We start from the raw sequence: 144,179 nt of genomic DNA, 5'->3' as shown, positions 1-144,179 counted from the left end.
GGCTTCCAGTCGATGCATGTCCCTGCCTGCAGAGACCAGATCAAAGTGTGAGAGACAGACAGGAGGAACACCAGGGACTGTCTCGTGGCAGGAGTACGTGTTTGGAGAAAGACGAAGACTAGGGAAAGAACACATCCCTGTGCCAGGACTAGTCTCATAGCAGCAACCAAAAGACATCAGGGCCACAGCAGGAGGGATGGAGAGACCCAGCGGGTTTGCATGAGAGCCCCAGGCTCTGTGATTAGGCATTCACTTTCCATAGGTTTAATCTGAACTAAGGGAAATCCCATTCCCCCAGGGTTGCCCTTAGCCAGGGGGATGGGGAAGAGAGGATGATAGAGAAATCAGGCTAGTTAGTAAAAGTCAGACTTCAAACAGGTGGCAGAAATCTTATCTTGGCTCTCTGGGCCCCAGGACACTTCCTCATCTCTTCATCCCTTCCCTGCTTTCACGTTTGCTTATGATGGGGGGACCCTTTAAGCAGTATCTCAATCTACCCTTACACACATGCGCGCGCACACACACACACACACACACACACACACACACACACACATACTTAGCTCAAACCCCTTTGAAAAAGGAGAGCCGGGGCAGCTAGGTGGCATAGTGGATAGAGCACCAGCCCTGGAGTCAGGAGGACCTGAGTTCAAATCCAGCCTCACTCAGACACTTAACACTTACTGGCTGTGTGACACTTACTAGCTGTGTGACCCTGGGCAAGTCACTTAACCCCAATTGCCTCACCAAAAAAAAGAAAAGAAAAGAAAAAGGAGGGCCATTGGAGCAATTAAAAAAAATTCACAGAAAAGAACAGAAGGAAACACAAAGAAGTAGGCTTTGGAAGTTGAAATAAATGTATAATAGCTTATGTATAGTATTTAAGATTTTACAAGGGGGCAGCTAGGTGGTACACTGCATAGAGCACTAGCCCTGGATTCAGGAGGACCGAGTTCAAATCTGGCCTTCAGACACTTGACACTTACTAGCTGTGTGACCCTGGGCAAGTCACTTAACCCCAATTGCATCACACACAAAAGAAAAAAAAAAGAAAGAAAAGAAAAGATTTTATAAGAGAACCAACCTTGGGAGGAAGGTGTTAACATTATCTCCATTTTACAGAGAAAAAAACATACACTGACAGAACTTAAGTGTTTTGCCTGGAGTACACAGTGTCTAAGGCAGAATTTGAACTCAGGTCTTCCTGATTCCAAGTCCAGAAGTCTATGCATCTAACTACCTCTCTTATATGCTTATACAGGAATAGTGAGCTATACATAACAGATATTTGCATTTTCATGTACAATCCTCTTTTTAGGTTCCACTTTGTATATGGAAATGCTTATTTTATTTATTTTTCTCAAGTTAGAATGAAAAAGAATTATAAATAAATAAAAGCAAACCACATGGAGTCCTTTCTCATTACCAAGTCCCCAGGTATCCAGTTCCTTCCTTCCTCTCTTATGGGAGGGCCTGACAATGGAGTTAGAAAGAAACTAAGAGGCTCCTCAGGTTTATAGATGAGAAAAATGAGATCAGATAAATGAAGGAACTGGCCTGGAGTCACATAGCAGTCAGTATGACAGGACTGAAATCTAGATCTTCTTGACTACAAATCCAAAACCCAACCATTCAACCACAGTACCTCTTCTCTGGCCTTGGCTGGCTGCATCCCTTCCTCCCTGTTCCCATTAACCAACCAATCAACACACATTTATTAAGCTCTCTCCCTCTCCTCCCCCTGCCCCTTTTCTCCCTCTATCTCTCTTTTCTTTCTCTTTTCTTTCTTTATCTCTCCCTCTCTCTCTTTCCCATTTGAGGTTTTCTTGGCAAAGATACTGGAGTGGTTTGCCATTTCCTTCTCCAGTTCCTTTTACAGGTGAGGAAACTAAGGCAAATAGGGTTAAGTGACTTGTCCAAGGTCACCCGGCTAGTAAGTGTCTGAGGCCTTATTTGAACTCAGATCTTCCTGACTCCAGGCCTGGTGCCACCTAGCTGCCCTAAAAGAGCATTTATTAATTACCTACCAAGTGTCAGTCATTGTGCTAAGCACAAGGCAAAAAACAAAACAAAACAAAACAAACATAAAAAAACCCCTACAAACCAGTCCCAGCACCATACTATATTGCCAGTTTTGAAAGGGCAAGGGCCATTACCATTACTTATACATTTTATCCTTTGCCTCACACCTCTGGGTACCATGGGACCCACACTCCACATATACATTTATTAAATTGAACTGGTGGAGGCTGAAGATAGACATTTTGCAGACATTTTTCATGGTTGTGAAGTACGATAGAGCCATCAAGAGGCTCTGAGTGGGAAATGATTTGAAAGAAGTGATATGAAAACTGACTTGGAAGGTCATGGATAGGACATCTCATCCTTTGGGAAGGCTGGAAGACCCATGGAAAGATTCCTCTTGGGAGAGTTACTCAGGTGTAGTTTGTCAAGTAGCATTTATTAAGCACCTACTATGTACCAGGCATTGTACTAAGTGCTGTGGATACAAAGAAAAGCAAAAGCAGTCCCTAATGTCAAGGAGCTCCCAGTCCAGTAGAGGAGACAACATGTAATTCTGTACAAAGACATATAGAGGATAAATTGGAAAAAATCTCCAAAGGCTGGCACTAGCATTGTGAGACTGGGAAGGGCTTCTTGCAGAACGTGGGATTTTATCTGAGATTTGAAGGAATCCCAGGAAACCAGGAGCCTCAGGTGAGGAGAGAGAGAATTCCAGGCTTGGGAGTAAGCCAATGAAAATGCCCTGAGTCAGGAAATGGAGTGTTTTGTGTGACAAACAACAAGGAGGCCATTGTACCTAGATTACTGAGTACATGGAGGCAAGGTGAGTGTAAGGAAGGTAGGAAGGGGCCGAGTCTGAAAGGCTTTACAAACTAAACAGAGGATTTTTATATTTGATTCTGGAGGTAGCAATATGCCACTGGAGTTTACTCAAGATGGGGCTGGCATGATCAGACCTGAGCTTCAGGAAGATTAATTTGACAACTGAATGGAGGATATATTGGAATAGGGAGAGATTTGAGTCAGGGAGACCAATAAGAAGGTTATTACAGTAGTTCAGGTGGGGAATAAAGAGGCCCTGTACCAGTGTCGGAGAAGGAAGCACATACAGGAAACGTTAAGAAGGTAAAACTGACAGGTTTTGATATATGGGTGGGGGTGAATGGGGGTAGGGGAGAGAGAGAGAAAGAGGAACAGAGAGATAGGGAGAGAGAGAAAGAGAAAGGGAGAGAAAGTGCTTCAGAAAGAGATGGAGAGGGGGTGGCTAGGTGGCGAAGTGGATAGAGCCCTGGCACTGGAGTCAGGTGACCTGAGTTCAAATCCAGCCTCAGACACTTAACACTTACTAGCTGTGTGACCCTGGGCAAGTCACTTAACCCCAATTGCCTCACTTAAAAAAATTAAAAAAAAATTTTTTTTTAATTTTAAAAAAAGAAAGAGATGGAGAGAGAAAGGGAGAGAAAGGATCATGTATTTAAAATTCAAGTAGTCTCCAACTTTATAAAATTAAGCCCCTATTACGTGGCAGGCTCTGGGCTAAGTGCTGGGGATACAAGACAGTTTCAGTTTCTGCCTTCAGGGAGTTTACAATCTAATGGGGGAGACAACTTGTAAACAAATGTATACAAAGTAAGCTGTAAATGGGATCAAAGAGGAAATAATTAACAAAGGGAAGACTCCTGTAGAAGGCGGGATTTTAGCTGGGAATTAAAGGAAGCCAGAGAGACATCAGCAGTCTGAGAAGAGTGTCCCAGGCATAGAGGACAGCCAGAGAAAATACCAGATGCTAAAATGGGATGTCACTGGAGGTGATGGAAACCACTGGAGTTTATTGGGGGGGAGGGTGACATGATTAGACCTGCACTTTAGGAAAATCTTCACTGGCTAAATGGAGGATGGATTGGGGATAAACCAGGCAGAGTGATGGCAGTGCCAGAGGAGAGAAGCGGAGATTGCAAAGGTGAAATCAACAGGCCTTGGCGAAGGTTGGATATGTGGGGTAGATGATAGTGAGGAATCCAGACTGACTCCTAGTTTGTAAATTTGAGGGACTGGGAGGATGGCGTTACCCTCTACAGTAATAGGGAAGGTAGGAGGTGGAAAGGGCTTAAGGGGAAAGAAAATGAGATCTGTTTTGTATGTATGTAGTTTGAGATGTCTATTGAACATTCAGTTTGAGATGTAAGTTTTCATGAGCATAGAGATGATAATGAAATCCATGGAAGCTTGATGAAATCACCAAGCAAAATCATATGAAGAGAGAAATGGGGCCTAGGACAGAACCCTGAGGATCAGCTATGAGGAGACCGAGAAGGAGCAGTCACATAGGGAAGAGAGAGTACTGTTCCCACAACCTAGAGAGAAGAGAGTATCAAGGAGAGAGTGATCAACAGTGTCCAAGGCTGCAGAGAGGTCAGGAAGAATGAGGATTGAGAACATAGATTTAGAAGAAAAAGGGGCCTTAGAGGTAAACCAGGTGGCTGAATTGGGCATTCAAAATCAGGTCCTCTGGGGCAGGTAGGTAGCGCAGTGGATAGAGAACCGGTCCTGGATTCAGGAGGACCTGAGTTCAAATCCGACCTTAGACACTTAACAATTACTAGCTGTGTGACCCTGGGCAAGTCACTTAACCCCAATTGCCAAAAAAGAAAAAAAAATCAAAATCAGGTCCTCTGATTCTAAATCTATCCTTCTTTACATTGTAGTAGTTGGCTTTCAGTTAACTTACACACTATGAGGTATCCAGATAATTCTAGCCCTGTTGCCCGTATTCAGAAGAGCTGGAGAATGATTCTCCTAAAGAGGTTTCTAGCATGAATAAAGTTTACAAGTTACTGGAGTTTCGGAGAATATTCACCAGCTCCCAGTCTTACCTTCCCAATATCGTTCTTCCCACCCTCGATGTTCTTCCCCAGTTGGATCATTTCTCAATCCCAATCATGTGCCTCCCTTTTCCACTTCTGTGCTCTTGCTCACTCTCCTCTGAATGCCCTTTTCCCCAGTCCTGCTCATCAAAGCTTTTAAAATCTCATTCCAATGGAGCCCAAGCATGATCTGTCCTTCCCAGGTCATTTTGAATAACTCTTACTGTACTTGGCACAGTTCCTTATATTATACTCTTCTTTCCTGTTGTTGTTGTTGTTGTTGTTGTTGTTTGTCCTTTGTTCTTGAAGAAGACCATGATGACATTGGGAAGTTGATGTCATGACTTGCAATGAATTGGGTTTAAATGAGGCAGGGCTGTGCCAAGTCACCAGCCTCATTCTTTCCTCTGGAGCCATCTGTGTCCAGTGACAAGATATAGATCAGGACAACTAGAGATGGCCCCACATGCAATGGGTCTCAGTTTGCTGAGGCAATACCCATTCAGTGATTAAGACCAGATGAAAAAGAAGGCAAAGAAAGACCTCTTTTACCTAGTCTAATGATGATGATGATGATAAATAAATAGATAGATGATAGATAAATGATAGATAGATAGATAAAGAGGGGGAGACCCTCAGGGTTTCTGGCCAAAAGAGATATAATTGCTATTTAGGCTCACTCTGAGCCATCAAGAGGCCAAACAAAGGCAGAGAAGGGTGGACTGGGATATTGTTTGCCAATCAATGAGGGCCAGAGTTATTTAGATTTAAGGAGTGGTCCTTAGAAGACTAGGTAAATCCCAAGAAATCTTGTGAGATTTCTGCAGACAAATTTGTATTCTTTTGGGCAGAGAGCCTGCAGGTAAGGTTATGATTCCAAAGAGAAGAGAGGAGAGGAGAGGAGAGGAGAGAGGAGCATTTTCCACTGCATCCTGGGCTATCTCCAGTTGTCCTGATACTGGGCCCAGATAGCTACAGAGGAGAGAGTGAGGCTGGTGACTTGGCACAACCCTTCCTCACTTACATCTGTCTTCTCCCCAGTCTATAGATCTAAAGCAGAAAGGGGCTTTGAAGGTATCCAACCCCCATTATATTCCCTAACTTTCAGATCAGGAAAATGAAGCAGAGTAAGGGACTTGCCCTGGGTCATACAGCTAGTGTCTGAGACTAGATTTGAACTCAGGTCTTCCAGGATTTGCATTCCAAGTCCATGGATAGACATTTCCACAACTTCAGGGAGTTATCCATTTCAGTGGTGGGAAGTCCTGCGTGGAGTATCTAACCAAAATCACTTTCCCTAACACATAACTGCATTTGCTCACATTCAGTCGTCTCCATGGAGCAAGTGAATGAATAAATCCATCTTCATAGACCTGAAAACAGCCTCCAATCACCCCTCAATCTTCTCTTTGTGGGGGATATAATTCACCTCTAACAGTTTTGAGAATAACAAGTCAGTTTGTTTTCTGTGTTTATCATTTTTTTTATGTGTTGATTATTTTTTAGAAGAAAAATGAAGATGGATGAAAAGTCTGGTTCCTGGGTCCTTTCCATTTTTAAATTTGTTTGTTTGTAGGAGTTTGTTTTTTTGTTTTTTGTTTTTTTGCGGGGCAGTGAGGGTTAAGTGACTTGCCCAGGGTCACACAGCTAGTAAGTGTCAAGTGTCTGAGGCCGGATTTGAACTCAGGTACTCCTGAATCCAGGGCCGGTGCTTTATCCACTATACCACCTAGCTGCCCCATACTTTTTAAATTTTTAAAAAAATTCTGACCGTGTAAGAATTTTTATTTTTATTTTATAAAAGCATCTTATTATTTTCCAGTTACATGTCAGGATAGTTTTCAACATTTGTTTTCATAGGACTTTTAGACAGAAAGCAATCTGATATAGTTTATATATGTGCAATCACATTAAATATATTTCTGCATTAGTCATATTGTGGAAGAGGAATCAGAGCACAAAGGAAAAAAAAACTCAAAGAAGAAGGGAAAAAAAAAACCCAGCCCAAAAGTAGAAACAGTATGGTTCAATATGCATTCATAATCCACAGTTCTTTTTTCTGGATTTTGAGAAAATTTTCTATCATGAGGTCTTTGAAATTGTTTTGGATCATTGCACTGCTGAGAAGAGCCAAGTCTGTCTCCATTGTTCATCACACAATGTTGCTATTACTATATACAATGTTCTCCTGGTTCTGCTCACTTTACTCAGCTTCAGTTTATGTAAGCCCTTTCAGGTTTCTCTGAAATCCTCCTGCTCATCATTTCTTACAGCACAATAGTATTCCATTACATTTATATACCACAACATGTTTAGCCTTTCCCCAATTGATGGGCATTCCTTCAATTTCCAATTCCTTGTCACCACAAAGAGAGCTGTTATAAATATTTTTGTAGACATGGGTCCTTTTCCCTCTTCTATGATCTCTTTGGGATACAGACCTAGTAGTGGTATTACTGGGTCAAAGGGTATAAACAGTCCCATAGCCCTTTGGTCAAAATTCCAAACTGATCTCCAGAATGGTTGGATCAGTTTATAGCTCCATCAATAATGCATTAGTGTTCCAATTTTCCACAGCTTCTCCAACAATTATTATTTTCCTTTTTAGCCAGTCTGATAGGTGTAAGGTGGTACCTCAGAGTTGTTTTAATTTGAATTTCTCTAATCAATAGTGATTTAGAGCATTTTTTCATATGGCAATAGATAGCTTTGATTTCTTCATCTGAAAACTGCCTGTTCATATCCATTGACCATTTCTCATTCAAATGGGGTCCATATTCTACTCCTGACCTGTGTTCTACCTACTCAGGGCTTCCATTATGCCAGTGACTCTTTTGGTAGGGCTAGGAAAAATCAGTATGTCTAAAAGGTGGCAATGAAGTTACTTTTTAGGGTGTGTCCACATAAAGGCTATTGTTCAAAGTGACAGTGAGGTTAAGGGAAGTAAAGCAGAAGGTAAAGGGCTGGTGATTAGAACTTTTTTTTTTCCCTATCTCCAGAATCCAACAATAATGGGCTTGTGTCACTCCCCATGGAACGGAGCCCTTTGCTAATACTGGGTCTTCCTCCTAGAAAGCCAAATCCTCTTCCTTTTAGCTAATTTGAATTTTGTTTATCTTTAAAAGTCCTGCCTAAATTTCTTGGCCAAGGATGCTTTCCCCAACCTCCCAGCCCACATGTATCATTCCTTCTCCTGAATCAGAAAACCCTTTATTTTTGGAATCACAGAGGAGCAGCATTATAGAGCCAGCAGTGGTTCTCTCAGCTTGGTCTGGGCATGCCTCAGGAACACTGAAACTTTCAGGGTTGTTTAAGGCCAAAACTATTTTCATATTAAGATATTTTTACTTCTAATGACCTCTATACAGACTTTGACAATGTCAATAACCCTCTTTTCTCTAGGTTTTCAGGATCCTATTCTCTCCTGATTCTCCTTCACTCTGACCACTCTTGCCTCAGTTTCCTCATCTGTAAAATGGGGATGATAATCATAGCACCCATCTCCCAGGGATTATTGTGAAGATCAAATGAGATTATATTTGTAAAAGAACTTAGTAAAGTACCTGGCACATAGTAGGGAACTCTATACTTATCATTATTAATTCTTCAAAGACTTCCATGACTTGAAGCCACTTAACATCACCTGAAGAGCACTGATATTAAAAATAAAAAAGATGAGGGGCAGCTAGGTGGCGCAGTGGATAGAGCACTGGCCCTGGAGTCAGGAGTACCTGAGTTCAAATCCGGCCTCAGACACTTAACATACACTTACTAGCTGTGTGACCCTGGGCAAGTCACTTAACCCCAATTGCCTCACTAAAAAAAAAAAAAAAGGACGAAAAAATAAATAAATAAAAAAGATGAGCCTTTGTTTCGGGTCATTAATAGCACTACACAATTTGCCCAAAGCAATCTATCCCACTTTCTTCCTTCAGTCCAGTTTCTAAGCCCAGTTCATTTTCTTTTCTTTTCTTTTGTGTATGTAGGTAATCAGGTTTAAGTGACTTACCCAGGGTCACACAGCTAACACTCAACTAGTTCATTTTCCATCATCAGTGTTTGAACAAGATTTATTCACACACACACACACACACACACACACACACACACACAGAGTGAACTAGCACCATGTATTGCCCATCCAATTATCATTAGTATCAAACTCAAACCATATGCAACGATCCCTAAGGGTTGCATATTGACTTAGAAAACCACTTATTAGCAGTATCTATGTTCAGTTATATTTTTCCTTATTTTGTTAAATATTTCACATTCTAGTCTGGCTCATGGAGTATTTGTGTTTCAGAATGTAGCCTAGGGCCTTGTTTTTGACAACCCTGGTCTAGACAACAGACAATCTTCAATCCCTTGTTTTTGCCTGTGTGGATAATTAGGCTTAATTCTTTTGAGTATAGATTTAATTCATATGACTGATAAGTAGTGTAGTGATTGCTGGGCTTGGAGTCTAGAAGAGCTGAATTCAAATCTTGCTACCTACATGGTCTTGGGCCAGTCATTTGACCTCCCAGTTCCTTCTTGTAAAATGAGTGGCTAGATGGCCTCTGAGGACCCTTCTAGATCCATGATCCCTTCTGAAAACTTCAAGGATACCTCATGTAACTGACCAGGTAGCTCCACCCCACCCCCCAACAATCCCTTTCTTCTCTCCAGGCCTTTGCAATGGTGGTCCCCCCATGCCTGGAATGCCCTCTCCTTACTTCTGGCTAGCTTCTTTCATGGGTCACCTATGACCCAAGATGATCCCTGGCCTCCACAGTCATTAGCACTTTCTCCTTTTTGCCATTACTTATATATACATTTTGTCTTTCATTATTCAGAATGTGGGCTCCTTTACGGCAAGGACCATTTCATGTTTGCCTTTGTATCTCTCATGTCTAGCACAGCACCCTGCAAACAGCAGGCCCTTAATAAATGTTGGATTAAATGTCTTTGATATATGCAGAGATTATTTTTACAAAGATTTGATTACATATGAAAAAGGCATTCAGGGAGTTAGTTATTGATATTCCCTTTTCACCATTTTTGGAATGTTTTTTTTTTTTTTCCGAGTGTGTAGTATTTTCCCCTCTTTCTACTGTCTTGAGAACCACTCCTCAATGCTTTTGAAATCATTACCTCCAACACTGCACTACTCCATGTGTGTTCAGTCCAACACATCATCTCCGCCCACCTGTTTCCTTATGTGTTATTTCTACTTCCTGGGATGGCACATCAGCATGATAATGACTTACTTAGGTTTAAATGTTTTACTCTTAGGCTTAAAGCAAGGATTGGCAAAGTGTGGCCAGGGGGCAAAATCTGGCTCACCATCTGTTTTTGTATGAACCTATGACCTAAGAATAGTTTTAAACATTTTATTTTATTTAAAAATAAAAACATTTAAAATAACAATAAAATATAAAATAAATAAAATTTTCAATACAAAATCGGTGATGGGCTGCAGTTGGCGAGTGAACCTGAAGTTTGTTGAGCCCTGGTTTAAATGATCAACTTCAGAAGGGCAAGATGGATCAAGTTTTTAGGGGATCATAAATTTTGAGCTAGAAGGCACCAAAAAGGTCATGTTGTCCAATATCCTCGTTTTATAGGGTGGGAAACGGAGGTGGAAAGAGAGGTGACTTGCCTGGGGTCACATAGGAAGTGAGTGGCAGAGCTGGGATTTGGACAGAGGTCCTTAACTACAAATCCAGGGCTCTTTTCATTTCCCTGAGCTGAACCTTGTTTGCCGGGCAAAGTCTTCAAAGTGGGTCATCTCCAGGGATGTGCTGGAGCCAGCTCAAACCAGCTTGAGAACTGATTGTTAAATTTTCTGCTCATTTACACCTCCAAAATTGGCAAATGCTTCAGATGAAAGCTTGACTTATTTGTTCGTCGATTGTCTAGACTTAAGAAAGTGATAAAGAAAATGTTAATAATGTACATTAAACCTAAAAGTATGTCATTTCTTTACACCTTTCCCCTCCACCCCCAAGCTGGTTACTAAACATTTATCAGCATACTCACTCCTGGTCATTTCCATACTATAATGAAGCATTGGAGCAGGTCTTTAGCAAAAGATATGTACATATATAAAATTTTACATATGTATGTGTATGTCCACATAAGCATGTGTTTATGAAGATGTTTGATTTTATTAGTGTTAGAAATCTCCCATTAGTGTTAGAAATCTCTTCATCATATGAAATCTCCCACCACAAATGCAGATCATATATATGTGTGTATATGCATATTTATTAGCAAGATTATTTGATTAATCACAGCAGTCTAGTCTAACCTCCAATCATATGCCATAAAGGATCATATAATCACAGCATTTAGAATTTTAAAAATCAGACCCTTTTCTTTTTTTTTTAGTGAGGCAATTGGGGTTAAGTGACTTGCCCAGGGTCACATAGCTAGTAAGTGTTAAGTGTCTGAGGCCAGATTTGAACTCAGGTACTCCTGACTCCATGGCCGGTACTCTATCCACTGCGCCACCTAGCCGCCCCCAGACCCTTTTCTATTTCACTACTCTCAGTCCCCATTTTCCAAGTGGGGAGACTTGCTCTTTCCCACCTGAAATTACCTCGTATTCACTTACCTGTGTACATGTATGCACCCTTCTCCCTTCGGCTGGAAAGTAGTCTACTTTTTTCAATCAATCCATCAACAAACTTTTTTTTTTTTCCCCAGGGCAATAGGGTTAAGTGACTTGCCCAGGGTTACACAGCTAATAAGTGTCAAGTGTCTGAGGTCAGATTTGAACTCAGGTCCTCCTGAATCCAGGGCCGGTGCTATATCTACTGTGCTGCCCAGCTGCCCCCCAACAAGCACTTACTAAGTACTTACTATGTGCCAGGCACTATGGTAATAAATGGGAATAGAAATAAAGGCAAAACCAGTCTCTGCCCTCAAGGAGCATATATTCTAAGAGAGACTAATACAAGGCAGCTAGGTAGTACAGGGGAGAGAGTGCTGGGCCTAGTGTCAGGGACACCTAAGTTCAAAGACTCTTCCTAGCTGTGTGATCCTGGGAAAATCATTTAGCTTCTGTCTCAGAATAACAGCAACATCTTCTCAGGGTTGTTTTGAGGACTGAATAAGATAATAATTGTAAAGTGCATAGCCCAGTGACTGCACATGTAGGTACTTAATAAATGCTTCATTTCTTTCAGGTAATTGACTAGTTCCATACAAAATGTATATGGAGTAGATGAAGGTAATATAAAAGGGGGAAGGGGCAGCTAGGTGGTGCAGTGGATAGAGCACCGGCCCTGGATTCAGGAGGACCTGAGTTCAAATCCAGCCTCAGACCCCTGACACTTACTAGCTGTGTGACCCTGGGCAAGTCACTTAACCCCAATTGCCTCACCAAAAAAAAAAGGGGGGCAGGGGGGAAGGCATTAGTAGATACCTGGGGAGTGGAGAAGGGAGAAAAGATCTTAGAATGTGGAATTTGAGCTGAATCTTGAAGGATGTTGAGGAACCTAAGAGACTAAGGCACAGAGGCAGAGCATTCCAGGCATTGGGGTCCACCAGTGCGAAGGGGAGGTGGAGGGTTATTGTTATGGGCCTTGGGTACCTCAGAAGTTTTCTGGGGGAAATCAAGGAGCCTTCTCCTTGAGAAACTAAACCAAAGGACAGACACACCTAAAGAAATAAGTGGGGGCGGCTAGGTGGTGCAATGGATAAAGCACTGGACCTGGATTCAGGAGTACCTGAGTTCAAATCCGACCTCAGACACTTGACACTTACTAGCTGTGTGACCCTGGGCAAGTCACTTAACCCCCATTGCCCCGCCCCCCCCAAAAAAAGAAAAAGTAAAAAGAAATAAGCGACACTGTATCTGGACTGAATTAGCTTCAGGACCACCACACTTCATTCCAGTCTCCCCCACTCCTCAGGGAGATAAGATTAGGTGTGGCTGCTGCCTTAGTGGCATGAGGGGGACAGAGATGACTTGAGAGATCAGAGCTGCCTCTCACCTAACTTCCCCCAGCCACCAGCAGTGGGGAATAGTTTTCCCCCAATAAGAGAACTTTCCACAGTCAGATGATCACTCCATTGGACCACCATTGGTCCTCTATAAAAGTATTTGCCTGCCTCCTGCTCGAGGAGATAGGTATCTCAGAGAACCATGCCTCTATGCCATGCCTTCTCCCCATGAGAAGAAGTCCAAGAACATCTCTCTTGGTTTTCTTTCCCTAATGCCTAAATAAAATATTGTTTTATTCTAATTGGATTTGTGTGCAAGAGGATGTAATTTTTTTTCTTAAGCAACAAATATTTATTTTATTTTCCAGTTACATGTAAGGATACTTTTCAACATTCATTTTCATAAGATTTAGAGTTCCAAATTTTTCTCCCTCCCTCCCTCCCTTTCCTCTCCCCTCCACAAGATTGCAACCAGGTTATATATGTACAATCCACAAGTGTTCTTTTTATCAGGTCTTTCTATAGGAGTGCATAGTAAGCTTCCTCATTAGTTCCTTGGGATTGTCTTGGATCATTGCACTGCTGAGAGAAGTTAAGTCATTCACAATAGCTCATTGAACAATATTGCTGTCACTATGCACACTATCCTCCTAGCTCTGCTCACTTCACTATACATTGATGTTCATTAGTCTTGCCAGGTTTTTCTGGGATCATCCTGTTTGTCATTTCCTGTAACACAAGACCATTCCACTACAATCATATAGCACAGTTTTTTCCATCATTCCTCAATTGATGGACATTCCCTTGATTCTCAATTCTTAGCCTCCACCAAGAGTTGCTATAAATATTTTTTGTACAATTTTTCCCCCTTTTCTCTTTTTCATGATTACTATTGTTAACTGTTTCCCTTCCATCCTATTTCCTTCCCCATGATATTTATTCTATTATCCATCTTCTTTCATCCTATCACTCTTCAAAAGGGATTTGCTTCTGTCTGTCCCCTCCCCCACTCTGCCCTTCCTTCTTTTGCCCCTCTCTCTTTATCCCCTTCCCCTCCTATTTTCCTGCAGGGTTAGAGAGATTACTCCACCCAATTGAGTGTGTAAATTATTCCCTCCTTGAGCCAATTCTAATGAGATTGAGGTCTTTGAGCCAATTCTGATGAGTGTTAGGCTCATTTACTGCCCAGATTAGATAGATTACTCCACCCAGTTGGGTGTGTCTGTTAGTCCCTCCTTGAGGCAACTCTGATGAGTTTAAGGTCTTTGAGTCTTTTCTGATGAGTGTAAAATTCATTTACTGCCCTGCTCCTCTTCCATCTCTTCCCCCACTCCATAAGCCTTTCCCTGTTTCTTTCATGTAGGATTTCACTTCTGCCCTCCCCCCACCCCCAGTGAATTCCCTTCACCCCTCAAGTTAACCCTAAAGATGTCATCACCTAGCTAAGTGACACAGTGGACAAAGCATCACCCCTGGACCCAGGGGGATCCCAGACAAAACCTGGCCTCAGACACAAGACAGTCACCCACTGTATGACCCCAGGTATGTCCCCCAGGTCCAATTTTTTATGGTTCTCTAGGGTCTTGTATTTGAAAGTCAAATTTGCCATTCAGTTCAGGTCTTTTCATCACAAATATCTGAAAGTCTTCTTTTTCATTAAAGTCCCATTTTTTCCGCTGAAATATTATGCTGAGTTTTGCTGGGTAGGTGATTCTTGGTTGTAATCCCATTTCCTTTGCCCTCTGGAATATCATATTCCATGCTCTCTGGTCCTTTAATGTAGAAGCTGCTAGATCCTGTTTTATCCTGACTGGGACTCCACAGTACTTGAATTCTTTCTTTTTGGCAGCTTGTAATATTTTCTCCTTGACCTCAGAGCTCTGGAATTTGGCTATAATATTCCTAGGAGTTTTCCTTTTGGGGTCTCTTTCTGGAGGTAATTGGTGAATTCTTTCAGTTTCTATTTTAGCTTCTTCTTCTAGAATTTCAGGGCAATTTTCCCTGAGAATATCTTGGAAGATGATGTCTAAGCTCTTTCCTTGATCATGGTTTTCAGGTAGACCAATAATTTTCAAATTATCATCTCCTGGACCTATTTTCCAGGTTAGCAGTTTTTCCCAGAAGATATTTCACATTGCCCTCTATTTTTTTTATTCATTTGTATTTGCTTTATTGTGTCTTAGTTTCTCATAAAGTCACTGACTTCCATTTGTTCAATCGTCATTCTTAGGCAATTATTTTCATCAGAGAGCTTTTGTACCTTCTTTTCCATTTGGCCAATTTGACTTTTCGAGCTATTGACATTTTTCTCATGTCTTTCCTTCATCTCCCTCATTTCTCTTTCCATTTTTTCCTCTACCTCTCTAACTTTTATCTTCAAAGTCCTTTTTGAGCACCTCTATGGCCTGAGACCAATTTATATTTTTCTTGGAAGTTTTAGGTATAGGGGCCCTGATGTTGACATCTTCCTCTGAGGGTGTCCCTTGGTCTTCCTTGTTACTGAAGAAACTTTCTATGGTCCTCACCTTTCTCTGTCTGCTCATCTTGCCTTTCTTTTACTTGACTTTTAGCTCTTTAAAGTGGGGCATTAGGGGGCAACTAGGTGGCGCAGTAGATAAAGCACCAGCCCTGGATTCAGGAGGACCTGAGTTCAAATCTGACCTCTGACACTTGACACTTACTAGCTGTGTGACCTTGGGCAAGTCACTTAACCCTCACTGCCCTGCAAAAAAAAAAAAAAGTAAAGTGGGGCACTATTTCCAGGCTGCAGTATCCCAAGCTTAAGAAGTCTCAGGTGGTATGATTTAAGGAGAATCAGTTTCTTCACTCACCCAGCCTGTTCCCTGGTCCTTAGATGACCCCAGACCAACTTGCTAATGAACCATCTTTGTGTGTTGTGGTTGTCAGCTCTGATGAGCCTGTGCCCCTCTCCCACCTGGGCCACTGCTGCTTTAGCCTACCTCCTGGTTCTCAGCAGGGGTGTAAAATCCAAGTTCTGCCTTAACACCAGCATAGACCCCTGTAGTCTTCCCCCTGCCCAGGGCTCAGCCCACTCACCAGACTGTGAGCTTAGTTCCAGACAACACTGGTGCTTCATCTGATTCGGAGGCTCTGGGGGTCTCCTTCTCTGGTGAGGCCTCCCTGGGACTGGATCTGTTTCAGGGTGACTATGGGGTTGGGCTCGACTCCTGTATCAGCACAGCAGCTCCCTCCTTCTGACCTTCCAAGCCATTCTTGGTTAGAAGATGATTTCAGCACATTCTTCTGTGAGTTTTGTTGCTCCAGGCATTTTCCTATGGTGTTATGTGGATGGTTTTTGGAGCGATTGTGCCATGAGTTCAGGAGCTCACTGCTTTTCCTCCGCTATCTTGGCTCCACCCCAGAAGTCTGTAATTTTTAAATTTATTTTAGTGAGGCAACTGGGGTTAAGTGATTTGCCCAGGGTCACACTGCTAGTAAGTGCTAAGTGTCTGAGGCCAGATTTGAACTCAGGTACTCCTGACTCCAGGGCTGGTGCTCTATCCACTGTGCCACCTAGCTGCCCCAGAAGGCACAACTATTAAGGGAAACTGGGAAAAGCTTCTTGTAGAAGGTTGCATTTTAGCTGGTACTTGAAAGAAGCCAGGGGACACTAATAAGGAGGGACCTTATTCCAAGCATGGCGGGGACAGGCAGGGAGGCTGGTGTCACTGGATCTAGAGCATGTGTGGGGTGGGGAGCATAAGGGGTAAGAAGCCAGGAAAGGTGAGAAGGGGCCAGGTTGTGAAAGGCTTTGAATGTCAATCTGTGAACTTTATAGATGATCCTTGAGGCAATAGGGAGCCACTGGAGTTTGTTGAAGAGGGGAGTGACCTGGTCAGGTACATGCTTTAGGAAGATTAATTTGACAAGCTGAATGGAGAATGGGCTAGAGTGGGGAGAGATGTGAGGCAGGGAGACTAACCAGCAAGGTATTTCAGGTTTTTTTTTGGGGGGAGGGTTGTTTTTGTTTTTGTTTTTGCAGGGCAATGAGGGTTAAGTGACTTGCCCAGGGTCACACAGCTAGTAAGTGTCAAGTGTCTGAGGCCAGATTTGAATTCAGGTACTCCTGAATTCAGGACCGGTGCTCTATCCACTGTGCCACCTAGGTGTCCTGAGGGTGTAATTTTTTAAATAGGAATTCCTAAGAATCCCTACCTGAAACCTCCACCAATTTCCCTATAACAGTTATATTTGGAAAACTATAAGTAGGTAAGCATGGCTGGATTAGAGTACATCAAGGTAAGTAAGGTTTATGAAGCCTGGAAAGGCTGGAAGGACCTAGATTATGAAGAACCTTAAGTGCCAAACAGAAGATTTTATTTTTGATCCTGGAAATAATAGGGAGTCATTAGAGCTCACCGAGTGATGGGGACAGGGCTTACATGGTCAGAACTATGCTTTAGAAAAATCCAATGCCAAGATATTAGAGTAAATACAGCACTCAGATGAGTTTTCCCAACATTCCCCTCCAAACGACTTTAAAATAATGCCTCAAATCAAATTCTGGAGTGGCAGAGCCAACAAAAGGTCAGAGTGAGATATGCTTCCAGTCCAAGACAACATAGGAAATTAGAAAGAGATTTGTGACACAGGGGAGGAGGCTGGACTGAAAGTCTATGTGGATGAAACACCAGTGGTAAGACTAGGTGGTGGCAACAAAAACAGCAGCTTTGGGAGTTCTCAAACAAGGGGAGACCTGGCAACTGCACAGAAAGAGATCACAGGGCGGTCCTGTGCTAGTACTGGATAGAGGACCAGAAGCTGGATGTTTGGCAACGCCACTGCCTATACCCACTTCTGGATCATAGCTTAAGGGCAAGGAGGAACACTTTGGGTGAAGAAGTAGAAGAAAAAAAGGGGGAGTGGAAGCCCCAAGGGACAATATCACTTCTGGGCCCAAGGGATCAGGAATCCCAAGGAACAATATTATTTCCTGTCCCAAGGGAATAAGGGACCTTCCTAGGTAAAGACCAGAGTATAGAACAGGAGAGTAGTAACCATAATCCTGGAAGCACCAAAACCTTCCAAACCTCCAGAACTAGCTTTAAAAACAGCAGTGTGGAAAAAGTCTGAAGCTTAAGTTTCCCCTTCTCCTACCCCTCCCCCAGGAATGGAGCCCAACATTAACATAAAATTCCAAATTGAGGAATAAGGTGGGAACAAACAACAACAACAACAACAACAAGCACCTGACCATGAAAATCTACTATGGTGACAAGGAAGATCAAGGAATGAACTCTGAAAAAGATAGTGAAGCCAAAACAGCTAGAAACAAAGCCTCAGAGAACAAAAATGTGAATTGGACACAAGCCCAATAAGAATTCCTGGAAGAGCCAAAAAGTGATTTTAAAAATCAAATAAAGGGGGCAGCTAGGTGGTGCAGTGGATAGAGCACCGGCCCTGGAGTCAGGAGTACCTGAGTTCAAATCCGGCCTCAGACACTTAACACTTACTAGCTATGTGACCCTGGGCAAGTCACTTAACCCCAATTGCCTCACTAAAAAAAAAAAAAAATCAAATAAGAGTGGTAGAGGAAAAATTAGGTAAAGAAATGAAAGCAAAGGAATACAATTATGAAAAAAATTAATAGCACAAAAATACTGAAGAAAATTACACCTTAAAAAATGGAACTGGCCAAACAGAAAAAGAGGCACAAAAATTCATTGATGAAAAGAACTCCTTAAAAAATAGAATTATACAAATGAGAAAGAAGGTATGAAAACTCTCTGAAGAGAATAATTCCTTAAAAATTAGAATTGGGAAAGTAGATGCTAATGACTCCATGAAACATCAAGAAACAGTAAAACAAAAGCAAAAGAATGAAAAAAATGTGAACTATATCATTGAAAAAGCAAGTGACCAGGAAAATAGATCTAGGAGAGATAATTTAAGAATTATTGGATTACCTGAATGCCACAATCAAAGAAAATATGTTGACATATTTCAAGAAATTGTCAAGGAAAACTACCCTGATAGCTTTAAACCAGAGATCAAAGTAGAAATTGAAAGACTCTACCAATTGCTACCTGCAAGAGATCCAAAAATAAAAACTCCCTGAAATATTACAGCTGAATTCCAGAGCTCCCAGGTCAAAGAAAAAATACTTCAAGGAGCCAGAAAGAAACCATTCAAATATTGTGGAAGCATGGTCAAGATCACACAAGATTTAGCAGTTACCTTGTTAAAGGAGTAGAGGGCTTAGAATATGACATTCTAGAAGGCAAAAGAACTAGGATGACAACCAAGAATAACCTACCTACCCAGCAAAACTAAATATAATCAATCCTTCTAGGAAAAATGGTTATTTAATGAAGTAGATGACTTTCAAGCATTCCTGATGAAAAGTCCAGAACTGAACAGAAAATTTGACTCTGAAATACAAGACTCAAAAGAAGTATAACAAGATAAATATGAAAGAGAAATCATAAGGGACTCATAAAGTTTAACATGTTTACCTTTCTATATAGGAAGATGAGACAAGTACTTTACCATTTTTAGGGCAGTTAGAATGATTTTGCATAGAAATAGTGTGTTGATTATGTTGGGATGATGTAAAAGAAAAAATGGATAAGCTAGAAAGAAGGATGCCCAGGGAGAAGAGGGAAGGGAGAGGGAGAATGGGGGAAATTATTTCTCATGAAAGTGTCCTGCAAGAAACAATAGAGGGGAAAATGGAGGTGAGAGGAGAGACCACACTTGAACCTCACTCACATCTAAAATGGTTCAAAGAGGGAAGCAGAATACTTAAATAAGCCTATCTATATTATTATTTTATTATAATTTTTTTTGCAAGGCAATGAGGGTTAAGTGATTTGCCCAGGGTCACACAGCTAGTAAGTGTCAAGTGTCTGAGGCCAGATTTGAAGTTAGGTCCTCCTGAATCTGGGGCTGGTGCTTGATCCACTGTGCCACCTAGCTTCCCCAAATAAGCCTATCTTTAAAGGAAACTGAATAAGCCATCAATGAGTTGTCTAAGAAAAAATTCCCAGGACTAGACAGATTTACAAATGAATTCTATTGAACATTTAAGGAGTAATTAATCACAAATCTATATGATGTAAAGCCTAAAATTCTAGCTGTGATGTTTAAAAATTTTAATGTGTGGTCACCTTAAATTAGACGTTTTTGCACCAGTCTTTGGGCATTAAGCATTTATTAAAGTATATTAGGGGTTAGCAGAGAGAGAGAGAGAGAGAGAGAGAGAGAGAGAGAGAGAGAGAGGAAAAACAGCCTTCATCTAGCTAAGAGAGAGAGAGTGTTCCTGCTGCCAACCCAAAATCCTGGACAAAAAAGAGGCCCTCTCTTTTTTTTTTTGTCTCTGCTGCCATGTGCCAGTTCCTGAATGAAAAGAGAAATCCAGTGAGCCAGCCTCAGCTTCCTAGTTCCTGTCTTCCTCCCGGAAGGGGAGGTCCTTCAAGCTGATTGGTTGAGGGTGGTCTCCTGTTAATGTGGTAGTCCACAGGCTCTGAGAACAACAACCCACTCAGGGCCAGCCAGGTCTGGTCTCGATTTAATCATTCTTAAGTAGGTTCTCAGTCAGTTTCTCAGTCTCACCCAATTCAATCAATTCTAAATCAATCTTCAGGTGGGGGCCCTGGGCACCTGCCAAACCATTATTTGATCACATTCCCCCCTGAGCTTTGTTAAGAAATAATTGTTTCCTTAATGAAGCAATAACATTAGATACTTGGAATGATGGTACTGATCTCGTGGAAATAATATTATCTCCAGGAGAAAGAGCTGATATAATAGCTGCAGCAAACTCCTTAAAAACATCAGGAAAAGTTGCTATTGGATGGCTTTTAGAAGACTCTGATTAGGACCCCAACATTCCTGAGCATTTTGATAAGTTGCAGGAAGCAAGAGAAACATTTTTGAAGGCAATGGAATCCTGTGCTAGAAAGACCGATAACTGGCAAAAAATTTTAGATACAGTTCAGGAACCTAATGAATGACCTAATAGATTCTATGACAGACTGTGTAAGCATGCTAGGCAATATGCTAGACTAGACCCATTAGATGCTAGAGATGCCCATGTTATCTGTTCTCATTTTTTTTTTTTTTTAGTGAGGCAATTGGGGTTAAGTGACTTGCCCAGGGTCACACAGCTAGTAAGTGTTAAGTGTCTGAGGCTGGATTTGAACTCAGGTACTCCCGACTCCAAGGCCAGTGCTCTATCCACTGCGCCACCTAGCTGCCCCAATTTTCAGACCCTTTTTTTTTTTTTTTTTTTGGTGAGGCAATTGGGGTTAAGTGACTTGCCCAGGGTCACACAGCTAGTAAGTGTTAAGTGTCTGAGGCCGGATTCGAACTCGGGTCCTCCTGACTCCAGGGCCAGTGCTCTATCCACTGCGCCGCCTAGCTGCCTATCTGTTCTCATTTTATACACCAGTCCTTATCAGAAATATGGAAACATTTTGAAAGGCAGTGTCCAGGCTGGAGTAGTTTGAGAGTCCTGACAGACTTAAAGAAATAGCAACATATATTTGTGAAGGAAATGAGAGGGAATAAAGGAACAGACAGGGCATTTTAGCTCCAGCTATAGGAAACAACAAGGCAGTGAGGCTGGGCAGTTGAGAATCACTATCAACCCCAGTATCTCTATCACCCCCCTAGATTTTGCTATTACTGCAATAGACAGGGGCACATAATGAGGTACTGTAGGACCATGCAAAGAGAACAGAACCAAATCAGATTTAATTTCTCTCAGAGGAGTACAGAGAGGCAGAATCAAAATAGATATAGATATTCTCAGGGGGATACAGAGAGGCGGAGTCAAAACAGTTATAGGCCTTCTCAGAGAGATATAGAGCAAAATGAGAACAGTTACAGACCCTCTCAAAGGGGTACAGATCAGAGAGATATAGAGGACTGATGGTGTAGGGGAGGGGAAAGGACAGTAGAATCTGAAGACTTTATCTTTCCAGACCCTGAAATTTGTAGCCCTCTTGTGCCAGTCCATTCACCTCCCCAAAATAATGAACTCTGCGTAACCCTTAGGGTTGGAGATACTTATTATGATTGTTTATTAGATACAGGAGCCTCAAGATCAGTCCTAGTGAGCAAACCTGACACTGAATGTATATCTATTGAATCTCTAAATGTAGTTGGTGTTTCAGGAAAAGCACAATCAGTTGCAAAATTAACCCCTCGCATAGTGAATCTGGGCCCATTAACGGTAGAACATTTATTTCTACTTATGCCAAACTCTCCTACAAACCTATTAGGTCATGACCTCCTTTGTAAACTTAGAGCAACCATGTCTTGTTCTCTAGATGGTGGCATTTCCCTGGAATTGGCAGGGGATACTGTCCACTTACTGCCAATTCTGATCTCAGACACTCAGGAAAAAGTGGGGGATATATTTGAAATCCTTTCTGATATTCCTGAGTCCCTATGCTATGGACTTCCTCCTCTATTGATGTAGGTCTCCTTAAATTTGCTGTGCCTGTTACCATTGAGATCAAAGATGGCCCACCACCATCCATTCCACAATATCCCTTATCTAGAGAAGCCATTGAGGGAATTTGTCCTATAACTGAGACTTTGACAAACCAAGGCATAATTGTCCCATGCCCTTACTCCCCGGGCAATATCCCATTTTGCCAGTTAAAAAGCCCAAGCCTGAGCCAGATGGCAAGCCTGTTTACCATTTTGTACAAGATCTGTGAGCAATTAATTCCTATGTTATATCTAGAAATCCAATAGTACCTAACCCTGCTACTATATTTCCTCAATCCCATGTGAAGCAACATGCTTCACAGTGGTAGATCTATGCTCTGCTTTCTTTTCAATACCAGTACATCAGAATTCCCAATACTTGTTTGCCTTTACCTGGAAGACTAGACAGTAGACTTGGACCAGACTCCCACAGGGGTTTGTTGACAGTCCCACACTATTCTCTCAAATTTTGTAGCAGGATTTAGCCTCCATTACCTTTAAAGGTTCCACTTTAATCCAATATGTAGATGACTTACTCCTGGCTGCACCTAATGCTGAGATTTGCCAGGAAGACAGCCAACACCTGTTATTAGAGTTACATAAATGAGGCCATAAGGTCTCTAAGTCTGAAGTACAATGGTGTCTACCTCAGGTGGAATATTTGGGTTTTGTTTTCTCTGTTGGCACTCGATCCATCTCTCCTACGCATGTCCAGACTATTCAACAACTCTCTGCTCCCTCTACTAAGAAGCAGCTAAGGGCTATTCTGGGAGCAGCTGGATATTGCAGACAATGGATACCCTCTTTTGGTGAAATTACTAAGCCTCTTATATCTCTAGCCAAAAATTCTGTCCCAGAACCTTTACAGCTGGATTCCCAGCATCTTTCAGCTATAACAGAATTAAAATGTCCCTTGTTATCAGCACCTGCACTAGGACTCCCAGACTACAGTAAATCTTTTACTCATTTTGTACATAAACAGAGGAGTAGCTTCTGGGGTTGTGACTCAAAAATTAGGACCTGCCCAGCACCCAATCGCTTATTATTCTACCCAACTTGATTCTGTAGCTGCTGGTGTGCCACCTTGCCTTAGGGCAGTGGCAGCTACTGCTCTTTTGTAGAAAAAGCCTCTGATATGGTCTTAGGTAACCCTCTAGTTGTGCAGTGCCCTCATGAAGTTGAGGCTCTCTTACTGTGTCATAGGACACAGGCTTTTTCAGAGCAAAGGCTCACTAGATATGAAGTAACCCTGCTAGGAAATGAGAGAATCACTTTAAAGCGTTGTACAGTCCTTAACCCAGCAACACTGCTCCCTGACCTGCCACTCTGAGGGGAGTCTTTGCATGACTACACCTCCCTAGTTGACATAGCTGAGAAACCTGGTGATGATCTTTTTGACACACCTTTAGAGAACCCTGATTTTATTTTCTATACTGACAGATCCTCTTTTATGCGTGAGGGTACCCATTATACAAGTGCTGCTGTAGTTTCTGATTATGTTACTATCTGGGCACTTCTCTACCTTCACATCTTAGTACACAGGCTGCTGAACTTGTGGCTCTCACACAAGCCTGTTCTCTAGCCAGAGGAAAAAGTGCTACTATTTACACTGAGTCCAGATACGTATTCAGTGTCTTTCATGCTGTAGGAATGCTTTGGATGCAGAGAGGATTTTAACCTCTCCTGGCAAAGTTATTGCTAATGGAGAATTTATTAAAGATCTCCTATCTGCCTTAAAACTCCCATCTTGTCTAGCTATTGTTCATTGTCCTGCTCATACAGGAAAAAGTGACCCTGTTTCAAAAGGGAATGAATGAGCTGCTGCTGCTGCTGCGCTTGCTGCTTTGGAAGCCCCTGAACATGTATTTAATCTTTCTTCTTCTGATAATGTTTCCATTTTTCTTACTTATGATAAGTTTGAAGTAGAGAAGTGGAAAAAGAAATTCAAGGCTAAAGAAGTCAGTGGGGTCTGGGTGACTCCAAAGGGGAAGCCGTTTCTCCCCCAAAGCTTATACCATCAGATATGCCTATCTATTCACAGAAAAGGCCATTTTTGCACACAAGGAATTATGGACTCAGTAAAAAGGGTTTGTATTGCCTCTGGAGTTACTAATGTGGCCTCTAGGGTTTGTGCCTCTTGTTCTGTCTGTCAGACTTATAATCAACATGCCTTTTGAGCTAGAGCTTATGGAGGGTGTCCTTTAGCATATACACCTTTTGAGCATCTACAAACTTACGGGGGGAGTGTAGTAATATTAAGTTTTAGAGAATGTTTCAATTTTTGTTTTTATTATATGTTTCATGTGTAACAACTGGACAATAATGGTAAAATTTCTATAAGATTCTGAATTTCCTTAGACATGTTTTTGAGAACTCTTATTGTTTGATTTGATTATTGGCAAAGCTATTTAAAGTTGTGTTAAGGTCAATTTTGTAGGAAACTTTCCCAGCTGATTACCAGTATCTGAAACACCTGAGGGACTTTACAATCACACCTGAAACTTTACAGCTGAGACTTGTTGGTTGATCTTCAGCATCCACACCTGAAGGACTTCCTTTCTTTCTTTTTTTTTTTTTTTTAGTGAGGCAATTGGGGCTAAGTGACTTGCCCAGGGTCACAAGCTAGTAAGTGTTAAGTGTCTGAGGCCGGATTTGAACTCAGGTACTCCTGACTCCAGGGCCGGCGCTCTATCCACTGCGCCATCTAGCTGCCCCAAGGACTTCCTTTCTACAACTACACTCAGAGGACATTCCAAGAATCATCTGAGAAAAGACTTCCAAAGACTTAAATGAACATTTTCCTATTTTCCTTTTCCCCAATGTATATGCTGTTTATAATGTCCATTTACTAAAGGGGAGTGCTCCCTTTAGTTTTTCTCTGTTTGTAATGTCCACCTGCTAAAAGTAGAGTGGCCCCTTTTAGCCTTGTTAATGTGTCACTCGATTTCTTTTCTCTCTTTTTATTCCCTTTACTTTGCTAGTCATAATGTCTGTAATGTTATTGCTTCCTGTAAGGAAATGATGTTTTTTTTACATGAAGCACAGGGGAGAGTGTGAGAATCAGAGCTCCCCCCTGAGGAGAAAGCATGTGACTTGGCAGCCTCATGTGACTTGGCGTCCGGAAGTTATGTCTATAGAACCACCTTTAGTCATGTCAATCAAAGCTACCAGCCTATTAGCTTGGAGCTGTGTGTGTGTGGACAGCCTTGCTTCTTGTTTCACAGAGAGCTTCTGGGAGAAGCTGCTGAGGATCTGTCTCTTTCCATTTGAGACATTGGCTTGGCAGCAGAATTGTACATGGGCTGCTAGGAAAGGAGGGTCCCTCTTTTTGTTTGGGACTTTGGCTTGGTGGGAGACAGAGGAAAGGCAGACAGAGAAAAAGAAAGGAAAGTAGACAGAAAGTAAATAGACGGGGGTGGCACAGTGGATAGAGCACCAGCCCTGGAGTCAGGAGTACCTGAGTTCAAATCTGGCCTCAGACACTTAACACTTACTAGCTGTGTGACCCTGGGCAAGTCACTTAACCCCAATTGCCTCACTAAAATTTAAAAAAAAGAAAGAAAGTAGATAGACTGTTCTGGGGTTAGGGGATCCCATGTGTTGTCTTTACTCTTTAATAAATCCTTAAAAGCCTAAAGTCGTACTGAATTTATCAGTAAATCTTAGCCAGTTTCCTCTCCAAAACTGGGGAGGCAGGTTAGGACCCACATTAGATTTTAAACATCACAATAAACTATTTGAGAAAAATAGGCAAAGGAGTCCTACCAAATTCCTTCTATGACACAAATAGGGTTTTGATACCTGAACCAGGAAGAACAAAAACAGAGGATTTCCTTAATGAATATCAGTGCAAAGTTTTTAAATAAAATACTAGCAAGTAAATTATAGTAACAGATCACAAAGATCATACACTGTGACCAGGTGGAATTCATACCAGGAATGCAGAACTGGTTCAATATTAGGAAAGCTATCAGTACAGCTGACCATATCAATAACAAAACTAAGAAAAATCATATAATTATATCAATAGGTACAGAAAATGCATTTGACAAAATATAAAACCCATTCCTATTAAAAATACTAGAAAGCATAGGAATCAAAGGAAACTTAAAATGATAAGTAGTATCTATCTGAGACCAAAAGAAAGCATTATCTGTAATGGGGATAAACTTGAAACCTTCCCAGTGTCAGCACTCTTATTCAATATTGTATTATAAATACTACATAAAGCAATAAAACAAGAAAAAGGAGTTGAAGGAATTAGGCAATGAGGAAACAAAACTATCTTTGTAGAGGACATGATGGTATATTTAAGTAACTTTAGAGAATCAACTGAAAAACTAGTTGAAACAACACCTTTGGCAAAATTGCAGGATATAAAATAAACCCACATAAGTCTTGAGTATTTCTATGTACTACCAACAAAATCCAGCAGCAAGATAGAAAGAGAGATTCCACTTAAAATAATGACAATTTAAAGTACTTGAAGTCTATCTGCCAAGACAAACCCAGCAACACAATTACAAAATACTTTCCACAGAAATAAAGACAAATCTAAACAACTGAAGAAATATTTATTGCTCATGGGTAGGCCAAGCAATACAATAAAAATAACAATTATACTTAAGTTAATTTATTTATACAATGCCATAGCAATCAAACTACCAAAGAATTATTCTATAGAACTAGAAAAAATACTAACAAAATTAATCTGGAAGAATCAGTCAGTTCTTCCAGATGAATTTATCCCAAAGAGATCAAAGAAAAGGGAAAAGGACCCATTTGTACAAAAAATACTTATAGCAGCTCTTTTTGTGGTGGCAATGAATAGGAAATTGATGGGATCAATTGGAGAATGGATGAACAAGTTGTGGTATGTGACTGTGACAGAATTCTATTGTACTACTGGAAAAAATGAGCAGGATGGTTTCAGAAAAACCTGGGAATACTTATATGAACTCATGCAAAAGTGGAGTAAGCAGAATCAGGAGAACTTTGTACACAGTAACAGCAATATTGTAAGGTTGATCAATTGTAAAAGACTTAGCTACTCTGATCAAGAGGGGCAGGTAGGTGGTGAAGTGGCTAGAGCACAGGTTTTGGAATCATGAAGACTCATCTTTCTCAGTTCAAATCTGGATTCGGACACTAGCTGTGTGACCCTGGGCTAGCCACTTAACCCTGTTTGCTTCAGTTTCCTCATATGTAAAAACAGCTAGAGGAGGCAGCTAGGTGGTACAGTGGATAAAAAGCACTGGCCCTGGATTCAGGAAGACCTGAGTTCAAATCCAGCCTTAGACACTTGACACTTACTAGCTGTGTGACCCTGGGCAAGTCACTTAACCCCCATTGACCTGGAAAAAAAAAAAGAGCTAGAGAAGAAAATAGCAAACCACTCCAGAAAACCCCAAAATGGGGTCACAGTCAGACGTGACTTCAACAACTCAACTGTGATCATGACAATTCCAAAGGATCCTTGATGAAAAATTCAATCTACCTCCAGAGAGAGAACTAATGAACTCTGAATGCAGATTGAAGCATATTTTTTTGTTCTTTTTATTATTTTTGTTTTGTTTGTGTTTTCTTTTGCAACATGGCTAATATGTAAACAGGTCTTGCATGTCTTCACACATATTGATATCAAATTGCTTGCCTTCTCAGGGAGGGGAGCAGGGAGAGAGTGAATTTGGAACTCAAAATTTTAAAAAATTATTATTAAAACTTTGTTTCCATGTGATTGGGAAATATTTAATGAAATAAATAAAAGGAAGTTTTAAAAAGAAAAAAGAAAAATCACTGTGGCAGTTAGGTGGAGGATGGATTAGAGTGGAAAGAGAATTGAGTGAAGGAGGCCAATTAGAAAAATTACTGCAATAGTCCAAGCAAGTAGTGATGAGTGCCTGATCTAGTGTGAGAGTAAAAGTGGAGAGAAGGGGCAACTAGGTGGCGCAGTGGATAAAGCACCGGCCCTGGATTCAGGAGTACCTGAGTTCAAATCCGGCCTCAGACACTTAACACTAGCTGTGTGACCCTGGGCAAGTCACTTAACCCCAATTGCCTCACTTAAAAAAAAAAAGTGGAGAGAAGGGATAAATATGAAAGGTCTTGGAGAGAAATTACAAGATTTGGCAATGGATTGTATGTGAGAGAGAGAGAGAGAGAGAGGAGTTGAAGCTGATACTGAGGTTGCAAACTTGGATGATTGAAAAGATGGTAGTGCCCTTGACAGTAATAGGATAGTTCAGAAAAGGTGAGAGTTTGGGGGAAAACATTATGAGTTCTGTCTATGAGATATCTAGTTTAAGAGAGGCAGCTAGGTGTCACAGTGGAAAAAGCCCTGGCCCTGGATTCAGGAGGACCCTAGTTCAAATCCAGCTTCAGACACTTGATGAGTACTAGCTGTGTGACCCTGGGCAAGTCACTTAACCCTCATTGCTCTGCCAATAAAAAAGAAAAGTAAGAGATATCTAGTTTGAAATGTATAATAGGCAGTTGGTGACACAAGACTGGAGCTCATGAGAGAAACTAGGGCTGGATAAACAGATAGGGGAGTCATCTGCACAGAGATGATAATTGAACATATGAAAACTGATGACAACACAAACTGAGAGAACATAGAAAAGAGGACCCAGGATAAAGCCTTAAGGGACAACCACAGTTAGTGATGTGACATAGATGAAGACTAAACAAAAAAGACCCAGGGGGAGAAAGCAAAGAGGAAAGAGGAGAATGAGGAGAAAGCAGAGTCACAAAAACTCAGAGAAGAAAGATTCCAGGAGAAGAAAGTGGTTAACAGCATCAAATGCCTTTGAAAGGTCAAGAAGGCAAGGATAAAAAAAAAAAAAGACTCTATTAGCCTTGGGATTAAGGAGATGATCGGTATTTTTGGAGAAACAGTTTTAGTTTAATGATAAACTTGGGAGTCAGAATGAAGATGGTTTAGAAAAGAATGAGAGAGGGGGAAAAAAAAAGAATGAGAGGAAGTGGAGGTACCAAGTATAGATGGCTTTTTCAAGGAGAAATTGAAGAGAGATATAAAATGATAGCTGATGGGCATGGTAGGACCTAGTGAGGGTTTTTTAAGGATGGGGGAAGAATCAGCTATGTTTATGGGCAGTAGGGAAGGAGCCAGTAGATAGGAAAAGAATGAAGATTAGAGATTGGGGATACTGGTGGGAGAAATCTGCTAGTGAAGATAGAAGGGGGTGGGATCACAGATACATGTAGAGCAGTTGACCTTGGCCAGAGCCTGAAATGAAAGATGATAGTGGAGGAAGATGTCAGAGTCATGTGAGACAAGGAGGAAAGAAAAGGGAGCTCTCGGGCATTGGATAGAGCACTAGCCCTGGATTCAGGAGGACCTGAGTTCAAATCCAGCCTCAGACACTTAACAATTACTAGCTGTGTGACCCTGGGCAAGTCACTTAACCCCAATTGCCTCACCAAAAAATTTTTTTAAAAAATTAAAGAAAAGGGAGCTGTTCCCAGGGAAGTAGGAAGTGAGGTTCTCAATAGAAGGGTTGGGAGAGGGAGTATCACAGATAGGTCATGGAGAGTAGAAAGGGCTTAAAACAGCTACTGTGGTGAGTGGGATAGAGAATCAATTAGGGAGGAGTGGTAGAATTGCCTTCATATAGTGAAGGCCCATTTGAGATTTTCTGCCTTATAGGGGACAGAGTCAGTACAGTTTCATGAGTTCCTTTGGTTTTAACAGCACACGAATAGGAGCAAAGGAGTTGGGGAGAGGGAGCAAAGAAGGTGGAGAGTGGGAATAATCTGGGGTTGGGACTTGGCCAGATGAATAAAAGGGGGGTAGAAAGGATTCAGGACTAAAGGATGGCGTGTTGTTGAATTGGTTCACCAAGGGGTCAAGATTGGGAAGAGAGCAGAGTTTAAATAGTGCAGGAGTGAAGGGCGGAGATAGTACTGACAGCTGGAGGGCAGGTAGTATTTCATTTCTGTCTCTGTCCCGGCACCTAAAATGGTGCTCTTACATGGAAGACATCTGATAAACGTCTGTTGAACTGAATCATTGTTCCAGGTCGCTTCTCAGACATACAACTGGAAGGAGTCATAGACATCATCACAATACAAATAGAGAGGCTGAGGATCTGAAAGGTGTGGTTTCCTTGCCCAAGGTCTCCTGGGTAGTAAGTGGTAGTGGCAAATTTCAAATTCAGGCCCTCAGTCATCAAATCGACAAACCCACAGGGTTAGTCGTCAATGCCTCAAAGGTTTGATTCCATTTCATTCTTTCTTATGTCTTCCTGCAATAAGGACTCTGGGAAAAGCCAGGAAGACGACAGCATAAAGGAGATGCAGAATGATCTAGGAGTCAAAGATAAATGATAATTCACTAGTCTTGGGGCACAAATTTAAGTTAGGCAAGGGATTCCCTCTCTGAAACTCAAGTCTCTCCTTGCCTCCTTAACTCATAAGGCCTTGGGGAGGCTGAATGAGAATGGTTCTACTGAATAGTGCTGAGTTCCTTGGAAGGTATGAGCTAAGCAACATGCAGATTGCTGTCTTTTGTGTTCAAATACGATGGTGCAGTGGACAGAAGGCCAGCCTTGGAGCAAGGAAGACTTGGGCTCAAGTCCAGCTTCTGACACCTACTCACCATATTACTGGATGTTACTTAATCTCTCAGTGCCTCAGGCAGCTCGCTAAAACAAAATTACAGTTGCAGATCTGTTATTGGAAGGAATTCCCATCCCAGGAATTCCCCAGAGAGATAAAATCACAGAACGGACCCTCTTCCCACCCTTCACCCCCAAAAGACTGATGGAAATAGGTAGAGGTGTGTACCAGGATTACTGAAAGCCTGCCCCAAATTCCCTCCCTCCTGTACTAGGGTCTTGGTTGTATTAGAGCCATAGTTGCTATTTGCAGTGCTTGTCCCTGTTTACACTTCTGCCTCTCAGACTCATGGTTAACCCGAAATGTTTGCTCCAAGGCTGCCACAGGCCTAGCTGGTCTGTTGGCTTCTCTTTCCACAAACTGGAAGGCTTTCCTCCTTCCCCACTACCAACTCCTGAGCACTAGCTCCTTTAAGACTTGGCTCAAAATTTGTGTTTTCCAAACTGTTTTTTTCTTAATATGGATTGTAGGATTTAAAGCGGAAAGGATCTTAGAGACCAACTAGTCCAACACTCTCCTTTTACAGAAGGGGACACTGAGGCTGGGGGCAGTGAAATGATTCTCCCAAGGGCAAAGTGGCAGAGCCAGGATTCACATCCAAGTCTCCAGACTCTAAATCTAGGGCTTTTGATGACTCTCTACCTTCTTCTAACTATTCTTTTATTCTAAGTTCCAATAGTGTGTGTATCCAATTGGTACTGTTGCATTCTGTCTTTGTTGACTCAGTGTTCTGTGTCCTGGAATTATTCTCATCACTTTGTCTATGTTCTCTGTCTCTCCAATTAACTTTGGAAGTGACTTCGATGTCATACCATTCTTTCTTTGTCCCAGCCTTCACTTACTGTTTTATCTGCAGTAGGAGGTCAAAGGTAACTGTCAACTGTTTCCTGGCCCTCCAAGGCCATATTGGATCACAGGACCTCAGAAGCCAAGGAGTCCAACACTTTCCTCTGTAACATCCTTACCCAAACTCAACTGGAATTCTTCCAGTGAGAGCAAACTCACCACTCTAACAGACAGTCCCATTTCCATTCTTGGACAGTTCAAATCGTGTAATTTACATTCTATCTGAGAGTGAAATAGCATAAGTATAAAGATGAGAACATGCAAAATAGAGTATTTTGTGTAGGTGTGTGGAGACACACTAACAATTTTATGGAAGGGGGATTAGAGAAAGCCCTGTGGCATCTGAGCTGAGTCTTGAAGGAAACTAGGAATTCCGAGGTGTGTGTGTGTGTGGGGGTGTTGAGAAGGCATGCTAGGTACCCTTTGACCCAGCAATACCACTTTTGGGTCTTTTTCCCAAAGAAATCATGGAAGGGGGAAAGGGACCCACATGTACAAAAATATTTATAGCTGCTCTTTACGTGGTGGCAAGGAATTGGAAGTTGAGGGGGTGCCCATCAATTGGGGAATGGCTGGACAAGTTGTGGTATATGAATACAATGGAATACTATTGTGCTGTAAGAAATGATGAGCAGGAGGAGTTCAGAGAAACTTGGAGGGTCTTGCGTGAGCTGATGATGAGTGAGATGAGCAGAACCAGAAGAACATTGTACACAGTATCAGCAACACTGAGTGTTGATCTACTGTGATGGACTATATTCTTCTCACCAATGCAATGGTACAGAAGAGTTCCAGGGAACTCATGATGGAAGAGGATCTCCAAATTCAATTAAAAAAAAAAAGAACTGTGGAGTATAGATGCTGAATGAACCATACTATTTCTTTTGTTTTTGGTGCTGTTGTTTTTTTTTCTATTTTGAGGTTTTTCATCAGTGCTCTGATTTTTTCTCTTATAACATGACTAATGCAGAAATAGGATTAATGTTATTATGGGTATATATATATATATATATATATATAACCTATATCAGATTACCTGCTGTCTAGGGGAGGGGGAAGGGAGGGGAGGGAGGGAGAAAAACCTGAAATTGTAAAGCTTGTATAAACAAAAGGTGAGAACTATCTTTACATGTAACGGAAAAAAAAATAAAATACTTTATTAATAAAAAAAAAAGAGAGAAGGCATGCTAGGCATGGAGCACAGCCTGTGCAAAGGCTGGGAGGTGGAACATGGCAATGGCAAGTAGGACAATTAGCCTGTATGGTGTTTGCAGAAGAGTTGTTTCCCAATGGGCATCGATTTAAATATATTGTACAGACACAGGTGATCCCCTCTGTTCATGAGAGTGTTGGATTTTATAAACTAAACCAGCCAGTTTAGGGCACTGGGCCTAGCATGTAGGGGACAGGACATCTAAAGGCTGAATGGAGGATGCCTCCTGTAGATGCTCCCCACCTCATCCCACTAGCAAGGGAGAAAGCATAGCCCTGAGGGTGCGGAAGAATTAATAACTTAATGCCTACAAAGCTCTAGGAACAACTTGCTACAGATAAAGTCTCATTATCCTTAATTGTTATTATTGTTGTTGTTATTGTTATTACCCCAACTCCTGTGAAAAGCTGCCACAGGACCGCAGATGACCTCAGGTCAGGGGTTTAATTAGCACCTCCATTAAAAGCTGAGGCCTCAGGCATCATGCTACCACCCCCACACTCAGACTCCACCTTTTTCCCTGCTTGGGTTCCTCCCTACTGGCTCCCGTTCAGGTCTGGGTCTCCCTTTGCCCAAACTGTTTTTTGCACTACTTCTTATCCTTTCTTCTGCCCACTAACCCTCAATGCTGTAGCCCCCACGCCTGTGACTCCTTCATCCTCCTTCTCCCCCATAACCCCGCAGATCTCCTTCTGACCCCCCCCCGCCCCCGCACATGTTGATATTTCTCCTCATTCCCCACCAGCTCCTTCCTTGTTCTCAAATAAGGTTTCACATCTCCTTTTTGGGGGGTCTTGATGATCAAGGAAATCACTGACACCCTTCCCAGGTCCTCACTTCTCAGGGTCGGGCCCCAAATCTCTCTTCCCACCTTGGCCCAATCCTGGGCTAGAATTGACAGGATTGTTCTTCCTGCTTGTGGGGCCGGTTGGGTGGGTTGGGTGGTTTTGAATTACAGAGTTTGGCATTGCCTCATAGCCCCGTGCAGCTGCCTTCTTTAATTAATTTATTCCAATTTTTAAAAATCATCTCTTAAATTGGACCTCATCAAATGCCTCTGGGGCATGTGTCATGTCAATTACATGTAACAATTGAAAGCACTACCATAAAGAAACCCTGGGCCTCTTTAATGAGGGGGAGGACAAGCCAGGCTTAACTCCTCAGGTTCATCTTGCTACAGGTGGCCTTAGGACCAAAAGGGTGGGGGAGGAAGGGCTGAAACTGGATGAAGAGGCAGGATATTGACTTGAAACAGCAAGCACAGAGAGAATGGGGGTACTCTTGAAGGAAGGCGCAGCCTCTACTTCACATTTTTCTAAAATTTCTGGGAACCCCACATGAGGCTAAATTGGAAACTTTCTATTTAAAAGGAAAGAATGCCTAGTCCCGGAAATGTAATTGAAAATTTCTACTTCCCACTTTACAATAATGGCCTTCCAGTATTTATAAATAAGAAGAAAGAAAGAAATCACCCTGCCTTACATTAAAAAGGAAGCATGGGGGCAGCTAGATGGTGCAGTGGTAAAGCACTGGCCCTGGATTCAGCAGGACCTGAGTTCAAATTCGGCCTCAGACATTTGAGACTTACTAGCTGTGTGACCCTGGGCAAGTTACTTAACCCTCATTGCCCTGCAAAAAACCAAACAAATAAAAAAACCCAAAACATCAAAAAACCATCAACAGTACAAAAAAAAAGGAAGCATGGTGCAGGGGAATAAATACTGTACAGGGAGACAAGAGAGACCTGGATTGGAATTCCAGTCTGACATTACTAGCCATGTGACTGTCTGAGATGATTATGGATTTGAGTCAGATTAAACTCTGAGGATGGGGTCTGGAAGATACCCAGCCCTGCCCCAGTAAAGTTAGTTTAAAAGTTTATTGCTTGTCAAATTCTCACTGTCTCCTTTAAGTTTTATTGCCAATTAACAGCATTTTTACTTCTGCTCAGTCTCCCCACTTGTCAGCTACATATTAGTTTTGTCTGGAATCCATCATGTGTCAGAACCCCAGTCCCTGTTGAGTGGGTCGGGGAGTTTGCCCACCAATTCAATACTCGGGACTCAAGAAGAAAGGACAGGGCTCGGCACAGGATGCGACAATTAAGTTGAGACCAGATGTTAAGTGACATGTTTCTTTTTCTCAGAGCAGAATCCCCTTGACCCTAGGGTCCCAACAATGGATTATTCTTTTATTCTTTATTCTATTTCTTTGATTTCCCAACATAGCCAAAGATAAATTTTAAGCCTGTCATCCTTCTAAAATTAACACGGCTACAAAACAATGCTGAAACACCTGAGTGACTCTTCCTGTTATTCAAGTTGAATATCTTTAGAGATAGGGGCCTGGAGAGGGGAGTCAGTGGGAACTGTGAGATCTGAAACATCTGACTGTCACTCTCCCGTTCCCTCTTCCTTTGGTTTGACCTTGTTCCCCCTCCCCTTTTCCTCCTTGTTCCTGGAACACGTATGCATGTCTCCATATATTGATCACGAGCTAAACACGCACCCTGGGTGAGACAGGATTGGATGTTAGATTGTGAGCTCGCCCTAGTGTGCGTGGGGACTTCCCCTCTGACCAACATTCCTATAAAAGGTCAAGGCATGTATTAGCTATTGCAACTCAGGCATTGAGTTTGCCCATTCCTGCAGGAATGTAATAAATCTGTCTCTGCTTGACTTGGTGGTCTCCTTGAGTTATCTGGGTAAACTGAGGCACTTTGTCCCAAACATGACCATGGAGAATAGTCACTGGTTTGCAGTCTCAGTTTTTCCATCTTTAAAATGGAAATGAGGGGCAGCTCCGTGGTGCAGTGGATAAAGTACTGGCCCTGGATTCAGGAGGACCTAAGTTCAAATCCGGCCTCAGATACTTAACACTTACTAGCTGTGTGACTTTGGGCAAGTCAGGTAACCCTCATTGCCTCCCCCCCAAAATGGAAATGAGGCTCAAATAAGATAAGGTAGAAAAGAATTATAGACTACTAAAGCAATGCCTTATCCTGCACGCCTTTAGAAAGGAGACATGAGGGGCAGCTAGGTGGTGCAGTGGATAAAGCACTGGCTCTGGATTCAGGAGGACCCAAGTTCAAATCCAGCCTTAGACACTTGACACTAGCTTTGTGACTGGACAAGTCACTTAATCCTCATTGCCCTGCAAAAAAAAAGAAAGAAAGAAAGAAAAAAGGGAAAGGAAAGGAGACATGAGTTATTCTTTTGACTGTGAGGATGGCGTGCTGTAGCTATCCATTCTCCTTTGCCCATTGCGCCCCCACCCCCCAGTGACCCATGGCATGCATTTTAGAGACAGCTAGTTATAGGAGAGGCAATTCCCTGTGGCTGATATCACAGCTTTCCCTCTGGGATGAAAAGCAAACTGACCAAGAGAGAGATCTAAACCCAGAAAATCTAGCCTCATTAGAGCCTCATTCTATCCACCCATCCTGGAAAACAATAATGTAGACAATGTCAACATACCTTTCCTTATTTACTTCATTCATTTATTCATTGTGGTTTGTGAACTTGCTTGAGAGTCACTTTGTTCCCTCATGTTTGTTCAAATCCATGCTGTCCATTTTAGATCAAACTCCCAGAGGACAGAGGCCAAGTCTGTTTATATGGTATCCAGCTCAGTGACACGCACAAAGGAACTTCATAAACACTCTTAGATGAGAATGATAATGGTAAGGTAGCCAGGACTTGAGTCTTTCACTTGGGGAAACTGAGACCCAGAGAAGACTGAAGCTTTAGAAAACGATAAATCACACCATGTAGGTGTGGTAGGGCATGATATATTGACTGATGGCCAGATAATGACATAGCTATGGGCAGAGGGGAGGTGGCATCAATGAAAAAAAAAACAACCAGAAACCAACAAAGCAAACAATCTCCAGACTGATATATATAAAATCAATTCATAATTTGCTATCCATAGAGTCAATCCATAAGGCAACAAGGGGAGGACTGCCCCTCCACATAGCCCGCTCCTGCATATCTTTCTCTCTTTTCTCCTCTAAGGCTGGCTTGTATGTTCATTTTAATCTCATGACTTCACCTATATACAAATGTTTGGCAGGGGGGAGGAGTGTACAACATAATTTGTTCAGGATCTGCCAACATTCCCCTTAGTGATGGGTCTGGGGAAGACAAAGTTCATTCAGTGAATCTGTGACCCACAGAGCCAAAAGTCCTGTCTGGATTGGTCTTTACCCCACAAAGGTTCCCCATGGAACCAAACTCCATGAAGGTCTTGAAAGAAGCTTATGGGATGAGAGCTTGGAGTACTAGGGATAACCTGGGCCTGTCTAGCTGCGAATCAGAGAAGCCTCAATGCCCATCTCAATGATCTCATACTCGCCTATTAATATTACTGTAAGTACACGAAGGGCTACATTGAATTGAAAGTGGGTTCAGTATGTGTTCTGTAAACTCACAGAAGGCAGTCATGTCTCCAGGGTTTAGCCAGTGGCAGGAGCTTAAGAAATGTTCAATTGAATGACAGGAAAAAGCATTTATTTTAGCATTTACTAGACTGCCTTGCCCTCAAGGAGTTTACATTTTAATTCATCCAACCCTACATTCCTACAGGCCCTTGATACTAAATCAATTAAAGACTTTTAGAAGCCTTTAGTCTATTCTAATGGATAATAGCTGGTGGGGAACCAGAAAGGCCTGTGTTCAAATTCTTCAACTGGGTCAGAATCTAGGCAGAATCTAGGCAGTCTTTACCCTGCTTCAGGCAACTCCCTAGGATTTAACTACTAAATAGAGACTAGTTCTGGGAAAGGAGTTCCCTATTTGTAGGAAATCACAGATCCTCTGCTTGTTCATTTACAAAGGAAAACTTTAAAACACTAGGAGAATATGCTGCTTTCATAAAACAAGGAGACCCAGTCAGTTAATGCGGATCTGGGAGCCACCCAGTGAAGTGGACCCTAATCCAAGGTTAGGAAGCCTTGTTAGGAGGTCTCTCTGACAGTCAGACCCTCAGGAGGGCCAAGTGTGGATGCCATACAGTACCCCAACTCTGCTTCCTGGCAGGAAGCCTTTTCCCAAACCCTCTAAATTCTAGTGCCTTCTCTCTCTCTGTTGATTATTGACAATTTATCCTTTACACAGCCTGTTGTTTGCATACTGTCTCCCCCCCATTTGATTGTGAGTTTCTGAAGTGCAAGGACTAGCTTTTGATTTTCTTTGTATTCCTAGCACTTAGCACCAGTACTTGGCACATAGTAGGTATTTAATGTATGTTTACTATTACTGACTGACACCTAGCTCAGGATCATCTGTTATGACTTTGCCAAATTGTAACAGGATTACACAGCCCAGAGTGGTACTAGATTGAGATCACATAGCCTTCTGGCTTTGTTTTCTAGCAATCAGACTGCATTGGCATTAGTTTTTCTCAGTTAGGATATATGAAGGGGAAAAGTTCAAGATGAGGATGATTACAGCCCAAGAAACTGAAATCCTAGGGACCAGGGATATACAGAGATGAGTTTATACTGTGTACTAAGGGTGCCCCAAGGCATTAGCACCAGCAAGAATGAGTTTCATTAGGCCCCTGGGGCCGACTCAGGGATTCCCCAGATCCAGGAGAGGGGAAAGAAGGGAGGGAATGGGCATTAAGAGTGATGAATAAGGGGAGTGAGATATCCACAAAGGGAACCATCTTTATTACCACCAGAGTCACAGTGGGGATTTGTAGTATTCCTTCAGACTAGGCCTGCCAGCTCTACCAAAAAAAACCAAAACCCCAAAACCCCAAATCAACAAAACCCAAAAAACCTTGTTAGTATGTAATGAGAGATTCTTCCAGGGAGTTTTTCATTCATCCCTCTTCCTAGAGGTAGGGCAGCCTAAGCAGATGGAGAAAGGAGTCCTCTCTAGTGCTTTTGGAGGAACTCCTGTGAAGAAAAATACTTAGTCATTTAGAATCAAAGAATGCCAAAGGTGTAAGGGACTATGGATATTAACTAATCCAACTGTCATATTTTATAGGTGAGGAAAATAAGGCTAAGAGAAGTCAAATAATTTACTCAAGGTCTTGTGTTCAGTGCTCATTAGCCTTAACACCAGATTCTTTCTTATATTTAACTAAATGCTTCCCACTACTGCTTAAGTATTTTTCCCCTAAGGATTTCAGCCAGGGTACCAGAACATTTTCTCCCTGACTGGTTATATGTAATATCATTTTTTTTTTGTTGTTTTTTTTGTTTTTTTAGTGAGGCAACTGGGGTTAAGTGACTTGCCCAGGGTCACACAGCTAGTAAGTGTTAAGTGTCTGAGGCTGGATTTGAACTCAGGTACTCCTGACTCTAGGGCCAGTGCTCTATCCACTGCACCACCTTGCTGCCCCATGTAATATCATTTTTAAAGGTCATTCATTGAAAATAAATACAGCTGCACAATTTAGTTCAAAGTTGACAGGAATACAAGCACTGGGGTCTGATGCTTTATGAATTTGGAACAAATATGAAGCACCTTCCTTTGTGCTTAGAGGGGCAAGGTTCAGAGTCCGGAAATCAGACCCTTATGTTTACAAAATTCCTGTTCTTTCCCTTTTGTGGTTTTGAGTCAAGTTCAGTTTCTCCCCACCCTCTAAGTTTCACTCCCCAGGGTTTCTCTGCTCCCGGGAAGCAGCACCTGTAAAGAAAATGTTGGTGGGAAATTGAGGGTGACTTCAGTGTAGGAAAATCTAAAACGTGCTTTTTTTTCTTTCTTTTCTTTTGTGGGGCAATGAGTGTTAAGTGACTTTCCCAGGGTCACACAGCTAGTAAGTGTCAAGTGTCTGAGGCCACATTTGAACTCAGGTCCTCCTGAATCCAGGGTCAGTGCTCTATCCACTGCGCCAGCTAGCTGTCCCAGCCCACCAATACTCTTTGTCCTTGGTAACTACAACTTCATTCCATATATGTGTGTGTGTGTGTGTGTGTGTGTGTGTGTGTGCATGCATGTGTATGTTTGTATAGATGTGTATGTGTATTGTATACACACACAAATAGGCATAGATATCTATATATATATCTCTATATCTACATACCTACATCTATATCTACCTATCTATATGAAGGACACTAGTTCCTTTGTTCTGAAGGTAAATATTTCTGTTACCTCATTAGTGATATTATTAATTTCTAACAATGAGTTAGTAATGTGACCAATAACAGTTGTGTGACCTGCAAACCACTAATAGCTCTGGGACTCTGCCTCATCTGTTCAATTCGATAAACATGAATTAAGGGCAAAAGAGGACGTATAACCCTAGTTACCTTACAGTTTTATGGTCCTAGGATTCCATTCCATCTTGGGACTTTCCCTTTCCTGGAACTCCTCGGGGCCCCCACCCCCGGTTCTCTGTTCCTGGTCCTTTGCAGGGGATTTTCTTCTTTTTACTATTGCCTCCCCAAACCCACAGGAAATCTTCCCCTCCCTGCTATCCTTTAGCATGTACTAACTACCTCAAGGCAGCTAGGTGGCTCGGTGGATAGAATACTGGGCCTGTAATCCTTAAGACCTGAGTTCAAATTGGACCTCTGACACTAGCTGTGTGACCCTGGGCGAGTCACTTAACCCAGTTTCTCTTAATCCACTAAAGAAGGAAATGGCAAACCACTCCAGCATCTTTGCAAAGAAAACCCAATAGCCAGTATTGGCCCTATTATGACCCACAAGGTCACCAATTGTTGGGCCCTCCCTTTCTGTGGTATTAGGCTGTTAGTGAAATCTCCCTTTCGGGACATTCATATCCTGCCTCTTCGGATAGATTGTAGGCTCTCTGAGAAGGACATGTCTTCTCGTTTGCTTATACTCACATCACCCAGCACAAACCCTTGTACACACTAGGTGCTCAATAAATGCAGGTCTGATTTGAAACTCTAATGCCATTCTTTCCCTCAACCCTCACCAAAGCTCCATTTTTCTGCTAATAATCCCTTTCCTTGCTTCTCTCTCATTCCAGACCCGATCCCTCTAAAGCCCCACTTTTGGAACCTTCCTCTTCCCCCACGCCCCCAGTGACCACTCCCCTCTTGCTCCAGTGACCACCCTCCTCCCCAAGGGAGGGTGGTGCGCATGCGCGGTCGTTGCCTTTACCTGGGCGCTAGAGAGTGGGAGGAGGGGGGTGCGGGCGGGGGTGGAGTAGGGAGTTGGCGGTTATCTAGGCGGCGGAGCGTTCACTTTGTGGCAGGAGACAGAAAAGGTGCGCCTCGGCCAGCCCCAGAGGGGCCGCGCATGCGCACTAGTGCTATACAGCGTTCGGGATGCCAAGGGGGGGTGAGTGGGAGGGAGGTGTTGGAATCACTCTTTGCAAGGGGGGGGGGCAGTGGGGTGGGGAGGGGAGGGGGAAGGCGCTCGCGTAGCCTCTCGAGCTCCCTCCCCTCTCCACACATACATACACATACACGCGAACCCCCCCCCCCCTCCGCCCCTTCCCTCCCCGCGCGCCCGCCCCGCCGGCCCCCGCTCGCCCTCGCGCGCTCGGAAGGGAGTCGCGAGACGTCGGAGCGGCGGCCACGTAGCGCTGCGGCGGCGGCGGCGGCGGCCGGGACTGAAGAGCGGCCCTCACCAGAAAGCCTGTTAGGGAGGGAAGGGAAAGGAAGCGAAGAGAAGGGAGGGGAGGGGGGAGGGGCCGGCCCGGGGCGGGCGGGCGGTGGTTACTCGAGCGAGCACCGCGGCGACAGGCCCCCTGCCGCAGGGATGGACCGCGGAGGCGGCGGCGGAGGCGGCGCAGGCGGCCGGCCCGGGTGAGTACGGACGGGCCCCTTCCCGCCCCCACCTCGTCGCCGCCGCAGCCCGCGGCTCGGCCCTTCCCGGCAGCACCCCTTCCTCCCCCATCGCCCCTCCTCCCCCCCTCCCCCCGGGATCGGGCCTGGCTCCGGGGGCCGGGTTAACCCTTTCCTGAGGCGGCGGCTGCGCGCACTAGGCCGGAGCGGTCCCCGCCCCGCGGGGAGGCCCCGGGCGCTTCCATGACGGGGGTGTGGGGGTGGCGTGGGGGGCGACGGACTCTCTCCTTTCTATCTCCACGCCTGGAAGTCCGGCTTGGCTCCAGTTTGTACAGCTAGCTCTCTGCCCCCGAGGCCCGAGGGGGAGGCGGGGGTTACATAGGTTGTGGCGGTTGGGGGTGGACGGAAGAGGGGCTTGCACCCGGTCCGCTTGCAAGCAATCTCCTTGCCCTGCAGCTGGTGGTTTGCACCTATCTTTGCCTCCCCCGCCTCGAGGTTGCGCTCAAACCTCTAACCTCCGGGAGTATTGTGCTTGTGGCACCGGGATAGAAAATGCATCCACCGAACACCCCTTCCCCGACACCAAACTCACCCCAGTGGGTAATGCACTCTGTCCCCTCCAACCTGGCTTAACGTAGGTTGCTAGAATGGAGACTCTGAAGGTAGTGTCACCCTCGGCTACTTCCCCTACACACCATGTGCACTGTCAAAGGATGTCTGGAGTGGATCAGGTGCCTCTGGATTCCTCTGCACCGAGCAGTCTACATACAACCTCCAAATTTCTCCGAATGCTTTATCTAGCAAGGCCCCATGTAATCTTCCTGGCAAAGTGGCACATCTTTTGATCATACAACCACCTTGAATTCCTGGTTCCTGAAAAGCTTCAATCATAGAAGAGCCAGTTCGGGGGAGTGGTGGGGTTGTGTCGGTGTGAGATGCATGTGCTTTTCAGAGTATGCCTTGACGTTTGGAAGATGCTATCCCTCTTCAGCCAGTTTCTTAGGGTTTCTTGTGAGTGCATTTGTATTTTCTTTAGTCTTTCCCCAGAGTCAAGGATCATTGTCATAGAGCCTGCCTTGCGCTGTCTCTGATGAATCTCTTGAAAGCCTCAGCCATACCCTAGTGAAAATGAGAAAAGATTATTATAGCAATACATATAGTATTTCCGGTTGATCTGGAGGCACATGGTGTGTTTTTGGGGGGAAATTAACTTTTCCCTTTAACATTTGTAGCCCAGAGGTAGTGAATGTATGGGTGATGTTTTAAGGGGGAATATATGCGTATATTTGGAGAAGATGATCAAACCTTTATTGTTCTGGGAATGGCAACTGGCACATGCTTTGTTGACAGTGGTAGATGCACTATGAATGAGGAGGAGCTGTCGCTAAGCTGTGTCTACTGAATAGGAGGGATGTTCTAAAGGAAGATCGATTTGTGAATAAGTTACATCTCGTCAGCTTTGGCAGTTGAGATAATTTCATCTTAACTATGAACTTGTACTTAAGATAGTCTTGTAAGCATTGTATATGATGTTAAAATGCATAACTGAATCCCAGTGGTTATGGAAATATCTCTTTAGAGTAGTCATATCAATTGCATTATTTTTAAAGCATCTGTTTTACTTTGTAACTATCTGAATAATAAATTAGACAGACACTTTTAAAAGGTTACATGTTGATGAGATACTTAAGAAATGCCTATGAGAAAAGTTAAAGTTGGAAGTCAAAACAACTTGTGTAGATATCAGTATCTTGATAAATATATGAAATCTGCTTTATTTTGAGTATAGTAAGAGTGTGACCTATTTTATAATGCCTGAGAGGAACCTGTATCTTGTTGGCTTCAAGTTGGTTACTCCTGATCTGTCAAAAATACTTTATCTTTCCTATTTGTGTATTTAGTCTGCTAAGAGTTTTCCACAACTTTATTAAATATAGTTTCAGATTACTTGGGGGCTTTTTGTTTCTGGATGTAGCCATTTGCATCATCTCTCGATTATCCAGGAATTCGAGAGTTAATTACAAATGGTACCAAGTATCCACTATTTTGATAGATGTGTAAATGAGCAGGGGGAAAAATCTTTTTAGAAAAGAATGTGTGGTAATAGTGAGGGAATTTAGATTCATGTTTAGAGTCCACCCACACCTAGGAATTGAACATTACTAGTTCAAACAGCAGGTAGGGAATAGAATTAGATACCTTTTGTTGAAATTTCATGAACCATCAAGAAGAATTAATTAAATTCTCAACTACATTGAATGTTGTACTGGAAATTATACAAGTCATGTTAAACACAGTTCCAATCCCTACTAGTTTACAATTCTTTTTGTTTGTTTGTTTGTTTGGTTTTTGCAGGCAATGGGGGTTAAGTGACTTGCCCAGGGTCACACAGCTAGTAAGTGTCAAGTGTCTGAGGCCAGATTTGAACTCAGGTACTCCTGAATCCAGGGCCGGTGCTTTAACCACTGCGCCATCTAGCTGCCCCAAGTTTATAATTCTAATGATATTGTTCATTGGAAAGTTTAGGAATCCTTTGACGTTTTTAATATTTCCTTATCTTTTGGGTTTCTTAAATGTAAGATTTTGATCATGATCTTAATCAGTTCTTAAAGGCAAGAGATCCTGTTTGGGTCTTGATTTTAAAAATCACTTTCACATACCTAAAGAATTCTATTTATCCCAATAATCACATAATTATTAGGTAATGAAGTCAAGTGGCATGCTGATGGTGCAAATATCAGTTTAAAAAACAATTATTTTATAAATATGTGTTTAACTGGCTTGGATCATCAGCTGTATTATGTTCTTTGTTTATGTCACACCTACAGTTTTACTGTTGAAGATAGTTTCAGGCAGTCAAACAATTTCAAAATTTCCAGTACGGTATTTTTTTGGTTGTTGGCTTAGTATAATGACAGCCTGTTGAGAGCATTAAAATCTCAGGGGAGAATGTGCTTCCTTGGTTTAATATTGCAGAAGCTCTTCTAGCCATTCACTTACCTAGTTAAACACCCACACACACCACAGAGCAGCTGATCATATAACATGTATGGCTGTGAGAACAGCAGTTTCTTTGCCAGGTTGAGAGCTTGGAAACTGGAAAACAATTGCATAGCAGTGAAACTCTTGAGGTAGTAGTGGTGCCAGCAGCTCACTCTCATTAATACAAACAGCTTGCCTTAGTTTCTTTGACACTCTTTTCTTCAGACACCCTTCCCTTAGGAGGTTTCAGATCAGCAGCTCCTACTCAGAAACAACACCTACTTTTTGCAAACTGTGGTCTCAGATCTGATTTAGTGCAGCACAGAATTGTTTCCATTTTTGTTCTCTAAGTTTTGGAAGTATTATGGTAAGAAAATACTTTTCAACTCTAGAAAAAAAATATTTTTGTAACTTTTTGAAGCATGGTGCAGTAAGCTGCAATATGAACAAGAAATAATTATCCATTCTAAAGGTTGTTTTTTATTTTTTAAAAATAATTTAGTGTAAGAAATCTGGATAGACCCTTAGTTTCATTTCCTCTGTGTTAAAAAGTCAGTTGAGTTACTGCCAAAAAGAATACTACATTCTCTCATATTTGAGAATGATTCTCAGGAAGGGAGACTGTTTTGCATTTCCTCACAGAGATTGAATATCTTGTGTTAACCACTTAAGATGAATTTCTTGTCAACTGTCAAGATCATACTAGATAATTCAGCATTTGAGTTTTGTTCTGGTAGAGAGGTTAGTGAAAAATCTCTCGTGGGCAGGAGATTGGGACTTTTTAACTGAAGGAAGCAAGTAATCTAGTGGGATGAGAACTATAGTTTATTTTGGCTCACTAACAGGCAGAAGATTTATAGGTTAAAAGCCTATGATCCGCATACCTTCATTTATGCAGATTTGGGACACAAAAAGTAGCAAATATTTGACTTGGAGCATAACTGAATCTTGCAGGTGCTTTTTGGAACTTTGATTTGTTGCTCCATGGCTGGCTGATCTTGGTGGAGACAATAAAACTCTGCTCCAAATTCTACAGTGTTACCCACAGGCAGTGCTTGTTTAAGCCTATTCAGAGCTTATGTGGTGAAAGGGGTGTTTTAGGACATTAACATGTCTCAATGAGTTCTGTGTCCAGAGCTGAATCACGTGGAGAGCCTTGTGTAAATTTTCGTGGTTAATGCAGGCAGTAGAGTGCTTAGTGGAATCAGTAGAGAGACATCAGACACTTAGTTTACAGTTAATCTGATTTTTGATATAGTATTGCTTATATTGGTCTTTTCATCTTAAAAAATCCTTATGACATTATGCTGTTATTGAACTACTGTTGCTGACAGGTTTCTTAGCATAAACTTATGTTTGCGGTATCTAGAATGGAATACCTTAGTCTTTTTAGTTTAACATGGAGAAAATGGGGAAAAGAAAGTCTTAACCTGTCACATTCTAACAACTCTCCATCAAGTTAGCTATGTGGATAATATATTTGTTTTCCTACCTTTTATTTCTAGCCAGGCATACAATTTTATGGTAAAATTTGGCATTAAATTAATTTTTTCTCTTGTAATTTAAGAGCCACTATGCAGTAGATTGAAAATTGAATCTATGGACACAAAAAAGTTTTATTCCATGAAATAGCTTTTAAAGCAGGATTTCTGTAGGATTGAATTATTGTATCATTGTATATTTTTATCATGAGTAATGTCACTGAAACCACAAAAGTTCCTAGAGACTTCTTTTTGTGATTGTATAGACTCATAGTTAATGCATTTCATCTCATTGTGATGAGATCTCTTCCTTTGTTATTGGAACTGCCTAGAATTTTTTAAACCAGTTACCTTAGTGCATGATAAACAGTGGTCTTTACCACAGTGCATTCCCATTCAACTTAGCTTTAATAGAGTGCTTTCCAAAACTTTAAGCAAATTCAAAATATAGAACAGAAACAATACTATGTTCTATATATGGGTCCAGGGTAATTCAATTCAATAAACAATAAGTGCCTACTATTTCGGAGAATACTGTACTAGGCCCTGGGGATGTGAATATGCAATAAGACACAAGTTCTTCTTTAAAAGACTTTTTACATTTTCAAAAAAGGAAAGAAGGAAGCGCATAAGCATCTATTATTTTCAGACACCTTGCTGAGTACTTTGACAGATATTTCATTTGACATTCACAGCAACCCTGTGAGGTAGATGTTATTATGGCTGCCTCTTTTACAGTTGAAGAAACTGAAGGACGGAGGTTAAGTTGACTTCCCCAAGTGTCACACAGCTAGTAAGTTTCTAAAGCTGTATTTGATCTCATGTGGGGGAGATGAAGCTTGGACATAATTATAATATACAAAATTAGAAAATGTTTAGTACAAAGGATATACCCAGAAGATCATGGGAAATTGAAGAGAGCCATTTCTTCTACTTGGCTTTCATAAAAAAATCTAGATGATTGAATTACATGTTTTTTAAAAAATGCATTTTGCCAAGTAATTCTAAACTTTTACTATATGGTTTGTCTGTTCCTCCTTTTTACTGCCTTTTCTTTGCTGCACTAAAAGTTAATGTGAATTTGCTACTTCTGACTTGTAAGTTTTCAGGCACCAGTGAATAATTGTGAAAAGGGATCACTTGGAAGAAAGATTTAGTAATAGAAAAGAATAGTTGCAAAGCACAGTGGGTTTTTAAATTTTAATTTTCTTTATTTTCTTTTTTTTTTTTTTTTGGTGGGGGCAATGAGGGTTAAGTGACTTGCCCAGGGTCACACAGCTAGCAAGTGTCAAGTATCTGAGGTTGGATTTGAACTCAGGTCCTCCTGAATCCAGGACCTGTGCTTTATCCACTGCACCACCTAGCTGCCTCAGCATAGTTCTTTAAAGTGTAATGGAAGTGGCTTGATGCACTTCGGTTTCCTGGAGGTTATAGTGGGATTCCTTTGTTTATTAATAGGTAAAGAACTACAGATTTTAGGTCTCTCTATGTGTGAGTAGGGGTGGTGGGGAGAGAGAATAAGAAAACCATAAATTTAAATACGCAGTGGCAGTCATCATCAGAGTCTCCTTTGGACCTTATTGGAACTGTTTTCTGTGCTTTATCAAGTGTTATTTAAGTACATTTTATCGTGTAGTTCTGTTTGACAGGCATTTATTAAGCATCTAATATATGCCAAACACTGTTCTTGGGTACTGAGGATACAAAGACAAAAAGGAAAAATGGTCTTTGCCTTAAAGGACCTTAGTGTGGTATGCACATTAACAGGATGAAGTAAAATAATTATTGGCTTGTAGTTAAACTTACTACTTTTTATATCTATGTCTAGCTTTGATATGCCCCTAGATTTTCTTTTAGAGTTAAATCAGACAAATTCCTCAGCCATTGAATAATATTTATCTTTATCTCTTGGATACAGTTTTTAACCTTTCATGACATGTGGCTGTGCAAGGCTGCATGACAGTATTTCATCTCCATTTGGGAATTTTTTAATGCCAGAAAAATTTTACTTCTCTCTATATCACTATATTTGTCAGAGTTTATCATTCTCTTCTTGTAGACAAGATTTTCAGGCTGACTGGAAATGAAAAAAACCCACCCAACTCTAAAACACTTTTTTGGGGGTAGATGTTTGTTTTACAGTCTAATGAAGATGCACAAGTCTTATAGGCTCACCTGAACTTCCTCTGACAATGATTTTAGTATACTCTTAAATGAAAAAGTGAGTTTCATCAGTAAAAATTACTTTTTCTCAGTCTTAAGTGTTTTAGTTTTTGTATTAGCTTGTCCATGACGAGCTTTTTTCCTTCATAACAATGGTTAGCATCTTTTTCTTTTCTTTCTTAAACTGGTTTTCCTACTGTTCTTCCAACCTCAAGAAGACCACATCCCATTGTAGAGTAGTAGTAATCAAAGATCAAAGTGTGGTCTGAAGACCCCTGGTAGATGCTAAGGCCTTCTTTTTTATCCTTGAGGTCAAGACTATTTTTATTATAAAACTAAAATTATTTGCCTTTTTCACTCTCATACTTTCACAAGAATATAGACATTTTTCAAAGGTCATATGATCTGTGAACTAAAGATTTAACCATGAAGACTGAGTTAGTCTTGTTGCAGAATTGTATTTTTTGCCATACAAATGACATCTATAGATGTGCCTGGATTTACTGTTTTGCTTGTATTTGTGCAATATCAGCACCAACTAACCATATAAGAAGGACTTCTTTTATGTTAGTGCCTGACAACAAACACATGTGGTCTTGAAATACTTAAACTGTTGGATAACTTTTTTGAATCTCTTAGTTTATACTGGAACAACTGTATTGACATGTGTACTGATGGTGCAGAAGCAATGGTGGGTAACACTGTTGCTGTTTTAGCACAAATCAAGGCAGTAGCACCAAACTCTACCAGTGGTCATTGTATTCTTCATTGTCACTCATTCTGTTTTTTAAAAAATGCCACTTCTACTTAAGAATATCCTTAATGAAGCAATAAAAATTACTCAACCTTTGCATGCATTTTTAATATTTTACTTGACAAAATAAAAAATATGGATAAAGCATTTCTGCTGCATACTAAAGTATGTTTCTCTCAAGGAAAAGTGGTTGTATGATTCTGAGTTATAAGGTAAACTCTTTTCATGGAACATTTTTACTTGAAAGAACAATTGATTTGGCAGCCATTTTCTTTTTTTTTTTCCTTTTTTCTTTTTTTTGCGGGCACTGAGGGGTAAGTGACTTGCCCAGAGTCACACAGCTAGTGAGTATCAAGTGTCTGAGGCCAGATTTGAACTCAGGTCCTCCTGAATCCAGGACCCTGTGCTTTTTCCAGTGTGCCACCTAGCTACCCCCAGACATTTTCTTTAGTGACTCTGTCACTTTGAGGAAAACAACTGTCAGTATTTGTTGTCGTTTTGTTTTCGTTTTTTTAGTGAGGCAATTGGGGTTAAGTGATTTGCCCAGGGTCACACAGCTAGTAAGTGTTAAGTGTCTGAGGCCGGATTTGAACTCAGGTACTCCTGACTCCAGGGCCGGTGCTCTATCCACTGCGCCACCTAGCTGCCCCTGGTTTTTTTTTTTTTTTTTGCAGGTGTGTTGTTTAAAAGTCTAAATGTGGGTTCTAATCTGTCTTCCCCCCCCCCCAGTTTTGGGGGGAAATTGGCTAAAATCACTGATAAATTCACCAAGAGTTTAGACTTTTAAGGGTTTATTAAAAGATATAAGATAGTAAAGAGAGAGAAAGATTGAGAACAGATTTTTTATAGCATGGAAATCTTAGCCTCCCACGTGAAGTCCTACCACCAAGCCGATGTCTCAAACCCAAAGAGGAAGAACCCCTCTGCCAGCATCTGCTTCCTACTTTGTGTTTTCCTCCCAGAAATGGGAGGCTCCTCAGGTTGATTGTCTGGTAGCTTTGATAGACAGTACCCACGAGCAAACGTCACTTCCTAATGCCAAGGAACTGACCACATGGCTTGCTCTCAGACACCTTCTCCTCATGGCGGAGCTTTCCTACAGTAACTCTCCAGCAGGTGGTGTCACTCCAATCATTACAGTCCCCCCTTTGTTTCTTTGAGGAACACAGAGTGTTTCCTTGATGAAGCACAGGGCAATAAGGGTTAAGTGACTTGCCCAGGGTCACACAGCTAGTAAGTGTCTGAGGCCGGATTTGAACTCAGGTCCTCCTGAATCCAGGGCCAGTGCTCTATCCACTGCACCACCTAGCTACCCCCAGTATTTGTTGTCAGTGATAAAATTTGAACTTTGAAATGAAATTTAGATTTTTGAAAACTTGTATTCTCCATCATGAGCCTGGCAGCTTCCCAATATGGAAAGACTTCTGATGACAGTGGTAGTGATCTTGGTGAATATGGTTTTTATTTATATTGCATAATGAAATATGTCCACATTTGGAAGATCTACATAATTCAGTAAACTAATATTTTCAAAATGGCCAATTATTAAATTATTAAAAGATTCATTCAAAGTACAAGATAGATCAGTAGATTTTAATGTAATGGTTCAAAAATCTCATTGATATGGTTTCATATTCCACATTGCAACCAACCTTTAAGAAACTATGATTTGTTGAGTTTTGGTGTAGTATTAAAGAGGAGTATCCATATTATGTGAAAAGGATATTAAAATATTCCTTTTCCCAACTGCCTATCTTTGTGAGGGCAGATTTTCTTCAAATATTTCAAGCAATCAGTTAACTCTAGTGTTAAGCACGTACCATGTGCTAGGCACTGTGATAAGTGCTAGGGATAAAAAGAGAGACAAAGAAAAGTCCCTGCTGTCAAGGAGTTCACAGTCTAATGGGGGGAGACAACATGTAAACAACTGCATTAACAAGATATATTCAAGATAAATTGAGAGTAGTCTCAGTGGGAAGGCACAAAGATTAAAGAGAATTGGGAAAAGCTTCTAGCAGAAGGTAGGACTTTAGCTGAGCCTTGAAGGAGGCCAGGGAAACTAGGAAGTGGAGATTAGGAGGGAAAGAGTTCCAGGCATGAGGTACAGCCTGAGAAAATTATTAGTCAGAGATGGAGTGTTGTGTTTGAAGAACAGCTAGGAGGCCAGTGTCCCTGAATCACAGAGTATGTGGAGGGTTGTAAGGTCTATGAAGACTGGAAAAGGTAGGAAGAACCCAGGCTATGAAGGGCTTTGACAGCTAAACAGGATTTTATATTTGATCCCAGTGGGGAAGCCATTGGAGTTTGTTTAATAGACCTGAACTTTAGGAAGATCAATTTGACAGCCAAACCGGCATTTCAACAGATTGACAGCAGAAGCAGATTTGAGAATCCAGCTGTCTTCTAGTAAGCTCCATATTAAAGAGATTTGTAAAAATGTAAAACATTGCTACTCATTGGAGTAAACTTTGTTTTGGAAAAAAATATTTTTCATTAAAATAGGCTGTGTTATCTATTTTAATTTATAATATGGTAAAATATCAATAACTAGAATCCATACAAATTAAAGCTCTTAGGGTCCTCTATAATTTTAAAGTGTTAAAAGGTCCTGAGACCAAAAAGTTTGAGAACTGCTCACAGCAGTGGAGGAATCAACAAACCCTCTAGCTGTCAGGTCTCCCTGAAGATATTTGCTTCTTTTCTGAAGATTAATTAGGCTTTTTTGCAGCAATAGTTTTGTCAGTTTTTTGCATTTTTCACTTTTGTCTACACTTTGATGGGACTTATTGTAATTCATTGTGAGCTTGAAGGATCTGTGAATCAATTGATTTCCTCACACCAGTGGTCTCTGCAAAAGTGTATTCTTTTAAGAGCTACAACTTTTGCATGGTTTTGTTTGTTTTTTGTTTTGTTTTGAGATATAGCCATTCTTTAAAAACCACAGAACTAAAAACACAACAAGAAAGCAGTGGAACATTTGTATGGTGGCATGAAACCTATCACTCACCTGACAACTATAATGGGGAAGCCAGCTCAATCTGGTTTTACTTGGTCAACGTGAGCAGTAATATACATGCATGACCATTGCTGTCCCAAATGAAATCACATCAAGATTATTGCTTGTCCCAAGTAGTTCACACACAACTTTATATTCTGGGGAGAAACCACATGAACACAAATAAGTACAAAATAAAGATAATTTTGGGGAGAAGGAACACTAACTGGGAAAGGCCTCTTGTAGGAATTTGTCCTGGAACTGAGCCCTGAGGGGAAGGAGAAGGGAGTAAACATGCACATAGAACCTAACACATGCCAGGTACTGTTCTAAGTGGTTTTTTTAATTGTCTCATTTAGGGCAGCTAGGTGGCACAGTGGATAAAGCACCATCCCAGGCTTCAGGAGGACCTGAGTTCAAATTTGGCCTCCTACACTTGATACTAGTTGTATGACCTGGGGCAAGTCACTTAACCTTCATTGTCCCGAAAAAAAAAAAAGAGTTCAGTTAATTGTCTCATTTATTTCACATGACCACCCTGTGCAATAGGTGCTGTTTGTTAACCCCATTAATTTACTATTGAAGAAACTGAGGCAAACAGAAATTGTGACTTGCTTGGTGTCATACAACTAGTAGTAGTTTTCTTCTGAAACCAGGTCTACCACTCTAACCATTGTACCACCAGCTGACTGCCTCTGGTGGGATATAGGGGTTTAAAGAGGTGGAAGGAGGTGAAGATGGAGAACATTCATAATGTATAGATTTAAAATTGAATAGGTCCTTACAGGTCATTGAGTCATTTTATAGATGAGGAAACTGAATTTCAAGTTGTTTTATAGGTAGTGCCAGAGTCAGAATTCAAACCCAGTTTCTCTGACGCCAAATCTTGTGCTCTTTCCACTGTTCTTTCTTTTGAGGCAGAAACATGTGTTTATGACCTTGATCAGAAAATAAATTTGCTTGTTTTTTTCCTTTGGTGGAGCCCTTAGTCTGATATAAATGCTGTGAATCTCTGTCTTATTTTAAAAATAAGATGTGTTGATGATATAGTAATGACAATAATAACCAACATTTATCTAATACTTCAGTATTTGCAATGACTACATATGTTGTTGTGACCCCATTTTGGGTTTTCTTGGCAAAAATACTGGTTTGCCATTTCCTTCTCCAGCTCATTTTACAGATGAGGAAACAGAGGCAAACAGTGTCTGAGGCCAGATTTGAACTCAGGAAGATGAGTCTGACTCCAGGCCTGGCACTCTATCTACTTTTGCCATCTAGCTGCCTATATCCTTTCCTGATAATAAATTCATTTTTATTTTAAAAAAAGATTTAGTATAAATTTACTATTTTAGAATTTTCCCAAAATGTTAAAATTTTGCCCTTTTAGGACACACTAAAATGAAATAATGGGAAATGATTCTGCACTATTAGATGGTTCCTCATCTATTTTACTTTAAGCCATCAGTTTTTTTCTTTCTGTGGCACTGGTGGGGGTTAATTTTAATTAAATATTCTTTGCAAACTAAAACATTACACAGTCTCATTTTATCCTCAACATCTTGCTGTTAATGTTTGTTTACCACCAACCTACTCTGAAAGAACTATATTATGGCTAGTCCCTAAGTTGTGACATTTGAGTTTGCAGTTTGCAAAGAATACTTAAAAGTTAGCCACAACTGTGCCACAGGAAAAAAAACTAATGTTCTAAAGTAAATTAGATAATGATCCATTTAATGATTTAGAACTAGTTCATGTTATTTCACTTGGTGTCCTTTAAGGAAGGTTAAGTGAAATTATAACATTTTGAGAAAATTCCCAAATAGCAAATTTATACTAAATCTTTAAAAAAAAAATGAAAACGAAGGGCAGCTAGGTGGATAGAGCACTGGCCTTGGATTCAGGAGGACCTGAGTTCAAATCTGGCCTCAGACACTTAACACTTACTAGCTGTGTGACCCTGGGCAAGTCACTTAACCCCAATTGCCTCACCAAAAAAAAAAAAAAATGAAAACGAGCTTAATGTGAGGAAAGTTGGCTTTATAAGCATAATATTTTAGAGAATACTTTTTCTGTGACCTTCAGATTTTACCTTTATCATTGTATCATTTCATGTACATCAAAGTTACCACAATCATCTGATATTTAAAATGTTATATAATGTTATTTCTATGTTCATGACAGAATTAGGCTTCTTTGGAAATTTGGACTCTGCATGGCAGCACAAAAACTTAACCAATATAATAAAAATAAAATGTATTTTAAAAATTATTATAAAATATAATTTTTAAAAGTTTATATAAGTACAAAGAAACTTTCATTTGAATTTTTAAAATGTCTAATGACATGACCACTGTAACTATGTCTACAATTTATCAAGTACAACTGTTTTATATTTAGCTGTGAACTTTAAACACTGACAAGACTGGGGGACTCAGGCTCACAATATTTAAATATTATGCTGTTTCAGAACTTGTTGTTTTCTCAAAATTTCTGCTAGGCAGTGAAAACTTATTTTGATCAAAACTTTCTAGCCTTCTAGGTAATCACTTAAATGTAATTTTTTTTCTTAAAGTACAAATCTAGGAGGTATCTTACCTAATGCCATGAGGTCACTAGTAATGTCAGTATTGACTTTGTTAGCTTTGGTATATAAAGTTATTTTTTAATTTATTTTAGAGAATCAGTCAGTATGTAAATATTAAACACCTACTATATACTAAGTCCTGGTAATGTAAAGAAAAGCAAAACACAATTCTTGATCTCTGTTACAAACATGATTCTCTCTGCCTCTCTCTCCTCCTCTCTCCCCTTCTCTCCCTCTCTTACCCATCCACTCACTCACTCACATAGCCAGGTGGTGCAGTGGATAGAGTGCCAGGTATGGAGTCAGACTCATCTTCCTGAGTTCAAATTTGACTTCAGACACTAGCTGTGACCCTGAACAAGTCACTTCCCCTGTTAGCCTCAGTTTTCTAATTTGTAAAATGAGCTGGAGATGAAATGGCAAGCCACTCCAGTATCTTTGCCAAGAAAACCCCAAATAGGGTTGAGAAGAATCTGAAACGACTGAGAGAAAGGGAGAGGGAGAGTTGTGGGTGCTAGTATTAAGGGGGATGAGGAAAGGCTTATTGTAGAAGGTGTGATTTTAACTGGAACTTGAAGTCAGAGAAGCCTGGAGGCAGAGATATAGAAAGTAGAGAATTCCAAGCATGGCAGGACTGCCACTGAAAATGCCTTGATTTAGTAAAATGGACTGACTTGTGCAATGAACAGCAAGGCCAATGTGACAGAATCTAAGGGTGTGTGGGGCTAAATAAGGTATAAGAAGACTGGAAGGATGGAAGGGCCAGGGTATGAAAGTCTTTGAACTCTAAACAGAGGATTTTATATTTTATTTTGGAAATAATAGGGAGTCTAGACTTAAACCAGATGATTTTGTAAGTAGTAAGGTTTAGAATGTGTCACTCTGTCTTTATTTTAGTATAAGTCTTGGTAGACTTGAACTTATTCTTTTACAAGCTGTTTATGGTTCTCTGGTGGTTATAGCCAAATTAGCTTGGAATACAGCAGTTATCTAGAAGGTTAACCACAAAGGGAAAAAGTAATGGTCTATGACACACAGCAAAGACTTAGGAATATAATAATGTTAAAATCAGATGAAAAAACATCTGCTTTTATAATCCTGATGTTTTTGTAAAAAATTTGGTGTTCCAGACATTTTGTTAAAGGCAACAAAATCTAGTTTATTTTGTTTAAAATACATTTAAACCTTAGGTAATGTAGCATTTCTTTAAAACTTAACGTTGAGGGGGCAACTAGGTGAGGCAGTGGGCATTGGCCCTGGATTCAGGAGGCCCTGAGTTCAAATTCGACCTCAGACACTTGACACTTACTAGCTGTGTGACCCTGGGCAAGTTACTTAACCTTCATTGCCTTGCAAAAACCCAAAAACAACCAAAAAAACCAATGTTGAAAATGAGAATGGGTTCAAATTAAAATTTAAAAATGTGTGACTTCATTTGAAATGGCTCTGATTCACCGCTCATTTCTTCCCATCATCTTGAGGTAAAGGAAATATTTAAACTTATAAACTGTGACCTGAATCTAACATAAAAAATGTGAACCCCAAACTTAACAAAAATCTGATTTTAGATGGCTGGTCAACTCCATGTACCCTATTGTCTAGGCTGTGTGTTTCTGAAAGTTGGTGATCCTCTACTATTTAACTGACTCATTTTTGTTTCAGGTATCATGAAATAGTAATTGCATAAGATTAATGAATATTTCTACTGTGCTAAAATCATTCTCTGGACAAGAATATAGGGTCTGCTTGTAAACACAGGGCACATTTTTCAGTGTACTTGATCAAAAAAGGGAGCTGTGTGGATCCTGGCTTGCCAGAAAGATACAGCCTTTCATTTCATTTCTTTTCTTTTCTTTTCTTTTTTTTTTTTGGTGTGGCAGTGAGGGTTAAGTGACTTGCCCAGGGTCACACAGCTAGTGTCAAGTGTCTGAGGCCGGATTTAAACTCAGGTCCTCCTGAATCCAGGGCCTCTGCTTTATCCACTGTGCCACCTAGCTGCCCCCAACCTTTTATTTCTAGCAATCAATCTACTGTTTTTCAAACCTTAGATGCATGTGAAGCCATTTTCTTTACATTTAGGTTTTTGTTTTTGTAAATAAGAATTATTGGCGAATTGAACCATTTGGTCTTTATGGAGGGAGAAAGTAATTACCACTTTCTCACAAAACTAAAGCCATCAGTTGTGGAAAGACAGTCACAGTAATGCTCTGTGGAGTTGTGAGTTGATCTCAAACATTGTGGAAAACTGTTTGGTGTTATGCTAAGAAAACAGACTAAATTGAACATACCTTTTGACCCACAGATTCCACTTCTAGGTATATACTCCAAGGAGGTGGGGGGTGGGGGGGGGAGATAAAAAAAATAAAAGGTTTGGTATACACCAAAGTATTTATAGCTGCATTTTTTGTAATATTTAAACACTGGAAACAAAAGGCAATGGCTAAACATGTTTTGGTACATAAATATAATGGGCTATTATTCTAGTTTAGGAAAAGATGAATATAGAGAAGCATGGAAAGACAAAATGAGGTAAGCAGGATAAGGGGGAAAAGTGTGTGTGTGTGTGTGTGTGTGTGTGCGTGTGTATGTGTACACATATGCATACATATAATGATTACTACAGGGCTGGGCCAAAAGTCACAAAGCCATGAAGGAGTTTTAGTATTTAATAACTCCTTTATTTTATTTTATGTTTTTGTTTGTTTGTTTTTTTGGGGTTTCTTGCAGGCAATGGGGGTTAAGTGACTTGCCCAGGGTCACACAGCTAGTAAGTATCAAGTGTCTGAGGCCGGATTTGAACTCAGGTACTCTTGAATCCAGGGCTGCTGCTTTAACCACTGCACCATCTAGCTGCCCCAACTCCTTTATTTTTTGTTTTTAATTTATAATACCATAGCATCATATACGGTATATATAGGAAATAAAATATGTATAGCTATAGATAGATAGGAAATAAAGAAAAAATAATTTTCAAAAAGTTATTAAAACATCAGACCCCTTGGTGACTTTTGGCCCACCTTATGTATTGTAAATGGAACATCAGTACAGTAGTTGAAATTAAATGCTGTGAAATTGTTATTTTTTTCAATCATAGCAGTATTTTATTTTTTCCATTTACATGTAAAGATAGTTTCCAACTTTCGTTTTTTTTTTTTTCAGTGTTTTTTTTCCTCAGTGTTTTTTTTTTATTTTGGGGGGCGGGCAATGGGGGTTAAGTGACTTGCCCAGGGTCACATAGCTAGTAAGTGTCAAGTGTCTGAGGCCGGATTTGAACTCAGGTACTCCTGAATCCAAGGCCAGTGCTTTATCCACTACACCACCTAGTTGCCCCCTCAACTTTCGTTTTTATAAGATTTGAGTTCCAAAGTTTTTTCCCTCCCTCTTTTCCTTTCCCCCTCCCCAAGATAGCAATCAACTGATATAGGTTATATATGTACAATAATGTTAAACATATTTCCACATTAGTCATATTGTAAAAGAAGAATCAGAACAAAAGGGGAAAACCTTAAGAAAGAAAAAACAACAAAAATGAAAATAGTATGCTTCAGTCTACATTTTCCATTATGAGACTTGGATCATTGTATTGCTGAGAAGATCGAAGTCTATCACAAAATGCTGTGAAATTATAATGACCAAACGTGGTCACAAAGAAGAGCTATGCGAATGTATCTCCCTGTCTTCTTTACAGAGGTGAGGGAGACTATAAGGTGTAGAACATTAATGCATTTTTCAGTGAATTTTTTAGTTTCTCTGAACTCATTTTGTTCTTTTCTGTTTTTGTTATTTAATTAATAAAAGAGATGGTTCTCTGGAAAAAGAGCAAGTGTGTATACATACATACATAAATACACACACATATACACATTCATATATGCTTACATATATATTAATTTAGATTTTGTAAAAACAAAAGATATCAATAAAATTTATTTAATAAAACTTTTCAGTAAATCCTGAGATTTAAAAAAATATGTTCCTAAAATTAGTGAAATGCTGGCCTTTAGAAGTCGGAGATTGTGCATTGTTCATGTTGAGCAAAGGCTGAAGTCTGCCTTTTCTGAAACAGAGCAAAAGTCTCAAACAATGGCAAGTCCTGTTTGCTATATTTTTAGATGCAAAGGACAAACTGTTTATTTTTTGTTTTTTGTGAAAGGATTCTATTCGTTTTCTCAACTATAATAGTATACCATTTGAGTAGTATCATGTTTGAATGTAAGGGAGAAAACTATGCTAGAATAGTCTTCAGTACTTTAAAAGATCAGTGATATCATTGGTGTGGGTTTCCCCCACCCCATCTTGCCTTATTAAATGCTTTCATAATTTGCCATGGCCAGAGAATTTCATCCTGCAGTGGTCAACCTTCTAGTGATAATAAGCTTTATGAACTTAGATATTTTTTCTTGATTACCTTTAGGATCAAATATAAACTCCTGTTTGGCTTTTAAAGTCCATTGCAACCTTTCTCTGACCTACTTTTCCAGCATAATTATATGAGTATATAGTTTGCCTTTTATATTTACACACTATACTTCTGTTGGGCAGTAGGGAATTACATCTTATATATTTCAACAGAATTTCTTCGCTTTGCAGCATTAGGGATAAGTTTATAATTAAAGTCATTGGTAGCTATTATTCCACTGTCCATTCTTGGTTCTTTTTTCATATTACATGTTCATTTTATGTGTCCTTAGCCAATGTGATGTGGGACAGATTTTTTTGTGTAAGAAAATGTGTGTTAACATTTTGATTTTTAACTAACCATGCTGGTTAATATGAGAGAGTAGTGAGCCAACTTTGATATCATCTAGTTTTGTATGTATTTATAGCTCATTTGCAGATTGTTACCTACGGACGTGTTGAAAAATTTGCTTTAGAGCTTAAATATTTTTATTTTAAAAAGACAACTTGAGGGGCAGCTAGGTGGCGCAGTGGATAGAGCACCAGCCCTGGATTCAGAAAGACCTGAGTTCAAATCCGGCCTCAGACACAACACTTACTAGCTGTGTGACCCTGGGCAAGTCACTTAACCCCAATTGCCTCACTAAAACAAAACAAAACAAAACAAAAAATAATTAATGGATCTTGGAAAGGGCTCTCACATATATAGCCTACCATTTTTCAAGGTGGATTGAAGAGTATTTTAAATCAGATCTCTTAGTTCAACTAAAGGACTAGGTCCCTTATTAGATTGTGAAGTCATTCATACTGCTATGTTCAAGATACTAAGGGAATAGTAAAAGTCAAGACATTCCTTGCTCTCAGATAGCTTGCAGTCTAGTTGGGGAGATGACACATAACATGACTAAAAGCAATAAAAGGCATTAAATGATAAGTACTATGTTAAGTGGCAAGGATTCAGGGAAGAGATGACATCTGAATTGAGAATCAAGAGTCTGTCATCCTAGATGAATTCAGTGTCTTTAGTACCTTGCCTCCAAGAAATGGGTCTGGAAGAATGGGTAGAATTTCAACAGGCAGAGATTGGAGATGGGGGTGACAATTTAGATGGCAGGAAAAGCTTGACTGAAGCGTTTTCAGGAAAGGCCACTAATTCAGTTTGACTGGATTTTTGTGTAGGGGACAAAATGGGAGAGAAGACTTGAAGAGGCAACATGATCTGTAGTAGAAAGGTTGCAGAATTTTTAGTCCAAGTACTTGGATTCAAATATTATCTGTGTGACCCTTGGGGAAGTCACTTAACCCTTCTGGGACATTTTACTCATCTGTAAAATGAAGAGGTAGGATTAGGTGTTCTAAGATTCCTTCTAGATTTATATCTATATCTATGATACTTTGATTCCAAAAGTTGACTAGATCCATACTGTAAAGGATCTTGAATACCAGGCTAAGGAATTTTTATTTTGTTTGGTAAGTAGAAGTCTACTGAAGATAGCCTGTATGTATATAATTCTATGTATATAATTGTTTATACGTTGTTTCCCCTATTAGAATGTAGAGTTCTTGAGAGCAGTGATGTTTTTTGTCTCTCTTTGTATCCCCAGTGCTTAGTGCCTGGTACCTTGTGAGAGCTTAATAAATACTTGTTCACTTCACTAGAGCACGGAAATGTGATAAAAGTAGTGTTTTTATGGATTTGGAGGTAGAAAAGATTGGAGCTAAAGAGACCAGTTAGGAAACTATTATAGTAGTCTAGTAAAGTGAGGGGAGGTTCTAAACTAGTAATGACAATGGAAGTGAAAAGGAAAGGGTGGATTTAAAATGTTAAAAGGGAAGAATATTTGAAAATTGATAACTGACTAGGTGGTGAGGAGTAGAGTGAAAGGAGTCCAATGGTGAATTGGAGAATTGAGTCCTAAAAAGTATTTCCCTACTGGTGTCTAACACAGTCCTTGACAGCATGATATGAGGTACAGAAAAGCTTATTTAGAATGAATGAAATAATTGTGCTTTCATTTGATAGTGAGAACATAGGCATAGAAAGTACCTTAGATTTTATTCCTTTGCAAATTGAAATAATCTAGTATAGGAAAAATATTAACTTTAAGCTTGACTGAGTGAGGGGACCTCTGTGGTATAGTGACTTGAGAATACTCTAGAAAAGCCTTTTGTATAGTTGGGGGTCTACCTACACATACATAAATGTATTTTGGATAACTTGTTTTAGTCATACTGATGTGCAGTGTATATTGAACTTTTTAAAAGGCTGTTTTATGTTGTTACTAGATGGAGTATTATGCTAACTTAAAAACACGGACTTTAAGGGAAAGCTGTTGGTTGAACGCTGGCCATGTGTGTAAGGAATGTAATTAATCAGAAACCTTACATGCAGTTGGATCTACATAATGAGATTCACCTGGCCAACCAAAGAAATGTATTTGGTTTGATTTGACTGTTCTGCTGCTTTCTCTCAGTCAACAAATGTTTGGAGAATGTGCATAACCTTCTGTGAAATACCTAATGCTTCATGTTCATTGGGGGCTAACTTTTTGAAAGCATAACTTTCAGATATTTGAAGTGTAATTCAAAAAATGAGACATTTGTTGGCTTGTGATAGTTGAGCTTTAACCCTGAGACTGAGTTTCTTTGTAATTTGGGACAAATTATGTTTTTTAGTGCCTGTTTCTCTTTTCTGTACAGAGGAAAATATTTTGAGAATAATGCTTTGTTTTATCCATATGTTTAAAAAAGTTGTTAATTTATCAGATAAAAGTTTACCTTATGTGAATCTTCAAGATTATGATTTTTATGAAGTAGGATGAGGGTTTCATTGCTAGATAGAGGAAAGCAAACAAGATGGAGTGATGTCAGTATTGGTGTGTGCCTTTAATGACTTTATGCTTTATAATACATTTTTTATTTTTTAACAGGATTTTATTGATACTTTCTGTTTTTACATTTCCTAAATTTCCCACTCCTTTCCCTCTTCTGGAGAGCCATCCCATATAACAAGGATTAATTTTTTAAAGGAAAAAAAAGAGAAGGCAATTAGAAAACTAAGCAAAGTTTAAGAAAAAACCCATGAAAATATATGCATTGTCCCACACCAGTGGACTTTCTACCTCTGAAAAATAAGAGCAGGGAGGTATCTTCTCATATTTCTTCTTTGGAGCCATGCCTGTTCTTTGTAAATTTGAAATGTTCATTTTTTGTTGTTTTCTGGTTCTTTCCATTTACATTGTTGTAGTCGTGTGTTTTTAGCTCTGCTTAGTTCACTATTCGTTGGTTCTTGTATTTCCATGCTTTTCTGTATTCATTTCCTTACAAGCAGTGTATAATACATTTTAAGTACACTGTTGTATGGTATTCTTTTTTTTTTTTTTTTTTTTACGGGGCAGTGAGGGTTAAATGACTTTCCCAGAGTCACACAGCTAGTAAGTGTCAAATGTCTGAGGCCGGATTTGAACTCGTCCTCCTGAATTCAGGGCCGGTGCTTTATCCACTGCGGCACCTAGCTGCCCCCGTATGGTATTCTTAAAAGGCCTTATAACATGTATGGAGGGGACAGCTAGATGGTGCAGTGGATAAAGCCTCAGCCCTCTATTCAGGAAGACTTGAGTTCAAATCAAACCTCAGATACTTGACACTTACTAGCTATGTGGCCCTGGGCAAGTCACTTAACCCTCTTTTCCCCTACCAAAAAACAAAAAACAAACAAAAACCATGTATGGAAATTTATATTAACTGGCTTTATAGTCTTTAGTTTTTATATTCATAAATGTATTTTTAAAGCTTGAAAAGACTTTAGAGATGAGCTCATTCAGTTTCCTTATTTTAAATATGAAGCTGAGGTTCAAAAGTGATAAAATTTTTGCCCCAACTCACATAGTGTCAGAAGAGGGACTCTGGCCTCTTGAGCACCTCATTCTTTCCATTATACACCCTGTGTATACACATATCAAGTTTTGTGAAATCAGGTAGGTAACTATCATTTTGTTAGAGTATAATTTGGAATAAAAATGCAAAGTATGAAGTGGCTTACAAACATAAGGCTTGACTTCCCCCACCACAGTGAATCAGTTCCCTAATCACATTATCCACATGCCAATATAGATTATTACTGACATTGATCTGAAAACATTTTTCTCCATTGCTGGTTAATTAGAGTGCCCCATGTGTTTTGTTTTTGTTTTTGTTTTTGTTTATTTTTTAGTGAGGCAATTGGGGTTAAGTGACTTGCCTAGGGTCACACAGCTAGTAAGTGTTAAGTGTCTGAGGCCAGATTTCAACTCAGATCCTCCTGACTCCAGGGCCGGTGCTCTATCCACTCTGCCACCTAGCTGCCCCCCATGTGTTTTTAAATGGTAATATTTTAGGTATTTTTAAATTAAAATGTTAGTTTCAATCACAGCATCAAGGCTTTAAATACACTGAAGTTGCTGCAATCCAAACTCTAGAAGTTGGAGTTGTGTACTTTTTTTTTTTTTTTAGTGAGGCAATTGGGGTTAAGTGATTTGCCAAGGGTCACACAGCTAGTAAGTGTTAAGTGTCTGAGGCCGGATTTGAACTCAGGTACTCCTGACTCCAAGGCCGGTGCTCTATCCACCGCGCCACCTAGCTGCCCCCATGCACTTTTGACATAAACTGTTCATCTTGTCTAGGAAGTTAGGTGGTGAGAAGTTAGGAGAAAAGGTGGAGTAGGATATTGAAATCAAACAGCCAGTCAATCAATTAGCATTTATTATTAAGCACCTGTTATGTGCCCAAAAAAACAAAAACAAATCAGTCCTCCCATCAAGGAGTTCAGTCTTCTTCTGGCAGAGAGAACATACAAACAACTATGTACAGACAAGAGAAATACTAGATAGATTGGGGCTAGTCTTGGAGGGAGGGCACTGAGATTAAGGCAGACTGGAAAAAGCTTCTTGCAAAAGGTAGGATTTTATTTTATTTTATTTAAAAGTGTTTTTTTCAATGGAAAGATTTATTAAGAGGATATATGGCAGGGGAACAGATCACCTTGGTGACTGCCCAGCTGGAGTAAGAGAAGACACTCTGGTGACTGTCCCTCTGGAGTAAGAGAAGATGTGGTCTTTTCTATTTTTACAAAACAAAGGGGAGGGAAGGGCATTACAAAGAACTGGAAGGGAAATGAAAACAGGGAGGGGATTTTGGAATAGCAGCACCCCTCCATATCTTGTATATCTTCTTGAAGATTTTAACAGCATATTCGGGTCGTGTCCTGCTACACCTCATACCTGAGGTGGGAGAGAGAGCTGTTTTTCCCTTGGCCTTGGGAGTTGTGATCTTTAGGTTTCTTGGGGTCCCACTACATTCCCATAACATTCCCCCCTTCTCCTTATTTCTGGGGAGAAGGGGGCGAAGGTCCATCTTCTGTTTGTAGCTTCTTCAAGGCTGAAAAATGTGGCATAGCGATGTCCTTGTCTTTAAGGAGAGAGGGAGTGAAAAGTTTGGTGGGCGCTGTCCAAGGGTCACAGGGGCATTGCTGTGGCTTCAGTGAAAGCTTTGATATCTAGCAGCAAGGTTGCCCTGTGATTCCCTTATGCTGTGGAGTTGATAGCTTGGTGCCCTTGGCAGTGAATAGCAGAGATCTGACTGGGTAGGTTCATGTCCTCAAGTAGGTCCAGAATCTCCTTTCCATGCTTCACAGGGGAATTCTTTGAGATCAGTAGTCCTAGTTACCATCCTCCCTCTCACCAAAATGTGTTTGCAATGGGGAGGAATTTCAGTTTCTTCTAAACCAAAAAAGATAAAAGGTAGGATTTTAAATGAGACTTGTAGGAAGCTAGGGAGGGATAGGAAGATGGAATGAAGGAAAGAGTTGTGGGTATGGATGATAGCCAGTGAAAATGCATTGGTTTGAGGAACACCAGAGGAGACCATTGTTACTGTATGTGGGGCTGTATGAGGGGATAAGGCATAAGAAGACTAGAAAAATAAGGAGGAGCCAAGTTATGAAGGTATTTGACAGCCAAAGGATTTTATATTTGATTCTGGAGATAATAGGAAGCCATTTGAGTTTACTGAATGATGCCTGATACGGTTAGACTTGCAGTTTAGGAAGGTCAGTTGGGTCGCTGAGTGAAGGATAAATTGGAATGGGGAGAGAGACTTGAGGCAGGAAGACCAACCAGCATACTAGGAGTGAAGTGATGAGAGCCTGCACTAGGATGGTGGCAGTATCAGAGGAGAGAAGGGGACATTAATGAGAGATAATTTTTTGTTTGTTTTTTTTGGGGGGGGGCAGGGCAATGAGGGTTAAGTGACTTGCCCAGGGTCACACAGCTAGTAAGTGTCAAGTAAGTGTCTGAGGCCGGATTTGAACTCAGGTCCTCCTGAATCCAGGGCCAGTGCTTTATCCACTGCGCCACCTAACTGCCCCCAATGAGATCATTTCAAGGTAGAAATAACAATACTTGACAACTGATAGGAGTGAGAATCAAGATGAGATACTTTTATTGCCAGCCCAGGTGACTAGGAGGATGGTGGTATCTTTGATAGTAATAGACAAGGATTTTGGGGGGCAAAAATAATTCAGTTTTGGACATGTTAAGTTAAAGATGTCTACAAGTCATCTAGTTCAAGTTGTCTAATAGGTAGTTTGAAACCAGAGGTCAGGAGAGAGGTTAAGGTTGAACAAGTAGATCTGAGAGTTATTTTCAGAGAGATAATTGAAACCATGAGAACTGATAAGATCACTAAGTGAAATAGTCTAGAAGAAAAGAGGGCATTATACACAACTCCAGTACAGAACCTTGAGGCACCTCGAAGGTTATCGGGCATGACGTGGAAGATCTAGCAATGGAGAAAGAGATGGATGGGTCAGAAAGAAGGGACAAGGAGAGATCAGTGTCAAGAAAATTTAGAGAGAGAAGAGACAAGAGAAGAGGTTGATTGACAGGTTGCAGAGAAGTCAAGAATGAGGATTGAGAAAAGGCCATTAGATTTGACAGTTATATAAAGACATTTTTAGACAGGAACACATATCCTTTGAAAGACCAGGGGTATCTACTAACAAAGTGTGTAACATAGGAAGTCCAGCTCTGTTAGATACCCGAATATCCAGACGGAAGGTGAAAAGGAGGGTTATAAAGTTCTGAGAGACATGTGAATCAAGGAAAGATCAATGAAATTGATTTTGGGGGTTCTGGATTTTCACAGGCAAGGGAAGATTGTAAAATGCTACCTATAAACTGTCATTTGACTCAGTGGAATATAAGACCTCCTGCCTTATTCTGATAGACCTTTTAACTTAGTGGAGTGGTTTTTGTTAAATTTTGAATTTTTCATCTTAGAGTTCTTTGCCTCAAATGATGAATATGACAGATATAGCTCTGTAGTCCTTGGTCTTGTGGGCTTAAATACATCATCTTTGTGTTTTAGTGGAAAAAACACTAGTTTGAAAGTCAGGAAACCAGGGTCCACCCATTTAGACGTCATTTTCTTCATTTGTGAAATGAGGGAATTATCAAGGTCTTTTCCAACTCTGCGATTTAAAATTTTAAATTCCATGATTTTAATATTCAGAGTGATTAATTTTGGATATATTTTGTCCTTAACAAGCAACAAAGAAATTGTTTCTTAAAATTATTTCCCCAATAATCCCCAATTGGGATTATTCTGTATTTCAGTTGCTAGAAAAATATTTTTAAAATACCATGTTTGTTGTTTTGCCATATATTTGTCATATGTTGTCAGTACTAAAAGCCATTCAGGTGCCTTAATTCTTAGTTGTGTTGTGTAGGGGCAGCTAGGTGGCGCAGTGGATAAAGCACCTGCCCTGGATTCTGGAGTACCTGAATTCAAATCCAGCCTCAGACCTTGACACTTACTAGCTGTGTGACCCTGGGCAAGTCACTTAACCCCTATTGCCCTGGAAAAAGAAATTAAAAAAAAAAATTTTTTTAAACTTCTTAGTTGTGTTAAATTTACTGTATCTGTTAGTAATCAACAAGTGTTTAGCCATCATAGTCAGAAAGGACCATGTATTTTTGTTGGTGCTGAATTATATTCTCTTTATTGCCAATGACATGTTCTCTATGTCATAGAACAGGCTATTTTTTGTCATCTAAAATCTTCATATAAAGCATATCACTAAATAACCTATCAAGTCTGTGTTGAATTGTGAATTTCTATATGCTGTCAGAATCCTACATGGTGGTCATAAGATTTATAATTCATTTGAAGCCGGTTGGTTTAATTAGATTTGCAAAACCTTTTTTTAAAAAAATTGAAATAGCCAGAAAGAAACTTGCTTCTCAATTAGTGAAAAATTTGATTCTTAAATTCTATTATCATTGAATATTTTATTAGTAAATTTTATTTGCCTGGTATTTAAGGCTTTTTGCAATCTGTTGACACCTTCCCTGCCTTTCTAGCCTTCCATTACCCTTCCATTCAGTTTGCACTTCAGCCAAACTGGATCCTATCCTCCAAAACATAGTTTTCCTTCCTTCATTCCTTTGCCTACTGAATTTATGCCTATCTTTTCAAACCCAATGCAAATGCTACTCCTTCCATGAAGCCTTCTTCGATTTCCCCACTCATCCCATGAACTCATCCCTTTTTTAATCAATCTTCACATTATCCTTTTGTTTTGCCCCTTTCTAATGCATTTTTATATATTATAGGTACCTGTTTGTATACTCTACTGGAGTATAATAAGCTCCATTATTTCAGGTACTAAGTCTTATCTCAGTTTCTTATCTCCCCTAGAATTTTGCTGTCTTGGTGGGCAAAGACAATAAAAGTCATTTTTTTTTTTCTTCTCTGAGATCCCCTGGTCTCAAATAATCAGATAAATAAATATAGAGGCAGCTGTGGCATGAAGGAAAGAGCACTGTATATAGCTAGGAGGCCTAGATTTTAGTCTGCCACTTACCAACTGTGACTTTGCGATTTATTCTATCTCTGACCCTGTTTATCCAATCGGTAGAATGCAAATAGTAACTGCCCTGCCTACCTCACTTGTATGTTGTGAGGATCAAAATAGATGACTTATTTCTTTTAAAATTAGAGGCTTCATGAAGGCAGGCACTATATTTTTCCTAAACTTGTTATCTCCCCAAACACCTAGCATGTTACACTGAAAATAGAATGTGCTTAATAATTTGTTGAATTTAACTCTTAATACGTGAACACAAATTGTACAAGATGAGAAGATATGGCTAAGTTGTAATATGCACGGCACTGTTAAATGGAGTACCTACATGGAGATCATAGATCAATTATAGCATCCAAGTATTTGGCTATAAGCTTTTCTGACAAGTACCCTGTGAATCAAGTGGAGCAGATTTTACAAATGGGGAAACAGAGGTTTCAGAGAGGTTAAATGACATACCCATAACCATACAGCAATGGTAGCAGTGCTGACCAAACTCCAAGTTTTATGGCTCCTATTTCTATGTTCTTTTCACTTTTTCAAGCTGCCCATCTGAGCAGCTGCTGTAGTACAAAGAGTACTGGAAAGCTTGGTATAATTTTACAGTTCTTTTAAAAGCTTTTTTCAAGAGTAAGTGAAATTACTGTTCTGCTAGTCATCAGTGTGAGTGTTCATTATTGATTCTTGGTGGATTTTTATTTGAAGGAGTGTAGAGTATAGTAGCTAGGACTTGGGTTTTATTATTTTATTTCTAGCTTTCTCTCTGAGAGCCTTCTGACTCATCTATGAGTCAGTGAACCTCTTTTCTCCATTTATAAATGAGGTTAATATTTACTTGTAAGAAATCTTAGGTTCTTGGCTAAATGGTATTGGATTTTGGGGAAGAAAATAAGTGTGCTAAAGAAAAGTTTCCATTTATCATAATATCTCTTTAGTTTTCTTAGCTATATTCTCTAGAACTCAGGAGGTCTTATTAAGAAATAATTATACCATTAAGAGATATGGTTTTCTTTAGACTGAGGGATGGAATTGTATAAAATTCATCTCCTTATATTCATGCTTTCTCCACCCACACATTTACTGTAATTTAAGAGTCTTCACTTGTTTCTGGGCTCAGTGCCTTTGAGGCTTGTAGGCTTTTTTTTTTTTAAGATACTCCAAAGCTATTTAAATATAAATGTATAAAATGTCGATGTCTTATCTTTACTAATTAACTTGCCCTTTATCATAAAAGGAACTTCTTTGGAGTTATTTTTAGAGTTGACTGCATAGTAGACATGTTTCAGGAGTTTGGATGTTTTGCATCTTGAAAGTGTTGTGCTGTTTAAAGGCAAGAAATCTGACCTCCAGGGGAGCTTTGGAAATAAAAAGTTTGGACATCTATGTTTGAGAGAAAAGTAATTGGCCAGGTATTGTGTGTGCAACAAAAAACTTGTATTTTCAGAAAGATTCTATTAGCCTTGCCTGATATTAGTTGGCTTGTTCCAGGTTTTCCAACCTGTTATCTAGTGGAACGTATAGCTAAGGAAGGGATTTCACATAATGATAAAATTTTGTTTTTGTTTTTAAAGGCAGGTGGTTAAATTGTTCTATAGTATAATTTGGCTTTTTAAAAAAATTAATATTTTCACAGTGGATCTGATATTATTCAGGGGGCTAGTCCCCCTACAGATGCAAATTGAAACTCTTCCATACTTTCTTATCCTGTGTGACTCTTGTCCATTCCTTCTATAAATTTTCCACAAGGGATCACTCATGTTCTGGTACTTTTAGTAAGTCTTGAACATATTTTTATAACCCCTGATGGAGTCTATCTATTTAGTCTTTCATTCTGTTATATAATCATCCTACTTCATTTTGTAGAAATTTGTGTCCTTGATGGTATCCTTTTTTAAAATTAAATTTTATTTTTATATCACCATTTATTTTCCCCTTCTCAACTCCCCTGGAAAAAAAGAAAAAGAAAAACAACCCTTGTAACAAATATGTATAGTAAAGGAAAACAAATACCAAAAATGAGTGTCTCATTCTTCTGATTAGTCCATCACCTCCCTCTTAGGAGGGTGGGCCTCATACAGAGTCATGGTTAATCATTGTATTGATTAGAGTTCTTAAGTCTTCCAAAATTGTTTTGATATCTTTTACATCACTTCTCAACTGTAAGTCTTTATTGGTAACATGTTGCAGAATATTTGTATAATTTTTTCCATTGCCCTTTGGATCATCTGAAATTCTGATTGTTCTGGGGTGATGTTACATGATTTATAGCTACATAACACTATGGTTTTTTAACATAACAATATTAAAAGAGAATTGTTGGGGCAGCTAAGTGGCGCAGTGGATAGAGCACCGGCCCTGGAGTCAGGAGTATGTGAGTTCAAATCTGGCCTCAGACACTTAACACTTACTAGCTGTGTGACCCTGGGCAAGTCACTTAACCCCAATTGCCTCACCAAAAAAAAAAAAAAAGAATACAGAATAACTTGAAGAGTTTTGTATGAGCTTATGCAGTATGAGATAAGCAGACCTAGAAGAAGAGTGATCACCATGGTGACCAGAATGACTACAGTACTGTAAAGACAAACAATATCGAAAGACTTCAGAACTCTGATCATTGTAGAGAACAATCATAACCCCAATCGCCTCGCTTAAAAAAAAAAAAAAGAGAGAGAATTGTTATTGAAGAAATGGGCTGTCATAATGGCAAATGGCTTAGGATCATTGAGGATACTATTAAGGTTCCCAAATGTGAGAAAAGATCACATTTTAAAAAAACCAAAACTACCCATTCATTAGTTGTCATTGTTGCATGTGTATTATAGAAATAGAGCTATATGAAATAGTTTTGCCCTTGTAACGTAATTTAAAAGTATGTACTACATTGCTTATATTGATGACTATTTAGTTTTTACTCTGTGTTACCACTTTTCTGACAGTTAATGAAAAAAATCTTGCTCGAAAGTTGTAGGTCCCTTAAGGGCAACAAACATACTCAAAGTGAAACTGGGTTACTGTTTCTGCAAAGTGCAGTGGTTTGAATCAAAAGTTGTTTTGGTCTTAATTTAGAAATGATCTCCTTTCTTTGAAGTGGTTATATTTTAATTTACAGTGGTTATTTAAAATTTTAGAATGTTACCAAAGTGAATAAGAGAAAATATTAATAATCTCCTTATACAATACATAAGTTTGTAGGAAACTTTAAAAACCTAACATACAACTTCTGAAATAAAAGGTGAAACTCCTACTGATTTAAGATGCAGAGATATTTTGAAGTTAATCTAGGAAGACTTCCCATCCGAGGCTGGTTTTGAGTAAATGGATCTCAGAATCAATCCCTGCTTTTCAAAGTAATGTGGCGTTTAAAATTATATGTGGTAGGGGTAGCTAGGTGGCGCAGTGGATAGAGCACTGGCCCTGGAGTCAGGAGTACCTGAGTTCAAATCCGGCCTCAGACACTTAACACTTACTAGCTGGGCAAGTCCTGGGCAAGTCACTTAACCTCAATTGCCTCACCAAAAAAAAAAAAAAATTATATGTGGTCACCTTATTTCTGTCCCAAGTTTGGGGAAAATTAGCTGGGGTTTCTAATATTATTTGTTACTTATAAATTAGAAGCTTTAGCACCAGTTTTGGGCATTAAGCATTTATTAAAGTATATTAGATATTAGTAAAGAGAGGTAGCACATGGCTCAGACAGGAAAGCCTACCTGCGATAGAGGAGGAGAGAGAAAAAGGTACCACCGCTTACCAGTCTCAGGCCAAAAAAGAGGAAGTCCCTATACGTCTATGAGTGGAAGATTCCTGCGGGTCTGGGGGAGAGGCATTCCCTACATACCTCTCCAAGCTAATTGGCCAGCATCACCCAAATCCATTGGTTCACTGGACTTGAGGGTGGTCCATGAGCAGAATGTGCTGAGGTCAAGAGTTCAGAGAACACACACCCTGAGGGCCAGGTCTTCAGGTAGTTCTGGTTCCAATCAAGTTAACTCCAAGTGAGTCAATCAGCAAAGTCAATCTTAATATAATCCCCTCGAGTGGGGCCTCTGGGCATCCCAAAACCAATTATTTTCTCACAGTAACAAAGCTTGTCACATTGCTGTATTTTGAGCTATATACTAGTTGTTTTATACTAATTGTTCGTATAATCTGATATTAAGTGATGTCAATATGTTCTCCTATCCTTGGATTGTCTATAAAGTATGCACTATTTTCTTATTCATTTAATAAACATTTATTAAATTCATACTCTATTAGGTGTTGTACTAGGTGCTAAGTATATTCAAATGAAACTGTGACCTCACTGATTTGCCTACAAGTGATATAGATCAAAACCCATTGTTGTATCCGCATCCTGTGTAACCCTTGTCCATGTTCTCCCAAAAGTTTGACACAGGGGTTCCACCTAGCATGCTGGGGAAGCATGTCTCTATCTTTCCTGACATCCCAAGGGTACCAGAGGTTCATTCTACCTGTCATTCTTCATTTTTTCCACATGATCTGCCCATCTTCCCTTCTTATCATATAGTTCCTTAATAACATTCTTTACTACTGTTCCTAGAAGTTCTTGTTGATTATATGCTTGACTCACATCTACCATGAGATGGCATTCTCCCTTAATTGTCCTCTCTGTGTTTTACGGAGGTAGAGATTTTCTGTGTCTCACTGCCGTAGAGCAACACCAGTAAAATATCAGTATTGAAAAGAGATAGACCTTTACTTTCATGAGAAGCTTGGGGTCAATAAAAGAGATTTTCAGTTTCCTGAATGTAGTAAAATTCACTTTTTTCCTGTTCAGCACTGGTCCCAGCTTCTTTTCTATCTGTACTGTCTGTTCTAGATATACATACTGTTGGACAATCCATTCAAATTCATATTGAAATCTGGACAATCTGTATTCTTTATCCAGTTGGTCTTTCTGGTGTGGATGGACAGGTCAAACTCTTCTGAGTGATTAAAGATCTCTTATAGTAGACTCTTCAGTGTTTCTAGGGGCTCGATACAAATAGCATAATGTTATATGTAAACAGGATCATTTACTTTTACCTCTCCATCCACTGAGAATTTGACCAGAATGGGATTTCCTCTGTCCATGTGTCAAATACTTTTGGCAAATATACATATCCCTGTTTTATGTCTTGCCTGATGTTTGTCAGAGGACAATGAAACAAATAATGAATGTAGCTTTCAAGGTGCTGGAAATGTAGAATAAAAAATGAAAGAATCCCTTTCCCTCATTGATGGAAAGCAATGTGACTATAGATAAGTAAATGCAAAATACATAAAAAAAAATACAAAGCAATTTTGGGCTGTTTGGGGTACCAATAAGTGGGGATCAGTTGGGCTAGGTGGTCTTGTGTCGGAGATGACATTTGAACCACCTTGAAAAAAGCTATCAATTCTCAGAGATACATTCTAGATATGGGGGCAGCCTCTGAAAAGGCACACAGAAAGGGGATGGACTATTGTGTATGGGGGACAGTAAGTCAGCAAATTTGGAACTTAAGATGCATGAAGTGTAATATGCAATGTCTAGAAAAGTAGGCTTGAGCCATATTGTTACGGACTTTAAATGCCAAACAGAGGTATTTTTATTTGATCCTAGAGGCATTGGGGAGCATGCAGCCAGGCCTGTTCTTTAGGAATATCAGTTTGAGAGCTGTGTAGAGGATGGATTGGAGAAGAATGAGACTGGATGCAGGGAAACCAATTAGGAGTCTATTATAATCTGGGCTAAAGGTGAAGAGGACCTGGACTAGGTTGGTGGCCATGTGAGTATAGAAAATGAAACTGATATGTTTAATTAAAAAAAAATTTTTTTTTCTATAGTGTGATTAAACTGTCAAGGAGGGAGGAGGCCATAATCATGGCTACAGAGAGTCTTATAAAGACGACAAATCACAGCTCTAATGCCGTGGTCTCTAAATTCAACCCTTTCCCATCATATGTGTAGATTTGTAAGTATGGATATTTGCGAATGTGATTATTATAAAAGGTATACAAAAATATAAATTTTAAAAGGATAAGATTAAAATAAAAATAAAAATTAATTATTCAAATTTTTTAACCTAAAATTTTTAAGTAACATTTTTAGTGAGAAGCAACCTACATCCTCAGTATATTTATGTTTATTTGTGAATAATATACATATACTATTGTACTGTGGACATTTAAAAACATACACATATGTGATTTCTCAGAGAAAAAGCTTATTCCTGGCCACTATTACCCTTATATATTTTTTAAATTTCCTGTTAGAATGTAAGCTTCTTCAGGGTAGAGAACTTCTTGCTTTACAATTTTTATACCAATGCTTAGAATATAGTAAGCTCTGAAGTCCTTTTTCATTCATTCACCCTTGCTGCTTACTTTCTGTGTTAAGTTCGGACAAGTGATATAAACCACTCTGGCCTTCAGTTTTTCCTTGTCTCTTGCATGAGGGGTTGGACTAGGTGACAACTATGGTTAATCATTGAGCTTATGATGGTAATGGTCAGTGGAATAAGAAGTGACTTGGGGTTGGTGACTTCCTGCTAAGGGGTATTAAGAAAGCTATATGTTGGCTTCACTTGAACTTTAGAGGTTGACTTTTTGGGGGGCATGTATCTGGGATGTGTTGGAAAAATGCCAAAGAATGATCAGATCTGATGAACCAGTTCCAATTTAATGGAATAGAAAGATGCAGTGGAATACTATATTAAGAAGATATACTCAGGGGGCAGCTAGGTGGCACAGTGGATAGAGCACCAGCCATGGAGTCAGGAGGACCTGAGTTCAAATGTGACCTCAGACACTTGACACTTACTAGCTGTGTGATCCTGGGCAAGCCACTTAACCCTCATTGCCCTGCCAAAAAAAAAAGAAGAAGAAGAGAAGAAGATTTACTCAATGTGAGGAAATCCAGGGACCAGAGAAGGGTGACGACTGATGGAGGGAGAAATTGATGAAACTTTTTTTTTTCTGTGATATACCACTTAGATGGAGGATGGTATCAGGAGTACTAAAGTTGAGGCAGGTGATGTATGTTAATAACAAACAAAAGGGCTTTATGAAAATTAGCTATATTGATGCCAAGAGCCACTGTGGCATAACAGATAGAGAGCCATTCTTTTGTTGTTGTTGTTGTTGAGGCAATTGGGGTTAAGTGACTTGCCCAGGGTCACACAGCTAATAAGTGTTAAGTGTCTGAGGTCGGATTTGAACTCAGGTACTCCTGACTCCAGGGCTAGTGCTCTATCCACTGCGCCATCTAGCTGCCCCATCCGAGAGCCATTCTTAAAGCCAGAAAGATCTGGCTGTGTTCAAGTCCTTCTTCTGACATTAACTGGCTGAATAACTCTGAACAATAAATAATTCACTTAACTCTTCAGGAGTTAACTATAACTTGCAGAAAAGGTGCCAGTCAGCTTTGGTAGAGTTAGTTTTCTCAACTAGAAGTTTCATTTATCAGTGAAATTACAGACCTAGTTCTGATGTCTATTCCTTTATTGTCAACAAGGCTCAAAGAAAGGACATTCCATCAGAGTAGTTGCCTATTTTTCCCTTTTTTTTTTTCCCCCAAAGGAGGGATGATCTTTAGACTGGGAAAGAACAAGGTTAATGGGATAAGTGAGGAGATAGTAAGAATATCTAGCTATTTTCAGTGAGTTTATTATTGTTGTTCTGATTCAGTCATGTCCAACTCTTCATGACCTCATTTGGGGTTTTCTTGGCAGAGATACTGGAGTGGTTTGCCACGTCCTTCTCCAGCTCATTTTGCAGATAAGAAAACTGAGGCAAACAGGGTGAAGGGACTTGCCCAGGATCACATAGCAAATAAGTATCTGGGGCTATATTTGAACTCAAGTCTTTCTGACTCCAGGCCCTGTGCTCTATTCACTGTTCCACCTAGCTGCCCCAAATTTTTCATTGTGCTTTGGTGTGTCACATGCCATTATTTTGAAAGAATTTGTAGATGTGATTGCTGAGCTATTTTGCTACAAGTAAAAGTGGTGCAATAAATATTTTTACATATCTGGGTCTTTTTTTTCTGTCTTTGTCCTTTTTGGGACATATGACTAGTTAGTGGTATTACCAGGTCAAAGGAAAATGCACTTTTTTAAAAAAAAACTTTTTGTATAGATTTCCAAATTACTTTCTAGAATGTGTAGACTAATTCCCAGTTCCACCAACAGTACATTAGTGTGTGTGTGTGTGTGTTTTCCTATATACCCTTCCAGAAACTACCATCTTCCTCTTTTCTCATCTTTTCCAATCTGGTAAGTGTGAGGTAAAGCCTCAGAGATACTTTATTTTGCATTTTACTTGTGATCTGGAGTGTTTTTTTTTTTTCCTCATGATTGTCAGTAATTTACATTGCTTCTTTTGAAAATTACCTATTTATATCCTTTGACCATTTGTTTATTGGAAGAATGGCTCTTATTCTCATCTACTTATTTAAATTTTATATAAATAAATAGATAAATCTGTGTGTGTATGTGTATTTGTGTGTATCCCTTGGATTGCCAGGAACTGAGTGAATCTGAGTCCTTTATGTCGTCTCCCTAATTAGACTGTGTACTCCTTGAGAATGAGGATTATCTCAACCTTCTCTATGTAATTCCAGCATTTAGCTATGTTCTTGACATAATGGGCTTAATAAATGCTTTTTCATTCCATTACATATCAGACCTATCGGAAAAATCTTCTGCAAAGATTTTCTCCCCAGTTAACTCTTTCCCTATTGATTCTTTTTTTTTGGTGAGGCAATTGGGGTTAAGTGACTTGCCTAGGGTCACACAGCCAGTAAGTGTTAACTGTCTGAGGCCGGATTTCACCTCAGGTACTCTTGACTCCAGGGCCGGTGCTCTATCCACTGCGCCATCTAGCTGCCCTTTCCCTATTGATTCTAACTACATTGATTTTGCTTGAGCAAAAACTTTTCAATTTTACATAATCAGAATTGTCTTTTATTTTCTATGATCATTTCTATGATCACTTCTTTGTTCAAGGACTTTCTGCCATTCATAATTCCCTTTTCTAAATTGTTTATGAAAAGACGTTTTGTATTTAGGCCATATATTCATTTGGAGCTTACTGTGTGGTATATGGCACAAAATCTTTGTCTACATCTAATTTCTTCTAGATTTCCAGTTTTCTCAGCAATTTATTTTCAGATTGGAAGCCCCCAGAACTGGAAAAGTAATTTTATCCAGTTTAAACATACCCAGATTTTTCAGTGGATCTTGCATGGGACAGTCTCTAGTCCTTTCACCATCCTGATCCCCCACTTCAGTTTCCTAGTGCCTTTCCTATAATGTGGTGCCCCCAAAACAGTTCTCTAGATTTAGGCTAATAAGAACTGAGAGCTGTCTTATGGAGAGTATGTTTCTCTTAGAGCATAAAATATATGAAAGCATTGAATAGGAGAGAAAGCCTTATTCCAATCTCAAATAACTTTATTTTTATTTTCAAAAGGAACACCTACATTACATATATATATAACTCAAATAATTCAGTTTTTGTTGATTGATTTTATTTTTATATCACATTTATTTCCTTGTGTGTTTCTTCCTATTTCCATCTGTAGCAAATGTTCTCTTGTAGTGAAGATTAAAAGAGGAAAAAAAAAACAAACCCAACCAACCAACAAACAAAAAGAGGTTCAGTGAAACCAAAACACTATGACAGTGTATATCACACTTGAAGTATCCCTAAGCAGTGAAGGGAGAGAGGTTCATTTTCTCTACTCTTTTGCATAGCCATTATAATTACATTTGTCATTATAACTACAGTGTTCGGTTTTGTGTAGTCATCAAATAATTTAATTTTAAAAAGCATGTTTTGTTAAAGAGGTAGTAGATAGAACATTGCACTTTTGGATTAAGGGAGAGATGTTTCAAATCCTTTTTCATTTATTAGCTGTTGTGGAACTCTAGTTATTTGCTCTTAAGGCAACTTGAAGACTTTTTTACTAACAAGAAGATTGAAATCTGGATTGCTGTCCAGTGCATCTTATGTACAAGTAGCCATATTTATTTGTCTTTTTAAAAGAAGATTGGATTTACAATTAAACCATAGGTTTTGGTGGTAATTATTGTTCTCCTAACCATAGGGAGCAAAACTATCCTTCAGATATCCATGATTAGCCTTTCAAACTAGAAGTGGTTTTCAAGCTAGGCTCCAGAGAGGTAAGAAAATATCATTCCCTCCTTTCATTGAAGAAATAAGGGACAGAGGGTGGGGAAAGTTGCATATGCTCTGGCACAGTTGATGTGGTTTTTGCTTTTGTTGTACTGTTTAAAAATTTATTTTTTATCTTCCTTACCAGGGAATTCTCACTGAGTAGAGGCGAAATATATTTTATTTTATTTATTCATTTTTTGTTTTTTTTGTTTTTTGTTTTTTAGTGAGGCAATTGGGGTTAAGTGACTTGCCCAGGGTCACACAGCTAGTAAGTGTTAAGTGTCTGAGGCCGGGTTTGAACTCAGGTACTCCTGAATCCAGGGCCGGTGCTCTATCCACTGCGCCATCTAGCTGCCCCCGAAATATATTTTAAAAAGAATATGATTTAAAAGCAAAAGGCACCAATAAAACTTAAACATTATATATAGAAATTTTACCTCTTGTGTTTACCACATATTTGTGTTGTTTAGCTTTGGTAAATTAAGTAACTAAATGAGTTATATTGCAGCTACAGTGTTAACCTGAAAAAAAAATCTACTTTAGAATGCATTCATTCTGCTTTTTGTTTTTTGTTTTTGGCAGGACAATGAGGGTTAAGTGACTTGCCCAGGGTCACACAGCTAGTAAGTGTCTGAGGCTGGATTTAAACTCAGGTCCTCCTGCATCCAAGGCCAGTACTTTATCCACGGCGCCACCTAGCTGCCCAGAATGCATTCATTCTGAAAATAAAATTCAAAGATCTCTGACTCTTGAAGAATATAAGTTACATAACATTATTTTTGTAGAGAAAAAAAAAAGTTCTCCAGTATAGTAAGTACTTAAGCTCCATTTAAATTAAACTAAAATTTCTCCATCTTCATCTTGTTTTCTCTCTATGACATTGGTAATATAGTAGGATACTTTTTTTTAAATTGCAAGTACAGTTTTTCTAAACACTAGCTATAAAACTGCTAACTATAACAAATTCAAGTCATTAATGGACCTCTAAGTTTTCATTTATCATGAGCTGTTCATACAGTGACTTTTCAAAGAATCACTGTGACTTAGTGTGCCAGGCAATGAACTAGAAATTCAAAGACCATTGATATTCTAACTAAAGTTCTTACTAATTCACATAACACAAACACTGTATACCTGCTAGGTGAAAAGGACTGTCCTAATGAATGATCTTGTTACTTCATGAATCTGAAACCTTATTTTGCCCATCTGAAAATTGGAGATTATGCTGCAAGCTATTTCAGAGGAATAGTGCAGAAGTGTAGCAGAATTGAAAAACTTTGTGTATTCCATTCAGTCATTTATATGGTGTATGTCATTCAATCAGCAAACATTTACTATGTGTCTTAACTAAGCCAAGCACTATGGTAGATGCTGGGGATATAAAGGCAAAATGAAACAGCCTGTGCCTTTGAAAAGCTTACATCTATCAGGCAGAGAAGTATACGATAGGAAACTCCCTTTACCAGTGCAGCTGAGTGGAGGATTGAAAGGCTGGAAGCAAGGAGATGAACTAGAAGGCTACAGCAGTAGTTAAGGTGTGCATCAGGGTGGAGTGGAGATAAAGGGATATGTGAGGTGAGTAACAGCGAGAATTACAAATAGTTTGTGAGCCTGGGTGACTGGGAGGATGATTATATCTTTTTAAAAATAGTATCTTATTTTTATTTTTCCAGTTACATGTAAAGATAGTTCTTAGTATTCATTTTTTGTTTTTTGTTTTTGCAGGCAATGGGAGTTAAGTGACTTGCCCAGGGTCACACAGCTAGTAAGTGTCAAGTGTCTGAGATCAAATTTGAACTCAGGTACTCCTGAATCCAGGGCTGGTGTTTTATCCACTGCGCCACCTAGCTGCCCCTCAGTATTCATTTTTGTAAGATTTTGAGTTCCAAATTTTTCTCCCTTCTTCCCTTCCTTCCCCGCTCCTGAAACCAGCAAGCAATCTGACATAGGTTATACATTACAATCATGTTAAACATATTTCCACATTAGTCTTGTTGTGAGAGAAGAATCATAACCAAAGGGGGAAAAGATGGTTTTATCTTTAACACTAATAGGAGTTAAGATCATGAAGTGAGATAAAATAGAGATAAAAGAGGGTCTATGACGGACCCTTGCGGTATATACCACAGTTAGTGGGTATGACAAGGATGAAAATGCAGCAAAGGAGCCTGGAAAGAGACAGACAGGTACCTAGGAGGAAAACCTGGAAAGCAGTGTCATGGAATCTCAGAATAAAGAGAGTATCCAGGAGGAGGAGGGAATCAGTAGTGTCCACTGCTAGAGGTGTCAGGGATAAGGATTGAGAAGAGCTATCTTTGGAAAGAGCAGTTTCAGTTGAATGATGAGGTTTGGAGTTAGCTTGCAGAGGGTTTACAAGAGAGTGAGAAGAAAAGAAGTGGAAGCAGCCAATGTAGATGGATTTTTCTTTTTTCTTTCTTTTTTCTTTCAGATGGATTGGGGGGGCGGGGCAATCAGGGTTAAGTGACTTGCCCAGGGTCACACAGCTAGTGTCAAGTGTCTGAGGCCACATTTGAACTCAGGTCCTCCTGAATCCAGGGCCGGTGCTCTATCCACTGTGCCACCTAGCTGAATTTTTCAAGGAGGTTAGTCCAGATGGATCAGGGAATGTTTCATCAAGTGAAGGTTTCTTAAAGGATGAGGGAACTTGACAATATTTGTTGGTTGCAGAGAAGGAGTCAATAGTAGGGAAACATTGAAAATGAGAGTGAGGATGAGAGAGAGGAGCAGTCTGCTAAAGATGGGATGAAGGGTGCATTTAGAAGAGTTAGGGAGATTGATGTAAAGGAGGAGATTGTAGGGGTTAGTGTCAGAAGGATTTGAGATGAGAAGGGGAGAAAAGAGTTCTTTGCAAATGGCATTTATTTTTTAGTCAAGTATGAGGCAAGAGATCTTCAGCTGAGAGGGTGGTGGACGGAGTGTACTGACAAATTTGAGATGAGAAAAGTTGGAACAATGACTGTGGTGCATGTGATAGAGAATCAATTTGGGAAGAATAGATTTGCTTTGTTTTCAGTGAGGCCCCAGTTGAGATTAGATAAAATAAAATTGGAGCAAACCCAATTGTCACCAATTTGAGGCTTCTTCCACCTCTGTTCAGCAGCATGTGAGTAGGAGTAGAAAAGACAGATGGTGGAAATAATCCAAGACTGAAATTTGTCAAGATTTGATTAGTAATAGGACAAGGAGTCAAAGGATTAGAGAAAATAGGAAAATGTAGAGTTGAACTGGTTCATAGAAGGGTTGAGACTGAGAAAGGAAGGAGGGTATAGCTAGTTCAAGGTTGATGGCCTGAGAAAGGTGATGTGGATGGATTGCAGGTTTAAGTGAGGACAGAAAACAAAGTTAGGGTGTGTTTGACATAGAGAAGATATAATAATAAAAGACTATAATTAGGTAAAGGAATTTTGGAGTTCACAAACCTGGAAACAGAACATTTATTGGTTGTGGCAAGATCAAGGATATGACTATCTGTGTGTAGCTAAGCATGATTGGAGGATTATGTCATGGGAATTGAGTAGATTAAGGAACTGGGAAGTTATTTGATGAACTGTGTGTGTGTGTGTATGTGTGTGTGTATTTATGTAGGTATATTTGTGTTGAAATGCCCTAGTAAGAGCGATAACCATCAGATTTGGACAAATACTCATGCTGTTCTAATCTGAAATACCTCCAAATTGCTACTGGATATTCTAAATTTTATCTTTAATTTTTATTTAAATTAATACTTCCCCTTCTTCAGTGCCTTTTATTTCTGATCAAATTATACATAATTCAATATCCGCTTTAATTTTACCTCTCAGAATTACAAATTCATGGAATCTTTTTCAAAAATAATGGTAATAGGGGCAGCTAGGTGGCGCAGTGGATAGAGCACCAGCCCTGGAGTCAGGAGTACCTGAGTTCAAATCTGACCTCAGACACTTAACACACACTTAACTAGCTGTGTGACTCTGGGCAAGTCACTTAACCCCAGTTGCCTCACTAAAAAAAAAAAAAAATTTTTTAATGGTAATACTCTTCAAGAATTACAAAAATTATCATATGCTTTGATTTGATGAGAGATTAAAATATTAGAGAAAAGGGATGATTGTGGAAACAGTCTCTTGGAGGATGGTGGGGTAATGGGATCAAGGGTACACATAGAAAAGTTGGTCTTGGCAAGAAGGACCACCTCATTATCAGAGACAGCAAAGGAGGAGAGAGTAGGAGGTGATATCAAGGGATATTAAGATGAAGAGAAGGGGTAAAAATAAAATTCATGGTGAATGGCTTCTGTTTTCTCAGTAAAGCATAAGGCAAGGTCTCTAGCTGTGAGGGTAGGGAATTGGATTTGGGAATTGTCTGGAGAGAAGAGATCGTCCTCCCTCTTCCACTATCACTTAGCAAATCCATTGAGATTTATCCAGATATATCACCCTATCCATATCCTTGTGACAGCTGTCTACCCCACTCTCCCTTTCTTTCTTCATCCCACTTCCATTTTACTTCCTGAGTTCAGTACTTGACATGAGTGAATCAGTGAAAAAGTATTTATTAAGCACTGTGTGCCAGGCCCTGTGCTAAACACAGGGAATACAAATACAGAAATCAAGATAGTCTCAGTTCTCAAGGAACTTTCATTTTAATAGAGGAAAATAGGTGGAGTGTTGGCCAGAGAGGGCTTTTTTGCATCTGAGCAGTGATGAGTAGAGCCTTAGGACAATTGACTGACAATTTTCCTCTTAATGGTGGTGTTGATTTAATGACTGTCCTCAGAACTAGGGGTGGGAGGGAACACAGTGTTACCCTGCTGAGTCTAGCTTGGGCCCAACTTGGAGAGTTTTCATCATCTCAACAATCAGGACCTGGGCTGTTGTGCTAGGTTATAGGTGACAGAGTGAGGAGACATGGCATGAAGTCTCCAGGTGACAAAGAGTTTCACTATTCCTCCTGTGTACTCCTAGCCTTATAATCAAGGACTTCAACATAGATTTTGATGTTTCTTCAAATACCCTGGCCTCCCAATTTATCAACCTTTTCAATTCCTATGATCTATTTCTGCACTCCACCTAAACCACATGCAGAAATGTTCACACTCTTCATCTTACCATCACTTACAAATATTACATTTCCATGATCAAGTATTCTGAAATTCTTCTGTAGCCTCCCCTCTAACCTGCTCCTCTAATTTGCACACATAGTTTTGGCTCTCAGTCAGAGGTTGTTACTCCCAGGTTTTAGGCTACCCTGAGGTTCTGTACTCCTAAAATTCAAAAATGTTGACACCTGTGAACTCCTTATAGTTAGCCAGTAAACACAGTTTGCTGTAAGCAACAGCTTTTACTAAAACAGTATAGTAATAGCTACAAAACAGAGCCCATTAACTTGAATCAGTCACACCCTCCACAACTAAACATAGTATTTATGGAAAGAGTTAGCATAAATCTAAAGGACAGTGGTAGTGGAGCACTCTTGTAGGGAACAACTGTCACCAAGGCAAATCGAGTCCCTAGTACTTCAGGGCCTCTATGTCTTTTAACTCCTTCCTGATACTGCTTTTCATAAGAGGCAGCATCTCTGCTGGGCAGGTCCCTCAGCTGTGTTCTCATGATTTTCTTTTTTTCCTCAGCGTAATTCCTGCCTGTCAAGGTTATAGTTCTCTCTTAAGTCCACAGCTGACTCTCTACTACCAGAAGCATTGGCAGTTCTTGAAGCTGCTTTCTGCCTTAAGTGTTGAAATTTGACTTCCTTGCTTTTTCTTGCCTAGAGAGCATCTTTGCTCTCTGCCAAATATAGTGCTTCTTGAGAAAGGAGCTCTACTGCTATGGGTGATAATTGGGAGAAAAAGGTGGACAGATAGAAATTCTCTCCCCTTCTGTTGCCCTCTGGTATAGGTCTACAAATCGTATTTCTTTTTTTCTTATAAAAGTATGCTATTATTTTCCAGTTACATATAGAGATATTTTTCAACATATGTTTTTATAAGATTTCAAAATTTTCTCTCTCCCTCCCCCCTCCCCAAGACAGCAAGAGATCTGATATAGGTTATATGTGTACAATCACATTAAACATATTTCTGCATTAGTCATGCTGTGAAAGAAGAATCAGAGCACAAAGGAAAAACCTCAAAAAAGAAAAACAACAAAAAAATAGAAAAAGTATGGTTCAATCTGCATCTAGATTCCATAGTTCTTTTTTTCTGGATTTGTAGAGCATTTTCCATCATGAGTCCTTTGGAACTATCTTGGACCATTGTATTGCTGAGAAGAGTCAAGTCTATCACAGTTGGTCAACACATAGTGTTGTTGATACTGTGTACAATGTTCTCCTGGTTCTGTTCCTCTCACTCAGCATCAGTTCATATAAATCCTTCCAGGTTTTTCTGAAATCAGCCTGCACATCATTTCTTGTAGCACAATAGTATTCCATTACATTCATACACCACAACTTGTTCAGCCATTCCCCAATTGATGGGCATCCCCTCAATTTCCAATTCCTTACCACCACAAAAAGAGCAGCTATAAATATTTTAGTACATGTGGGTCATTTTCCCTTTATTATGATCTCTTTGAGAAAAAGACCTAATAGTGGTATTGCTGGGTCAAAGGGTACGCACAGCTTTATAACCCTTTGGGCATAGTTCCAAATTGTTCTCCAGAATGGTTGGATCAGTTCATAGCTCCAACAATGCATTAGTATTCCAATTTTTCCACAGCTTCTCCAGCATTTATTATTTTCCTTTTTTGTCATATTAGCCATCTGATAGGTTTGAGGTGGTACCTCAGAGTTGTTTTAATTTGCATTTCTCTAATCAATAGTGATTTAGAGCATTTTTTCATATGGCAACAGATAGCTTTGATTTCTTAATCAGAAAACTGCCTCTTCATATCCTTTGACCATTTCTCAATTGGGGAATGACTTTGATTCTTATAAATTTGATTTAGTTCCTGATATATTTTAGAAATGGAGCCTTTATCAGAAGTACTGGCTATAAAAATTGTTTCCCAGCTTTCTGCCTCCCTTCTCATTTTGGATGCATTGCTTCTGTTTGTACAAAACCTTTTTAATTTAATGTAATCAAAATCATCTATTTTGCATTTCATAATCTTCTCTATCTCTTATTTGGTCATAAACTGTTCTCCTTTCCATAAATCTGAGAGGTAAACTTATTCCTTCCTCTCCTAATTTATCTATGGTTACCTATGGTATCACCTTTTTTTTTTTTTTTTGGCAGGGCAATGGGGATTAAGTGACTTGCCCAGGGTCACACAGCCAGTAAGTGTCAAGTGTCTGAGGCCGGATTTGAACTCAGGAACTCCTGAATCCAGGGCTCGTGCTTTATCCACTGCGCCATAACACCTTTTATGTCTAAATAATGTACCCTTCTTGACCTTATTTTAGTATAAGGTGTAAGATGTTGGTCTATGCCTAGTTTCTGCTGTATTATCTTCCAGTTTTCTCAGCAGTTTTTGTCAAATACTGAGTTTCTATCCCAGAAGCTGGAGTCTTTGGGTTTATCAAACAGTACATTATTAAAGTCATTTACTACTGTGTCTCCTGTGCCTAACCTATTCCATTGATCCACCACTTTATTTCTTAGCCAGTACCAAATAGTTTTGATGACTGCTGTTTTATAGTAAAGCTTCAGATTTGGTACAACTAGCCCACCTTTCTGTGCATTTTTTTTATTAATTCCCTTGATATTCTTGACCTTTTGTTTTTCTAGATGGATTTTGTTATTATTTTTTCTAGCTCTATAAAATGATTTTTAGGTAGTTTGATTGGTATGGCACTGAATAAGTAAATTAATTTAGGTAGGATTGTCATTTTTATTATATTAACTCGGCCTATCCATGAAGCAATTGATATTTTTTCAATTATTTAGATCTGATTTGATTTGTGTGAAAAGTGTTTTGTAATTGTGTTCATAGAGTTCCTGGGTTTGTCTTGGCAAGTAGACTCCCAAGTATTTTCTATTGTCTACCGTTACTTTAAATGAAATTTCTCTTTCTGTCTCTTGCTACTGGACTTTATTGGTCAGGTATAGAAATGCTGATGATTTATGTGGATTTATTTTATATCCTGAAACTTTGCTAAAGTTGTTAATTGTTTCAAGTAACTTTTTAGTTGATTTTCAAGGATTCTCTATGTATACCATCATATCATCTGCAAAGAGTGATAGTTTTGTTTCCTCCTTACCTGTCTAATTCCTTTAATTCCTTTTTCTTCTTTTATTGCTAAAGCTAACATTTCTAGTACAATGTTAAATAATAGAGGTGATAATGGACATCCCTGTTTCACCCCTGATCTTATTGGGAAGGCCTCTAACTTATCTCCATTACATATAATGCTTGCTGATGGTTTTAGGTAGATACTGCTTGTTATTTTAAGGAAAGCTTCACCTGTTCCTTTACTCTCTAGTGTTTTTATTAGGAATGACTGCTGTATTTTTTTTTTTTTAAGGGAGGCAATTGGGGTTAAGTGACTTGCCCAGGGTCACACAGCTAGTAACTGTTAAGTGTCTGAGGCTGGATTTGAACTCAGGTACTCCTGACTCCAGGGCCGGTGCTCTATCCACTGCGCCACCTAGCTGCCCCGATGGCTGCTGTATTTTGTCAAAAGTTTTCTCTGCATCTATTGAGATAATCATATAATTTTGGTTAGTTTTCTTATTGATGTGGTTGGTTATGTTGATAGTTTTCCTAATATTGAACCAGCCCTGCATTCCTGGTATAAATCCCATCTGGTCATAGTGTATTATTATCCTGGTGATCACTTGCTGTAATCTCCTTGCTAATATATTATTTAAGATTTTTTGCACCAATATTCATTAAGGAAATTGGTCTATAATTTTCTTTCTCTGTTTTGGCTCTGCCTGGTTTTGGTATCAACACCATATTTGTGTCATAAAAGGAATTAGAACTCTTTCACTGGGGCAGCTAGGTAGCGCAGTGGATAGAGCATTGGCCTTGGATTCAGGAGGATCTGAGTTCAAATTCAGCCTCGGACACTTGACACTTACTAGCTGTGTGACCCTGGGCAAGTCACTTAACTCCAGTTGCCTCACCAAAAAAAAAAAAAGAACTCTTTCACCTATTTTTCCAAATAATTTGTATAATCAAGTTATGCTTCTAGAAGGTTTTTTTGACCTATACATTCTACAGAGATGCTAGTCTGGCTTAAAGACCACCAGGGATTATTGACAATCTTTACTCAGCAAGTGGCCAACCCTCTCTTCCAAATCAGATTTTTTTTTCTCATACTTAGTAATGGGATGAGTCATGGATGTATCTTTACATTAATTTGATCCCTTGTTATCTCCTTTTACTTTCTGTGATTCCATCCTAGGCTCTGGGGTCAGGGACCATCTCCTATTATGTAGTCTTGTCCTGAGCCTCACTTCTAATTCTCTTCTTCCTCTTCATGACCTTCATTTGTTTCACCCTTCAGGATTCTCAATTGTACTCCAGCTTCACTTTCCTTTCTTTCCAATCTTGATCAACTTTACACAGTTCTCTACTCTTGAATTCTTTGCCCACCTATCCTATCACTGTTCATACTTTGCCAAACCCCAAACATGGAATTTAGAAGTACTAGCAGGTCCCACCAAAATTTGTTAAACCATCTCAACTGGGCTCTCATTGCTTCAAGGGAATCCTTTTTCTCTCCCCTAGTTGACTTATTAAATTCCTCATAGGGGTTTTCCCAAACTTTTTTTCTCTCTCACGCTTCTCTTTTACTGTCCCTCTCAAAAGAGGACTTGACATAATTTACTGAGAAAATAGAAACCTTTCACCACAAACTCTTCCTTCTCCCTCATAATACATTTCAAAATTTCTTATCACTATTGAATCCTTCTCTTCTCCCTAAAACATATCTAGATTTTCCCTCATTGTTTTTTATTTTTTTATTTTATTTTATTTTATTTTTAGTGAGGCAATTGGGGTTAAGTGACTTGCCCAGGGTCACATAGCTAATAAGTGTTAAGTGTCTGAGGCTGGATTTGAACTCAGGTACTCCTGACTCCAGGGCCGGTGCTCTATCTACTTCGCCACCTAGCTGCCCCTGATTTTCCCTCATTCTTAAAAAAAACCCTTCACTTGATTCTACCATCTTGTCAAGTCATCATCCTGTACTTTTTCCTTTCACAACCACGTGCCTAGAAAAAGTTTTATTTCCTCTGCTTTCTCTCTCAATTTTTAACCCCTTGCAATCTAGCTTTGAACCTCTTATCTCAAATGAAACTATTCTTCAAAATTCACAAGGCCCCAATTTTTAAATCCAATAGCCCCTTTCCAGTTCTCATACATCTTGACCTCTTCAGCATTTGGCACTGTTGAATGCTCTCTCCTCTCTTTGTTTCTGTGACACTGCTTTCTCTTGACTTTCCTTCTAGCCTCTTCCCTCCTTTGCTCTTTTCCCCTCCTTGACCTGCAACACCACCTTGTGGAGACTGTGAACATTACAATTCACATGACATCCTAACCATAGTGGCTAGCAAAATTCCACCTCCTATATTTCGCCTATATCTGTATTGCTTAGACCCTGGCTACCTAGAAGTAAGCTATCCAGAATACTACCTTTCTTTCTCTTATGCCCATGCTCCTCAGTTCTAGTCTACCAATGTCTACTCCAATTCAGCCCACCATTTCCACTTTGCCTTCTGGAATTTCTATTTCACAATGAACAAATTTCCCTTATTTCTGGACCTCTTACTCATACAGATTTCCTCTACCTTCCCTCAATGAGATCTAGCTTCTTACAGACAGCATTACCTCTTTGACCATCTTCTTCAACACTGGCTTTACCTTCACTCACATACCCTAATACTACTTGCTTCTCCCTGCTACTTTTAGACTCTCCTTTTACACCATTGCTCAGCAACCTCTTCTTTGAAGTTTGACTGTCAAAATATTTTATCTTAGGGGCAACTAGATGGTGCAGTGGATAGAGCACCGGTCCTGGATTCAGGAGCACCTGAGTTTAAATCTGGTCTCAGACACTTAACACTTACTAGCTGTGTGACCCTGGGCAAGTCACTTAACCCCAATTGCCCCTCAAAAAACCAAACAAACAAAAAAATATTTTATCTTAAACACATCATGGTGGTTGTTGTTTATCAACCTCCTTACTCAAGGATCTCCGTACCTGGCTTATTGGCTTCTCTCTTATTCCCATCTATCTCTTGCCTATATTTAAGGGACTTCCACACTTGTCTGGATGTTTTTTCAACACCTTGCCTTCCTAGCTCCTCAGTCTCTTCACATACTTCCCTCTACCTCTGCTATAGAGAGAGCTTGTCATACTCTGGCTCTCATTCACAAGTTTCCCACTTTCAAAAAAAACCAAACCACTATTGCTTTATCTGACAGTACCTTTCTGTTGTTCTCTCTCTCCTCCCTACTTTACCTGCCCTATATCTATTCTTTGCTCATCCTAAGCTATTATCATTCCACTTTTCTGTACTTTCTTGTCTTTTTTTTTTTTAAGTGAGGCAATTGGGGTTAAGTGACTTGCTTAGGGTCACACAGCTAGTAAGTGTTAAGTGTCTGAGGCCGGATTTGAACTCGGGTACTCCTCACTCCAGGGCCGGTGCTCTATCCACTGCGCCACCTAGCTGCCCCTTTTCTGTACTTTCTAATTGCCCATATTCTGACTTTTTTTTCCCCTCCCCAGTCTTAGCCCTATGGTTAACCAATTCAGCTTTCTACTGTCCTCTTGAACTCTTTGCTCCCTTGTCTTATCTCAGCTCATTCTTTCCCAAACCTGAACCATGAATAACTCTGATCATATATTTGTTTTCCTATTCGGGTCCTGCTACATGGAGCAAGAGGAAGTCACATAATGCTAATAAATAGATACTCCACAAATTTTTGTTAGGTAACCTCAACTAGGTCCACATTGCCAGAAAGCCAATCCTTCTCCTCCCCGCCCCCCCCCCCAGTTAAATTGATTGCTGTTATCACTTCTTTTTTTTTTTTTTTTTTTTAGTGAGGCAATTGGGGTTAAGTGACTTGCCCAGGGTCACACAGCTAGTAAGTGTTAAGTGTCTGAGGCCGGATTTAAACTCAGGTACTCCTGACTCCAGGGCCGGTGCTCTATCCACTGAGCCATCTAGCTGCCCCTCTGTTATCACTTCTAATTGAAGTTTTTCTAAACATTCTCTCTAACCTTCTACACTGTCTCTTCCCCCATCCTTTCAGGTGAGGATCTTGCCTCTTTATTGAGAACATTGAGGCCATTCACCATGAGCACCATCTCTTCATCTCAGAACTCCTTGACATTTTCCTTCACTCTCCCTTCCTCTAGTCTCTGATAATGAAGTGACCCTTCTCCTAGCCAAGGTCAACCCTTCTGCATGTTCTCCTGATCCCATTCTCTCCTGTCTGCTCAGGTGATTGCCCCCCCAGTCATCTTCCTCTCTAATCTTTAACTTCTCCCTCTTTATATGTTCCTTCCTGACTGATTTCAAACATGTTCAAGTTACCCCCATTCTTGAACGTTCATTAGACTCTACTGTCTTCTCAAGCTGTTATCCTATCTATATCTTCTCTTGTTCCCAGCCAGACTCCTAGAAAAAGATCTTTATACAACCTACAATCATTTCCTGTAACTCACTTCCCAGCCCTTTGTAATCAGGGTTTTTTTTTAGCCTATCTCTAAATCGAAATCCTTGTTTCCAGAGTTACCAGTGATCATTTAATTGTCAATTAAATGGTCTCTTCTGAATCCTTATCCTTTTTGACGTATTTGCTTCATTTGATACTGTTGACTACCTGGTTATTTCTCATTACTCTGTCCTCTGACTTTCTGTGACACTGTTCTCTCTTGGTTTCTCTTAGGTACTCTCCTAAGCTTCAATTTTGTATGACCATATACCTTTCAAATATTTCATGCTAAAAATCCTTACAACATCTCAAGCTAAACATGTCCAAAACAGAACTCTATTATCTTTCCCTCCAAATTCAGCTCTCTTCCAGTCTTCCCTATTTCTGTTGAAGGTGCCATCATCTTTTCAGTTTTCCAGATTCATAACCTTAGTGTTATGTTGGATTCCTCACTCTCCCTCACCACACATATCCAATCAGTTACCAAATCTTGCTATTTTTACCTCCATAACCTCTTTCACTTCTGAATTTCTTTCTACTCACAGCTGCTAACTTAATTCAAGCCTTTAAGTCCTCTTGTTTAAATATTGCAGTAGTTTCCTAATTGGCTTCTGTGCCTCAAGTTTCTCTGGTCTCCAAGCCATCTTCTCTACACAGCTGACAAAGTGATTTTCCATTGGCTCAGATGTAGCCATGCTATTCTCTACACAAACTCTAATGCCTTCTTCTTTCATCTAGAACCAAATATAAACTTCTAATTGACTTTTTTGTTTTGTTTTTGCGGGGCAATGAGGGTTAAGTGACTTGCTCAGGGTCACACAGCTAGTGTCAAGTGTCTGAGGTCGGCTTTGAACTCAGGTCCTCCTGAATCCAGGGCTGGTGCTTTATCCACTGCGCCACCTAGCTACCCCCTAATTGACTTTTAAAGTCTTATATGACCTAGCCCTGACCTGCCTTTTCAGGCTTACTGTATGCTTTTTACTCTATGATCATAGTCAAGTGGGTTTTTCTCCCTGTTCTCCCACATAATACTTCATTTCCTATCTTCTCTGTGCTTTTGTATTGGTGTGTCCTACACTCCTCAGCCCTTCCTCATAGACTTTCTTTACTTTTAAAGATGTAATTCAAGTACTACCTGCTACCTCCAATTGCTAGTGTTTCCTCTACCTTTTATTTATTTTGTGTTTTTTCTGTATATGCTTATTACATGTATATATGTTGTCTCTCTCAATAGAATGTAAATGCCTTGAGTAGCTCTTATATTTCCTAGTATAGTGACTGGCATGAACATAGTGATTGTTTAACAAGTGCTTGTTGATTTATCATCATCCATGTTTTATTCCTTAACTATGAGTGTATCCCAAGACTTCTTTCCTAGTCCTTCCTTTCCCTTTATACTCTCAGTGATCTTGTCATCCCTCATGAATTCAGTTATCTCTTGCATGAATCACAAATAGATCTATTTACCACAAGTTATTTTCTTTCTCCTCAACTTCAGTAGGCATCTCACACTCAAAATGTCCAAAACAGAAGTCATCTTCTTTCCAACCTAAAGCTACCCCTCTTTCTAACTTACCAATTTTTGATAGATGCACTGCCTCTTTCCTTCTGATTATCTGAGTTGATTACCTCAAAATTTTCCTCAGCTCTTTACTTTCCATGTCAAGTTAGATACAAAGTTTTGATGACTCAGCAGTATCTCCGGCATTCATTCCCTTTTTACCATTCTACAGCCACAACTTTAGTTCTGTCTTTCATCATGTTTTTCCTCAACCATTGCAGTAGCCTTCTAATTGGTCTCATTGCTTTAGGTTTCCTCTCTTCTAATTCCTCGTCTTCAAGTTACCAGGTGCTATTATTCTTTTTTTTTTTTTTAACATATAAGGTATTTTTTTTTTCCGTTACATGTAAAGATAGTTCTCAACTTTTGTTTATACAAGCTTTACAATTTCAGATTTTTCTCCCTCCCTCCCCTCCCTCCCCCCTCCCCTAGATAGCAGGTAATCTGATATAGTTTATATCTATATATCTATATATCATATCCATATAGATAGATATATATACACACATATATATATATACACATAATAACATTAATCCTATGTCTGCATTAATCCTGTTACAAGAGAAAAAAATCAGAGCAGTGATGCAAAACCTCAAAATAGAAAAAAAAAAAACAACAGCACCCAAAACAAAAGAAATCATATGGTTCAATCAGCATCTATACTCCACAGTTCTTTTTTTTTTTTTCTTGGATTTGGAGATCTTCTTCTATCATGAGTTCCCTGGAACTCTTCTGTACCATTGCATTGGTGAGAATATAGTCCATCACAGTAGGTCAACACTCAATGTTGATGATACTGTGTACAATGTTCTTCTGGTTCTGCTCCTCTCACTCATCATCAGCTCACGCAAGACCCTCCAGGTTTCTCTGAACTCCTCCTGCTCATCATTTCTTACAGCACAATAGTATTCCATTGTATTCATATACCACAACTTGTCCAGCCATTCCCCAATTGATGGGCACCCCCTCAACTTCCAATTCCTTGCTACCACGTAAAGAGCAGCTATAAATATTTTTGTACATGTGGGTCCCTTTCCCCCTTCCATGATTTCTTTGGGAAAAAGACCTAAAAAGACCTAAAAGTGGAACTGCTGGGTCAAAGGGTATGCACAGCTTTATCGCCCTTTGGTTGGATCAGTTCACAGCTCCACCAACAATGCATTAGTGTTCCAGTTTTCCCACAAGGTGCTATTATTCTTAAAGCACAGGTTTGACCATGTCATTCCCCTGCTTAAGACATTCCCATGGATCCCTACTGCCTCTAAGATAGGGGCTCTTAACCTATTATGTGTAAAGGACCCCTTTGGCAGTCTGATGAAGCCCGTGAATCTCTTTTCACAAAGAAAACCAATTATTGAAATACAGCTTATCAAAATATTCTTGAAAACAACAACAAAATAAGTTCATGGACTCCCAAGCTAAGAATTCCTGCTCTAGAATGAAATACAGATTCCTCTTTAGTATTTAAAGCCTTTCACAATCTGGTTCTAGGACCTTTTCCAACTTAGACATTACTCCCTTCTTATTGCAGTCTATATTCCAACCAACTGGACATCTCATCTTCTTTTCCCATTCTTTTGCCTATGCTATTTCCCAAGCCTTATCTCTCTTTTGGAATCCATAGCTTCCTTCAAAAGCTCTGTCCTTCCAACATGAAACCTTTCCTGCTCCCTCTAGCTGCTAGTTTCTCTACCCACCAAAATGCTTTATTATATTCTGTATCTGCTTCTGTAGGTATTTGCTGTTTCCCTTGCTAGAATGTAGGCACTTAATAAATGCTTGTTGGTGGATTCCACAGCACTGTGGACCTTTGCCCTTTCAAAGATGCACATATATTTCAGTCTATATTTATGTAACAGAGGTTATTGACATAAATTTTTTAAAGGTCAGCTCTTTGAATATCAACATTGCAGCAAAGATCTGAAATGACACGCTGCATAGCCTTGTTCACCAGCTTGGATAATATGTTCTATCTCTTGTATGTCAAAGTAGATTGAAAAGCAACTGTACTTAAAATCTATTCCAACTTAATGAAAATTCAGAGAATCAAACTATTATTCTAAACATTTCCTCTTATTTCCTTCTGTAAGAACTGGAAATGTCAAATGCTTGTCACCTTCATTTTTAGACAAAGGTTTTTCAAAATGAAAATTTGCTGTGTTTTAACACATGCATTTCAATGAGACTTTCTTTGTATCTCCTATGAGTTGTGCAAGTACAGATTTTGAAGAGGACAATAGAGATGTACTCCTCCTATGTACTCTCTAATTAATTACCTTACTTTCTAACAAGAACTGGCTTTGCATTTCTATAAAAGACAATTCAAACCTATGTGAAAAAAGAGGTACATACTGCCAGCTTGGTAGATTTTCCTGCCCTTCTTAGGGCCACTGAGGAACTCATATTCAGAATAAGCTGTTCAAGATGGTACTAGGTAATGTAAACTACTTTTTCTAGTTACTTTCTTTTTACCATTCTTTTTTTTTGGGGGGGGGGATGAGGCAGTGAAGGTTAAGTGACTTGCCCAGGGTCACACAGCTAGTAAGTGTTAAGTGTCTAAGGCCAGATTTGAACTCAGGTCCTCCTGACTCCAGGGCCAGTGCTCTATCCACTGTGCCACCTAGCTGTACCCCACCCCCCAGTTACTTTCTTTTGTTGTTGTTTTTTGTGAGGCAGTTGGTTAAGTGACTTGCCTAGGGTCACACAGCTAGTACATGTCAAGTGTCTGAGGCCAGGTTTGAACTCAGGTCCTCCTGACTCCAGGGCCAGTGCTCTATCCACTGTGCCACCTAGCTGCCCCCCCCCCAGTTACTTTCATGTAAGAGAATTGTAATTAAAAGCAAAAGATAGCTTTTTAAAAGGTCAGAGGTTTCTGCAAACCATTGTTCTTTTGTACTTTTCTGTTAGAGTTTGGCAAGTAAGGATTGATTTACTAACATTCAAATAAACCAGATTAAAAGATTTAAAAACAACCAAGAGAAAATAGCTACCACCAGCAATTTTTGTTTGTTATAGTATTATTGGGTATTTGATTTAAACAGATTGACAGTAGGATAGGTAATATTTTCTTTTTTTTTTTTTTGTGGAGCAGTGAGGGTTAAGTGACTCAGCGTCACACAGCTAGTATCAAGTGTCTTTGGCCAGATTTGAACTCAGGTCCTTCTGAATCCAGGGCCAGTGCTTTATCCACTACACCACGTAGCTGCCCTTTTAATTGGGGGGGGGGACAATGAGGGTTTAAGTGACTTGCCCAGGGTCACACAGCTAGTAAGTGTCAAGTGTCTGAGGCTGGATTTGAACTCAGGTCTTCCTGAATCCAGGGCTAGTGCTTTATTCACTTGTACCACCTAGTTGCCCTTTTAATTTTTTTTTTTTTTGCTGGGTGTTGTGTGTGTGTGTGTGTGTGTGTGTGTGTGTGTGTGTGTGAGATATTTTCTTAATGAATTAATAGTTTCACCATAGATCAGAAGTTAGCACCATCTGACAATTTGTTGCAGTCTTACCTCATTTTAGTGGTCTTAAGTAGCTAATTCATTATAGACAGTGGTAGAGTCATGATGGTGGAGTTCCTCCATCACAACTCCTCTATAAAGATCTAGAGAATGCCAGGTCAAAGGAAAAAAAAATCAAAGTGAGTCGTTTTTACCAGCCCTGGTCAGCATAAGAAGACAGTTCTATAGACTCTAGGGACTGGGTATGACCTGGATTATACCTTGAGGAGCATTTTAGTAAGTAAGATTTTGAAAGAGGACTAAGGGTGGACTAGAGCAAGAAAACATTTGAGATAGAGCCTTACTGTGTATGTCAGGAACAGGTGACAGTTGGCAATTCTGTTACTCACTACATAGTTCTGGATCACAGATCCAGAGTATACAGAAGAGGAGACCTAGATAGTATGTTAAATTCTAGGAACTTATTTAGAAGTAAACAGTAGCTGTGTGGCTCTGACCCCAGGAGTAGAATACTGTTTCACTTCTAGCCTCCAGCCTATGGGCCAGGCACTATGCTAAGCACTAGAAATACAAAAAGAAGCAAAAGACACTCCTTGCGTCATCAAGAAATTCACTATCTATTGAAAGAAAAAACAGACAAATATTATACAAGCAGGCTATGTACAGAATAAATAGGAAATAACCAATAAGGAAGATGCTAGATTAAGAGATTGGGAGAGACTTCCTGAAGATGGGATTTTAGTTGGGACTTACAGGAAGCCAGGAAGCAGGGACAAGGAGGGAGAGCATTCCAAGCATGGGGCACAGCCAGAGAAAATGCCCAAAGATGAGAGATGGAGGATCTTGTTTGAGGAACGGCAAGGAGACCAGTGTTACTGGATCAAAGAATTCCTGGTAGGAATAAGATATAAGAAGACTGGAAATGTAAGAGAAGGCTAGATTATGAAGGACTTTGAAAGCCAAGCAGAGGATTTTGTATTTGGCCTTGGAGACCATAGGAGTTTATTGAGTAGGGGGTGTGACATATTCAGACCTTTGCTTTAGAAAAATCACTTTAGTGGCTGAATGAAAGATGGATTAGAGAGAAACTTGAGGCAGGCAGACACACCAGCAGACTATTGCAATAATCCAAGTGTGAGGTCATGAGGTCTCCATGAGAGTGATGACAGTGTCACAGGAGAGCAAGTGATATAAATTCAAGAGATGTTGGTAAAGGAAAATGACAGGTCTCAGCAACAAATTGGATATGGGGGTGTGAGAGATGATAAAGAGTCTAGGATGACTCCTGGGTTTCAAGCCTGAGGGACTGGGAGGATGGTGATGTCCTCCACGGTAATAGGAAAGGTAGTCGGAGGGGATGGTTTAGGAGGAAAGATAATGAGCTCTGGTTTAGACACATTGAGTTTAAGATGTCTACAGGACATTGTTTGAGGTGTCTGAAAGGAAGTTCTGGGTGTAATATTGGAGAGGTCAGCAAAGAGTTTGAGGTAGGATAGGTAGATTAGTGAATGGTCAGCATAGAGATGGTAACTAAACCAATATACTAGAGGCCTTATGTGACATAATTTCACTTGACATATTGAGAGTACTGTTGGAGCACTCTGGCTAGCCACCTGTCATCTATTACTCTTGCCAGGTGACCATCCCTTCCTTCTTTTTTGTAATATGATTTTTTGATGATATCCATATTTACTCTTGTTTTTAGGAGTTTGTTGTTGGCTATCTGTGCAGTCTGCTTATGCATACCATACTGATTTCCTTTGTTCTTTATGTGATTTCTAGTTTTTAGCTCTTTGGAGGGAGTTGCAGTCCATTTCAAAATGAAGTATTGAAAAGAGGGGCCTTTGTTTTTGTGAGAAACTTGGGGTCAGTAAAAGAGCTTTGCAATTTCCTGAAAGCGATCCAGCTACTCTCCTTTTCAACTCTGGGCCTAGCTCATTGTCCATTTGTAGTATTGTCTGTCGTAGTAGATACACATACTGTTGGACAAGCTTGTGTAAGGTGTCCATTTAAATGCCTGTTGAAATCTAGGTAATAAATCTCCTTCATCCACTTGGATTTTTGTGTGGGTGTTCAGACCAAAGTTCTTTGATTATAGAGCTACGAGGCTTTTCAGTGTTCTGTGCTTGATGCAATCAACATAATGCAATCTACAAATGGGATCAGTTGGAGAACTTCACTGTACAGTGTCTGGACCATCCTGTGATCAGTAAGGGGTAGAAAGCATGTGCCTTTGCAACTTAATGTGAATTTTGTTGGTGGTCATTGTAGAGATGGGAAAAATTGGGAACTAGGGAATGGATAAGATATTAGGCAGCTTGGCTGATTCAGTCCATGTAGTCAAAAGAAATCTGGAGGGGGGCAGCTAGGTGGCGCAGTGGATAAAGCACTGGCCATGGAGTCTGGAGTACCTGAGTTCAAATCCGGCCTCAGACACTTAACACTTACTAGCTGTGTGACCCTGGGCAAGTCACTTAACCCCAACTGCCTCACTTAAAAAAAAAAAAAAAAGAAATCTGGAGGAATACTGTCATTTGTATACAAAGATGACAGTACTGACTGGGAAAAGGATATTTAATTGGCAACTGACCAAACTGCTATAAATTTGTATTCTGTAAAAGAGATATCAAACTTATATTGTAGCCTACAGCATTCTCAGTGTGACCAACTAGATTAAAATATAATTGGGAAATATTTAACAAAATAAATAAAAATATAATAGAACCTAATGTTAATATATGGTTTTCCAAGTCAGTATGCAGCCTGCAGGGATCCTTTTATATTGTTTAGTGACTCTCTTTTTAATTTGAGTTTGACATCTACTGTAGAAGGCATCAAATATGATACTGAAAGAAATAACTGGAAAGAGTTTAGGTAATAGTATTTGGGCCTCAGATGACTGGATTCCAATAAACAGAGTACAAGTTACAAAGTGAATTCAAGGAGTTAAGTACAATCCTCATAGGTATCATTAATATTTGGCAGGACAGACTTCAAGACTTATATTTGATAATTGTCCTTTGAATGTTGTTTTAAAAAATCTGCAGAAATAATGTCAGCAAGCATATTATTATTAGTTACCTACTGTGACTAAGGCACTGTTTTGTGACCTGGGGGAGATGCATAATTTAAGACTGTCTTTTCCCTTGTTGAACTTATAGTCTAAAAAGGGGATGGTTATACAATATTATGTGATAAAAGGCATTAGATAGTTGCAAAACAAAATTTGTTCTGTGACCCTTCCTCTTCCACAGGAGGACCTTTATACCAATACCAATGGGAAAGTTCAAGGGAAAGCTTCTTGTATGAGATGACATTTGAGTTGTGACATACATTCAATTATCCCTATCTTTATAAATGAGAAAACTCAGATTTAAAGAGAGATGAAGTGAAACTAAGATATATTGTTAAATATATTATAGTGGTTGCCTTTTGTGTATAGGTTATACTGGATGGATACTGAGCCAAACCCTCAAATTCTTCGATTTGCCTAAGATCACACAACTAGTAAATGCCAGGAGGAGGATCTGAACTCAGATTTTGCTAAATCCAAATCTCTTATACACTGCCTCATGGGTTAGGAGTTCAGCAGGTGAAGTCAGGGAGGAAAGACATTCCAGTTATAGGGGACAGTTAAAGGGAGAAGGGGAAAGTAGTCAGGTTGGCTAAGGAAGTGTATGAAGAAGAGTAATAGGAGATAAAGTTGGAAATGTAGGGGTAGTATTGGATTGGATGGGCAACAAGGAGCCAGTGAAGAGTTTTGAGCAGTGGAATAAAATGAGAAAAACTTTAGTGGTGTGAAAGATGGATTGGAACACGACAAGAGTGGCTTCCCAACAGTTCTTTCTACCTCTATTACAGTGGTCTAGGTAGATCATGATGAATGACAGTGGGATGAGATGTATGGTAGAGATATAGCAGAGGTGTAAATAACAAGACAGTAACTGATTAGACATCCAGGGCAGTGAGGAATAAGGAAGAGTCAAAGATAACCCCAAGGTTTATGCACATGAGACATCACATGATTGGTGGTTCAGTGAACAGAAACAGTGAAGTTGGAAGGAGTAGGCTTTTGAGGAAAGATAATCAGCTTGGTTTTAGACATATTTAGGACAAAGTGCCTGTGGGATATCCAGGTGTGTATGTATATATGCACACATTCACATATATACATACATCTACATGTCTGCACACGTATATGTTTATATATTTTTTAGATAATTAGAAGTCATCTGTATAGAAAGATGAGAAGAGGGACAAGGGCAAGCACTTTAGAAACAACCTTATATTAAGGGATCTGGAAGAGATTGAAGAACCAGTGAAGAAGACAGGAGTGTTTGGAGAACCAGGAAATCATGATGTTTCTGAAACTAGATGAGTACAGAGTAGCTGGAAAGCAGGGTGAAGGGTATGGTCAGTTACTAGAAAGCTTAAAGAAGGTAGAAATTAGCCCTGTTTCCAACCAGGCCCTTGCAGCCATCATCATGTCAGCCATTATTGCAGAGAAAGGGCCTGCCTTTCTTACCATAACCAAAACCAATCATTGACCGGCACCTTTCATAGTCCAGTAAGCACTGAGAATAGTAGTGCTCCTGAGCACTTTAATCTGTTTCAAGCCTGGCCCTAGCACAGAGCCTGGCACATAGTATGTGCTTCATAAATGTTTGTTGACTTATTTATTGACTTGCGTCCATTATCTAGGGAAGCAACTTTTGTGGAAATGGGGCCTGCCTTCCCTACCACCAACACCAATTGATGACTAACTTCCACTGATGGACAGGTCATCCCCAAGAGCTCTGGAAACAGCACTGACCCTCACCAATCCTGCTTCCAGCTTGACTTCCACAACCATAGTCCAGCATAGTCCTTGTGGAAATGAGACTTCTTAACCTTCCTCTGCAGGTGATGTAGCCCCCACCTTCTCAGGAGTCATAGCAACTGAAGACCCAGGAATAAAAAAGTTCTGGCCACTGAAGTCCTTGACTGACAAGTGGTTCAACATTAGGAACATATAGTTTTGTTAATGGAAATAATGTTTAAAAGCTGCATTATTATCTACTTTGCTTCTGCATTGTTTTAAAATTTTTATTTATTTATTTAGAATTTTCTCCAAGTTCCCTGTAAAAACAGATTTTCACATCCATTTTTTAAAACTTTGTGTTCCAAATTCTCTCCCTCCCTCCCTCCCTCACCACTCCTCCTTAAGAACTCAAGCAATTCAGTATGTTATACATGTGCAATCGTGCAAAACATTTCCACGTTAGAACAAAAAAATTTATACTTCAGTCTGTATTCAGATACCATCACTTCTCTCTCTGTAGATGGATTGCATTTTTCATAAGACCTTCTGATAACATCCTGCTCATCATTTCTTACAGCACAGTAGTGTTCCATCATAATCTCATCCCATAATTTGTTCAGCCATTCCCCAATTGATGGGCATCATCCCAATTTTGAATTCAACTTATTTTTTTAATCTCTTTTAGGGTACCAACCTAGTAGTAGTATTGCTAGGTCAAAGAGTATGCATGGTTTTACAGTCCTTTGACCATAGTTCCGAATTGCTCTACTTTGCTGCTGCATTTTAAGGATCATATGATTTGTAGCTAAAAACTATATATTATATGAATTGCTTCAGATCAGTAACTATCTTTTATTTGTATCTCCAGCCCTTAGTGTAATACTTTGCACATAGTAAGTGCTTAATAAATGCTTTTTCATTCATTTAGCAGTTACAAAGTCAATGATGACCTTTGAGACAGAGTAGTTTTAATAGAATGGTGGTAAGGGTAGAGGGGAGGCCAGATTGGTAGACATTGAGGAAAGAATGGGTAGTGAAGGCAATGAATTATAAGCCAATTTTTTTCAAGTTTTACAGTGAAGGTGAAGTGACAGAAAGGAATTTAGCTGGGTGGAATAGAAGGGGCAGGAAGAGGGTTTCAAAAAAACCCAAACATTTGGGAGACCTGTGTTTGCTTGCACACAAATGGAGAAGAGCCTTTAATATCTTTCACCTAAACAAAGTTTTTTTGATTATGCACCCCCCCCATATTTATATATTTATAAATTTTATACATATGATACTGTTTTTTTGTTTTGTTTTGTTTGTTTTGCAGGGCAATGGGGGTTAAGTGACTTACCCAGGGTCACACAGCTAGTAAGTTTCAAGTGTCCGAGGCCAGATTTGAACTCAGGTACTCCTGAATCCAGGGCCAGTGCTTTATCCACTGCGCCACCTAGCTGCCCCCATATGATATTGTTTTATGTTAAGTACATCTATTAAATAGAAATTGTTAAAAAGATGAATAAAGATAAAATAAGTATATTTTAAGAATTTTATCTTAACAGTCAAAATTTTTCTTTTCCAGAAATTTGTGTATATCTTGCAGGATATGGCAGACTTGTAAATAATAATTTCTAGTAATTATTTAGTTAATTTGATCATTATAGCTTCACAAGCAGATGCTTTTTTTAAAAAAAATTTTGTCTCATTTCAGCTGAGCAGAACATTTTCAATATCAATCCATTCCTCTTCCTTTTAGTAGTTCTGCTATATGGTTGACATCAGACCTTATATGTTGTTCATAAATGGCTGTTTTAGTTGTATGCATGTGAAGATCAACAAAGAGGACAGTTTGGCTAGATCCAAGAGTAGTAAGAAATATCTTGTCATCTGTAGACAGTTGGACTTAGTGCAGTCATTGATTAAAAAGTTAGCATTGTCTCTGACACACTCCATCCGAGACTAATCTTTGAGTCTGGCCATTTAAACAGTTCGAAGTCCATATAAAATTGTACAGTTGTCTAGCAAATACACCTCCATCTTTCCCACAAAACTAGGAGATTTCTTACCAGAATTTTTGTACTGAAATTTTAGTCAACTATACAGCATTCACCAGATCTCCTACTTTAATAATATTGTCCAAAAAGAGAATTAAAGTTAGTCTGGCATTGCCTTTTCTTGTTGAAGCCATGCTGACTCTGTATTTCTTTATTTTTTTCAAAGTCCATTAATCCGCTCTAAAATTTTACCAGGAATCAAAATTAAGGTCACTAGCCAATAGTGTGCAGACTCCATTCTCTGACCTTCATGAAAGTCTGGATCTTGCTATTTTTTTCATCCTCTGATTTTTCAAGTATCACCAACAATGCTTCACTAATCACATCTGCCAATTCTTTCAGTACCTGAAGACATGGTTCATCTGGATGAAATGACAGCGATTCATCAAGAGCAGCTAGTTGCTCTCTCTCTCTCTCTCTCTCTCTCTCTCTCTCTCTCTCTCTCTCTCTCTCTCTCTTTTGCGAGACAATAAGGGTTAAGTGACTTGCCCAGGGTCACACAGCTAGTAAGTGTCAAGTGTCTGAGACTGTATTTGAATTCAGGTCCTCCTGAATCCAGGGCCCGTACTTTATCGACTTTATCCACAGCTAGGTGCTCCTTTAAGGGAAGCAGTGTGATGCATTAGAAAGAACTATGAATTTGGAGTTAAAACCAAGTTCAGTCCTGGCTTTGTTTATTTCCTTTGTTTTTACTCTCTTTTGACCTTAGGCTAGTCACTTAACCTTTCTGGGCCTTAGTTTTCTTACCTATAAATAAGGAGGTTGGGCTTCATGACTTCTAAGGTCCTTTCCAATTCTGTATATCTGTGATCCTGTGACCCTCCTCTTATCACTTTGTATTGGAAAAAAGTTAAATTCTCATTAGCCATTTTGGTTATTTCCTTCCTAGGCCAAGGGCCATTCTCCTTGGCAGAGAAAACAGAAGCAAAATAAGAATCTAACAGCTCTACTTTTCTCCTGTTATTTATCTCCATCCTACCCATCCCCAGTATTGTCATCCTCATTCTCAGTCACTCCTCATATATGGCCCCTCCTCTCCCATCATACAGACCCTCATCACTTCTTACCTGTTCTATTACTGATCTTCCTGTTTCAAGTCTCTTCCTACACTAAGTCAGCCAGTCAGTAAATATTTATTAAGCACCTGCTCTTAAGCCAGGAACTGCATTAAGCACTGGGGATACAAAGAAGGGCAAAAGACAGTCCCTGACTTAAAGGAGCTCACAACCCAGTGGAGGAAGACAACACGAAAAGCAAGAAGGATGTGGACAGGGGAAGGTGGTACCTGCAGCCAAGTGGGAAATAAGGTGGCTACACTGGGCCCCCTCCTTAACTGGAGGATCTGGGAGGAGTTCTCTGATGTCCACCTTCCACTCTCTCTAATCAGAGAAAGAGAGGGGTCCTCAGGCCAGGGCAACTGAGGAACATAGAGTTTCAGAGTTGATTTAGTCTTGTTGAACTTCACTGGAGAAAAAGATAAGGAACAGGAGATCAGCCTATTAGGCCAATTCTTCTACTTAGCTGCCAAGGTTATTTTTCTTTCTTTTTTGTGTGTGTGAGGCAGTTGGGGTTAAGTGACTTGCCTAGGGTCACACAGCTAGTAAGTGTCAAGTGTCTGAGGCCGGATTTGAATTCAGGTACTCCTGATTCCAGGGCCAGTGCTCTGTCCACTGCACCACCCAGCTGCCCCCAAGGTTATTTTTCTAAAGCAAAGGTCTGACCAATTCACACCCAGTGTCCTGCTCATTGAGTTCCCTATTTCCTCCAGTATCAAATATAAAATTCTCTGTTTTGCTTTTATAAGACTTCATAACCTGAATGCTTCCAGCCTTCCCAGCCCCATGAAATATTATTCTCCATGTGTCTATAATCCACACTGGCCTACTATAAGTTTCTTGAATACACCAATTCATTTCCCTTTTGCACTGGTTTTCCCCCATGCCTGAAATACTCTGCCTTGTCACCTCTGCCTTTTAGTTTCCCTGGCTTCTGTTCACACTCAGCTCAGATCCCACCTTCTGCAGGAAACTTTTTTCAGTCCCCCTAGCTGCTCATACCTTACCTTTTCAGAATACCTTCATCTTCTCTCTCTTATGTTCTCCCACTAGAATGTATGTTCCTTTAGGGCAGAGACTGTCTTTTGCCATTCTTTGTATCCCCCGTGCTTAGTACAGTGCCTTTGTATAAGGGAGATCATTGAAACTATGGAAGTAAATTTTATTGCCAGTTATAAAGAAAGAAGAGAAGAGCCCTATGAACAGAACTTTGGGTCTTAAGTGACTTAGGAGTCTCAGAGAAGTAGACAGAGAGGTAGGAGGAGGGGGAAAATTAGAAGAGTATGGTGTCTTACAAACCAAGAGATGAAAGGGTTTGGCAGGGGGAGAGTTAGTTAGGGTGATGAACCTCAGTGTTAAATGCTACAGGGAAATAAAAGAGGAGGAGGCTGATAGAGGCCATTGTTGACCTTTGAAAGAGTAGTTTCTCTAGAATGGTGGTAGTGGGAGAGCCGGATTGCAAGGAGCTGAGCAAAGTGGTAAGAAAGTAAAAGAAAGCCTTTTCCAAATGTTTGACAATGAAGGGGAAAGGATGGATAGCTGGATGTGATAAGAGGGCGAAGAAGTTCCAGATGGATTCATGACCTAAAGATAAAAAGGATATCATTAATTAAAGGAGAAGGGAAGGATTAATAAGAATTTCTATCAGATTGGCAAAGATGAATAAGTAGAATGACAAAACGTTAGAGGGGCTATTAGAGGAAGGATGCAATGAATGCACTGTTAATGGAATTTTGAATTGGTCCAGCTGTTCCAAAGAGCAATTTGGAACTCTGTCCCCAAAAGTCACTAAACTGTACCTTCCCTTTGATCCATCAATAGCACTATTAGGCATGTATCACAAAGAAGTCAAAGACAGAGGGAAAGGACCCTCTACAAAAATATTTATAGGATCATTTTTTGTTTGTAGAAAAGAACCATGCCATAAAAAGTGACCAAAAGGATTCAGAGAAGCCTAGAAAGACTCTTATAAACTGATGAAGAATGAAATAAGTGGAGCCAGCAAAACAGTTTATACTGTGCCTTTGTTGTTGTGTAGTCGTTTCAGTTGTGTTCCAACTCTTTTTGACCCCTTTTGGGGTTTTCATGGTAAAGACACTGGAGTGGTTTACCATTACCTTCTCCAGCTCATTTTACAAATAAGGAAACTGAAGCAAACAGGATTAAGTGACTTGCCCAGGGTCACACAGAGTCTGAGGCTGGATTTGAACTCAGGTCTTCCTGATTCCAGGAATGCTTCAGCCACTTCACCACCTAGCAATCCACACAATGACTATGATAATGTAGAGGAAAATAATTTGGGCGCGAGAACTGTGATCCAGTGCAGTGATCAGTCATAACTCCAGAAGACTGATGATGAATATGCTTCCTACTTCTTAGCAGCGAACGATAGGTTAGAGGTAGAGAATGAGTCATATATTTTCAGACATCCAGTGGTATGCTGGAATCAACTAGTGTTGATTGTCAAATTTTGAGTGTGGGCATTTACACCCCAGAAATCAGCAAGTGCTACAAATCAGGGGTTTATTTATTATTTTGTTGATTGTCTAGTGGTGTAAAACTCAAATAGAATTGGGGCATACATAAGGATCCTTGCTAGTAAAATAATGACTTAGAAAACTACATATTAACATTGTCTATGTTCAATTGTATTTTTGTTTAAGTATTTTTCAATTAAATTTTAATCTGGTTGGGGCCTTGTGTTTGACACCTGGTCTAGAATTTAAAGGAATTGAGAAATGTTAATATTGCATATTTCACCTAAAAAGTATATCATGCCTACTTTTTCTTTTCTTTTATGGAAAACTGGTTGTTAAACATTGTCCAGCACACCACTGAACACAGCTCATTTATGAATTTCTTTTCCTTGACTATATTTATTTGTTGTAAGGGGAGACTTATTTTTAGAGAGTAGAGTTATGGGAGGGGAGTAAATGAGTACTTGTAGTGATGAAAACAAAAGAAAGAGCATCAAAGAAACAAAAATACACAAGAGAATACAAGGAAGTTCAGAAAGGGAAATAGGACAGTTTTGGTATTATATTAAATATAATTTACTCTCTGAAAACTTTCATTTGCTTGAGTTCTTGGCAGAGTGGGAAGGGAGGGAGGAAGAGAAGTTGAAACACAAAGTTAAAAAATTGATGTCAAGGGGGCGGCTAGGTGGCGCAGTGGATAAAGCACTGGCTCTGGATTCAGGAGTACCTGAGTTCAAATCCGGCCTCAGACACTTGACACTTAGTAGCTGTGTGACCCTGGGCAAGTCACTTAACCCCCATTGCCCTGCAAAAAAACCAAAACCAAAAACAAAAATTGATGTCAAAATTTGTTTTTACATGTAATTTGGAAAATAAAATTCTAAACAGTAAAAGAAAAAAAAGAAGTGAACATAAGGGAAAACAATTCAAAAAACCAAAACTTTCATGTACAGTCTTTTCTATATTTAAATATTCATGTTTGTTAAGTTCATAATTTTTTTTTAAGTGATAAAGAGAAGGCTTTTTTTTTTTAAGGATTCAGGAGACCTGGGAAAGTTTGTAAGCAGGCAGTAAGGAGGCATTGGAGAAGAGAGAGAATTATGAAATTGAAAAGTTGATTCCAGGAGCAAGATTCTACAGGGAAGCAGGAAGAAATGGATCAAGGATATGAATGGGTAGAAGGATTATTCCTAGGAAGTGATACAGGTACATCTTCCCATATAACTCAAGGGAAGGAGAAATGGGTCATGAGAAGTGCTGCAGAGTGGAGGAGAGAGATATTGAGGAAACTCCTGTAAAATTCAGTTTTCTCTTCAAAGTACACAGCTCAGTAATCTGTTATAAGTGTGTAGGGTTGAGATTTTGTTGGGAGTTTGAGAAAAAAAATTGAAACAGTTGCTGTGGAGAAAGACTTAGGAAGTGAAGCAAAAATAGAGAGGCTTGCTTTCTCTTGGTTGGTTGTGTGGAGTCCATGTGATGCCTAGAGTCATAGTGAAAGATGTGAACCAATACAAGTTTGTCAGGGCCTTGGCTGTAAAATTAGCAAAACATAGAGAGCTGACACTTCTGTGAGAACTGTTCTACACACACAAGCTGCTTCTATAGTCCAGGTGGTGCAAATATAGGATCCATGACCAAGATCTATGGTAGGGGCACCATGCAGTGGGATCATGCCCAGTCAGTTCATCAAAGGCTTTGAAAGTGCTGCCCAGAGTCCTGAAAACCATGGAGGTATAACATAGGCGATTCAAGATGATGGAGAAGGAGTAGGCTAGGGTCCAAGAGCTGACACCTCAGGGACAGAGACCTGGATAGAATTGTGTGGTTGGCAGCTGCCAACAAAAAACATCAGGATAAACCATACTGGATTTATTAATAAACTGCTTTGTTCATTTAAAAAAAATAGAAGCTTGAGGTAGGAAGACCGTTGCAATAGTCTAGGTGAAAGGTGATAAGGGCCTAGATTAGAGTGGTGGCTAAATGAGTGGTGAGGAGTTGATGTATTCAAGAGATGTAGAAATAGAAACAAAATTTGGTGAGGCAATATGATACAGTGGAATGATCTCTGACTTTGGAGCTAGAGGGACTGAGTTAGAATCTAGGCTCTGCCATTTACTGCCTGTGTAACTTTAGGCAATTCACTCAGCCTTTCTCAGCCCCAATTTCCTCAACTGTGAACTAGACTAGATGGTCTCTGAGATCTCTTCCAACTCCAGATGTGTGATTCTATGATTTTATGACAAGATTTGGCAACTGATAGGATATGTGGAGTGAGGAAAGGTGAGATAGCTAAGATGTTAACCAACAAAGTTGGTGTCCAAAGAAATCTTGATGGGCTAGAACAATGGGACTAAACTAATGCAATTAACTTAATAGGGGAAAAAATTAAATCCAATGTATAGAATAGGTTCTAGTAACAGAATTGAACATGGAACAACTGATTGATTTAAGATTGGAAAAGGATTACAATAAAGTTGTATGTTGTCACCTTATTTATTTAACTTATATGCAGAGTACATCATGTGAAATATAAGGCTGAGTCAAAAGCTGGAATTAAGGTTGCTGGGAGAAATATGAACAATCCCAGGTAGTCAAGTGATACCACTCCTGTGGCAGAAAGTGAAGAGGAATTAAGAAGCTTCTTGAGGGTGAAAGAGGAGGGTGCAAAATCTGACTTTGCGCTTAATATTTTTTTTTAAAACCCAGAACTTGTAACTGGTCCCATTACTTCATGGCATATATATGAAGAAATGGAAGCAGTGTCAGATTTTATATTCCTGGGCTCAAAGATCTCAGCAAATGGCAGTTGTAGCCATGAAATGAAGACGTTTGCTCCTTGGAAGGAAAGCTATGCCAAATCTGATCAGCATACTTAAAAGCAGAGACATCACCTTGCCAACAAACGTCTATATAATTAAAGCTATGGTTTTTCCAGTAGCAGTGTATGGCGGCTGTGAGAGTTGGATTATAAGGAAAGTTGAGTGCCACAGAATCAATGCTTTCAAATTGTGGTGCTGGAGAAGACTTTTGAGTCTCTTTGACAGCAAGGAGATCAAATCAGTCAATACTTAAATTCATTTGAACTATTCACTGGAAGGTCAAATACTGAAACTGAAGCTTAAATACTTTGGCCACATATTGAGAAAACAGGACTCATTGTAAAAGACCCTGATATTGGGAAAGATTGAGGGCAAAAAGAAAAGAGGATGAGATGGCTAGATAGTATTATGGAAACAATGAATGTAAACTTGCACAGACTTTGAAAGATAGTAGAGGATAAAAGGGCCTGGCACACTGTTGTCCGTTGGGTCACAAAGAATCTAACATGACTGAAAAAAACAACAGGCCTCATTTCTTTTGTTTTTTGGGTTTTTGGGGTTTTGGGTTTTTTTGCAGGGCAATGAGGGTTAAGTGACTTGCCCAGAGTCACACAGCTAGTTAAGTGTCAAGTGTCTGAGGCCAGATTTGAACTCAGGTACTCTTGAATCCAGGGCTGGTGCTTTATCCACTGTGCCATCTAGCTGCCCTGGCCTCATTTCTAAAATATATAGGGAACTAAATCAAATTTATAAGAATGTAAGTCATTCCCCAATTGAGAAATAGTCAGAGGATACGAAGAGGCCATTTTCTGATGAAGAAATCAAAGCTATCTATTGCCATATGAAAAAATGCTCTAAATCACTATTGATTAGAGAAATGCAAATTAAAACAACTCTGAGGTACCACCTTAAACCTATCAGATTGGCTAATATGACAAAAAAGGAAAACAATAAATGTTGGAGAAGCTATGGAAAAATTGGAACACTAATGCATTGTTGGTGGAGCTGTGAACTGATCCAACCATTCTGGAGAGCAATTTGGAACTATGCCCAAAGGGCTATAAAGCTGTGCATATCCTTTGACCCAGCAATACTACTATTTAGGTCTTTTTCTCAAAGAGATCATAATAAAGGGAAAAGGACCCACATGTACAAAAATCTTTGTAGCAACTCCCTTGGAAATTGAAGGAATGCCCATCAATTGGGGAATGGTTAAACAAGTTGTGGTACATGAATGTAATGGACTATCCTTATATGTAACTGGAAAATAATAAAATACTTTTGTTAAAAAATAAAACTAATTATTAAGGAAAAAACCAAACAAGTCAGCTGCCTTGAGGGCCCAAACTATTCTTTTTCCTTTTTGCCTTTCTTTTTATCCCCACTGTATAACACAGTGCCTGCCACATAGTAAGCATTTCATAATGCTTTTCCAGATTGACTGGCAAGTGTCAGATAAGGAGATGTATCTAGACTACAGTTATCTGGAAAATGTCTTGTTTTATTGAACTCTGAACTCAATATGAGTCGTCAGTGGTGAGAAATGGAAGCTAAAAAAGCCAACTTGATCTCTTAGGCTGAATTTAGAGGAGTATAGTATCCAGAAGAGGAAAATGATTGGTCTTATTTAGACTATGTCTACAGTGTTCTTTGTGACCACTTTCTCTTAAGGGGGACATTAACAAGCTTCAGCACAGCTTGAGGAGGGTAACAAGATGAGGTAACCAAAGTCAAAATCCCTGCAAGGATTGGTTGAAGGGACTTAGATTGTTTAGCCTGGAGAAGAGAAGGTTTAGAAGAGACAGGATAACCCTTCAAATATTTGAAGACACATGTCACATGGAAGAACTATATTTAATCTGCTTTGCAGAGTAAACTGTAGAACCCAGAGGAATGGTTGAAAGTTGTATAGGCTAGTTTTGGCTTGATGTAAAGAAAAATAGAGTTGTGTAAAAGTAGAATGGACTGCTGGGGGAAGTAGTGGATTTTCTTTCATTAGATGTCTTTAAGTGGACCCTGATTAATCAGTTTATAGGCATGTTGTAGAGGAGACTTCTTTCAGGTGTATTGCTGTTGTTTAGTCATTTCAGTTGTGCCCTACTCTTTGTGACCCCATTTGGGGTTTTCTTGGCAAAGATACTGGAGTGGTTTGCTATTTACTTTTCCAGCTCATTTGACAGATGAAGAACCAGACAAACAGGGTTAGGTGACTTGCTCAGGGTCACACAGGTAGTGTCAGGCAGGATTTGAACTCAGGTTTTCCTTACTCCAGGCCCAGACCTCTATCCACTGTGCCACCTAGCTTGCCCATTTCAGGAATAGGATAAACTAAATGACCTTTAATGGCTCTTCCAGCTCTGGGATTCTATGAGTTAGATTCATTTACTCCTTTCAGATAGTATTTAACCTATATCTCTTTACTTTAGATACTACTCTGCTATGTCTGGGAGTACCTGCTTTCTGATCTTTTTCTACTTCACAGAGTTGTTGTATATGAAAACAATGTTTAAAATGATAAAACAACATTCAGATGTAAAGTAGGAGCTATTTTTCATTTCAACTGTATGTCCCAGGGCTTATACAAAGCCTTTGTGTATAATAGATGCTTAGTAAGTATTTGTTTAATTGAAATTCTTAATGTTTACTGGAGTAATGCATAACTGAACAGCATTACAATTTGTGGTGCCATTCTTCTCTTTCTTTCTTTTTTTTTTTTGCAGGGCAATGGGGGTTAAGTGACTTGCCCAGGGTCACACGGGTATTAAGTGTCAAGTATCTGAGGTCACATTTGAACTCAGGTCCTCTTGACTCCAGGGCCAGCACTCTATCCACTCTGCTACCTAACTGCTCCCTTTTTTTGTTCTTTTAAAAATCTTTAGTTCTTCTACGAATTCTTGTTGGGCTTCTGTGCAATCTGCATTTGTTTCTGAGTCTTTTCTTCTGGATATTTTCAAGTCATTGCCTTGTGAGTTTATGCCTTGAGCTTCCCTGTCACCATAGTAGCTATTTATAGTTGTCGTTTGCTCATTTTTACAGTCTATTTAATTATAACTTTTATTTTGGCTTTTCCGCTCAGAATTCAGTTTGGCACATTTTCTGTAGTTGTTGTAGAAGAGATTCTGGGGGGACCTTCAGCATTTGTGACCTTTCACTGTGTCATCTTGACTCTACCTCTCTTCTCTTCATTTCCAAACCTCCTTGGCATTATTATCTTCTCCTTCCTCCTTTTCTTCATTCTGATGAGGTAGCCCTTCTCCTTGCCAAGGCTAACTTCTCTACATGTGCCCCTGTCCTCTCCAGATTGCCCCCCCATCATCTTCTGTAATTTTCAACCTATTATTTTCTCTGCTGATTTCAAATATGCCTAATTCTCCCCATGCTTGAGAAACTTTTATTAGACCCAGCCATCTTTTTTTTTAATTAATAAAGTATTTTATTTTTTTTCCCGTTACATGTAAAGATAGTTCTCAACTTTTGTTTATACAAGCTTTCCAATTTCAGATTTTTCTCCCTCCCTCCCCCCTCCCCTAGACAGCAGGTAATCTGATATAGGTTTTATACACACACACACACACACACACACACACACACACACACACACACTAAATATATTTCCACATTAGTCATGTTATAAGAGAAAAATCAGAGCAATGACAAAAAACCTCAAAATAGAAAAACATCAGCACCAAAAACAAAAGAAATAGTATGTTTCATTCAGCATCTATACTCCACAGTTCTTTTTTTTTTTCCCCTGGATTTGGAGATCCTCTTCTATCATGAGTTCTCTGGAACTCTTCTGTACCATTGCATTGGTGAGAAGCTATAGTCCATCACAGTAGGTCAACACTCAATGTTGATGATACTGTGTACAATGTTCTTCTGGTTCTGCTCATCTCACTCATCATCAGCCCATGCAAGACCCTCCAGCTTTCTCTGAACTCCTCCTGCTCATCGTTTCTTACAGCACAATAGTATTCCATTGTATTCATATACCACAACTTGTCCAGCCATTCCCCAATTTATGGGCACCCCCTCAACTTCCAATTCCTTGCCACTACATAAAGAGCAGCTATAAATATTTTTGTACATATGGGTCCCTTTCCCCTTTCCATGATCTCCTTGGGCAAAAGACCCAAAAGTCCCAGCCATCTTCTTAACCTTGTTTATACTTATTTATACTAGTTTTCCCATGTATATTCTCCGTGAACATTTAGGTGTTCAGCTAAAGGAAATATCGTCCGGTTTTGGGGTTTGACGGAAGTGATTTATTTAGTAAGGGGGTAGGGGGTTTAAATGGACATAAACATACATTTAAATGATTATGTATGTATAAATAAGTTCTTTGTATTATCGCTTCCAGCCTAATCACTCAAACTACTCCCTCCAAAGTTACCAGTGATCTTTTATAACCAAATCTGATGGTCTTTTATCAGGCCTACTTCTTCTTTATCTACCTGCTGTATTTGATACTGGTGACCACCTTGTCTTCCTAGATACTCTGTCCTCTGGCTTTTTGTGACACTACTCTCTCCTGAGTCTCATCCAATCTTGCTGATGGTTCCTCGATGACTTATCATCCTTCTCTCCAGTTTGTTTCTAACTGTGGTTATTCCCCAAGGCTTTGTCCTGGGTCCCCTACTCTTCTCTGTCTGTACTCTCTGGGTAACTTCATCAACTTCCATGGGTTTAATTATCAACTTTAGGTAATGCTTCACTGATCTCTATATAGCCAGTCTCAGGTTCTCCCCTGAATTTCAATCCTTTATCACCTCTAGTTGCCTTTGAGACATTTGAGAGGTCTTAGAGATATCTCAAACTCAGCATATCTGAAACATAACTCCTCTTTACCCTTCATACTTATCCTTTTCCACTGTTCCCTGTTTTTATGAGAGGTACCTCCATTCTTCTAGTGGTCCAGGTTCATAACCATGGCTTTATTCTTGACTCCTTCTGCCTCCTCTGACATATCCTATAAAAAATATAATCTTCTTGTGAATATGATCATTTCATTAATTGTATTTGCATCTCCAGTGCCTAGCATACTGCCTGGCACTCAGTAGATGCTTTATAAATATTTGTTGATTGACCGATAGAAGTAGTAAGTGTCACAACTGGGAACCTAGTCTCTCTTGACTCCAGAAGTTCAGGGTCCTTTCCATAATACCATAATGTCTCCACTAAGCTTTATTTAAAATCCTAAAGAAAAGAAAATAGAAAAGCAATAATAATGATGCTAGAAAACAAATATTACATTTGTCTCAAGAAAGTCAATGAAAAAACTACATTAGGTAGGTTTTTTTTCCTACCTTGTGTGGTTTCATTTGGATATGGTTGATATTATAAATTTTACGTAGTGTTGTGTCTGACTATTTGTAATCCCATTTGGGGTTTTCTGGGCAAAGATACTAGAATGCTTTGCCATTTCCTTCCCCAGCTCAATTTACACATGAAGAAACTGAGGTAAACGGTTCAATGACTTGCTGAGAGTAACACAGCTAGTAAGTGTATGAGGAAAGATTTGAACTCAGGAAGACGAATCTTCCTGATTCCAGGCCTAGTGCTCTATCCACGGTGCCACCAGACTTTTATATAGTGTTTCTATAAATATTCAAATGTATCAGTGACCTCATAATACATAGATATCCCCTCCAGTGTTGCAGATCACAGGTCATCCACCTTGCTCATCTTTTACTCTTGCTCTCCCACAAGTTTTCCAGGAGTCACTCAGGAAGCCTTTCTTGATTGCTTTATAACATTGAGAATATTAGTGAAGCACATAGGCTGGCTAGTGGTTAGCCTTTGCAAGACATATTTCAACATATATAATTTCAGCCTGGTTGGCATTTTTATGTATTTCCCTTTGACATCTGAAAACTTAGAAAACATATATTTGGTAATCACTTATTTGGCAAATATACAGTTGGTTCAGAAAAAACCTGAGATCAGGGGGCAGCTAGGTGGCACAGTGGATAAAGCACTGGCCTTGGATTCAGGAGGACCTGAGTTCAAATCCAGCCTCAGACACTTAACACTTAACTAGCTATGTGACCCTGGGAAAGTCACTTAACCCTCATTGCCCTGCAAAAACAAAAACAAAACCAAAAAAACCCCTGAAATTAGTCAGATCTTAATCTTCTCAGCCATTCATTCTAATATCTTTGGTTGTTTTTTATTATTAATGTGTTTTCTGTCTATTCCATATAAGTAATTAGGTGCTTGATAAACCTAAGATATCTAAAAAATTTGGCTTCCCAATAGCAATCATATAGTTCAGTTTTTGGAATAGGTAGATGAAGTTAATTGTTCACAATTTTTTTTTCACATAACAACCTTTATTTTCTTTTCCTCTGTCCTCCTTCCTATTGAGAAAGAATAAGAAGACTCTTTAAACAAATATGCATAAAGCAAAACAAATTCCCATATTGGGTTGTCTGAATTTTGTATGTCTTTAATTCGTCACTCTTCATGAGGAGGTGAAAAAATTCTTCATCATTATCCCTTTGGAATCATAGTTGGTCGTTGCATTCATAGCAATATTACTACTATATACCCCCAAGAGATCATAGAAACAGAAAAAGGACCCATATGCCCCAGAATATTTATAGCAGCTCTTATTATAGTGGCAAAGAAGTGAAAATTAAGGTGGTTCACATCAATTGGGGAATGGCTTAACAAATTGTGAAATATGAATATTGGAGAATATTGTGGTGGCATAAGATGACAAAAGGCAAAAAGCCTCAGAAACTCATCAAGACTTATATAGATGATGTAGAGTGAAGTGAACAGAACCAGAAGAACAGTTTATATACAACAATGACAACTTTGAAAGACTTAATGAGGGGCAGCTAGGTGACACAGTGGATAGAGCACCAGCCCTGGAGTCAGGACGACCCGAGTTCAAATCCAGCCTCAGACACTTAATACATACTAGCTGTGTGACCCTGGGCAAGTCACTTAACCCCCAATTGCCTCACCCCCTCCCCCAAAAAAGACTTAATGACTAACCATGATTCCATAGATAATGAAGGAATCTCTCTTTCTGAAAGAGAAGTTTGATATATTCAAGACGTAAATTTAATTTTGAAAAAAAGAAACTGTTTGATCAAACACCCTTGAATACTGTTTAACCGTATATTTGTTGTTTGAAAAATTGAACATCTATTTGTGTATATGCATGTGCATGTGTCTGTGTCTGTATATATTATTATGTATGTATACATATGTGTTTATGTATACTACATTCTCGGAGCAATGCAAAGACATTAGAGTTAGTAATTAGTCTGTAACATATAATTAACTTGGTTGTTTCTTGTGTATTTGTATTTTCTTCTCAAGTAGACTGTGTTTTGAATAGGTATTGTTTCTAATTTTGCACTTTATCCAAAAAAAACCCTGTAATTTATTGGTTCATATTAGTTTGGGTTTTTTTTTAATTTTTGGTGAGGCAATTGGGGTTAAGTGACTTGCCCAGGGTCACACAGCTAGTAATTTGTCAAGTGTCTGAGGCCTGATTTGAACTTAGGTCTTCCTGACTCCAGGGCCGGTGCTCTATCCACTGTGACACCTAGCTGCCGAGCCACCCCCCCTTTCATATTAGTTTTGAAGGCTACAGGTGATTTGAATTTCTATGTCAAAAAAACCCCAAACCTTAAAATGGACACAAAACTGTGGATATGCTTCACATCAAGCCCATGTATTCTGATTTTGAATTTATTGAGTTTGTATAGCCTCTGTCTTCTGAAGAACTCAATTGCCTATTATTTCAGTATATATTATTCTGGAAGTGTTACCTGTTTTGTAGTTAGCACTAGTAGCAAATGAGGAAGCTTCATAGCTAGACCATACCTCACTAAACTAGTAATAGCCAGTATACTTCTCTATCTCATGAGAAAGGAGTAACTAAACTAATTCAAATAACATTGATAATGTAATTTAGAATATATATAAATATGGCTGATAATACTGTACAATTCTTAAGTAATTTAAAACACCAGTTATGCAGTTGCTTTAGTGTAATTTAAAGAATGAATAGTTATCAGCATATGAATTTAATTCACTTTGTCAGCTGGATGCTTCATGTGCTTGAAGTGCTGCTTAAAGATGTTCAGATCAGTGCCAGTGAAGGACTTGTTGGTATCATCAAGGGAAGTTTAATTCTTTTTCATCTCTGAGGTTTGGTTTTTCTAGGGATCATATCTACCTGATTATTATTAGTTTCTGGAATTCAAATCTACATTTGTCTAATAGTCTGAAAAATCAGCTAGTGATTTTTAATAGAGTGTACTATTTATTAAAATAGATCCTGTGTGCTATGCAAGGACAATTAGGTGGCATAGTAGATTGCACTGGGCATGGAATCAGGAAGACTCATCTTCATGAGTTCAAACCCAACTTTAGGCACTTACTAGCTGTGTGACCCCAGCTGGGCAAGTCACGTAATGCTGTTTTGCCTCAGTTCCTCATCTATAAAATGAGCTGGAGAAGGAAATGGCAAAGCACTCCAGTATCTTTGCCAAGAAAACCCCAAAATGGGGTCATGAAGAGTCAGATACGACTGAACAACAACAGAAATGTGCTGTTCATACTATATAGGCTTAAAATCACCAGCCAGAAAGAATGCTTCTTGAAACTTTGAAATTATCTCAATATAACTGAGTCTATTAACATGTATACCCAGGTTGTCGATTCCTTAAGGACAAAGCCAGTATCTTTTGTGTGTACTATAATTATGCCATATTAAATCCACATATTCCTTTTTTATAGTTGACTTCTTTCTGGGTTTCCTGAGTCACCCAGGTTTTAAATTGTTTATACTAATAAACAATTGAAACACCCCAGAAATTCCACTATTTCAGAAAAATGAATCAAGTCAGTAACAGAAGCAGTATGGTGTAATAGATATAGTGTTGGGCTTGGAGTCAGGAAGACCTGGTTCCAATCCTTCCTCTGGCACTTAATATTACTGAACAAGTCACTTAACCACTGCCTCAGTTTCCTTAGCTATAACATAAGCACAAAAAAAAAAAAAAGAATGGGGCAGCTAGGTGGCGCAGTGGATAGAGCACTGGCCCTGGATGCAGGAGGACCTGAGTTCAAATCTGACCTCAGACACTTGATACTTACTAGCTTTGTGACCCTGGGCAAGTCACTTAACCCCAATTGCCTCACAAAAAAGAATCCCTAGAGGTCATCCAGTCCAATTATAACATAAGCAAGCTGGCAGCAAGCACTATTATGTTTACTAGTGACAGGTACTTATACCCCTGGAAATACAAATAAAATACAATCCCTGCCTTCAAAGAACTTACACTGTAATGGGGAAATGACAACATCTAAAAGGGGGCTGAGTGCAGTCAGGGTAGTCGGGGAAGGTACCTAAATGGAATTTTGTGGTGACTTGTAGAGAGCCTGAGGCACAGCCAGGAGAGGAATAAAGCATGGCCAGCCTGGGGCTATCCCCATAATAGAGACACCCCCTACCTCCAAAGAAACTCATCAGTAGGAGAAAGTGACCTGGCATGGCAGAGGGCGTTTACAGAATGAGAAGGCCTCTCAGATGTTGGGGGAAGTTCCAGGGTGAGAACGGTAGGCTGAGACATGTGGCAAAGTCCAGGAGAGTCAGAAGTACAGCTAGTGAAGAGAGATGATAATAATACCACCACCTATCTCACAGGGTTTGAGATTGAACGGGATTTATTTTTGTGTGTGTGTGTGGGGGGGTTATAGCTTTGTCAGTTTTAAAGCAGTGCATAAATGTAAGCTTTTATAATCACAGTAAAAAATAGTGCATGTCACAAAAGATTGAGAACCACCAACTGAGGAACCACACATAGTAACCCATACTGAGTATACTGATGGCTTTATATGTGTGCATATGTTGTATGCAGTTTTAGTATAGGTTTTAACAACTTTCTTTGTAGTTTTAAAGGCCACAAATATAATACTACCTGCACTAGAATAAAAACCAGTTCATTTGTGGCAATTGATTAACCATGTAGCTTAGTTTTGGGGAAAATATCACCAGACCCCTAAGTCCCTAGCATAGTAATTACAGGCCTTCTGTAAGTACTTGGTGTAATCAGTAATAGGAATTACTGAAAAGAAAACCTGTTTTGGAGTCCTTTTATTATGTGTAGGTTGGATATTACATAACTAGATTATCAACTCCTCAAGTTCAGGGATATATTACAAGAGTTTCAGAAGCATCATGGTGCAAATAGCAAGCCCTCAATAAGAATCTGTTGATTGTGTACAGTGTAGTAAAATTCCTTTCCTTATCAGCAAGTTACTCCTGGGCCCTTTAAATGGTATACCTGCTACATGTTGTATGCAGGATCCAGTAATCTTTAGACAATGTTTGTTGGATAAATGCAACACATGTTATAAGTAGGAAGTAGTGGCATTTGATATTTTTCCTTCTCTCTGCTCTTCTTTGTAGATAAGATGCTCCGAGTCATTTGCAGTGCTCTTCAAAAGAAAAAACTCTAGTGCTCTACTCTTGCCATACTACCAAACTTTTTTGATTTTGTTTTGGTGCTGAAACACTGGAAGAATTGCATGTAGGCTCTAAGAGGAGGATCTATCCCTTTTAAAATTTTATCATTCTGTGTGAATGGAACGGGTTTATTGTCTTATTGCCCATCCTATTTTAAAGCTGCTTCACCACCTTCTATACTGCTTAATGAATCGGGACCTTTGCCAATGAGCCACATAGCCAATTCTTGCCAAGAGCTGGTTGAAAACTGTGCCGTGCATGTAGCAGGGATGGCACAAGAAGATAGCCATCGTGGTCAAGTGCCATCCACGTTTTATCATGGTGCCAACCAAGAACTTGACCTGTCCACCAAAGTGTACAAAAGAGAGTCAGGAAGCCCTTATTCTGTTTTAGTGGACACCAAAATGAGCAAACCACATCTCCACGAAACAGAAGAACAACCTTTTTTCAGGGAAACCAGATCAGTGGCTGAAGTCCGTGCTGTTAAAGAAGACCAGGAGAACTCTGATGACATGGAAGAAGAAGAGGAAGAAGTAACTTATAAAAGGGAACAGATTATAGTAGAGGTAAACCTTAACAACCAAACATTAAATGTATCTAAAGGGGAGAAAGGTGTTTCTTCTCAGTCCAAAGAGACTCCAGTTCTTAAAACCAGCAGTGAGGAGGAAGAGGAAGAAAGTGAGGAAGAGGCCACTGATGATAGTAATGACTATGAAGAGAATGAACGGCAAAAGAAAAAGGAGAAGAGAGTGGAGAAAGTCAGTGTTGCACAAAGGAGAACAAGGAGAGCTGCCTCAGTCGCCGCAGCTACCACTTCCCCTACACCCAGAACAACCAGAGGCCGTAGGAAAAGTGTAGAGCCTCCCAAGCGTAAGAAGAAGGCTGCAAAGGAGCCAAAGGCACCAGTGCAGAAAGCTAAGTGTGAAGAGAAAGAGACTTTGACTTGTGAGAAGTGTCCCAGGGTGTTTAATACACGCTGGTACCTAGAGAAGCACATGAATGTCACTCATAGGCGCATGCAGATCTGTGACAAATGTGGCAAGAAATTTGTCCTGGAAAGTGAGCTGTCCCTCCATCAGCAAACAGACTGTGAAAAAAACATCCAGGTACGTTTGATCAACAAGAAGAGAATCCTAGAATAATGCTTAGCTCTCCAGATTTTTCTGTTCAAGAGAATAGATAGTAGAGACGAGAGTAAGTTTTCAGTAATTGTATGTTCTTTCAACACTAGGGTCTTATATTTTACAGTAAAAATTTTAAGCATATAATACTGACTCTCTGAGAGGCTACATTGTAAGGAATGCTCTAATTTGGTACTTAGTTGGCCATCTTTTTACTCAGATACAGTGTCTTATAACGTTTAACATGTATAATTTAGGGTCTTAAAGGTTAGAGGTCATAGGGAAGTGTCAGATAGAGGGAAAGAAAGGGAAAGGGTTTTTTCTCTGTTTGAGTGCCAAATTTGGGTACAGCAGAGAGAATAACATCCTTAATGATTTCAAAGAAGTGAAAATAAAAAAAGATTTCCAGGAATGAGCTTACTTTCACCATGGAAAGCTAACAAGAATAAATTTGAAAGCTAAGCCCGTGAGAATAGCTAAACTTTAAAGGCTGAGTTTGTTGACAAATATATTATAGTCTACTTATGTAACATTTCAGCCCAGGGTCATTAATCATTAAGGTAATAAAACTATGCATTATACAGAGTAATGAATCTAATAGGCTATTATAGTAGTATTGAGAATTGTTCTGATTAATAGTGTTGTATTCCTTTATGTATATACATGAGTACATACTAATGAATATTTACTGAAAGCTAAACCTGTTTTGAAGATTCCTCCTTTTTGGGATATGCAAAATGGAAATATTTTAAATCTTTTGAAAGAGTGAATTTTATTTTCCTGGAAAACCTCTATCAGTTGCTAATAGATATAACTTTCTGTCTTCAGTCCCACTTCTTGACCTCCAACAGCTGAAGTCTTTGCTTTATTTTATTTTTATGTGATTTTAAAAATGTGTGATGTTCTTTTGTCTTTACATCACCTTCATTTCTGAATATATCCCCATCCCCATTCAGTGACCCATCCCTTGTTTAAAAAAAGAAAAAGGATAAAAAAGAAAAAGAAAAACATTCTGCTTTTCTTTAGGAGATAATGGTGTTCTGGCTTTATCCTTTATCCTTTGATCTGAATTATCCTGACTAAAGGGAATATAAATATAGCACAATGCTGCACTCTAGGGGTAAAATTGAAATCCTATAACCATTTTGTTTCTGAAGAGTATTGAAAATTGTCATAATCTTCATAAGTATTCTTCATTCTTCTGATTTCTATTAAACTTCAGGAAAGTACAGTTTATAAGCAGAAAGCAAGGAAATCCATTTAAAAAAATAATTGTCACTTTGTCAAATGATAATTATGCATACAAACTTGTTTGTAGATCTTGCTGACTTAGTGAACAAAATCTGTTACAAAAGCAGAACCTTGTTGTGCTTTGTTCTCACCTATAGAAACTTTGTGTTTCTGGTGATATGTGAGATGGTAAAAATCATAATTACTTATATGTAGTATGGTATGTGGTTTTTCCACAGAAGTCTATTGGGTAAGTTGTAGCTTTTCTTAGAGCAATACATTGGCTCCTATAGATGTATGTTTCTTATCAACTCTGCCCAGACTTGTTTTTGATGAGAGCTGATATTCTTGGATTCTTTAGTTCAGGTACTAGCATGATTACTCTGTGTATGTACCCTGGATCTTAATGATACCCAAGAACTTTCTGGACCTGATCTCTTTTACCAGAAGCATTTTGTTCAGATACAGTCAGATACAGTTCCTACTCAAAATATCTGTAGATAAGAGAGAGATCACTTTTGAATTCAGTGGTAACTCAGATGCCAAGAGACAAGCTAGTGCAAGGATAGTACTACAACAAGAGAGATCTGACATTTATGTTGGAAAAGAAGTGTTGAAGCTTACATTGATGAGTTTGTACCAAGCTATGTCAAAGGGGGAAGTATCTAATACTTCTAATTAGTTTGATGGAAAAGGGCTATTAAGTGAGTTTTAAATTATCCATTTTAATGGAGTGGAACATGGCATTGTTATTCAGTATACATTATGTGGAGTTTTGTTTTTCCCCTCACAATATACTTATCCTAACTATGCTTTCTTTAGGCTATTACTAAAGTGAGTTTGAATTCCCTTAGCATATACCAGCTGGACTTGCACAAAAGCATGTTGAGAGACGATAAAAGTCTAGTTGCTCTGCATAATGGACAGCTTGCATACTAAGGATTTGGAATTCCTTCAGCAAGACCTACCTGTCTATAACACTAATAAGACAGTAGCCAGACAATAGGTATTTCAATGCAAGAGCAACTCCTCATTTCTTCTTGCCTTAGTTTTTGTTGTTGTTATTGTTGTTGTTGTTGAGTTGTTTCAGTCATGTCTGTCTCTTCTGGAGAAGGAAATAAATGGCAAACCACTGCAGTATCTTTGCCAATAAAACCCCAAATGGGGTCACAAAGAGTTGCCTTAGTTTAGTTGTAGTTAATAAATCTCCCAAATGTTTTCTTAATGATGAGCCTTAGTAAATAGAAAATATAGAATATTTGGTGTTTGGGAGAAATTCAGTTAGGATCTGAGCTCCATTGGGAATTGGGTTTCTCTGAATTTGTGGCTTCTGCCATGAATTTAAAACTCATGTTCTTCTGCCAGCAGGCAAATGCAGCTTCTTGTGAGCTGTAAATTAAGTTTCTTTCTGTTTATCCCACTCACATAGTGCGTTTCCTGTAACAAATCATTCAAGAAGCTCTGGTCCCTTCATGAACATATCAAGATTGTCCATGGATATGCAGAAAAGAAATTTTCCTGTGAGATTTGTGAGAAGAAGTTCTACACCATGGCTCATGTGCGGAAGCACATGGTTGGTGAGTTCTTCCTGCCACTACTTCTGTCCTCTTTATCCTCTTATGCTTGTAATTTTCCTTGTTTACAAGACTTTTCTTTCTGCCCACCATGGACCAAGATTGGGAAAGCTGCCTTATCTCAATCATTCTTGACTTATTGAAACTAAACAAAAAAAGTCCTGAGTCCTATAAGCATCAAACAATAGTTCTTTTTAAAAATTTCTTGATTTCTTTTGTTTTTATATCACCTTCATTTCCAAATATATAAAAAAGAAGGAAAAGAAACAGCAAAATTAACTAGCACATCAGCTGAGTCTGACAATATGTACACTGTTTACATCAATAGTTGCCCACTTCTCCAACAGATAGAGAAAAGGTACATTTTCTCATCTCTTCTTTGGAACCAGACTTGGTTACTATAACAGTAGGGTTCAGTTTCTTTTTGTTGTTCTTTCCACTCACATTGCTGTAGTCATTGTGTATATTGTTTTCCTTGTTCTACTTACTTCACTTTGTATCAGTTCATATAAGTCTTGTCAGTCTATAAATATTTTTAGTGGAAAATGGGGCTTTTCTTTCTACCTTTGACCTCATCACTGCACTGAGATCTTTGGGTCACAAGTGTGGATGTTTTAGCGACTTTCTTAGCTTAATTCCAAATTGCTTTCCAGAACAGTTGGACCAACTCATAGCTCCACCAAAAGTGCTTTAATGTACCTGACTTTCCTCAGCCCTTCTAACATTAACTATTCGGATCTTTTGTCATCTTTGCCAATTTGCTGACTGTGAGGCAAAACCTCAAAGTTGTTTTGGTTTGCATTTCTCTTATTATTAGTGATTGAGAGCAGTCTTTCTTATGGTTGTTAATATTCTTCTTTTGAGAACTATTTGTATCCTTTGACCACTTTATCTACTGAGGTAAAACTCTTAGTCTTATACATATGTATTAGGTCCCCATATATCTTGGGTATAAATTCTTTACCAGAGATGTTTAACATAAATATTTATTTTCTAGTCAGTATCTTTGCTTCTAATCCTAGTGGCACTGATTTTGTTACTGTAAAAGCTTTTCAATTTCATGTAATTGGAATTATCTATTTTATCTTTTTATCTGATTGCTTCTTTCCCTTGTGTGATAAGAATTCTCCCCCTAGCTATAGTTGTGAAAGGTACTTAATCTGGTTTTCTTCTAATTTTTCTATGGTGTGACCTTGAGTATTTAGTTCACCAGGCAACACTTCTTTTATGATATGGTTCTCCCCTCTCCCACTTCCCTATCTCTCCTTTTAGATATCATGTGTTCTCCTATTCAGAATATTGTCATTAATGGCTAAAAAATAATTCAAGAAATGGGGGATGTTGCTTTGTAATTAGTAGGATATATTTTTTTTCCAATATGATGTTTTTGGTGAACTTAGTATTCTGAGTATAAATGCATTCTGTGTTGCAGCACATACAAAAGACATGCCATTTACATGTGAAACCTGTGGAAAGTCATTCAAACGCAGCATGTCACTCAAGGTGCATTCCCTGCAGCATTCTGGAGAGAAGCCCTTCAGATGTGAGGTGAGGAAAATTGTCACTATGTTGAAGATAGGCAGAAGGGAGTGGTTTGGGGATATGTGGCACTATTTCTTGAGAAAGAAATTTATAGCTCAGTTCCAGACTTTCTACAAAACCTTTAGGAATACACCCTTGGTAATATGTTTAATCACTACTTGAATACAACTGTATGTCTTTGTGGGGTGTGTGTGTTGTCTATATAACTTAAAATTTTATTTTCAACACACTACTAACATCTATTATTAAGTTTCTTGGATCAGGTCTATATTTAGGAGATGATGCCATTACCATTTTTATCACTTTATGGCAAGTTATGTTTTTTTCTTCTGCAATAGAACTTGGTTCAATACACCATACTGAAATTATTTGGGGATTTTTCATTCTTTGTTCATCAGTAACTCACAGTGAGTTACATTTACAGACAAAGCAAAATAGGTAATAACCAGGGGGTTCCCATTTTGAGTTTTCAACTCAGTCTTAGAGAAAATGTTAGGATGTGCTGAGATGGACAAGTTTATTTTATATATCACTGCTCAAGTATAACTATACAACAGCTATCATCCAGTATGATTCAAGATTCTTTCTGCTATGTCTAATACAGAACTGTGATGAAAGGTTTCAATACAAGTACCAACTTCGCTCCCACATGAGCATCCACATTGGACACAAACAGTTCATGTGTCAGTGGTGTGGTAAGGACTTCAACATGAAACAGTACTTCGATGAGCACATGAAAACACACACTGGTAAGAACTTCTTGGGAAAGGTACAAATACCTTGTACCTATATGATATTATGACCTTATGGTATATGGATGAGATAGTTAAATTTAAATTTTAAATCAATCAGAAACTTGTATCATATAGACGTAACCCTATGTTAAACAAAACTGATTTAAGAAAATACTGATTTGTAAATCAGAATATTAGGATATGATTATTCATTTGAAAGAAGGATTACTTGATTTATTGAAATAGTCATACCAGAGTTCTGTTAAATAATGAACTCCTGTAGTTTAGAAAGATAAGATTTATCAAAATTATGTTTGCACACAACTTTTTAGGAACATATCTATTAAATAAAATGAGGTGTGGCTATATTGGTTTTAAAAGTCAATTTGTAAAAAAAATTTAAATTAAATTTAAATTTAAAAAGTAAATTTGTGTATTTATAAAAGCACATGGGGGGGGCAGCTAGGTGACTCAGTGGATAGAGCACCAGCCCTGGATTCAGGAGTACCTGAGTTCAAATCCAGCCTCGGACACTTGACACTTACTAGCTGTGTGACCCTGGGCAAGTCACTTAACCCCCATTGCCCCGCAAAAAACCAAAACAAAAGCACATGGAAAGCCTAGGATTTGATAGCATTGACTTGAACTGGGCATCTTGTGAGCAGATTAATATCTATAGCCATGATTCCCCTGCCCCCACCCCCCCAAAAAAAACCCCAAACCAAAAAATCCTCAGATTGCTATCTAAACCCTCTTATTTTGTCTTAATCTTTATTTGTTCATTTGAGGATGGGCTCTCTCTCTTTTTTTTTTAAAGTGAGGCAATTGGAGTTAAGTGACTTGCCCAGGGTCACACAGCTAGTAAGTGTTAAATGTCTGAGGCCGGATTTGAACTCAGGTACTCCTGACTCCAGGACTGGTGCTCTATCCACTGTGCCACCTAGCTGCCCCCATGATGGGCTCTCTTTAGCCAAAATTGAGCAACAGTTTACTGTTTATTTACAAATGAATAGTTTTCTCAGTTAAATCCAGTTGTTATACTTTAGATTATTCAGTAGCATAATAACTCCAGAACCTTAAATTATTTTAAAGGACCTCTTGTTATTAGGCAAATGAATATCTGTGGAAGGGAGGGAGAAGAAGGGGAGGGTAGAGCTAGGCTGCCTTGGCTGGATGGTCAGAGAAATATTTCCGTTTGTGGTATGCTGTTGTGGATATACGTGGTGTGCTAAAGTCTTAGTGTAAACTTAAGCTTATTAAAGCTTACCTTTATTTAAGTTTATTAAAGCTTAATTTTATTAAAGACTTTCAGGACAGCTTGTATTATTAGAAGATCCTGTCAGAGTTTATTAATTAAAGTAGTTGCAAAACTGAACAATGGTTAACTAGAAAAATGGCATTTTAGAAATTTGATGACATTCTGAAGCTTACAAGTCCAGCTGAATAACAGAATATAACATTCATTACCTGATGCTTGTTTTGGGAACCTATTGATTTCACTTCTACCATCCTTCCTTTTTTTCTTTCTCTCTCCTTCCATTTCAACCTTCCTTCTACTCTTCATTCCTGGTGTAAACCATTTACAGTGGATAGTTGCCTTTTCCCTCAATCTCCAGGGATAATTCTGTAACATAGGCAGATGCTAAGGATACAAAGACAAAAATAAAACAATCCCTGCTTTCGTGGATTTTATGTTACATCATGAGAGACAACATGTACACATATAAATATTTACAAAATATACACAAAATTAAAAAAAAACAAAACAAATACAAGGTAGTTTTGAGGAGTAGGGCAGTAACAGCTGGGATCATGAAAGACTTCATGTAGATGGTGGTTTGTAAGCTAAGTTTAAAAAAAACAACTACGAATTCAGGGCAGCTAGGTGGCGCAGTGGATAAAGCACTGGCCCTGGATTCAGGAGGACCTGAGTTTAAGTATGGCCTCAGACACTTGACACTAGCTATATGACCCTGGGCAAGTCACTTAACCTGTATTGCCCCACCAAAAAACAAAACAAAACAAAAAACTATGAATTCTAAGAGGTAGAAGTGAGGAAGGAGTACATTTCAGGTATGGTGGACAGCTAGTTTAAAGGCATGTTTACTGAAAATAGTGTGTTTTGTGAGGAATAGTAGCAAGTAGGTCAGTTTGACTGGACCATAGAAAATACGAAGGGAAGTAATGTGTAATAAGGCTAGAAAGAAAAGTTGCAACCAGGTTGGGAAGGGCTTTGAGAGCCAGAGAAGGAATAATAGGGAACTACTGAAGTTTATTGGGTAGAAGAGTGTCATTGTTCAGATCTTGGCTATAGGAAAAACATCTCTCAGTTGTTCATTCCCAAGTGTTTTGTCACCTTAGTTCCCACTTTCTTCAGTATTCCTTACCAAAATCTCTCACAGTTTAATCGGTTAACAAGTATTTACAATGTATTTAGCATGGTGCATAGGCACTGTAGGAGGGCACAGAAAAGATAGAACAGTTCCTCTGTCACCCCACCCCCTCCAACCTTAATCTAATCTTATTGCAAAGACAAGACAAATTTACATGAAATTATTTCAAATAACACATGACAGTATATGACTAAGTTCTGAATTGTCAGGTATAGATTATAAAAATCAGAAGAGGGGAGATCAGTTAAGGAAGGAATAGTTGGGGAAGCCTTCACAGAGGAGGTAGAATTGGAACTAGGACTTGAAAAATGAGTAAGAGTGAGAATCATCAAATTGAGAGTTGGAACGTTCCAGGGAAAGGAAAGAACATGAGTGAGAGCAAGGAGGTAGGGATGATGACGATGGCCAGAATGGAGATCTACTGAAAAATAATTTTGGATTGGTAGAATATAGAAGTTTACAGACATCTTTAAAGAAAAGAGTTAAACTATAAAATGAAATTGCTAAACTAAACCTGTCACGGTCCCTTCCACATTGTCCATTTTGAGAGCCCTAGGATAAATGAGAATCCACTGGAGATTTTTGAACTCATAAGTAACATAATGAAAATAGCAATTTCATCTATGTAGGATGAATTGGAGGGGGAAGGTCTGTATGATGATTTTGGAATGAAGTGAAATTGAAAATCATCAGCATAGCAGTGGCAAAGTCATGAAAATGATTAAGTGATATGAGGAGAGAGACTTAAAGAGCCAGAGGACCAAGAACTCAGGGGAAAAGGAATCAGCAAATGAAAGAGGAGTGGTGAAAAAGATGAGAGAAAAAGCCATTATAGTGTAGTTTTAAAGGAAAAAGTTTTACAGAAAAGTGGAGACAGAGGTAGTTAATTTTAAATACAGCAGGAGAGGTAAAGTAAAATGAGAACAAAGAAAGAAAACAGATTTGTCAAAAAGGAAGTCATTGGTGACCTTCAGGAGAGCATATTCGGGAGATGGGATGTAAACCAAATTGCTAGAGGTTAAAGAGGGATTCTTTAGGGCAGCTAGATGGGGCAGTGTCCTGGAATTAGAATGACTTGAGTTCAAATCCAGCCTCAGACACTTAACAGCTGTGTGACCTTGGGCAAGTTACTTCACCCTTTTTGCCTCATTTTCCTTATCTGTCAAATGAGCTGGAGGAGGAAATGACAAACCATTCCAGTGTCTTTGCCAAGAAAAGTGTCAGAGAGGACTGAAAACTACTGAACAACAAAAAAAGGAGGGATTAGGTAGTGAGAAAAAATGGAGGTATCAGCAGTAGCCCAGTCATTAAAAGATTTTGGCAGTAAAAGGAAGGAAAAAAATTAAATAATACAGAGGCAATGAGAGGGTTTAAAAAAAATTTACAATTTTTTCCCCTTTTTCTCCCCAAACAGGGGACACCTATGCATATTTGAATTATTAGGGAAAGAATCCCTGGGGAGGAAAGATTGAAGATATTGGGAAGGGAGTAGATAAATGGGAAAACAAAATTTTCTTTCAGGATACAATGGGAGCAAGATTTCCTCAGAGTGTAGGTTGAGGGAGATAAAGGATTATAATCCAAATTGGATACTTGAAAAATGGAGACAGAATAAAATAGCCATTGTGAGAAGTTCCTTGAAGAATCAGCCAGTAATGAATAAAACAATTGCTGAATATTGTCAAGGAATAAATTCAGATCTGATTGATTTGTGGTGGACCAGTTGCTCAATTCTGTATCTTTTCTCTAACCTAACCCTATTGCTTGGGAATCCACAGTAGAGAAAGGGATTCATTGAGGTTGATCTAGTTTTGAACATTGGCACAGTAGAAGAGCCCAAGGACATAGGAACTTACAGGCAACACTGTATTGGTTTAAGCAACATTGACCTTTGTGAAAAGTCGTTGTGGCCATGGAACCCAGGTTGGGTAAGAAAGCAAGTGTAGTTAAGCTAATGGACTTGGTGAAGAAGGAGGATTTGATTGAAGGCCTAGATAAAGACAGAGATCAGGTTAGGGAGGAGACAGGACTGTATAATCACAAATTTATTTCTTTTATGGTGAGGAGGTAAAAGAAAAGAGGTAAAAAAAACAGGTCTGGGTAGAAGGAAATTTGGCCACTGTGAAATAATATTTCTACAAGACACAGTGGAAGGGAGTAGTAATTAAAAGGACTGATTGCAGAAGTGAAGTTGTGTGATTGAGTTGGATGGATGTCAGTTAAAACAGTAGGAATGAGAGACTATGTCTAGAATAGCAGGTGCAGAGACCTGGAATGAAATAAGCAGTTAAATGAGAGAAGGAAAACACATCAGAACTGAAGGGACTTCAGATCATTTAATCCAGCTCCTTCATTTTACAGATGAAGTAACCAGGCAGCCAGGTGGCACAATGGATAGAGTACTGGACCTGGAGGTCAGCTGCATGATCCTGGAAAACTCAGTTAACTTCTGCCTCAGTTTCCTCATCTATAAAATAGAACTAATAATAGTACCTACTTCCTAGAATTGTAGTGATGATCACATGTAATATGTTTTACAAACCTTAAAATCCAAAATCAAGAGGCTCATGTGCCGAGTATTAGGTGAAGAAATACAATAGAAGGCATACTTTTTCTATAGGAAAGCTTGTGAAACCTCAATTATATTTGGTTGAGATAACAACTAGAAATTACTTAGAAGTGTACTCACAAGAACTGAGACAGGAAGAAGTTGGTCCATGATCACATTATAACTTTGCTAGAAAACATTAGAACAGCATGTAAAAGACCACTACTTTAGCTGCCTTCTTTTGCTTAATGCACCTGATACCTTGAACATAGATTTTATTTTAACTGCTCTAGTGTCATTAATCCCGAATTTGGAGGTTTATGACTACTAGCATATGGTGTGGCCTGGTTTTATATGGTTAAACTTGTTTTTGTTTTTGTTTTTGTTTTGTGGGGCAATGAGGGTTAAGTGACTTGCCCAGGGTCACACAGCTAGTACATGTCAAGTGTCTGAGGCCCAATTTGAACTCAGGTCCTCCTGAATCCAGGTCCAGTACTTTATCCACTGAGCCACCTAACTGCCCCTTGAACTTGTATTTTTTGATCAGGAAATGTTGCTTGTACAGAATACACACAGCTGCAATTTAGTGTGTTCATTGTTTTTTTGTCTCTTTGTCACCTCAGGAGAGAAACCTTTCATCTGTGAAATCTGTGGCAAAAGTTTCACCAGCCGCCCAAACATGAAGAGGCACCGCAGAACTCACACAGGCGAGAAACCCTATCCATGTGATGTGTGTGGCCAGCGGTTTCGCTTCTCCAACATGCTCAAGGCCCACAAGGAGAAGTGTTTTAGGGTTACCAGCCCTGTGAACATCCCGCCTGCTGTCCAGATCCCACTTACAACTTCCCCAGCCACCCCGGTTCCATCCATAGTGAACACACCCACAACCCCTACCCCACCAATCAATATGAATCCAGTAAGCACTCTTCCCCCACGGCCCATTCCCCATTCCTTTTCACACCTTCACATTCACCCACATCATCCTCATCACCTCCCCATCCCTCCAGTCCCTCACTTACCCCCACCTCCAGCTCTCTTTAAGAGTGAGCCTTTAAATCACAGAGGCCAGAGTGAGGACAACTTTCTGCGACACCTGGCAGAGAAGAACAGTTCAGCACATCATTAACAAATATCTTCTTCAATCTATTGTCCCTTGGGTTATGCACCCACTTGAGAGTTTGCAAAGTGGGAATTCATGAGGTTGTGAGGAGCTCTAGATCCCACTTCCTCTTAGCCTCCAGCAAAAGAGCCTTGTCATTGGCTTGGTGTACCAGCAGATCCAAGTGAATGAATGAGAAGACTACCTTTGGCTCATAGAGGAGAAGGATCATCGTAACCAGGGGAGCCAATGAAACTAAAGCCCAATATGCTTGCGTTTTACTGATGACTTTTATAAATTTCAAATATTGAGACTTGTGGAATTTTATAATTTCATATCAGCTGATGAGGTATGCTTGCTTTTATATCCTGGACTTCTCCTCAAAGAGGGGACAGGCCTGGTTTCCTTTTACTAATCGGGGAAGGCTGTGAGATTAATCCAGAGCATTAATTGTATCACTGTGTATTGTAACAAATTCTTTTCAGCTTTTGATGCCGGCAACAGAGGTGGGCTGGCTACGTATCACAGTATATCAAGCATTATAGAGAAAGACAAAAATGTCTTGTTTGTGTAGCTCTCTCCTAACGCACTCTTTATTTTACTACAGAAATTATTTTAGAGTTTTTGTATAGACCTCTTTAGTAGTTACCTGTTTCTAAAATGAAATGTATTTCAATAAGCGGTGTAATTTTTTTCAGTGTAGCTGGACCTATGTTGTAAAATAGAAAAATTTTTATAATCATCAAAATGTGATTCTTAAAGATGCATATAGCTTCTATAGTTAAAAGTTATCCTTACATCCGTACTACTCAAAGGTGCTTCAGAGACTAAATGTATATCTGAGAAGGTCTCCAGGCCAGACTGCTGCAAAAATTATGTTTTGCTTTCAGAACTTGGTATAAGTTATTTGGTAGTTTTTAAATCTCCACTTCCCACCCAAGTGTCTCTTAGGCTCACTGAACATGCTCCTTTACCGTAGGTGGAGTATTATATGAAATGTTTTGAAAAGGAATGGGTCTCTTTCCAAGAAAAACACCAGAGAGCACACACACGTTTTGAAAACGTGAGAGGAGTTGCTCACTACCTAGAAAAGGGCAGGGAGTGGAAGTTGTCTCCTGTCAGTCATATCTGTTCCTCATTCTCATCAGGAACAGTGTTCATGTTTAACTTTTATGATATGACTAATTTGAGGTTCATATCATGTGCTGCTTGTTTTCAGGTTGCTTTCTTTTTCTGGAGTTGTTAGGAGAAGGAAAAATACTAAACTCTAATCACAAACATGACGTTGCTGATAGAGGCTGAAGAGGCATTTAGATGAGAACATAAGCTGGTCATATGATTGAAAATGTCTTTTATCACTGGATATATCCACAACTTGGAGCTTTTCTAACGTGTAACATAATAGCAAAGGAAAACTCGTAAGACTTCACTGTCCTGTCCTACGTAAATGTAAAAGTGGCCAATTTGAACAAGTGGTAGGGATAGCACACCTCTAATACTTTCAGCCAACTAATTTTTTCAGAGACTGATATTTTAGCAAGAGTCAGCAGTTATTATAGGGAATGGTTCAGCAGGTGGCCTTGTTGCACATCAGTTGTAGTAAACTGCTGAATGGCTCTCCTGTTTCTTCCCCTTCTATTTTAATTTAAACGGCACTGACTCTTACAGTAAGCTTTTAAAAATTAGTGTTGCCCCCCACTTTAGAGAAATGAGATTTGGCTGTCATTGTCCTCTTTTGTTTTGGGTTTTCCCTCAAAAGTCCCCAGTGTTTCTCTTCCCCTATATTTTCAAATAACTGCCTCTACCAGCACCCCAACATTTGAAGGTTCATTTTTTTCAAATGTGCTATTGTGTTAGAGGTTCTCTTCTGGCTCATGAACTTTGTGTTATTACCTAAAACTGAGGGTTAAAGTCCCTGTTCTAAAACATCACATTCTTTTCTATTAGCCTTTTTATTCTAATCTTCTTACCTCTGCCTGTCTGCTGTGATTACCATAGGAAGCTTTGAGAATGGGGGAGAAAACCTTTGCTTCCTGTTTTATGTGTAAGCCTTAACAAAAATTGGGACAGTTTTAAGAATTATTTCTCTTGATATTTGGATACATTTTTAAATCTCCCAGGTACATAAGCCAATAAGGAAAGCTAGGTCCTTGTTTATATGACTTTTATCCTTAGTGGCTGCTCTCCCATAAACTCCTTGCATTCCATGCCACACTTGTCATCTACATTTTTGTGTAGACATGCCACTATTTTATGGTCAGACCTGTTAAAAATGCTTTGTTTTATTATTTAAAATGTATCTTAGTTAAATTATATCTTACTTTGTTCTAAACAGCTTCACAGTATTAGACAGCCATTTGGACTTATAATTTAAGACCATCTTGTCCATTTCCTAGGAATACTGTAATGATACACTGGGAATTTCAGGTGGTCCTACCTGTGATTTGGGAGTTGCAGATCTATAACCCTTAAGAAAGAACCCACAACCCATGAGAAATCCAGTATTAAGCAGTTACTACCATCCTAAAAAAAAGCTCAAAAAGCTATAAAAAAAATCAGCCAAAATTGTCACAAAATATAATGGCTAGTGAAAGTCATTGTGGAGCAGCCTTAAAATATCACCAATTCTTGTCTAATTTTGTTTTCTGGGTTTTGACTTTACTTGACTGGTATCCATGGTTTTAAGGAAAAGTACTCAGAAAATCTAATGTGTCTTCACAATTTTCACATTAAAAATTAATCAAGACATATTACAGAATACTTATGAGTGCTTCTGAACATGAGAACTGCAGGATTAAGCCTTAAACTTAACCTGTGTCCAGTTAACCTAAAAACTCAGGAACTCAGAGTTGGAAATTTGGTTGATAAATAATTACTTGGTTTCCCTAGTGGGCTTGCCCTTCTCTTCCCTCACCCCACATAGTCCCACTACCCTGCAGAATCATTAACTAGATGTTCATCTGTTTAGAAGGAAGAATATGGAGGAAGAGTTTGGTCTCTAGTCTTTTCTGTATGTGTCTTTCCATAAGTCTCTTAAGGACTTTGATGGCTACATTATATAGCGTATTGAAGCATTACATTGGTATTAAGTGAGGCTGTCTGTTATTATACAATCTTACTGTCTTTGACAGTTCCTATCCCATTGCTTAAAATATGACATATTTGAAGATACAAAGACATTTTTGAGTTAAGATAGTAGCGTATATTTTCTTTACCTTTTCCCATGACATTAAAAACTCAAATAAAAAATCTTAGCCCATAATGTAAAATTGCTGCTTTTTACCCAGTTGAATCAGGTTAGCTCATATTGAGTGAGGTTTTTTTTGGTTTGAACAATGGAGAAGAGGTAAACATAACCTAAGTCTTATGGCACATAGCTTCACTGCCACATATATATTTGTGACTTCATTCTTATATACTTTTAATGAGAAAGGGAGCCTTCCACATAAAAACCTTACCATAGTATCAAAAGACACTTTAGAAAATTAGTAGCATGTTTGAAGCCTACAATTTTGCATTAACGATTCTAAATGAATGGCTAAACATGAAAGTACCATATTTGTACTTAATGTTTTGTAAATACTGTTCCAAGACTCCCTTTAATTTGGTTGTTCGTTTACTGTGTGCCTGGTGTACTGAAAATGATGTCCTCTTTGGAAAAGATGCTTCCAAATACTGAATTTCCTAATCTCTTCTCCCCTTATATCTCCCTGATTTTTTAAAGTTTTCGTACTTTTTGGCTGGATGTTTGTGTTTCATTTAATGTCACTGGAAGTTTCTGGTAATAACAATTGTGATGAAACTCATTGAAGAAGTATATTTATCCCATTTTGCAAACCCTTGTTAATTTGAAATATGACATATAGATACTTTGTAACATCAGACTACCCATGTTAAATTTAGAGATACTTCTGCTTGATCTACTATAAATAAGAATATTATACTATGTAAAGCAAGTTAGGCTTGTGTACCCACAAAACAAGCATTTTGATGCCCTTCTAGATTTAGAATCATGAGAATGTTTGATAAAGGGGGATAAATTGCTTTTAAGAATTCTGCCAGTTGTATTTAAGATCATCTCACTTGGAATTCTGCATATTTTACAATTGGACAAATTGCTGTTGGTTTTACTTTTCCTTTAAAAAAACTCACTCCTCCTTTGCTGAACCAAGATTAGAAATCCCATTAAAAAATAAAAGCATTTTTCAGTAATGGAAAGGTCATAGGTTATTACAGATAGTAACATAATTATGCAATAATAGCTTCTAAGCTAGCCTGCTTCTGTCATCTGTAACATTTACAATAATTAATGATGACCTTCCAACCCTGGATTACTACCTCGATAAAGCAAACCAGAGGTCCTCTCTTCCCTTATTATGGAAGCCATAAAAGTTGCCACCAATATGTCCATTTTCATAGTTCTTTACTTTTATACTCTATAATCCTGACTTTTTATAGACCTTGCAATCAGATCCTTTTGTCATAGAGGAAAGGCTTTACAAGTTTGGACCAGCATGGAGTTTTAGCTCCTTTGGTTTACGAGGACTTAGGTGAATTCGCCAGGTGAATCAAATTCCCTATTTAAGTCAAACCATTTTACCCAGCTTTATTTTTTACTGATGGAACCCTGCCTCCTTCCTATTCTTTAAGTTTCCTGCATTGCTATGGAAATTATTTGTGGAATGGAATTCTACTTTGTTGCTCTATTGATTAATAATTGGTGTGTCGGCAAATCACCTCTTAAATTGTTTCATTTCCTTGAGTTACACAAATTAATGCAAACCTACTTTTTCTTATTCTTCTTCCATCATTGCAGCTTAAGCCCTCTCTCATTCTTGAGTGCCTTGAAGAAACCAGCATTCCTGGAAATTTTTCTCCCTGGTTTAGATCCTACCTCTGCTTCATTTTCCATGAGTGTTGGATTTTGTCTTTAATTCATTTGGTTTAAACTCTTCAAAAACTAGTAAAAGCCTCAGACAGAAGTTTGGAACATATCTCTGAATGAATTCTCTCCCCTAATTTTCCAGGTTTTATGGTAGCAGCTGATTATATATTAGTTTTACCCTAGACCATTCTCCTTCTGTCTCTTCAATAATAAAAGTTTTGCTCCTGTGTCTTGACTCCTAACATTTGCTTCGTTGGCCAGTAAATTAAATTCCTTGCATAGTTCATGTACAGTTTTTGCTCATCTTAGTCTTCCTGAATTCTTCCCCTTTCACTTAAGGGGGTGGGCTTCAGTGCTGCTGTTGCTTGCTATACAATACCTTTTCTCATTTGTTCTCTCCAAGCATCAGTTTGCAGAAAATGTCCATGACATTTTCTCTTACTCAAATCTAATTCAAAATAGTTTCTTAGTTTTTTCATAAGCCCTCTTTATCTTGACTGTTTAATCTTTCTTCCCCATTTCCACGATCACCTATCCCAATGACTTCTTTTGTTTTTCTCTTTGGGATACTAGTCTCAAGGTAGTTCCAACTCCTTTTAAAATTCTTACCTTATTTCCCCCACTACTTCTCTGCCCCCTTTCTCTTCTAGGTTTCCCCTTCTTATCCACCCCCCCCAAACACATCCTTTAGCTCTTTCTTTTTCTAGTTTTCCCTACAATCAATTTTTACAACATAATTGTTATTCAGTATGAAGGACATTAAACAAAAACAAGGGTTGCTCTATGATCTGTATGTGACATCAGAGTCTGAATTGGTAAAGCACTTGGACATTGTGCTTTGCTGCCACAAAAGGGGTTTGTGCTGTGCATACACCTCTCTTCCTTTCAATTCTTATCCAGAACTGAAAATAAAATCCTTTACAAAATGAAGAAACTAGAATAGTTGGGTTTTTTGTTTGTTTTAAAGGAATGCAAACTATTAATCTGAATATTTTTATTATCAGCAAAACCTTTGCATTATCTTTTTAAAGCTACTGTTCTCCCTAAATTCACTTTCTTTTTGTGAGTAGTCCTTGGGCTTTTCAAGACTGATTAAACTCATAAGAAGAGGTAAAAGGGGATATGGTGAGGCAGGAGACCAGAGAATATAGCTATTGGTGAACCTTTCATTCTTTTTGTCTGACCATTCCCCCATCTCCCCCGCCCACCCATGTTACTGGTTGGTCAAGGAAAAGATTCACAGGTAGTTGAAAGTTTAGCTATACTTTTTTGGAAGGGAACACTAGTTTATAAACCATGTAATTTTTTCATCTAAATTAACAAGTTAAGATTTTATACATCAAAAAAAAATTTCTTCTATGATTAATTTTCACTTGTCTATAATATTAGCACCCAGAGGTTTGGCTCTCTCAAGTGTTTTTTTGGCTGACATGTAGCATTTTTAGCTATTCTCTTTAGCTGTTCCAGGCAAAAAATAGTGATGAACATTTGGAAGATTTAAAGCAAGTCTGTCAAGAAAACTTGATGATTTGGTGTTGCTGAGTAGCAAAGTTTTGAAACAGTCAGCAGAGGGGGCCCTTGTTCTCTGGACAGGTTGCCTCACAGCCTACCTGATCCATACTTGTGAAGACCATCTCTAGTGGGAGTAGAAATAATGATAAATTACTTCTTTGGGAATGGAACAGGAGAGGAAGTGGCAAAGAAGTGGTTGAGTGTTGGTTAATTTTAGAAGGTATCTGCTTCTTTCTAATCAGCTAGAGACAGACTGAATGTGTTGAGGAAGAGAAGTGCTCCTGAATGTACATCTCTCCCTGATTATATATCTTTAATGGGGGATGTTGTGAAAGGAAACAGCTTAACTAGCAGGATTGAGGTCTCAAATCACATTTTGCATAGGACTTAAGAAACCAACCTGTTTACATTTGAAAATTAGTAGGAAATAATTTATACCCAGAACCTAACTTCCTAAAAATTCTCTCATTTTCTGCTTGATCATTTGAATCATTCTTGATTTAGGTCAAGAGTTTAAATGCTATAATATGATTTCAGTGTTTGCTGCTAAGGTTATACTCTCAAGTTATAGGCAGACTCTGAAAATCTGATCAATGCCTTTCAATCTTCCGCATAGAGTGTGCATGTGCATTTTATCCATCTCTTTGCAGGGGCTATATGATTACTGATAAAAATCTACCATTATTCAGCATTACTGTGCTTGCCCAAGGGGAGTGGCAGGATCTTTAAAAAGTCTCTATTGTGAAAAAGACATCTCTTGTATTATATAACTTTCTTTGCTTCTACTCCTCCCTGCTTACTTTAGTGTTTACTTATAACTTTGGATTCTGAAACTTTATTTTCTCCTGTAACTACAGTCTCTATTCCAATTCCCTTGATGTAGGCAGACTGGTAAGGAATACTTTGATGCCGGAAGTCAGGGATGATTTGGGAGCATGAATTGGGCAGGGAAGCCTATTTAAAATAATAATGTCCAGTGATGAGAGCCAGTGCTTTTCCATGTGGGGTAGAAGCTTTTTCTAAAGAGTCCTCATATGCCGAATGCCAAAGCAGGAAGGCAATCTTGTTTTCTCTTTCCTGCCCTTTTCCCTAATCTCTACTTTCCATACCACCCTTTACTTGCAGTAGTTGGGGAAAATAAGACAGAACATGAAATCATTAACTTTCAGGAATGGGGCAAGGGTGGGGGTTTTCTTGTCATTCTGAATTTAATAGGAAGGAGACTCAAAATCAAGTTTGGCCCCATATTATGGGATATATAGTTATACCTCCCCATCTCAGCTCCAAATGGATAACTGTTACACTAGGATCATTATCTCCTATGTCAGACCAAAGGGCCTGAGCCCTGGGATGGCATCTTTAGCAGGCACTCCTTCAGCTTGGAATTCAACCTGGTGCTCTGTGCTCTGTTAGGCTAGAGGCAGACAATTTAAAGTAGTAAAACTATCTCCCTCATGGACTAAGTGGCAACATTTCCTCCTGCACATAAACAGGCAAGTAAGGGCCCAAGGAGAAATACCTAGGCGAATATCAGTCAGTGAAACTAATGCCATTTGCACCTGAAAGACTAGGTCTTACTCTGGTCCATTTTTCCCAGCCTAATTAGACGCTAAGAAAACCCACCAAGCACAGAGCATTGATTCTACTTGTAACCCCAGCGCTTGACAGAAAAGCACTGATCTTAGTAGCAGATGGTTAGGTGTAACTAGTTTGCCCTCTTTTCCCCCCCTGACAGTACAGAAATCACTTGCACTTTTCTTTATTTCTTAAGGAAAAATAAAAAAATCCAGTTTGCTTGCCAGGAATTGTTGAGCATTAGGTTTACAAAGCTTGTCGTTGAATGTTAAAAACTTGTCCAAAGGAGTTTGGCAAAATAAGAAGCTGCTTGGTCCCTGTTCTTGCCTTCTCAGTCATAAGGATTATTAAGGCTGTGTAGCTTGGATGCTTATGGCAAGTCCAGAACAGGGTAGCATCCCTCTCCTACCTCTCTGTGGAGATGCAATTGAAGGTCAAATCAGACTTGATGTAGGGCAGGTACCCCTCATGCTGCAGCAAGTTCAAAGGAGTCTTTGAGTTGGGGAGGTGACAGACAAATAGGACAGGATTTCTGGTCTGGAAAGATCCCCAGGAGAGGCACTTTGCCCTCAGGAATTGCAGTGAAGTAGACTGAGCTCTTCTTTAGCATTTCCAAACTAGTGCAAGCTGTCTAGTTTTCCTGGGGCACTTTTTTCCTGTATCCTGTCAGACCCCTCATGTATTGATTCTTTTCCCTTTGTGTTGACCATACCATAATTATTATTTTTTTTTTAGCAATTGAATGCACTTTTATTTCAATTCAATCATGATTTTAAACATAAAAAATATAGATTGTTAAAACTATTTGTGTATTTTTAACCACTCAATGTAGCATTGTATATTTTATTCTTGTGAGACTCTGGTACAAGGTGTGCCGCTTCACGATATTTCCGAGATGCTGGGCCTTTGGATGTGTACGGTAACCAACCTAATGCTAATGTTCAAAGTAAAAGAAGTAGCCATATCTGTTGCACTTGTGTCTTTCTTTCCTGACTGTTCCTAAAGGAAGAATCTATTTCTTTCCTTCTCCTTGAGTTGAGGGGTAAACACTTGAAAATGGTTACATATAAGGAACCATTTGGAGATCTGATTACCTTATGTGATAACAATCACTTTGAAAGTATTTTTAAGTGATGGTGATGACTTACAATGAGCCATCCACACCAGCTGGCCCAGTGACACATTTTATAGGCCAGTGCCCAGGGTTATGGTGGACAAAGGGTTTGGGTTTTCTGTATAACGAGCTATTGCAAACCCATTATTAATCAATATTTGGTCTCATTGGCCCACTCTGCTAACTGAGCCTCAGATGAGGCAGGAAACTGAAAAGTGTTCCTAGAAATTGCCATTTGGCTTCTGAACCAATTTAAGGAAAAATTGGACTTGGAAAACAGTTTGCAAACTGCATTCAATGAAGAGTCAGAGGTATAGGACTTAAGAGTTTGGGTGGACATCTCATGATCTACAATAAAGCCTTTTCTCCGAGGGTGGACTTTATTGTCCTCAGCTTCTACCCTAATTTACTACTTCAAGTTCCATAGCTTCCAGGAAGTCAGCTGACCAAGGACCTAGGAATGATCTCTCATTCACCACTACTGCTGTTGCTGTTGGGCAGGACCAAGTAAAGCTTTCCCTTTGTTTAACTAAAACCCCAGCAGATGAAAGAGTGTTCTCCTACAGCCCAAACCACAGAAATAACATGCTCCTTCTATGCCACTAATTGACACACAAGGGCTACATATTAACTTAGTTTAAAAATGTAATGCTATCTCCATTTTATTGTATTTTTATTTATTTTGTTAAATATTTAATAGTTATATCTGATTCTAGCCAGTTGGAATATTTAACACCTTTGTTTTACACCATTCTACATCTGATTTAAGAACCATTTATTGAGTACCTACTATGTACAATGGGCAGCTAGATGGCAGGGTAGATAGAGTAACAGCACTGGAGTTAGGGGGAACCAAGTTCAAATTTGACGTTAGACTCTAGCTGTATGACCATGGGCAAGTCACTTCACCCTGTTTGCCTCAGTTTCTTCATCTGTAAAATGAGCTGGAAAAGGAAATAGCAAACTACTCCAGTATCTTTGCCAAGAAAATCCCAAATGGGGTCACAAAGAGTTGGACACCACTGAAACAACTCAACAACAACTATGTACAAGGCACTGGAGCTAAAAAGAAATGAAAAGAATCCTTCCCCTCAAAAAACTTAGATTCTAATGCTTTATTAAAAACATTGGCATACAATTATTTTATAATTACCTGATCTTATTAATTCCAGTATCCATTCATAAATATAAATTATCATGGAATGGCCTTTTATGAACATAACTCATATTTTTAAAAAATACATATCAGGGGCAGCTAGGCAGCGCAGTGGATAGAGCACCGGCCCTGGAGTCAGGAGGACCTGAGTTCAAATCCGGTCTCAGACACTTAAACACTTACTAGCTGTGTGACCCTGGGCAAGTCACTTAACCCCAATTGCCCCACTAAAAAAAAAAAAATACATATCAGCACTGAAGCTGTGTCATGGAAACTCAGCTTACTCTAATGTGATCTTATTGCTTTTTTGCTACAATTGCTGATGACCCCCAGGACCTATGGGGTTCTCTTTAAATCCTTCAGTGTGAAAAAACAGTGTCCTCCCCATTTCCCCAAAGGTATTTTATGCAGTGGTTTCGTTTATAATTTATATAAGGGGAAGCTAGGTGGCGCAGTGGAAAGAGCACCAGCCCTGGATTCAGGAGTACCTGAGTTCAAATATGGCTTCAGACACTTGACATTTAGTAGCTATGTGACCCTGGGCAAGTCACTTAACCCCAATTCCCTCGCCAAAAAGATTAAAAAAAATACAATTTATATAGTCCTCTACCACCAAGTCAATTGAGCCATGCTTTATTTTTTATTATTATTATTATTATTGGGGGGTTTTTTGGTGAGGCAATTGAGGTTAAGTGATTTGCCCAGGATCACACAGCTAGTAAGTGTCAAGTGTCTGAGGCTGGATTTGAACTCAGATCCTCCTGACTCCAGGGCTGGTGCTCTATCCACTGTGCCACCTACCTGCTGCCCCTGAGCCGTGCTTTATTACAGCTTAATTGTTACACTGTTTTTGAAAGCCCCAAATTTAATTCATTCAGCCCTTGAAACTCAAATCTTTAGTGCTATCTTAACATAATTCACTAGCCATTTTTATACTCTAGTGAAAAATTACTAGAGGTTTCAGCTCATTTGTTTCTACTGTCAGCATTCCTTTTGGTCTACTCTTGCTCAGGGACTGAGGGGAAGGGAAAAAGGTCCTTGTGCCCACTCCAAGCTTCAATGGATCAACCGCTCCTAATCTCTTCACCATCCAGAAAAGTGGCCTCCTCGTCAGTGTTCTGAAACATCACTCAATTTTTTGCATCAGGAAATACCCAGTCCCAAACCTCTACCCTCAGTTTTCAACCTTTGCATCACCTTTTCACTTCCCTTTCTCCGTCTGCACCTAGATTGACCTAACCATTTGTTCCACTCTAATTATGCTACTCGGTTGATCTCTCTTAAGATGTTAGATACAGGACAGAAATTTGGTGTCTCTAGTGCGATGTGCTACAATTTTATCCATGGTCTTAAAGGCCTCTTTGCTTTTTTGTGACTAGTAGAGGAGGAAACTATGTTCAGAACTCACAAGTTGGGCTTTCATGCAGTTGAACCCACTGGTGCGCAATAAAATGTAAATGCAAATTGTGGTAATTAGCATTTTGTCATTTTAAAGACGATAGGAATGTGAACCACAGGTGTACGGCCAGACTCTGGGTGAGTGGGTACAGTCTAGAGAAATTCTGATGAAGTATTCCTTACTGCCTAGCCAGCAGTTCCCTTGTAGCCCTTTATTTGTGAAATGTGATCCAGGCAAGCCTTTAGAGGGGTCAAAAGTAGTGATTTGATACACTAACTAGCCAGAATAATAATGCGAGAAGCCCCCTGGTGTCAGGAATATTGAACTAAAAAATAAAAACAGTTGGGATTCATCTAGACAAAATTACTTTCCTTGTTTTCAGTTATGACTTTATGAAAATCAATTAGGACAAGCTGCTGTTAAATAGAGACCTTGATTTCACAGCTGGGGAAATGGGGGGGGGGGGAGTTATGGGGCACAGGAAGAGGAGACTGTGATTGTGTGGCATCATGATTGCAGATTAAAATCCAGAGGTCTCGGATTTAGAATGTTGGCACAATGTTTGTACCCATGTGGTCTTTGGGATTGGATGGCAAATAATGTCCTAAACAATCCTAGACCACAGAGCAGTACACACCCTGGAAAGTTACAAAATTAAAAGGTGAATCGGGAGCTAGTTACAAATTAAGACTCTCTATTTACCTTCCTTTTCCCTAAGGAACCACTGTCTTTCAGCCTCAGTCACCACCTAAAGGAAGATGAATGGAACTATGTGTCTTGGGAAAATAAGGCATGTTTGGGTTGGGTCTTTTAAAACCAACACCGGCTGTCCCAAATTAGAGAACAGGGCTCAATTC

The 144,179-nt window shown here is 39.2% G+C and overlaps 1 protein-coding gene across 1 annotated transcript; it reads left to right on the top strand.

Annotated features, from left to right (window-relative positions):
- The first annotated feature begins 41,636 nt into the window (after positions 1–41,636).
- ZNF652 (zinc finger protein 652) lies at positions 41,637–140,617 on the top strand. The gene is made up of 6 exons (XM_044002598.1): positions 41,637–41,728; positions 119,384–120,546; positions 123,221–123,368; positions 124,798–124,913; positions 125,512–125,656; positions 131,206–140,617. The coding sequence occupies exons 2-6, from the start codon at positions 119,647–119,649 to the stop codon at positions 131,706–131,708; spliced, it is 1,812 nt and encodes a 603-aa protein (XP_043858533.1). The 5' UTR covers positions 41,637–41,728; positions 119,384–119,646; the 3' UTR covers positions 131,709–140,617.
- Positions 140,618–144,179: the final 3,562 nt, after the last annotated feature.

This window comes from Dromiciops gliroides, chromosome 4 (genome assembly GCF_019393635.1).
Source record: "Dromiciops gliroides isolate mDroGli1 chromosome 4, mDroGli1.pri, whole genome shotgun sequence".
NCBI classification, from domain to species: domain Eukaryota; kingdom Metazoa; phylum Chordata; class Mammalia; order Microbiotheria; family Microbiotheriidae; genus Dromiciops; species Dromiciops gliroides.
Note: the sequence above shows the minus strand (reverse complement) of the source record. Positions and strands in the feature narration are given on the sequence as shown.

What these genes read in the sequence shown, in the direction of transcription:
- ZNF652 (XM_044002598.1), top strand. Translation starts at nt 119,647, where the DNA reads ATGAGCCACATAGCCAATTCTTGCCAAGAGCTGGTTGAAAACTGTGCC. An exon ending in ACTGTGAAAAAAACATCCAG is followed by an intron (nt 120,547 to 123,220) that starts GTACGTTTGATC and finishes CCACTCACATAG; the next exon opens with TGCGTTTCCTGTAACAAATC. An exon ending in AGAAGCCCTTCAGATGTGAG is followed by an intron (nt 124,914 to 125,511) that starts GTGAGGAAAATT and finishes TGTCTAATACAG; the next exon opens with AACTGTGATGAAAGGTTTCA.